General features: G+C 37.5%; 5 protein-coding genes across 8 annotated transcripts; 2 read left to right on the top strand and 3 right to left on the bottom strand.

The window, feature by feature from the left end:
• Positions 1-16089: 16089 nt before the first annotated feature.
• Positions 16090-18482, top strand: LOC104612248 (putative GPI-anchored protein At4g28100). Its single transcript, XM_010279604.3, has 2 exons — positions 16090-17427; positions 17701-18482. Exons 1-2 carry the CDS (start codon positions 16804-16806, stop codon positions 18043-18045), a joined length of 969 nt encoding a protein of 322 aa, XP_010277906.1. The 5' UTR covers positions 16090-16803; the 3' UTR covers positions 18046-18482.
• Positions 18483-25647: 7165 nt separating this feature from the next.
• Positions 25648-79772, bottom strand: LOC104612247 (lysine-specific demethylase JMJ27-like). 2 transcript variants are annotated; one of them, XM_010279603.3, is made up of 14 exons: positions 78316-79772; positions 78081-78223; positions 64599-64707; positions 64339-64471; positions 64189-64252; positions 63341-64094; positions 55622-55951; positions 28642-29202; positions 28486-28558; positions 28304-28389; positions 27662-27781; positions 27517-27587; positions 26013-26057; positions 25648-25817 (listed from the first exon to the last, which is right to left on the bottom strand). In XM_010279603.3, the coding sequence occupies exons 1-13, from the start codon at positions 79390-79392 to the stop codon at positions 26030-26032; spliced, it is 3549 nt and encodes a 1182-aa protein (XP_010277905.1). In that variant the 5' UTR covers positions 79393-79772; the 3' UTR covers positions 25648-25817; positions 26013-26029. The 2 variants fall into 2 exon arrangements, with proteins under 2 accessions (XP_010277905.1, XP_010277904.1); XM_010279602.3 differs by having other exon boundaries at positions 25648-26057.
• Positions 79773-114283: 34511 nt separating this feature from the next.
• LOC104612246 (putative disease resistance protein At4g19050) lies at positions 114284-125629 on the top strand. 3 transcript variants are annotated; one of them, XM_088894450.1, is made up of 3 exons: positions 114284-114935; positions 118760-122724; positions 122837-125629. In XM_088894450.1, exon 2 carries the CDS (start codon positions 118817-118819, stop codon positions 122672-122674), a length of 3858 nt encoding a protein of 1285 aa, XP_088750576.1. In that variant the 5' UTR covers positions 114284-114935; positions 118760-118816; the 3' UTR covers positions 122675-122724; positions 122837-125629. The 3 variants fall into 3 exon arrangements, with proteins under 3 accessions (XP_088750576.1, XP_010277902.1, XP_010277900.1); XM_010279600.3 differs by having other exon boundaries at positions 114286-114935; positions 122834-125629; XM_010279598.3 differs by having other exon boundaries at positions 114287-114935; positions 118765-122724; positions 122834-125629.
• Positions 123998-125119, bottom strand: LOC104612290 (putative disease resistance protein At5g45490). Its single transcript, XM_010279671.1, has one exon. It carries the CDS (start codon positions 125117-125119, stop codon positions 123998-124000), a length of 1122 nt encoding a protein of 373 aa, XP_010277973.1.
• A 5032-nt stretch (positions 125630-130661) lies between the features above and the next one.
• LOC104612245 (glucan endo-1,3-beta-D-glucosidase-like) lies at positions 130662-133289 on the bottom strand. Its single transcript, XM_010279597.2, has one exon. It carries the CDS (start codon positions 133098-133100, stop codon positions 131043-131045), a length of 2058 nt encoding a protein of 685 aa, XP_010277899.1. The 5' UTR covers positions 133101-133289; the 3' UTR covers positions 130662-131042.
• Between the last annotated feature and the right edge of the window lie 6889 nt (positions 133290-140178).

A 140178-nucleotide genomic window follows, 5' to 3' on the forward strand; every position in this document is an offset into this window, starting at 1 on the left:
AAAATCATAAAATATCATCTCCCACATTTTTTTCCAAAATTTCTAATACACTAGAGTTAGGATACTATCCGAACCTGGAGCTTTAAGTAGGCTAATTGACATAACAACTTCCCACCTCTAGAGTGGGAATAGCTACAAGCATATCATTATCCTTAGTCGTCATCATAGGGGTAAAGAGGCCATCAATAAGTTCAAAAGAGTTCAGTCTATTTGAGGTATATTGATCATTAAAGGCTTTCTCCAAAATTTTTGCAATATCCTCATGGTCTAATTTTCATTACCCCTATCATCCAATTTTAATCGGAAGATGTTATTCCTCTATCTTCTAAATTTCACATACTTATGAAAAAATGAAGTGTTTTGATCACCTTGAGATAATCAAGTTTGTCTAAATTTTTATCTCCAAGAAAGTTCCAATTGAAGCAAAAGATTTTCCTTTAAATTTTTAATTTTTAGAATTTGGTCTTCGTCCAACCTAACCCCCTCCTTTGATTCAAGATCAGGTAAATAGCTATTCATCCATTCCACTTTTTTTTATTAGCATCTCTAAATTTCTCCCAAGTCCACTTTTTAAGATTCTTCTTCACCTTACCCATTTTGCAACCACTCTAGATCTAGCATAATTCTAAACTACAAGTTTCCATGTAGCTTTGATTATCTCATGGCATTCCTCCTCTACAAGCCAACTTAAAAAAGGCAAAATGGTTTGCTTTTAAATTAGATTTTAAGGTTCATAGGTATATGAAGAGATTTATGACCCGATCCCCATCTAGGGCCCATCTAAGCCTATATTTTGACATAGTTTGTAGAAACTCCATTGAAACTAACACTCTATCAAGCTTTTCCTTAATATGACTTAGGCCTTGTTGGCCATTTGACCAAGTCCAATGTCTTCCTTCCCCTAAATTTATTTTCTAGAGATGCATTTAGTTTATAAAAGTTTGGAAAATAGAGAATAAACTAGTTCTCCTACAAGATTGACTCTCCTCCTCTTGGTCCTCTTTCACAAGATTACAATCTATGTTTAAATCCCCCACAATTAGGTAAGGATGGCAATTTCTACCCTACCTGGTGGGTACCTGCCCCAACCCTCCCTGACAGGGCATTTTTTTTTTTTAAAGGACGGGTTTTGGCGTGGGGACGGGTTTTAGGATTCTACAACCTGTATGGGTACAGGTAGTGTATGGTAGTAAGCTAAACCGGTCCTCCCTAACCCATATATTGTTGGAAAGCACATAAACTTTATGTACCAAGTGTTGAATTTAATAATATTCTGAATTTTATGTGAAAGATAATTGATAGTTTGTGTTTTCTACATGTCTTAATCAAATAATTGGAAATTTTGTTGTTTATTTGTGTTATTTTACTTATTTATTGCTTATATATGACAAGAAATAATAGGAAATTAGATATGGGTTCTAAATCCCCGCCCCTACCCTTGAATGCGGGGAGGGTAGGGTTGGGGAAGGTTTATTTTCATGTATAGGTAGGGTTTGGATTCTCAAAATCCAACACGCTATGGGTTGGGAGGTTAAGGGAGGCAAGTAGGTTTAGAATTTAGAAAACCCTCCCCGAACCTGCCCCATTTCCATCCCTACAGTTAGGTAAGGTTGCCCTAGATATTATGGGTTTGAAAGAATTCTAAGTGGTCCTTCCAAAAGATAATCCTTTGTTTCTTATTTGGTTCCCCATAAATGCAACATAGATACTAAGAGACATTAGGAGGAAAATAGTTGGTGTTAAGCAGAATGTACCAGTTGGATGTGGCTATCACTTGAGAATCCACTACCTTTTTGTAGAAAAGGGTAAGACTCCTCACTAAGCCTTCGAAAGGAATGAAACAAGCATTGGGGCAAGTTATTTTTAATTTAATTTTCTCCATGTGGGGAGTTTGAGCTTTTGTTTCTATTAGGAAAAGGAAGTCCATTTGTTTCAATTTAACTAGGGAATGCAGGTTTTGAAGAAAAATTTTCCTATAAACACCTCTAACATTCTATGAAAAAAATTGTAAGCCTTTTATATTTAATTCTTTAAGATTCAAGGTACTTGTTAAGTCCTGGAAGTAAAACACCCTCCAGATCTTTGTTGAGGAAAAGTAGGTGTCTGATTGGAGCAACTAGAATGGTAAGGTTTTTTCATTGTAATCCCTGAAACCCCACTAGCTACCACCATAAGAACTATCACATTTTCTTTTGTTTCCTTGTCTTTTTGCTCATTATCCTAATAGCCCCGATCACCATAGGGATATCTAGACTAGTATCCTACTGCAAGTTTACCTCTCCTACATTCTCCAAATCCTCACTCTCTTAAAGTCTATGAGGCCTCTTTGGTCCCATAGTCCCACTTCCTCTCAAAGAGCACAGACTTGAATTTGATTCAAAGTTATAACCCAACTCGTAGTGGTGACATGAACCTAAATCGATATCATGATTCGAACTCACACTAGCTTCAATCCTATCCCTTCTCCTTAAACCAAATTTTGATTTGATCCCAACAGTCCCAATCAAGGAGGGCTCATGTGAAGTGGGCCCTCAGTATGACGAAATTGACTAAGGATCCTTTTAGCCTGCCTTAGAAGATCTTCATTATGAGGGATTCCTTTTAGACTTTCCCTAGGTCCTAAACTACTCAATCTCTAAGACCCTAGAGATTAATCCACATCATTATGAAACCTGCCACCACCTTCTCCCCTGATCCCGAGGAACCACCCACCTCCCATCGCTGGTGTTTGATACCTCATCGTCTAGCACTGTCTCCTTGCATCTTCCTCTCTCCTCAGGTTCTCTCTTTAGCTGCTAACCATTTTTCTTGATTTTGTAAACCAGCACAAAGGATTTGTACACATGAACCCTAAAAAATAATGGATATGAATTTTTTATATCTCATATTAATATTTTATTGGGGAAAAGTAGTAGGGGAAATTCCTATCCCTTCCCCTCATTAGTATTATATATGTTTGTGTTCAAAATGTTTATGCTTTTCTAATATTTCTACGGAAGATTTTTGTCTAAGCCTATATGGTGGAGCATGTGGTGCATTTGCATCAATTGATTGTGGTTAATTTTCTTGACTTCTACAACATTGATCATTGTCTAAAAATAGATGTGATAGTGATTAATAATGCTTTAAGAGGTGTAGGGGTGGGAGGAGTATAACTGGAAGCACACATCCATGCAAGGCGCCAAAAACCCTACGGTGCATGGACACCTCATGCAAGTTCAGATTTTATCATCACAAATCCATCTTCACATTATCCTCATAGCATCAACAATCATGTATTGGGAATATCTCAATATTTTTTATTCATGTGGAGATATTCCTAATGCATGGCTGCAATGTCTGTGAGGACAAATTTTGTGAGGATGAAATCCAAATTCACCTCATTCATGCCTTGTGCATAAAGAAAGAAATAATGGAAAAATGAAGACTATGCCACCGAAGCAAAGTGAGGAACCATGGTGCTAGTTGAAAGAGGGTGGTCTTGTTAAAGTTAAGCAAGCTTGTTGAAGCAGAGTAGGACCCCTTCACAAAAATCCAAATTGGGTTGCATCGAAAAGGTATTAGGGGGAGGGGGTTGGGGCCTCCTACACAACTCATGAAGGATTCAAATTCTATGAGCAACTTTATTGAAGTTGTGGAGAACGAAAACAAAATTGCACAAAGAATATCAACATAGGCTATAAAATGTCACCCTATGAGTTTCTAACTCTTCATGACTTAGGAAGGATTCTAATTTGTGAATTTGAACAATGGAACTTAAAATAATATCAAAAGTGGTGATAAACAACAGTGTACCAACAAGGTTCAAAGTATCAATACATATCGTACCAAATCAGTTTTCATGGTCGCTGAAATGTCAAATACTGAGATTTGGGTCTTTTCATAGACTATGTTTGAATTATTAAAGTTAAAAAAAATAAACAAATTAAAAAACAAAATTAGGATGATTGAAAACCTTGGAGTATTGATATTTTTAACCATGTGCATCAAGAAAAAAATGGATAGATTAGGGTTATTTTTGTGTTTATTCATCTTATATCACTTGGCTTGATTAGCTAATCCAATAATGTCCAGTTTGGATCGGCATCAATTCTACAATCAATACCAATTCCAAACCTATCTGGTTTCATCTCTTTTGCATGACACTGGAAAAGCGATGCTCCATAGTTTCTATACATCACCACACACTGGGCACATCTCATCGAGCTTCTAAGAGTATTTAGCATGGGTAGCCAAACATCTCCATGTATGCTTCAATATCTTGACTATTGATTGTGAGAGTTAATCTGTTATTGAAGTTGATCGTTATTATTAGACATGGGCTAATATAGATCCCCATAGGCTGAGGTTTAGGAATATTGATGGGTGGTCTTTTGCTGCCTTTGATCCTTTTCTCCCGATGAGTGCAATTAGGCAGTGATTTGCTTAGTCATCATAATTTATATGTTACAGATATTCTCTGGTATGGGGTGAGTGAACACATGCTTTGGTGCGATGCTGATAATTTGCCGCATGTGCCACTTCCAAGAATCAGGATTTGCTATTGATGGGTTCTTACTAGCGGTGGCAATTGGGCGGGTTGGGTTGGGTTTGGTTTGGGTTGAGCTTCAACCCAATCCATCTAATCCGCGAACTCATTAATGACCCAGTTATATAAAATTAAATGGGTTGGGTTCAACCCAAACCCGCTTTAACCCATCCAATCCGCCCAAACCCATTAATCTTATATTTATGGATTAACTCTCTTTTAACAAATAAGTTGGTCATAGCTTGGTGGTAATTGTAGTTACTATTTACATAAGTGGTGAAGGTTCAAATCACATTACATGCATGTTATTTTTACACAAGCAATAAAGCTATTTCACTATGTTCGGATTTCGGGTTTGACTAAACCACTTAAGTTCAAACTGGTAAGACCAATTTGAACTATCTTATTGGATTACCTTCGAGCTAATCACATAAAGGGTGGTTGAACCGTTTAGATCTAGATCAGTTTGGTCGGACCAGACCAGACTGGTTCAGTCAATGGTGGATTGACTTGGACTGGACCATATCAGGTTTGTACACAGGTTTGGGACCTAATCGACTTACCTGAAGCGGGTCAATGTAAGTAAATCGGGTCGGTCCGGATTCAGGTCGATTTGTGTGGATATTGGTCAGACGGACAGTCCAGACCAGGCAAAGCACACGAACACCAAATCATCTCGCCCAAATCCGTTTCGGATTTGGGTCGACCCATATCAACTTGTACCAGGTCGGCCCAGGTTGTGTGAATACCAGTTGGATTGGACGACCCAAACCAGGTAGAGCAAGCGGTATTGAACCACCCCACCCGGGTTTTATTTCAGATTTGGGTCAACCCGGATCGTTATATGCTCGAGTCAAACCGCGTTGAACTAGTCCGGACTCGGGTCAATTTGATTTGGATTTATGTTGGGTGAAGTGTGTTGATTCAAGACAAAACTAAATTTAGTTAATAATTAATAGAAAATTAATGCATTAATTATAAATTATTTAATTCAAATGAAGAAAGTTAAAAAAAGGCTAAGAAATTAATACTTATGTCTGTAATGGTTAACCCAATGGTTATCCACAACCCAACCCATTTAAATGGGCGGGTTGGGTGATGGGTTGATCACACAACCCACCAAGTAAATGGGCAGGTTGGGTGGGTTAGATAGTGGGTGGGTTGGGTGAAAAATTGCCACCCCTAGTTCTTACTAAAACATTGGGTATGCCAAGATTAGGTAGGGATATACTACCAATAAAATAGTTGCAACATTGTTTCAACAAGCCCTCGCACATTAGGAATAGCTCACTTGTCACTCATAAGGAGATGTTCCCAATGTTCGACCACCATGGATAATTAGGACGATGTTGTGAGTGTTTATTGGTAGTAGATCTGAACTCACCAAGTTCAAATAATTGCAGTTGTTGTTTTAACCCTTTATTTGGGTTAATGGGGCTACACAACAAGGAGTGCCCTATCCCCCATCGACCATACCCATATCCCCTCAACCCTAGTAGGAGTATCCTATGTCATGGCTACAACAAACCAAAAACCCTACCAGCTAGAATTTGCATTTGCTCCTCATAGACGACTCCTCACATCGACCTTACAACATGTCCCAACAATACATTGGGAACATCTTCTCTACTTGTATGTTATTATACATGGGGAGATGTTTCCAATACATGGTGGGATGTGGCTGTGAGGTTAATGTGAGGAGTGCTCTGTGAGGATCAAATCCCAATTCTACCAACTGAGCCATCATTTATATCTATATATTAAAATGCAACGTGCCAAGCTTGCACTTTTTGCTTTGTGGTTTATTCTAAAAAGTCACTTATCTTTTTTTTTTCTGGTTTTTTTTTGAATTTTTTGAATTTTAAAATTGAACAAAATAACTCAAGTCACCAATCACCTTTAAGAACTATTTTAATAATCTATCCTCATTAATTATGCCATTAACTCTCTCCCTCAATAACGCATACCACTAATTCTCTTTCATCTCCATTACTCCATTAAATTGCATAAAATTCATTATCTATATCTATATATTAAAATGCAACGTGCCAAGTTGGCAATTTCCTGCTCTATGGTTTATTCTCAAAGCCACCTATCTCTTCTTTGGTTTCTTCTCAAAGGCACCTATCTTTTTCTAGTTTTTTGAATTTTCTAATTTTAAAATTGAACAAAATAGCTCAAGTGACCAATCACCTTTACGAGTTCTAATACTCATTAAAACACCATTCTCTCTCTCCCTCCCTCTCCTCTTTCCCATTAACTCTTTTAGTAATCTCTCCTCATTAATTATGCCATTAACTCTCTCCTTCAATAACTCATGCCACTAATTCTCTCTCATCTCCATTACTCCATTAAATTGCATAAAACTTGTTAATTTTATCTATCTATCTATCTACCTACCTACCTATATATATCCAGTTCAATTTAACTATATATATAATAAATATATTTGCATTAAACTTTAATTATGAGTAAATATTAATTATATTGAAATTGATATATTCAAGGATATATTATTGTGCTAAATAATCTACTTCATTTAAAATTATAATCCATTTATATTCCATTTGAAAATAATAAAAATTAATTATCCATAATAAAAATAATTTAATTAACAAAAGGAATAAGATAAATTAAAAACAAATATCATTTTAAAATTAATATAAAGCTAATACAAACTTATTAACAATTTACATTTTATTAATTTAAAACCAACTTAAGCTCCATCTTCAAATTTGCTAATAAACAAAATCCGTGCACCACACGGGTCCTAACTAATAAATTAGTATAATTGCAAGATTGTTGATAATCTCATTTAAGCATTATTAGGAGAACATTTTATCCTTGAGAGACTGTTGTGGAGTGTGTAGCTATCCGTCTCTTGACCTGATGCTTGAAGGAATGGGGCAGGTGGCAAGTCATGAAGCCTCCAACATGTTAGACGGGTCCTATGATGCTCGATTGAGGAAAATCAGTCTATTTTGATTTTTGAGCTATTAGCTTCTAATCTTTTCTGTAGGTAATCACCAAATTAAAAAAAATTGGATTCCGTATCCCTCTCTTTACAGCAAAATAATATATGCTTTAGATGAGATGACGAATCGATGATCTACCTTTCTACTTGTCCAGAAAGAAGGGTAAGGGGAAGGGGGGACAAAGCCCAATGGGCCAATAGCCAAGGCCCACGCTCTCCCTAGTACCTACCATGTTTTGCGTTCTGGCTGTTATGGGTATTCTCATATTCTATGTTAGTGCTGATTGAACGGGGGCTGACCTTCCCTTCCAAGGGTCCCATTTAAACACTGTGGGCCGTTTTATGTTTGGCGCAGTCAAATCTGTCTCTCTCCCCTTTCCCCTGATAAATGGTTGTGTTTGTCGGTGTGTCTTTTGGGATGGTCTACCAAGGAACTAATGTATTTGAACTTTGAATATCTCTCTTAATAAACCTCAATTGCACTTATCATGCAGCACTCACTAGTATCATATTGCCCGTTTGGGAGGAATTGTTAATGGTTCTTCTGCTTTGAAGCGTGAGAGAGGGTTGAGCTAAAAGCCTAAAACATTTATTTAAGCTGGTTCAGCTGTTTTGAAGCATTTCTGATAATATAAACTATGTAAAAAAAAAAAGATTAAAAATATAACCTCAAGAAAATTAAAAAAAAAATAAATAAAGAGAACTGATTAACAGTTGATTTGGTTTTCTGTATTTTTCACCAAACATAATTTAAGGCTGTGACAGGCAGCCGATTTAGTTTCTATGGATTTTTTTTTTTCTTCTTTCCAACAAATATATATAGCCAACCCATGGGCTCTAGCGTAGAGCCCACCTCATCTCACAAAGGCAGAAGTCTTTTATGCTGATATACGGCTGCAATGGCTGTGGGATTGGATCCGGACTTTTCCAATTCCCAAACGTTTGGATACATGGTAAACCAAAATAGGGAAGGGAAATCTGATCTGTACCAACAGCTGCTCACGCGAAACTAACAGCCGAGCCGTGCATTGGGAACATCTCTCATGCCAAATGTCAATGCACGGGTGTAGAGTCGTGTGGGTAAGGAGTGAGGAGCACATCCGGATTCCGAAGTGGGAGAGGGAGACAACACACAGCTTTCCCCTTACAAAAGTCAGAAGACCCAAAATCAATCCGGCAATCGGTCTCCAGTCTACCTATAACCTACTTGGGGCTCAAACCGGCAACCGTACGATTACTCAGATGTGTTCATGTGGATTTGTAACATTATGATTGCACTTTTCCCAACTCAATTACCGATGCAGCAACCTTTGTCGTTTTTTTCCCCTCTCTACCTCCTCGTCTCTAATCTATACTGATACTGTAGCCCTATTACTATCATGTATATTCATATTAAATGTGGAGTGGGCCTAGAAAGTAAGGACTAAGGACGACGACACTCGGCCCACTTGTATCAATGAACCAAAAAAAGAGCTGTTATAATGAAAACTGAAAAAGAAAGCATTGAGATTGATGAAGCTTTTTGGTGGAATAATTTTGCATGATTGGCTTGTTTTGTTCGTCTTTTTAAGTTTTAACTCTGAACTACTCTCATTCTTTCTTTCTTTTTTATTAGTCAATTAGGCTTATAAAGCATTACAATTGTAAATTTGTAAAAGAGTACGGAGACATGCACCGATGTTGCTGTCGTGGTTTATTTTATTTTATGCTTCGTTAAATTCTTTTGGATGTTACCTCTTCGTCCATTAGCATAACGTTCCTTTAAAGAAGATCAATAATAATACAGAGAATAGGGTTAAAACCGTAATTCCACTTACACTTGCTTTGGATGTCTATTGTCTAATCTCCTCCTCTTGTTGGCTGGCTATTTTCTTCTTCAAATCAAGTCAAATCATATGCCACATCTCGGTCGCTCGCTCGCTGCCTGTCGGATCTCTTTCTTTTGGTTTTTCAAAAACTGTCACCCACGAACGATTAAATATATAGAAAATTTCTTAAATTATTAATTTTATCAAAAACCTTTCTTGTTTTTTATTTTTCATTCGATTTATATGTGATATCATGTGATTGATATATTTTTAAAAACACTAAAATATTCATTCACATTCTTTTTCATTTTCCTTTCATCCAAGTCTCCTTTGTCACCGTAGAACCAAGGTATTTGTACTATCGTAGTCATGGTATGCTGTTACACCTAGCAAGATCTTAATGCATTTAAGCATTGCCACCGGCAAAAATGTTTCCTCATAATCAATGCCCTCTTTTTGAGTATACCTTTTACCACCAGACAAGCCTTATAGGTCTCAACCTTACCATCGGGACCCTTCTTCCTCTTATAGATCCATTTGCAACCAATTGCTTTTACCCCAATGGGCGGATCTACTAGAGTCCAGACTCCATTAGTCTCCATTGAGTCCATCTCAGCTCTTATGGCATCTACCCACTTCAAGGAATCCATGTCTAACATAGCTTCAGTATAAGTCACGTGAACCTCCTCACAAGTCATAGCTTCCGCCAGGTAACTATCATGGTTATAGCCAAAACGGACTGGAGGCCTGGATACCCGGGTAGATCTTCTAGGTTGGCCATTACCTGGAACTTATGGGACATCTCCCACTGACCCTGAGCTCTCCTCATCAAGAACAACTTCCTGACGATGATTGTTCATGATGTAATCATCCTCCAAGAAATGGGCATTTCGACTACAGAACACCTTATGTTCTGCTGTATCATAGAATAGGTAACCCACAGAGCCTTTGGGGTAGCCTACGAATAGGCAACGACTGGTATTGGATTCCAATTTGTTCGCACTCGTTCTTTTAACGTGTGCTGGACAACCCTAAATCTTCAAGTGTCTGACACTTGGTTTCTTTCCGGTCCAAAGTTCATATGGAGTATTCAGAACCGATTTGGTTGGAACCCGATTCAGCACGTATATCGCAGTCTCTAATGCGTAACCCCAAAAGGATGTGGGTAACTCTGAGTGCACGAGAAGTGACCGGACCATATCCAATAAGGTTCTATTCCTCCTATCTGAAACACAGTTTAGTTGTGGTGCAGCAGAAGGAGCCAACTGTGATACTACCCCGTTGAACTTCAAGTAGTCCCTGAATTCGTCAAAGAGATACTCGCCACCTCGATCCGATCAAAGGGTCTTAATTTCTCTCCCTAACTGTTTCTCGACCTCTTGTCTGAACTCTTTGAACTTTTCAAATGATTCAGACTTGTGTCTCATTAGGTACACGTAACCGTACCGAGAATAATTCGGTGAATGTAATGAAATACACGTATTGGTTACGAGTCCTAACACTCACGGGGCCACATACATCAGCATGTATAAGGTCAAGTGTGCCTGTACATCTTTCAGGCTTACCGTTAAATGGTCGTTTTGTTATCTTACCCTGAAGGCAAGGTTTACAAGTGGGAAGATCTTCTACAGTTAGAAAATCCAAATGACCTTCCTTTACCAACCTTGTGATACGATAGATACTGATATGGCCAAGTCGGTAATGCCACATGCACGTGGGATTAACTGTATCACAGATTCTTTTCTTGGGGATATCAATCGACGTAGTTTCGGCTACGTTAGTTTCCAGAGAAGGATGGAGAACATAGAGACCATTCTCAAGTTCTCTATATGCGATGAATTTGTTATTTCTTTTAATAGTAATCATTTGACCAAAAAGAATAGAATATCCATCCGCACACAATTTTGGAACAGAAATAAAATTTCTTCTCAAATTTTGTACATAAAGACAATCTTTCAGTATAATTATTAATTCTCTGAAAATTAACTCTACGGTTCCTATAGCCGTAGTTGCAATACTTGCAGAAGTCCCCAAGTAAAGAGTTACTTCTCTGTCACTCAGTTCTACTTATCCTGAACCCCTGCAGTGAGTTACACGCATGAGTTGATGCCTCGGAGTCAATACACCGGGAAGCAGAAGTTACCAACAAATTGGTTTCTATGACACAGGATTGGAAATTACCTTTCTTGGATTCCAAGTACTGAGGACAGTTCCTCTTCCAATGGCCGATCTATTTGCAGAAGTGACAAGCATCTGATGCTCTGTCCTTCTTCTGCTTCTTGGACTTGGTGGCTTTCTTCTGGGGCTTCTTCTTTTTCTTGCCCGACTTGCTAGCTTCAACAAGCATAGCAATAGGCTCATCCTTCTTAATCAGTTCCTCGGCCCTCTGCAACATATTGTTGAGTTCTTGAACGCTGACATTCAGCTTATTCATGTTGTAATTCATGATGAACAGATTGAAGGAAGGAGGCAATGAATTCAGGATGACATCTATCTGAGTCGCATGATCCAGTCCGGATCAAGGAGCCTCAAGCTCATTGATATAGCCCATCATCCGAAGACAATGGTCATGAACTTGCTGGCCCTTGGATATTTGTGCGGTCATGAACTATTTCAAGACCTTTTGCTGAGTAGGACGATTGTACTCTTCGTACATTGTCTTTAAACTATCCAATATGTCATTGGCAAGTTCGATCTGATCAAACTGCCTCTGTATCGGATTGTCCAGGGAGGCAATGATATAGCATCAGGCCAGGGAGTTTTTCTCCTCCCAATCCTGATAGTCCCTCCTACGGGCCTCAGAAGCCCTATAACCTGGACGCTCCGGGGCAGGGTTTTTAGCCACCTTGTCCAATTTCTCATAAGTTAGGACCAGCATAAGGTTACGGTACCAGTCAGCATAGTTTGGGCCCTTAAGTTTGTTGTCATCCAATAGCTTTGCAAATTGTTCGTTTGCCATTTCTGATAAAAAGCAAGCATCAGTCCACAACCTAATTTGATTCATGTTATCTACATAGATATGGCTTTTTATTTATATTCCATTTCCATTTGTTCATCTCCAAGATTTCCCTCCTATCTTAGTGACGGAGACAACGACATATGTCTCTGGAAATATGGAAAATCACATAGGGTGCATGGAGCCAACTGTTTCAGCTACATAACCCCACCACCTTTCTGTGAAGGATCATATCCACTCATCATATGAGATTTCCCTTTGGCCTCTGTCAGACAAGGTTCATTGCCATTTTAGGTTAAACCTTTCTGTCCAGTGAGTGCTCACCCATCATATTCGTGAACGCCAAGGTACCGTGAGAGAGTCTTCCATTTTCTGGTAAGCCCCTCCCACATCGGTCTATGACGCCCCTATCATCTTATGAAATATTCTGACAAATCCAATAGCAAATGGATAACCCAATTTTAGTGTTTCCTCATTACTAAAGGACCTATCTTCATGCTAATGATGGAAGGCCTTTAGAGAGTTCATCATATGAATCTCCCTATCACATGCACTCATATTTCATGAGGGAACAAAAGTTACGTCATAGTTTGATTTAGGTCAAACCAAAGTGGCTCCCACTGACTTTCATAAAGCCAGATTTAGGTGGGCCCTAAACGGCTAGGGTTCCGTACGAATCCTTTTAGGGGAGGTGTGGAGCCCACCACGAAGGGAGATCATCCAATGATCTTTAGGGACACCATGGCAATGATGTGCATTCAACCATGGTTTGCGCAAGAGCCACTATCGTATCTGCATGAGCCAAGTGTTTATGGCCCATGAATGTTGCACATCACACATCCATACATCACATGCAAGGATATTATCTGTAAAGCCCATTATTAAAGCCCAATTTAATCTATAATATTACTGATTAATATTATCTAGGTATATGGGTTGAATAGGCTTAAGCAGTTCAGCCCATATAGTTTTTCTGCAATTTGTGGGCTTTAGCAGTTTTAACTCCTTAAAACTAGGCCTTACAGGTGTGGGCCGAATTAAATCTCATAATTAACCATCAATCCCTTGACCCAAAAGTGGGAAATTAGGGCTGACATCAGCCTCCATCGAACCACAGATTCGGTCCAACTAGTTTGGACCAATCTAGTTCGAATGGGTCTAGGGTTTGATTTTCAATTAAAGAATTAATTCAAGAAAATGATCTAAAATTAAATTTACTGATTAAAGAATAAACAAGAATCAGTAATAGGATTGTTCACACATCTCAAACTTGCAAAACAATCGTTAGATCACTGGTTACAGTTTCATAAACTACAAATCACAGATAGCGATTTCTCCATCTGTGAAATCTCCTTCTCCAGTGCATCCAAGTTCGATCTTGGAAAAAAATAAATAGAAAATAAAACCTAGTTTTTTCTATTAATATTACATCAGATCGAATACCTATTCATTCAGTCTAAAATTAAAAATATAATATAATTACAAACCAAAATGTAAAAATCTGCAAATCGCAGATATCCTGTGCCAATAAAGATTTCGATCTCCTTTGTACGAACAACCCATAAATCAAGAAAATCATAAAGAACAATTCTAAATATATTCCAGATTTATAATAATTAATTTCAGATCATTCGCCCTGTAACTGGGAACTGATTTCCCAGAAAAACCCTAATCTGTGCAAATCGGGTAGAACACCTCCTGCCCATTTGCGCAGGTTCAAATCTAGTCTACTTCGGTTCAAGATTTGAACCTGGCTCTGATACCACTGAAAGGATGAGAGATCCATCATATGGATGGCCGAACCCTACAGGTAGGTTGGACGAAATTTCAAAAATTTCTCTCTCCCATCTAGGAATCACAATCCCTGTTTTAGAAAATTTGCATTTTCAAGGATCAATCTTGAACCTAAACCGAACGAGATCTGAAACCAAAATGTAGGAGAGGGATATACTTGATACAGAGTAGCAGTAACTCCCAATGAAGATGTTCACGCCCAAAGAAATCTCCAAAGACTGCTCCCACTGAAGATGACACAGTGTAGGGTGGAGTAGAATCAATAGTGTTCTTCCTAAGAACCGAACCTTTCAGCAAGAATTCGATGGAGGCTGTGAGCACGACTTCATATCAGCCTTTCTCTAAAGATTGATATCAAGAACTATTCTTGATCGCTCCTACAAGAATGGAGATCGAACTAGCAATTGGCGGCAACTGGAGGAGAACGCAGGGAGAAGATTGCGCAGTCACACTATTGCTGTTTTCTCTCTGTGTGATCTAAGATCTGATGTCTGGGGCTTTTTGAGATGTGAGATGTACTGAATGGTTCACCCCCTCCTCCTTTTATAGACTTAAAGAGATCAGCTCTTAATCCCCTTAGGAGTTTCCTTATTCAAATCCTTATTTGAATCTGGACTCTCTTTAAGTGATAAGGATAGATCATTATCTTATCTACAGTTAGATCAGCTCTCCTAATCTCATTAAGAGGTTTCCAGATCCAAATCTCTATTTGGATCTAGACTCTTTGAGTGGATAGGGATAATTCCCTATCCTATCTACTGATCCAAATCCTAGATCCGCTCTTATTTAACTAATCATATTAGACCAGTTCGAAATGAGTTTTAGGCCCAATAGGTCTATGTGCTCAATAACCCTCCAAACTGCTGTCCAATTGAATTTCTTTATACGGCGTAGAACCCAAACATTGGTTCTAAAAACAGTCGTACAAAAAGGATGATCACAGGATGAAGGAATTCTCGTCATCAACGATTGTATATACAACTCTTGTCTTGTATTCTTTCTTTGGTTGCCCTAAGCGCAGATAGAGGAGAGAGATGAGGATTCAGTGGTTAATTGTTGTTCACTTCCACTCACTTTATTACCATTTTGCCGGAAACAAATTAAAAAGTTAATCGTTCGTCTCCTTCATAAAATATACCAAGCAAAAATTCAGGAATTTCCTGTCCCTGCATGTCGGGTTGGATTCGAGCTCTATGACGACTGTCACTGAAACCCCATTAGAGTCTCCATCGACGAAAACCAAAAGAAATAAATGATTCATTCACTCTTTCATTCAAAATCCAGCACACCACCCATGCATATATGTACCACTAGCTAGATTTTTTTTAGGGATAAGTGGACTGCAATCCACCTCACTGGTAACGAGTTAGTAAAATACTAAAATTAACCTTTTTTTTTTTCTTTGTGTCTGATGGTGACGGTGGTGAATGTGAGGGGAAAAGAAAAGTGCAGGCAAGGTGAAGGCGAATCTGGTGATCTGAAAGTATATTTGGACGAAAGCGAAGGGTGAGGAGTGAGGAGGAATGGTTATCCGCTATTAACAGGGAATATCTCTCTATCTTAGTTAGATTGGACCAGATGGAGACTCATTTCATAATTCATTGATCGTCACTCGTCACTCGTCTCAGTCAGGATGTCAGATGCTAACACACACACACACACTCTGCTACTGCTAGTAAGTAGTAATTCTTGCTTGATATTCCGATCCAAAGAGAATCCCCATAAATAGAGACGGTTGAATTAGAATCTTGTTGTCGTTTCTTTCTACGATGTAAAATGTTTGTCATCGATCGTACCCTCTTAAAAATTTAAAATTGAATTGAAGCCCCATTTTTATAAAAGTCTTCGAAATTCCAAAACCAAGAGAGGACAACACGAGACACTCCCCTACCCCTAGGCCCTAGAGAAGAGAAAACGATGAACAGAAAGGACCCCACAAGCGGACAAAACTTCCTACCAAACTATATTATTTCTTTTGTTCTCTTCCTTCCTCTCTCTCTCTCTAGCTGCAGCCTGCAGCCCTCGTAATATGACAATATAAACGTCTTTCAATTTCTATTTACTGCTGCTTCCTTGCATATATCCAGACCCTCAACCATCGTCTTCCTGTGCTGATTCTCTCTCTCTCTCTCCTGAGAGTAACGAGAGATTTCTTCTACTGTTTGGGATTGCTTGTTGAAATGTCCTTTGAATATCTCTTGTATCTTTATTGAAGCAGGCAAAGTTTGATTGCAGAGTAACGACTGGTTATTATTGGAATATCTCTTGAATCTTTCTTGCCTATCTCTAAACCGATAATCCTTACTGGAGTAAAAGGAAAAGGAAAGCTTTTTTCTTTCTTTTTTTTCTTCCCGAGAAAAGCGCCTTCTTCTTATGGTGGAATCTCGGAAGAAAAAGGATTTCTGGGAGAGTACATTCTACAGCATCAGCGCGCATTGCATCTCCCTCCGAGTTCCGAAACCCGAATGATTTTTCTTCTTTACTGTTTCCTCTCTTTGAATTTCTACATTAAATGAACTGCTGAGGTGGTCCGCGTTCTTCTCTGGCTTCGGTTGCAATACCCAGGGCAATAGGGGGAGAAGTCTGGATTATTGGATGTTCGAGGATCTAATGGAGAAGTTCATAAGGCATTGACGTACGTCTCTCTGTTTCGACGTATATATTTATTGTATTCTTTTCTCCCGACGACGATAAGAGAAAGTCTTCACATTTTAGACACCCACTGGCATTATATACAAATAAAATGGACTTCTCGTTATTATTCGGATTCACGTATCTCATCGCTTTATCCTTTCTGTTTTCTATATCCCTTTCTGCAATCCCGTCGGAATCTCAAAGCGGTCCCCAGCAGCCCATCAAACCGGGTGATTTCTCTGATACAAACACCGTTCCCGCCTTTCCCGTCCAAACGCAAGCACAAACATGCCATCTCGACCTCTCCGAAGAACTTTTCGGCGGCGTCAGTGAGGCATGCGGGCGCAACCTCGACCGTAGCCGCTGCTGTCCAGTGCTCGCCGCCTGGCTCTTCGCTGCGCATGCTAAGTCAGCACTGCAGGTACCATCAGCTGTGCCCACATCGTCAGACGGTCCGGTGGTACCGGATGACTCCCAGAAGTGCGTCAACTCACTTCAGAGCTCGCTGCAGAGTCGCCACATAAACATTCCACAGCCTAACTCCACATGCGATGCCATTCTCTGTTTCTGTGGCATTCGGCTCCATCAGATTACCTCGCTGAGTTGCCCCGCCGCATTCAACCTTACCTCCCACCGGAACGCAACTCCGACAGCTGCCGTCAAGAATTTAGAACGGAATTGCCGGAATTCGTCCTACTCCGGCTGCACCAAGTGTCTCGGCGCCCTCGAAAAGGTTAGTTTTTTTTTACTATTTCTTATCGTTTATTTCTTCCCGTTGGCGCTTTCTTTCTTCATAGTTCCCAATCATCTGCCATTACTTAAACGGCAACCGAATTGTCAACAAAAATGTGTTGCTCTGTCATCTCTTCCTTATATTTCCTATTGCTAACGTGAGCCATACCAAAAATAACCGTGCAATTAAGCAGTTTCCGTTTAAAGCAAATCAAGTTCTAACGATAATAATTCTCTTGCATGTTTATTTTGTGTGTTTGTGACGTGCTTACAGCTAAAGGGAGATTGGAAGAACGGGACTGGAGAAGAAAACGACGAACGAGCGAGCAAGATGTTCGGTAGGGATTGCCAGCTAATGGGGTTGACGTGGCTGCTGGCCAGGAACAAAAAGGCGTATATCCCGACGGTGTCAGCGGTTCTGCGTGCGATGATGTACAGTGCGCACCCGCCGCACCAGTCGAAGTGCAGTCCCGATCAGGAGAATATGCCATTGGCTGTTGATTCCCTCCAGTTCGGGAGGCAGGACTCGTCTCAGGCAACGGTTGTTCTTCCGGTAGATCAGTCGCTGCTTCTGCTTGTCTTGGCCTTGGGAGTCGCTGTGTTCGTCTTCGTCGTCTAAAGTCTAAGAATCAGCGTCTTTTGCTTTTTTTTTTTCGCTGGATATTCTGTCGGTCACGTGATGCTATATGACAACGGGGCCCCTTCTTTTCGTCTCTTTCAGCCCACTGTACAATATACATCACATACACGCAGCTCACTTTCAGACTTATTTTTGACATCTAGGTGTTTGTGTACATGTGTGACCGTGTGGAGTTGTCCTCTGTTACAGGGTTGTCAGTTTTTTTCTATATTTTATCTTCCTTTTTGCTTTTCTTTTCTTACCGTGTTGACACTAAATGAGGAAAACAGAGTGGTTGCTGGTTACGTTACAAACTACAATTACATTACCTTTTGGCTTTTGCACAGTGCGTGCATTGTTTGCTGTAATATATATGGTTTCGTTCATGTTAGGCCAACAGAAACTTTTTACAGAGTTGCACAGCTGCTGTGCTTCAATTCTTGTTTCTCTGGGTTTGATTGTTTCGACTCTGAAGTCAATGAGATTACAGTAGATGATAATTATTTATAAGAAAAAATGTGGTAAAAGGTTGTTCGAATGAAATACAAAGGTGTCCTCCTCCAGACTCCAGACTCCAGACTCCAGCCTCTCTGCTTGCCTTGCCTGATTCACCAGACACGAGGTGGAATCTGCTTGCCTTGCCCGAGTATGGTGCTGTTGTCAGGGGTTCAACCACTTAGGGCTCGAGGGATGTGTTAATTAACATAATTTTTCGTTTGAACGTTGAAGAATGCCGAGGTGGAGGAACTCCCGAGAGCAAAAAGGATGTTGGTTGGTCATCGTAAGAACAAAAAATAAAAAAAAAGTTAAAACTAACCCATTAAATAAATAAATAAACATGTTTGGGGAGAGAAATCCGGTTGAATGTTTTGCCGATCGATATGTTTTACTTTCTGCTTGGGTGGCCGTGCACCACAACTGGAACAGAGCCATGTATGCATTCCTGTAATTTCCCAGTTTTGTTAAATGTTTAATGATAATGATTTTTTCTTGACATTATTACCTTTGTTATATTTATCTATTCAAATTCTAACCACTAACTTTTTTATCTCCCCAAATTACCGATAACCCTAGGGTTAAATTTTGTAGGCTTAAAAGTACATTTGGCGTAGTGGAATTGATCCGAATTCATGGGTGGGTATGTATGTATGTATAAAGTGTGGTTTTTGGACGTCCTGAATATTTAAAATTTTGCAGTGGGAATAAAAAATCTACATTAGGTTTATCCGTATTTTTTCCCTAAACTAAAGCCAATCCTCCATTTTTGAACTACTACCAAAACTGTCTTTCTCATCTTTTTTCCACTTCATAGCCTCCAAAATTCATGTGAAAATAGCAAAAATAATAGAAAACCATTAAAGCAAGCTATAAACTCTATCCAAGCAATCCTAAAGCATCTTACTTTTAAACCTAACCCATCCAATGAAGAGAAAGGCATTGGATGGACTGTGGATGGCTAATTTGGAGAGAATAGCATGGAAAATAGCACCTTTAAGCCTAACCATCCAGCGATTCCAGCGAGGATCAAGGCACTGAAGCTCCATCACTCTCTATTTTGCTATTTGTCTTTTGTTTCTTTCCATCAATATATATTCCGCTTTAATCAAACAAAGGCTATATTGATGAAGGTCAGCTAGTATCCCTCCTCGCGTTCATTCTCTTATTTTCGTTGTTAACTTCTCTAGCTAATTCGTTTCGAGGAGAAAGTGAAAATCCAAAGTCAGGAGTGAGGAGCTAAATGAGTCATTAATTGAACTACTTTTTTGGAATGTTTGTGATGAATCTTTGCTTTTGCATAATATTTCTCCGTTCCTTTGATTTTTTTTTTTTTTTCCTAATGCCCTATATATCTAAGTGTATTTCTATCTCCCATTTGTTTGGCCACTAAAAAAATATGAACACAAGTTGTAAGGGGTCGACCGTAGATGTTTTCCGTTCTTTTATGATGCAACCATTACCAACCTTTAAAAGTGTGGTAGGGATGCATTTCATAATCGATCATTTCCACCATGAATCAGGAACACAATACCCCGTAATAGTGTTCATAAGGGGCATTGCATTGACAGTTTGACGCCCCTCAAAATGAATAAACGTAAAAAATGGTGATTCAGCAATCATTTTCCCTTGCATTAATTTTTAGGTTAAACGTTGCGCCATCTTTTTCTGCATGAATTGACATTACTAATTCCTAGTGATTTCAGAGTTCTGCATAAATGCTGATGTGGCAAGTTGGTGCTGTAAATGCATCTTTGTCGTCAAAGATCCTTCTCTCGTTTTGTAGTCTTAAGACACAGCTGGGTTGTTGGTATTTGAGCTGCGATTTGGGTGGGCTTAGATTTTCAGTCACTATATGGAAAACTCAACTTTGACCTAAACGTTGGTTGGCCTTGGATAACATTCCAAATGTCAGTAATGGCTATCATATGCTTTGTATACACATATAAGATAAGGTGGAATAATATATGCATCAAATAAATTTGTACAAATCCCATAAATATAATATATCAGGCTCAGTTTGGAAAGTGTATAAATGTAAATATGTACAACATAAATACATACAAAATATAAGGTTTTGCACCCTTCCAAACTCAACCTCAATGACACTCACTGCTGTTATTAAATGAATGTTTTGTACAATATCTTCCTTGTAAAAGGAAAAAAATATAGTTGAAAAAACATTTTTTAGCGTTTTTTTTTTTTGATAGCTAAGCATCATTTGACACTGTTAAGCGCTATTAGGCGCCACATAAACTGAATAGTCAAAAAATGCCCAAAGGAAAAACATTGAAAAGACATCAATAACTTTTCGCACAATTCAAGAAAAACATTTATTTGATAAACAGTTTAATTAAACAATATTTCAAATTCCATTTGATAAAATGCCTATATGGTGCTGAACTGATGTCATTTTTCATATAAAAATCAATGGAACCAAACACCGTTTACGAGGAGAAGAAAGCTCAATTGACTTTTCTCCCCTCTGCCTAGTGAATTGTTCTCAGGTCGTTTTCTCCCATGTCCCCTGTGGGCTGAATCTCCTAGCTCACAATTTTGCATTTTCCCTGACCCAGGGGTGTGGGTCTCCCTCCGCGGATCATCTGGGTGAATTTTATCCTTAATTATCAAAAAAAAGAAGACACATTTTGATGAGGGCAGTCTCATCAGGCTTTCTTGAGAAGACCAAGGTCTAGTTTCGATTGGCAAAAGCGGTTAAACCTCCGGGTGAATTTATTATGACTAAAGGTTGGTTGATTCTTCATTTTCTTCAAGAATCTTCGGTAGCTTATATATTGATGAACAAGATTTTGCTGGACTCTCCTTGCAACTGAGGCAGCAACATCGTTGGGAATGTATTTCACCTAGTTGTATTGAAAACCTTACTGTTTTTTTATCATTTGTACCACCGAAATATTTGATAAATGACTTTTGGCTTTAGAGCATGGTTTTCAAAACTAAACTGGACCGGAAAAAACCGGGAACTGGTCACCTGACCGGTTTTGTTTTCCCCCAAAACCATTGATTTTGATCAGCAAACCGCTGAATCAGCTAGTTAACCATTTGAATCGTTCGAACCGTTTGAACGATTTTGACCATTTTCCAATTTTTTTAATTTTTTTATCAGAACGGACCGACCGTTCGAACCGATAACCGGACCCCTGACTGGTTCAGTCACCGGTTTTTTTTAAAAACCATGCTTTAGAGCTTTCTTTTCCAAAAAGAATAAACATATAAAAATCACATACTTGTTTATATAAAAAAAGATACACCACAATTAACATTAGAGGACATTTTTTTGAAGTCATTTGACAACATGTAGATATTACATAATAACATCACTAATATGCGTTAACTAATGTCTCAGATCCCAATTTACCTTCTACCAAAAAAAAAAAATCTAATTTACCAAAACAAAAAACACCAAGTACAAGATACGCTTAATCTTTATAAGCAAGTTAATGGCTATATAGTTTTTTACAAAATACTATATGTATTAAACAATGCTTATAAATGAATAATTAGAGAAATATATAGTTAATTTAAAAAATAAATAGATCCATGAGAATGTAGAAATATAAGTCCATGAGAGTGTGTAAAAATGCATAATTCTAAGACACAAATCATATGCAATTCATAAATTTTAATAAGTAACTATTCTCTTTTTATTATTTTTATTTCTATAAATTATCAAAAATTAAGAAAAAAAGCATACCTTTGACATAAATTGTAGATGGATCCAAGGATCTTATAGACCATTCATAATTCCATCCTTAAACTTATTTCATACCATATAAAAAATAACTATTTTTTATAATTTCTGTTTCTCCAATTTTGGGGAAAATCCATGGATCTATAACACAAGCTAAAACATCATAAATCTAACAGCTTGCATTTCACAGTCTACTAAAATGTGAAGGATTGAATGATAAAAAAAAAGCAAAGAAGAGATCTTTTTTCTTTCGATTTAATGAGTGTTATTCCTTTTTGATGCATGATTTCAATTTTTTAAGGTAGAAACTCTCTGACAAGTTTCTAGGATGAAAATGCAAGGTTTAATGGTGAAAAAAATGGATTTAAAAATTAAACAAGAAAACCCATCGTACCATCCTGCAATTGCTATTGCTTTGTATTTATATGCATCAGTAGATAAGAAATACACGTTATGTAACATGATAAGGGCAATACAATTTGGTATGGGTGGAATGATCTGGAAACATTCATACTCCACCTGTGTCATGTGTCAAGTGTCATTCAACGTTGAAGTTGATATTGGACATTTCATATCAATATTTTGTCCATACATACATAGTTATCTATGTATGGACATTGTGTATTTAAAGTAATATATATGTATAAAGAGCTATTAGGGACCATTACTTGGTGTAATATGGTAAAATCTTGGGCTGGCAAGCATGAGAACACAAGTCCGAGTCTGTGGGCAGTCACTTTGTGAAAAAAAACCCACAAATTAGGGCCATACTTAATCTTCCCCTCCCAAGAGCCCACATAGTTGAGACCAATATTGGGTAATGGCCTTTTTATATGTAAAGAGCCATTATGAGGGGTGGATTGTATAGAGTTAGAGACCTAACTTTTGGCATTTTAGCACCAAGTGGCTGCTCTCAGACTCAAACCCATATTCTCATTCTTGTTAGCCTAAGGTTTTACCATTGTGCCCATCAAGGAATGGCTCCCTAAATTGTACATACGTATATATTCTATATATTTCTACTATTAGCCATTAGGTACACTCCAGAGTATTTACAATGTATATGGCTAAACCAGGTCTACTCTTGTGGACAAACATGTATCCGTAACTTACATTCAGCTTATTTAACAAGTGCTCCAAGTTGCACACTTGGAATTGCAATTTTTGCGAGACCCACCAACCTACCAAAACATGCAATGGCTTGAGTCAATGAAGTCTTACCATTTGCAACCTGATTCATAACCATTTAGTTTTGCTGAGCAGTTTCCTATTCTTGATTCGAATTTCCAGGCTTCCAGCCCAGCCTTTTCCCACCCCCTAATACCATAGTCAGTCTTATATTCCGGTCTGTGATAGAAGGGAGGAAGAAATAAAAGCAAAAAAAAAAAAAAGGTAAAACATAATAAAATAAAGGCTTGCAATAGAAATGCAGAAAGACTCTTTAACAAATAGTGTGTTTAAACAGGAGGTTGGGGGTCCGCCCAACCTAGGCAGTATGGCTGGGCTGATGTTTTGTGGTCCATGCATATCAAAACGATTGCGATTCAAAAGGAAATATATAAGGCGGGGTATCAGGCTGATTGGCCAGGAGAATTAAATGTATCACCATCTCGAAGGATCAAATCCAATATATAGATTAGCCTTTTTTTTTCTTTTTTGATGGATAACAAATCCAATATATAGTTTAGATCAGCCACATTATCCATCTAAGTGCTACAAATGGAATAAATAACTCCAATAGGGAGAATTCATATCCATGCATCTACCTTCTTTTGTTAATATAGACCAGGGATTGATGAAAAATTATCAAAGAAAAAATTAATATTTGTGGATTGTGTGGTCTAGGCAACCAGTCACCGGGCTTGCTGGCGCTATGGTCCGCCCCAGTTCAGTACTTGGGTTGGGTGGGCCTGTATGTCAGGCACAATGACCGGATCAGCCTGGCCGGTACAACTTACCATGTCAAGCAAATACCCACCCTAGAGCTGAAGACTGACCAGTGATGTGGAAATATGTGCCTATTGCCTAGAATACATACCATTCCACTGCCTAGATTATGAACACATACCTACCACTTTTCTAATATAAGTCCCCGTTTGATTTGTAGGAATTGGGTCTAGAATTGGAATCAAAATGGGCTATTCCAATTCCAAGTTTCCAACTGTTTGATTGAACAGAATCGGAATCCCATTCCCATTCTTGCTGGAATGACATTCTCCCATTTGAGAGAATGGTCATTCCCTGTCCCTCCCTTGGGAATAAAATCTCATTCCTGTTGATTCCAATTCCCATTCCCATTCCTGTTTGAACTAAAGAGACTATGGGAATAGACCATTCCAATTCCAATTCCAATTCAGGAGAATTTTGGGTCTGTTTAGTTCATTGTTGGAATCGGAATCAGAATCGGAATCGGAATCAGAATGGTCTATTCCCATAGTCTGTTTGGTTCAGACAAGAATGGGAATGAGAATTGTAACAAGCAGGAATGGAATTTCACTCCCAAGGGAAAGGTAGGGAATGGCCATTCCAGAAGGAATGGAAATGGGACTCCGATTCCACCCAACCAAACAGTTGGAATTGGAATAGCCCATTCCAATTCTGATTCCAGACCCCTATTCCCACAAACCAAACGGACCCTTTGATTCTGATTCCGATTTCGATTCCAACTGCAAACCAAACGGGCCCCAAATCTCTTGCATGATTTCCCCTATAAAAGCCATGCTGTGTGCCATGCGCCCATTCCTTGATGCATATAACATCATATATACCTCAATGATAGCCCAGTTCTTTTTCTAGAGAGAATAATTCAAAGCATTCCTTTATAAATGTTATCTCAATTTTTTCGCTAGTCACTTCTACCTGACATACAAATAACACTCGACTTGTCTTTATCGGTATGTTGCATGCATTTTGATCAGATTCCCCCTTAGTGAAGCCATGTCCCATATATGTGGTGGGCAAAACCAGTCCTGTTCTGTCATTCTTTCTGTGATGAACTGATCCAAAATTTTATTTTTCTTTTTTCTTTAAGTTTCAGTCGATGCCCAACTTACCACAACGATTATTTAAACATGACACATCTGCCTAATTCTCATTATAAGTGACCCTGAAAACTGATAGTATAGTATCATACAATGCAGTACAACAAATATCAAGTTTGAACAATGGATACAACATTGATCCTTTGTCCACACCTAATTACTCTTGCAAACCATCATGAACCTTACAAAAACACTAGAAAAACCTTGTATTCTTGTAAGCTGGACAAAACAGTTATTGTACAAAAAGGAATTATGCTTTAAACAAACTGAACTGAGGCACATAAGCCCATTGAATGCTAGAAAATCAAGTATTTCACAAGATTTAATAATTGTAACATTGGCAGTGGACTTCCATGGCATTCCAATGATTTACAGATGAGAAGATTCAATTATAGATATTTGATTGTGTTATTCCATGTCAGCCAACAAGCTGATAATTACAGAACGGATATATATACAGAAAATGACAAGTAATACTGACCTAAACCTACCTATGCTGCACAGGGTTATTGGCTTTTCATTGTCTTTATCAATGCCAAAAAAAAGAAAGCAAAACAAGTATAAAGAAAAGGAGTTGATGAAAAAGTGGAAGCTACATTATTCACAAACTGAAGCAAAATTTTTTGCATGTGAAACATGCAATAGGAGCAAAACTGAAAACTCCGAGTCATAAGAATATTTCAAGTGAAATGAAGTAAATACCAATGAGTTACACTTACATCCAAAGATTCATACTTCATGCTTCTTCGAGCTTGGAACTGCACCTGGAATAAATTGCAGAATTGGTAAAATCCATGGAACAAAAATTATAATACGTATAGTTGATAGATTGATTTCTGTCAAGTACTATTTTTAAGAACCGAGCAGCAAAAAATGACTAGGAGTGTTTTCCAATAAATGTTGCATAAGAAAGATAAGAAAATTAGAATATTCTTTTAATGTTATATTTTCTGTCTTCTGGAAGTTGAACATGAGCAATATCTTAGTAAATAATTATATTAAATGTTCTAGTACTTTTTTCCCTTCACGTCCTCAATGTAAATTAGTGCTAAAATATGAACTGGTATAAATTCATGATCTATAGAGCTTAACCAGAAACTTTTAATGCAAATTACATAACTGGAAACATGTCAAAAGAATGGTGTTAAAAGTGAAATCATCCTTATTATATGATTTATTCACAGAATTCAGGTCAGAAAAATGAATCCTATTCCAGCATTTTGCTCTAAAACCACCTTTTCAGTTATAATGGCCTCTAAAACCATCCTTATGAGCAATTCAGCAGCACATTTTTCGTCCTAAGTAGGTGGCAGTATGCTCTGATTTTCCCAAAAAAGGAACATAAGAAAAAAGAAAGAAAATCATCATTACAAGGACCAATAAAGAAAGGTGCTCTCTTGTCTAATGCTCAGTGGGCCAAATCTCTTCTTATTATAAGTTGCTCCATAAAGGAGATGATATATATATGGGGTTGTAAACATGTAAAATGATATACTAAGTTGATGTGCATCATATATTATGGTAAAAAAAAGATATGATAGCCATATAAAGTTTTACTAGGAACTATATGGGAAAAAAATTTAAGTCAAAGATAAGTAAACATGTCTCCATTGAAGAGGTAAATTGCTTGCAGCTTGCCCTTTGGCCAGGGTGCTGAAAGGAATAACTCCACTAACGGCAACTTGCTGTGGTTTCAGGCATATAGATCCACCTGATGCACTTCTGGCAACTTTAATCTTGAGACTACATTATTTATTGAAAATACTAGCATCTGTAGTGTATACATTTCCATCTTCCAAAGTACCACTGTAACCTCTGTAAAATGCTTTTCATGAAAAATTCAAAGTATTGCTGCAAAAATATCTAGCATGAATGCATATCCACAGTCATCTTTTCTTGATTCTTGATACCCAGTAGTATCTTCGTGACTAGAAGGATTTGATGCCATAAAACTTGTCTAAGAGTACATAAATGCATATTGTACCATTGGGCTAGACCAGGCCACCACAATGTGGCTTTCACAGAGTTCAATGTGAATCATATGCTCTAAAATATATGCTTTTGTCAATTATATGGCAAATTATGACTAAATTCAAGCCAATTTTCCAGAAATCAAGGATAGCATTCCCATAGATACTACCTTGACATTTAATTTAGACCCACAAAGACATAACTCAACTTTATTTATTTATTCATTATTTTCATTTCAAGAAAACCACTTACGTTGCACTTGATGTCAGCTCACGGATCTCCTTAATTGCTTCATTAATACCATAAAGACTCATTCTCTTCACCTGTTTTGACAAAATGTAATAAGTAGCAGGAAAAGAGGAAAATATATAGAAACTGATGGTTAGAAGAGATATACCTCTAGCTTGTCTTCCTTAGCTTTATGGTTTTTAGGAAGCAGTCGAAGTTCGTCAATTACTTGGATGCACTCATGGACGTTTTCTGGTGACACAAAGTCCAATGCCACATTTATACAAGACTGCATACCACAAGGCACCAGAAGTTTAAGATTCTCCATTTAATCTCAAGAAGTTACAATTGTGAAGAAATAGTCTAGGCATTGGACTTTGAAGAAACTTCAAAGTCATCCTGATGAGATTTTAGGAAATAATGACTTGTGCTTTCATTTAATACATGGATGTATACAAGATCATTTAAACTCAACCAATTAGGTATTGCCTATAACATCTGTGGTACATAGATGCGTATAAGACGATGCTGACAGGATCACAGATTACATGTTAATGCAAATGCATGCCTATGCAAGACCATACAAGCATACAGGTAGCAAACAACTTGTGATTTTATTTAATATTTGGAAGCATAGTTATAACTCAATGGTTCCAACAGAAGAACTTGCAAAGGATATGCTCTCCAAAAGAATGGTGGAGATGCAATATATAGAATTTATATATCATGTGATCAAAAGCAATGGTAGTGAGTTCAATCCAACAAAACTTGTGATGTGGAAAATGAGTTGCAAATTGGCTTGCCAAGTTACCTTAAGATTTCTAATTTGATATGGACACCCAGCAGGAACAATAACAGCTTCTCCAAGGTGTTGATTGAAAGTCCACGGTTCAATTTCTAGAAATAGTGAATGTTTGTCAGGATTAGCAAAATCTATTTCCAATTATGGAATAAATAGGAAAAAAATAAAACAAGGCAGAAACTAGTGCTCACTAAACTCCTCCTTAAGCCTTAGCTTGTGTTTTGTATCAAGAAAGAAAATCTGATCAAGAATTGGATGAGCAACCTGTAGCAAAGACATTCCATACATCAGCCTTGAAGCTGCTTCATTTTAGAAGTTAACTGCTTATTTAAAACTTCTTTTCTTACATGTTCAACTGGAGAGCAATATGTGTGCCTGAACTCAGCGAAGTGTCTTCTAAGGTATTCTTGCAACTTTGGAGCATCTTCTCTACGAAAAACATCCCATTGGGCACCACATGAACTAGGTACTATGGGTTCTTCCTCATTCTTCTTCTGACACAGTGTATCTCCAACTTCAGATGTTTTGGAGCAATGGGCTGTACAACAATAACCGTTTGTGGCTTTAGAATCAGAGTCATACTCCCCAGCATCTAGCAACTTTTCATCTTTGACACTGGTATAACATTCTTCAGGTACTTTCAGGTCAGGAGGGGAAGTAGAGACTCTAGCAGCTTCTTTGGATGACTTTTTCCATCCTCTTGTAGCATCCATTGACTCACTAGTTCCTAGTTTTTCCTTGTTTGATAAAGATGTCTTCTGCTTTAATTCATTTACCATTTTTTTATCTATAGCAGTCTTGAGAGACTCCCTTCTGTCTTGAGCTTTGTGCTTGTTCTTCAGTTTCTTTATCTTAGCAAGTTGGTCTATGGAAAGTGGCACCTCTGAAGTATGTGTAAGAACATTCACCTGAAAAAACAAGAATAGATATCTGAATAGAAACAAGGATGCAAAAGACACATTAAAAAGGAGAATAACCGCTCTAAAATTCCAACAAATAATAAACATTATCACCGAGACCACCCTATGCCTTTGGCAGCAGGTGCTAAGTTGGAAAGCTCTTCTGTTTAGTCCTTTTATTATTGTTTTCTTCTTAACCTTTGTGAGCCTCACTAAGATCAAAGTACATTGGAACCTAGTGATTGAAATATTGGACAGTACAGGTTTGGCAATTTTGTTTTTTTTTTGGAAATCTCATTTTCACCTCGTTAAACCACAAGGTCAACACTTAAGGCATCTAGCAGTATAAGAAGTGAAAATGTCAAGAATGTCAAGTTCTGCCAGGAAAATGTAATGCCTCTCATAGTGGTACAATCAAGGTTTTTAATTTCTTTAAAGTATTCAAAATTTCAGGAACTTATGATGCATCAATGTTTTAAAAGCACAAGGCACTTTCCATGTTTGAGGCATAAGGTGCAAGGTAATGCAATGCACACACCTTTTTGAATCAAGATGCAAAACGTTTAGAAAATTCAAAATAATATTAATTAAAAAATGAAAACTTAAAGTTTAAAAGAAACCAAGTATTTTAAAAAACCTATTGGCTTTAATTATAATACATAAACATAATATATTAAACATATTAAAAGTGAAAATGTAGAAATCAAATCAAACATAACATATAAAAATGTTCAAGCACTCAACAATTCAAGCATGTGAAGCTTTGATCTGTTTATTTCTCTCCCAATTGCATTATTCAGGTAGTTAATGTGATTATATACATCTTGTATTCCTATTTCTACAAGGTCGTTGTTCACCTCTATACCAAGCCCCTCTGATCAAGCCCAGACAAGTTCAAGTGACAGTCCTAAAATATAAAAACAGATTAGTTTTGTGATTTTAGTTGCACTTCATTATATTTTAGGGTTAGGAATCAAATGGTTTGATGAAAAATTTTTTATTATTAGGGATGAGAGAACAACACTAACAAAAAGGGGGTTTCTATTGGAGGCACAAGATTGGGAAGAGGTGCATGCCTGGGCTCAGGCACAAGACACACAAGGCACTCCAGGTGCACAGCTAAGTGCACCGTACACCAAGTAACAATCCTTGAAATGCAGCTCACTTGTGCACCCAGGCGCAGTTGAGGCACACCTTTCAAATCACTTACTAAGTTTCACCTGACACTTAGTAATTCAGACTATGTTTGAAGGAAATTTGTACAAGGGTCATTACTCAATGTTGGTCCTACAACTTTGGAGTCTTGAGAGGGGTGGATTGGATATGAATATAACCTTTGGCATTTTTGGACAGAGTGGCCACACTTAGTTGAATCTGCATTGTCACACTTTTCAGCTTGGGATTTTATCATTGCCCCAAGATCACACACACACACACACACACACGTGATCACATCCTGCTATCCTGCTTTTGTTGAGAAAAAAAAAACAAGAAAAAAAAGGTATCACCCTTGCCAAAATATACAAGGAGCTTCTATTAGAACAATTCCAAACAAATTATGCATATGGATGCCTACCCAAAGGAGCAACTTTTATCTTTTGAATAGGGGGTGTTCCCCATCTATCCAAGGAAAGATTTTCCCAAATGGCCATTCTTTATTTATAATAAGTAAATCTTCTAAAGAAGCATAAGAAAATAAGAATTTAACAATAGAATGTGATCAACTTCAGATCTGTATATGTTTCAGTTTCAGAATAACAGAAGGAAAGAGAGAAAGAGGAGAAGAGAAGAAGAGGTAGAAGGAAAGACTGGTTCAAACTACAGAACACAATGTCTATTGTGTCGGCCAGATTTATTTATAGTTTTCTAAACAGAAGCACAGTGACTATTGTGCCCCCACTTAAGTGTGGGACACATCACTTAACTTAGAATATAATAGTAACTACATCTAACATATAACATAAAGTAAAATGACTAGACTACCCTTCTATAGCCGACTCTAACAGAATGCAATATAGGAAAAATGTTAGCAAACTTATCTATCAAAAAAAAAATGTTAGTAAACTCCATAATGAAAAAAAACTATTACATGTTTAGTTTGGAGAAATATCAAAATTTCAGCCAACTTCATTTTATGCGATTGAGAGAACCATCACATGTGCCATCTTGAAAACCTCCCTTTATAGTAATTTTAAAAATCCTAGAATCTGCAGTGAATAAGTTCAGTATAATCCACAGAGATTCTTTTGGCAAGGAAACAATGAATATCAAGTCATCATTTAGCGGTAGAAAGAAAGGGGACAAAAGTGATGTAATGGGATGGGACACATGGACCAGATTCTCACCCACAAGTCCAAGCCAAAAAGTATCCAAGTGGATAGTTTGGTCCATTCCAACACGTCCAATGTCACAGTTACAAAACCCTCAATTTAGATTAGTTCCTAGAGCATTTGCAAGATTTGTTTAATTGCAGGTATTTTCTTATTTGGTCTTGTGGTTGAGAAAATCATTTTTTTTTCAACAAATCCAACAGACTAAAAAAAAATCCTTAATAATAGGAAGAACCCCACCCAATTGATCTGTCTAAAACAAAAAGAAGCCTCAACAATAACCGGTGCCAATATGGGAGTTTCTCCCTCCCAGTTTTGGAAATACAAATTTACTTTACCTTTTACTCAAAAAAGCAATAATCAACAGCATATTGGAACCACAACATAAAGTCTTTGCTCAGGTAGCTATCTTCCCTTCCACCAAGAAAACAAACAAAAAAAACACTATAGTTTTCCAACTTCTAAGGAAGAACCTATAGGGATTTCTTTCTCTCTTTCTTCTAGCTCCAAGAACACTTTTCTTAAATTCTCCTCACCCCCTAAAAAACACACCCAGACTCTTGTCAATTTGAATTTTCTTTTCTTGTGAACAGCTTCATCTATTAAGATGCCATTCATAGTTTTCAAGGCCCCAAGGCGAGGCTAGGCAACAGGGAGGTACCTTGTCTCCTAGTCACTCGCCTAGGCAATGGATTTCTTTTCAAGTAAAAACATATATCCTAGGGTAGTTCCCTAGGTTCCATAACCATATTTCCTTAATGATTATCCATAATTTTCATAAAAAAGTATAAACTTCATGTTAAAGTATAGAAAATCAACATATTCATGAGAAGAAAAAGGAAGGAAAGAAAATTAAAAAAGTATAGGGGCTCCTATTTTTGTTATAGGAAAAGAAGAAAAGAAAAGGTGGCGGAAGAAAATTTTAAGTTCTTCCTTACTTATTGGTTCAGGTTTTGAAGTCTTTGAGGGTTCAATACAGCATTTAGTGTTTATGTTGATTAAACCCTAACAAATAAAAAAAAAATAGTATATAAACACACAAAATGAATATTTTAGTTTATTAATGTCTATTTTATAATTATAATCTCAAAAAATTAAGAATATAAAAGTATTTTATAACACAATATACAAAACTGCTTGGCGATTAGGCAAGGCCAGCCTCCAAGGGTGCCTTGTTGCCTAGGTGTCGCCTTGACAACTATGATGTCACTTTCATCATCCTCTTGATCCTCAAGATCCTCCCCATCCTTCCTGAGTCTCTAACTTCATCCCTTTCAATCTCTTCTCAAATCTCTTTATCTGGTCTCTGTACCTTGCAGATTGAGATGTAAACACCTTGGCAGAAATATGAACACTATTCCTTAGAACAAACTTAGATTCTCTAATGGAAGAAAGAACCAGAAGATTCAATATTTGAAAAATTCACCTCAGTATTCGTTTTTTGCCACACTACTAGATTCATCAACCATTTCAATTGAACAAATACCACTTCAGGCTCTTGGATTATCAACATTTAGGTGCCCATATTCTTGAACTAGAGCATGTCTTTTTCTTCTAACCTTCCTATCATAAATCCTCTTACATTTTCTGCAAGGACCTGCTCCCCACAGTCCTTCCAACTGAGAAAAAAACTTTGGTAATATGGACTAAATTGTGACACTTAGAACTCATAAATCCTTTCATCAAGCTGATATTCCTTTCCTTCATCTTAGGTCATCACACCCTTGATTGATAATCTCCTTGTCCCCAAATCCACCTCTACTCTTCCCACACACATTATGAGATAGACTTTAGCTTGCTATGGCCCTTCTTCAATCCACTGTTGGCACACTTCCCACTGCCCTCATCTAAAAGGTCAACACCATTCCTAATCCAAAGCTCAATGACCTAGTCTCCAAACCCATAGAATCTTCAATAGAAATGTCATGAGAAACTGAGTCAACAACATGAACTGGACTCAAACCATCTTCTAGAACTTCAAGAGCCCAACACCATATCCCACTTCTCTTGTTCAATATTTGAACAAAAATTTTCCAACTTCATTTCCAATATCTCATTTCCCAGCCCTCCAACTCCATAAAAAATGGCACCCCTAGCCTCAGACATAGTCCCCCCCCCCTCCCTGTCATGAGCAAATAAATCTTAACAGAGAGAACAGTAGGAAACAAGAAGGAGAGAGAGAGGGGGGGGGGGGGGGGGGGGGGAGAGAAGAGAAGGGAGAAGAGGAGAGAGATTTTGGCAAACGGAACTTAGTTTGGTGGCGCTATATTATAATATCATATATAGGGCGATCATAATTAAAAGGGAAAAGACCCTTGTGCCCCTACTGTGGTTAAAATGCATAAACAGTGATAAAAAAACTATTTTTAAAAAGAACAAATTGACCCTAACTAAGCAGAATAAAAACATAAATGTAAAGTAAACTATTCCAAACACTCCCCCTCAAGTTGGGACATAGATGTCAATCATGCCCAACTTGTCACACAAATTATTATGCCGCACGTGATGAAGGCCCTTGGTGAAGATGTTTGCAAGTTATTCTTTTGAGCTGACATATGGAGTGCACACTTCTCCACTCAAAATTTTTCTCTAATAAAACGCTTGTCCACTTCAATATGTTTTGTTCTATCATAGAGGACTGGGTTAGCAACAATGTTAATAGCAGTTTATTGTCACAATAGAGTGGCATGGGGTTGTTAACTATAAAACCTAGTTCACCTAACAAGTTTTTTATCCACATGATTTCAGTAACTCCATGAGACATAGCATCGAATTCCACTTGAGCATTGGACCTAGCCACTACACTTTGGTTCTTACTTCTCCAGGTGACTAAGTTTCCTCCCACAAAGGTACAATACCCACTAGTAGACTTTATGTCATCGACTGCCTCTACCCAATCAGCATCTATATACAATTCAACTTTCAAATGCCCATGTCTTTGGAATAACAAACCAGCTCCTGGGAACTTCTTGAGGTATCTAAGGAACCTTTCTATAGCTTCAAAGTGAGTTATCTTAGGATTATGCATGAACCGACTAAGGACACCCACTGCATAGGCACTATTAGGCCTAGTCATAGACAAATACAAGAGTCTCCCTACAAGTCTCTGGAACTTTTTCACATCTTTCATAACCTCCCCCTGACCATCTCCCAACTAATGGCTAGGTTCAATGGGTGAATCAATTGGCTTCACCCCTAACTTGCATGTATCATCTAATGTAATGAGCCTAGATCTTTCACCTCGAATTGAGTGGCTAAGAATTTCTTCATCTTTTGTATTTCAGTCTTCTAGTCTCTTGTGACCACTATGTCATCAATATACACAATTAAAAATGCAATTTTCCTTCACTTTTCTTCACAAACAGAGTATGACTTGACAGGCATTGTCTGAACCCCATCTAGTGTACAGCTAAGTGAAACTTACTAAACCAGGCCCGAGGTGATTGTTTCAGCCCATATAATGATTTTTTTTAACCTACACACCTTCTGCTCACTGCCTTTGGCACAAAAACTTGGAGTCTGAATCATGTACACCTCCTCTAGGTCACCATTCAAGAATGCATTTTTAATGTCCAATTGGTGAAGTTCCCAATCAAGAGTAACTTCCAGTGAAAGGAGGATTCTGATAGAATTCATCTTGGCTATTGGAGCAAAGGTCATAGTCTACTCCACATACCTGTGTAAACCCTTTTGCCACCAATCTATCTTTGCACCTTTCTACCATACCATCAGCCCTATGCTTCACTATGAACACCCACTTGCATTCCACTGGTCCTTTTCCTTTAGGAAGATCCACCAACTCCCAGGTGCCACTTTTGTGCAAGACATTAATTTCCTCCTTCATTACATCTGTCCGTTCAGATTTGGATAAAGCTTTTGCCACATTATTAGGAACAAAAACACTACCAACGGAGGACAAGAACACACGATATGATCATATGACACAAAGTGAGAGATAGGATGACTAGTGGTACAAGATCTAACACCCTTTCTCTTAGCAAATAGGAACATCAAGATCATCAACAACAGGGAGATCAATATCAAGAAGATCAGGCATATCAATGGGAACAAGTGTACCTAGTTGATGATGAGGATTTGCCTCTGGAGAGTTTGATGATGTTGACTGCATATTTTCAAGTTCCACAGCTCTTGAACTCTACTAGCTCTTGTGGTGGCGAAGGAAGACACGAAATGGAGGAGAATTAGGAAGAGGAGGTAATTGAGCCTAGGTGTGTTTCTCCCCATCCCTACTCCTCTGAGGAGAAATCAAGAAAAAAGGTTGACTCTCAAAGAAAAATACATCTATGGAAACATAGTACTTGTGAGCATGACCATAGCACTGGTAGCCCGTTTGAGATAAAAGGTAACCAAGAAAAACACAAGGAATGGCACAAGGATTGAGCTTACTGCGAGTAGGGGACAAGTCATGAACAAAGCAATGACACCCAAAGACACGCATTGGAATAGCGGACAGAGGAGCCGTAGGAAACAATATTTGATGTAGGGCCTTATACTCTAGTAATCGAGATGGTATACAATTGATGATATATGCAACACACATAACACATCCATCCAAAAGCGTTTCGGAACATGCATATGGAGTAATAATCCACGAGCTACTTCGAGAAGATGATGATTTTTTCTTTTAGCAATACCATTTTTTGCTGGGGTGTCCTAGCACAAGAGCTCCGATGAAGAGATCCACACGAAGCAAAGAACTCTGTGAGATCACTATGGAAGTACTCCTTTGCATTGTCCGACGGGAAAATATGAATCTTAGTTTGGAATTGAGTAAAAATCATGCATTGAAAATCTTTCACAATCTTTGGCATTTCATCTCTAGATTGCATAGGATAAACCCAAGTATATCTAGAGTAGTCATCAATCAAAGTAATGCTTATATTCAGTCTTAGAAAGTAGAGTAACAGGGTCCCAAACATTAGAATAAACAATATGAAATGAAAATTCAGATCTTTTATTTCTTAAAGGAAAAGAACTTCTACAATGTTTGCTCAATTGACATGTTTGACACTGTAACTCACTAATTGACAAAAACTTAAATAACTTTGGAAACATAAGTTTTAATGACCCAAAAGAAAAATGACCAAGACAACTATGCCATAAGTAGGCGTGACTCTCTCTAGATGAACTTAAGGACTCTATATCCACAAGATTGGATTTATTCTCCAACACGTAGAGACCATCCACCATGCTTCCTCTACCAATCGTCTTCCTCGATGCCAAATCCTGAAACACACATGAAGGAAAGAAGGTAACTGAACAATTCAAGGAGCAATACTACTAATGGAAAGTAAATTGATAGGTAATTTAGGAACATGCAACACATTAGAGAGGGTAAGACCAAAAGTAAGGGAGATGGTTCCTTGGCCAGCTATGGTGGAGAAGGATCCATCAACCGGTCTCATCTTATCTCTCTCAGAGAGGAGGTTATATGCCTAAAATAAAGTTGACTTACCAATCATGTGATTTGAGACTCCAGAATCAATTATCTTAGGGGAATCAAATGTACGAGATGACACATGGAAAGTAGTGGCAGTGTTACCTGATGTAGATGCAAAGAAGGTAGGAGTAGGGCCAGAATCCATTTGGCAAAGTGTCCTACCATGTAACTCCAAATGGTCACAAAAAGAGTTGATAATCTATTCCTTGGGGTCAGAACCAGAGTGTCACTCTTGAGTACCATGGGACTAGTCTCTTGAGATGCCAAATTTGCTAAGTTATATTTCTCCTAATTGTACTGGGCTAGCTTCTTACTCTGATCAGATGTTGATTTCTTACTCAATTCCTGAGCCCATTTAGGCTTCCCATGGAGGTCCAACATGTGTCTCTAGTGTACTTGGACTTCTAACAATGAGTGCACCAAAGCTTGTCTTTGTCGTCCACTCTCTTCTGTGAATCACCCTTCTTAAAAGAGCCTCTGGCATTCGAATTTGTACCTCCTCGGACTGATAGTGCAACCGGCTCCCCCTCTGCACTATTCATCACACTTCTTATTCTCCCTTTAGACTGAACTAAGGGATAAACTTCCTAAATTGAAGGTAAGTCCTTACTTCCTAAGATTTGTACCCTAATAGACTCATATGTAGGATTCAGTCCCAAAAGAAAAGCAAATACTTGTTGCTAGGAGACAAGTGACTTTTAGGCCTTTGCATCTTCATTACACTTCCAATTCACATTTTGATAATGATCCAAATCCTTCCAGATTGATGTCAGATCTGAGTAGTACATTGAGAGACTTCTCTCCCCCTACTTGCAAGTGGAGGATTCAGCTTGCAATTAGTATATCTTTGCATAGTGCCTCTGCTCCGAATAGGTAGATTTTGCTTGTTCCCATATTTCACAAGTTGTTTCAGCCCACATAAAGGTCCTTTTTACTTGTGGCAGAATGGAAACCAAGAGCCACAACATCACCATACTATTTTCTTGGTTCCACCTGTCATGTCCAGAAGTTCCAGTCTTTGGCTCCTTCACTTTATCATTTATATACCCTATTTTTCCCCTGGCAGTAATGTAGAGTTTAATTCCCCTAGACCATTCAAGGTAGTTTAGTCTATCAAAGGGAATTACAGCCATGGGGAAACTCATATCCATCCCCCCACTCATTCTGTTTTGACCTCCTGAAACCCCGGAAGTTGCAGAATTCTCAGAGGACATGGTTACATTACTATTCAGTTTTCAACACACAACTTAGGATCCCTCCTGACTGCACACACCAAACCGACACAATCTGAACACAGACCAGCACCAATTCTCCAAAAAAAGGTATGTTTAGATTGATTTCAGACCTGTACAGAATTAACACTTCCAGATTATCTAAGCACATTAACCACCAGGAGAGATCCTCAGAACATTATAATTACACCAAAACTGGGAAATAGCAGGTCATCCGTGACCTACAGATATCCCCTTCTCAGGTACAGGATCACATGATCCATAGAAAAGAGGTCTGAACCTCACAATTTTTCTGACAGCAGTCAGCAGACTTGCTTCATAGAGTTTTCTCTTGGTGCACGACCAAGATAAGAGAAAAAAAATAGAAAACTTGTACCAGTCGTAGGTCAGCTTTTCTGATCTCAGTCTGGAGAAGACAGCAAGATGAAGAGAAAAAACCTTGTTCGATCTTCTCTCAAACCTAGTAGAACTGCTTTGATACCATCTTAACAGAGAAAGAACAGTAGGAAACAAGAAGGAAAGAGAGAGAGAGAGAGAAGAGAGATGTTTGGCGAACAGAATTCAGTCTGGAGGCACCAGATTATAATATTATATATAGGGTGAGCATAATTAAAAGGGAAAAGACCCTTGTGACCCTACTGTAGTTAAAGATAATAAACTGATAAAAAAGCTATTTTAAACAGAACAAACTGACCCTAACTAAGCATAGCCTAAACATAAATCTAAAGTAAACTATTCCAACAATAAGCTTTCCTTGATTTTCACCGTTACATATCAGGTTGTTCATTCGCCACCGAGATCTGCGGCTTCTTTTGACATTGAAATTTTCCCTTAGGGCCACCTTACCCCACAGGTACATGCTGAAATATCCACTGCTTCTGAGACATCTCCGATTGGCAAGACTCCCGTAGTCTGGTCAAGATGAAGTGACCTTTTTAGAAGGATGATGTCTGACTACCATCCTTTATGATTGACTAGAAGAGGCATGTTCTTGTGGATATCTGGCAATAACCCAGAAATGGAAATAACATGCTAGTACCACCTGAAATAATACTCCCCACTTTGACACCAATCAAAGAGACCACTGTTTACCCGACTTGTCCCCCTCTTCTTAAATATTATCATCCAATATTTTAATCTTATTTCTAGAAAACACTCACCAGATATACCTCATATCTTCCTAAAGCTGTTATCATTTTCCATATGTCTCTTCTCCTTATATGAATTCCAAGATAACCCCACCAATAGCCAGTTCTGACTCTTCAGCTTCTAAGGCACTTTCCCGGTTACCCTGTTCCACCATAAGTTCCTCCTCTTCAAACAAAATTCTTACTTCATATTTCTTTCCAGTGAACAGAAGATCCAGGTGTGTTGAAACAGAGTTATTCCTATCATTGAAAAGAAAATGTCCACAAGCATCCCCACTTGTTCTACATGTCTGGATACACCATGCATAATGAAGGATACCTGCATCATTGATCCATACCAGACTTGAAAACCTATAATTCCTAATACAATCTGTTGTGGAAACCAAGGTTGATTTTAACCTCCAGGAAGTTCCAATGATGGTTTTGAAACCATCCCCATCTAAGAACAGACAGCACATCCAACCTTATATTGCAGGCAGACCAAAAAAAGGTCCCACTAAACCCAGTACGCCACAAACTCTTTACCTGGCATAACCCCAAAGAATCTGCTGACTAAATATCTCTCTAAAACATCTAACAGACTGCCAAAGATCTCCCACTTTCTTAACCTTGGAAACTCTAATAGAACCCTTGAACTCATTTTTAACTGTCACCGGTTGTTCTATATCAGATGCAGTAAAGTTCTCTAAACCTCATGTTGGACCCATATAAGGCTTAGGTTGTTTTCCTTGAGACTTCTTCAAGGCGAAACTTAAGGCATATTAAATAAAGGCATATTTCTAAATGACTTAAAAAGGAATTTGGTGGAGATCCTCAAATTGACCCTGTCAGCAGCCCCCAAGAACTGCCCATGGAAGGTGAAATTAGACTTCAGTTTGATGGTGGTGCTTGTTAGAAACCCCAACCCAAGAGAATAATCTGAACTTAGTCTTGAACTTACCTTTCATAACATGTTTTCCCCCTTTATCTCTTTGGGAGTCCTTCGTTTGCACATATAACCTGAGGCTAGCTCAACCAACTAATCCTCAGTCTTATCTATTTTCCTTGTTCTAAATTGATCTTTAAATGCATTTAAGTCCTGCACTCCTGCCTTTTTTTTTCTTTTGAGAAGAAGTTAACCAGATTTCATTAAATAAAACAAGGAGTACATGAGCAGATGTACTGAACAAAGGAAAGAGAACTTAAACGGCAGAAACGCAAAATTACAAGGGGAGAAGCCTGTTGCTGTATAAATTTTCTAAGTTTGCTCCAATTTTAGCTAATCCATCTGCTATATGATTCAACTCCCTCAGTATCCACAACAAATTTACATTTAAATTTTCCAAGGAGTCTCTTGCCTCAGTCAGATAATGACTCAACCTCCAAGGACCCCCCTCCTTGTCTTTTAGCCATTTGATAGTATTAGCAGAATCTCCAACAATGGATAATTTCTGAATGCCTAAACTTTTTATTATTCTGATACCAGTGAGCGCTGCCATCACTTCAGCCTTTGTTGAGTCCGTGTTACCCATTGGGCCACTGAAAGCCCAACAGATAATCCCCTGTTCATCCCTCAAAATACCACCTATCCCAGCTTTGCCCGGATTGCCTGCAGCACTTCCATCGAAGTTTAGAATCATCCCTTCTTCAATATGCGGTATCTGTAATCTTTGGGTTGGTTGAGGGTAAGTTGGGAGAAGCAAGATCGTTTGGATATTTCTGTTAAGATCATTGAGAGAGAGGCCCTGAAACATCTCAGAATTAACAGCCCAAAAATTACAACAAAAGAATATATCTGAAATTAATTCTTCCAGAGATCTTATTTTCTTCTCAAATATGCGCCTGTTTCTTTCCTCCCAAATTCCCCACAATACTGCATGTACCACAGTTTGCCAATACACTTTACCTCTTCTGCTCAAGCCTGACCCATGCCACTGGTTGAGAAACTCACAAATATGCTTTTGAGAGACCCAACTATATCCAGTCAGATTTAAGAAATGCCACCAATTCTTTTGAGAAAATTTGCAATGAATGAGTAGATGATCTGCAGATTCCCCTTCTCTTAGGAAAAGCAAACATGCATGAGGAGAAACATATGACCTTCCCAGGCTTTTTTTTCTGAAGAAGATCACACGTATTTATTCTCTATAGACACGCTTCCCAGACAAAGAAGCAAACTCTTAGAGGAATATGACTGCTCCAAACCTTCTTGAAAGGGAAAGAGGAAATCTGATCACCTGCAATTAGAGCCTTAAACATAGATTTGGAAGAGAAAACACCATTTTGGTTGAGGGTCCAAACTCGGGTGTCAATGGAATGAGGGGAGGTGTAGACTTCTTTTAAGGTGAGGAAAAGGTTTATGAGGTCTGAGATCTCAGTGTCCCTTAGAGGTCTTCTCAGGTTCAGGGTCAAGTTAATATCGGTAGGTAAAACTGGGATACAAGAGGAAACAGTTGAATCTTGGTCTATGGAGAGATTGAAGATTCTAAGGAAAGATTCTGCTAGAGTGGTATTCCTCCACCAGAGATATTTCTAGAATTTTATTTTATTTCCATTTCCCACTTTGAATCTAATGAAATGAAGGAAAGAAGAGTGTGAAGAGACTATTACCTTTCCAAGGATTTGAATTCTTTACCTGGTTCAAATGAAGATTACTGTCCCACCTATTTGCATTTGTTCCATATTTACTAGAAGTAGAAATCTGTTGAATTAATGAAAGAAAGTAGTTTCTTGAAGAGAGGAGAAGAAGAGATGAAGAGAAGTTGAAAGAAAAGAGAGCAATAATCTGGCCGCCCCCTTCACTTATTATTTATACTAAAATAATAGAACAGTACAAAGACAACTATGCCCTTATAGGGCGGCAAAACATAAAACAACATATATAACACTCAAAAAACATAATAAAATTTGGACTCACATAACTACTGTGGTCCTCACCTCCTATCTAACAACTAACATAAAACATCTACTCAGAAAAACATCATAAAACTAATTAATCTTCAACACTCCCCCTCAAGTTGGGAGTAAATGTCACACATTCCCAACTTGCGTAGATCATGTTCAAGCTTGTTCCTTGCCACCCCTTTAGAGAGAACATTAGCCAGCTGCAACTCTGAAGAGACATAAGGCAAACAAACTTCTCCGGTTGTTACCCTTTCTCTTATAAAGTGTCTGTCAACTTGAATGTGTTTTGTCCTATCATGCTGAATTGGATTGTGGGCAATATTGATTGCAGCTTGATTGTCACAATATAACATCATAGGTTCTTCTGCTTTCACCCCAATCTCACTCAAAAGAGATCTTAACCCAAAGAAGTTCAGAGACACCATGAGCCATGGATCTATACTCAGCCTCTGCACTTGACCTTGCCACAACCGCTTGCTTCTTACTCTTCCAGGAGATCAAGTTTCCACCTACAAAGGTACACACTCCCGATGTAGACCTCCTGTCATCTAAGCATCCTGCCCAGTCTGCATCTGTATAGGATTCTAGCTTCAGATTCTCATGATTTGAGAAAAGAATGCCTCTGCCAGGGTGTTTTTTTAGATATGCAAATATTCTCTCAATAGCTTCCCAGTGCTAAACCCGAGGTGATGCATGTACTGACTCACAACACTGACAACATAAGAAATATCTAGTCATGTCATACACAGATACAACAGTCGGCCCACCATTCTTTGATATCTCCCCACATCCTTTACCAATTCACCATCCACACCATTAATTTTGTGATTTGGATCAATAAAAGTGTCTGCTGATTTGGTCCCCAGCTTCCCAGTCACTTGCAGTAGGTCAAGTACATACTTTCTCTATGAAATGAAGATCCCATGCTTGGATCTTGCAACTTCAATCCCTAAGAAGTATTTGACCTCCCCAAGATTTTTGATCTCAAATTCTTGCTGCAATGATTTTTTGAGATCATCAATCTCCTCCAGATCATTTCCTTTCACCACTATATCATCCACATACACAATCAAAATTGACACCAAAGCATCTCTCCTCTTCACAAAGAGGGTGTGATCAGACCGTGTCTGTGTGTATCCAAAACAGATGAGTGCCCCTCTGAACCTGTCAAACCAAGCCCTAAGAGACTGTTTCAGTCCATATAGAGATTTTCTGAGTCTGCACACCTTTCCTTTACCAACATTTTCATAAAAGCCTGCTAGAATGTCCATATATACCTCCTCCTATAAGTCACCATTGAGGAAAGCATTTTTTACATCAACCTTGCCTTGTACCTCTCTGGGGGGAGATCAACTATTTCCCAAGTTTGGTTTTTGACCAAAGCATCCATCTCATCTTGCATGGCTGTTTTCCACTCAGGTTTGGAGAGAGCCTCGATAACATTCCTGGGTATAGACACAGAATCCAGGGAAGAAAGAAAAGCACAGTAGGAGGGTGATAAGGCATTGTAGGAAAGATGGTGTGAAATGCAGTGGGTTGTACACTTTCTCTTCCCCTTACGAAGTGCAATGGGAAGATCAAGGTCAGTGGGATCAGCTGTAACAATGGGGTTAGGGACAGAAACATTATCATTAGAAAACATAACAAGCTCAAGAGGAATACCTGGAACTATATCTGCCAAATCTGAAGTTTCAGAAGGACTGACAGAGAGTGGTGTGGGTCAAGGATGTGTGGAGTCAACCATCATTTGTCGGCGCTGATATTGCTGTGTGGCTGCCCGTAGTGGCCCAGGTAATGAAACTGGAGGTGCAGGTGCTGGCTGAACTGATGGTGTAGGTGGTGGCTGAACTGACGGAGGCACCACAGAAACAGGAAGAGGAACAGATTATGAGTTCTCCTCCCCAAAACTCTCCCCCTAAGAAGAACCACTCGAGAAGAAGAATGTGGATTTAAAAAAGGTAACATCCATAGTGACAAATCTGCTCCTCGACACTGGGTCATAACAGCAATATCCCTTTTGGTTCTGAGCATACCCAAGAAAAACACATTTCTTGGCCTTAGGACCCAATATCTTGCGATGAGGGCCAAGAATGTGAACAAAAGAAACACAGCCAAAAACCCTCAGAGGTATATGAAATATCTCTCCATCTGGAAAAAGGAGGTTAAATGGAACCTTAAACCCCAAAGTCCGTGAAGGAACATGGTTAATCACATGTACGGTTGTAAAAACTGCATCTCCCCAGAACTGCACAGGATCTGAAGCACACACCATAAGACTCCTTGCCACCTCCACAATGTGTCTGTTTTTCCTCTCAGCAACTCTATTCTGTTCCGGTATATATGCACAGCTGCTCTGATGAACTACACCATGTTCTAAGAGATACGTGGTTAGGTCCTTCTCAAAGTACTCTCTAGCATTATCTGATCTAAAAACCTTAGTTCTCACTCCAAATTGTGTGAGAACCATCTGGTGAAATTGTCGTACTAAGTTAGGAACCTCATCACGTGATCTCATCAAATATATCCAAGAATATCGTGTATAATCATCCACAAACAAGAGAAAGTAACAGAATCCTCCCATGGAAGGGATTTGATATGGCCCCCATACATCAGTGTGAACAATATTAAAAGCATAAGTACTTCTTTTATTACTTGGTTTAAAAGACTGTCTACAATGCTTTCTTAACTGACAACTCTCACACTCCAAAGTAGATAATTGAACAGACTCAAACAACTTTGGGAAAAGGCATTTCAAAGAATTAAAAGAAAGATGTCCCAAGCGATTGTGCCAAAGCATAATCTGATTTACTGACTCTGACCCATTACTACTGTTGCTGCTAACATGATGGCCCTGATGTCTCGGAATCTCTTCCAAAAGGTAGACTCCATTCACCTCACGACCACTCCCAATCATCTTCTTTGACTCTAGATCCTGCAAAACATAATTACCAGGAAGAAAGGTCACAGAACAATTCAAATTTTTTGTCAAAGAACTAACAGACAGTAGGTTGGTATGAAGTCTAGGGACATGTAAAACAGAGGACAGAGTTATATCATTGGTCACTCTAAATGTCCCCTTCCCAGCAATGGGCATATGTGAACCATCTACTGTAGAAACTCTGTATCTACCAGAGCACAACTGATAGAAACTGAAAATGGTAGGGGCATTAGTCATATGCTCAGATGCTCTTGAGTCTATAATCCAGGGGGATCCCTCCTTACCTGAAGTGGATGCAAGATTCGCAGTTGCATATGAACTACCTGTATGTGCAAAGGAAGTGGTGTAGTTGGCTCCTGCATTCTGCTGTCCATCTAGAAGGCTAGAGCTTGGTGAATCTTTCTTACTCATAAGCTGTCCAAACCTCTCCAATTTTGTTCTCACTGCTGCTACTGCAATGGATTCCCAATCAGTTTGGGAGAGAGGGGCTGAAGAGTCTCCTATAGTGGCTACATTTACATTTCCCTTCTTGTTTCTTATCCGAGCAGGCATAAGATTTGGATGAAGCTTCCAACAAGTGTCCCTGGTATGCTTAGGCTTCTTGCAATAATCACACACCAAGTCTTTCTTATCTTCCCTTCTAGTCTCACTACTCCCCTTGTCTCCATTCGGCTTAGGTTTTGTTGTACCAACCATAGCCGACTGGTCAATCCCAGGCTATCTCAGCATTACATTCGTCCTACTCTCCTCTCCAGAGACAAAAGCATAGGCCTGAGAGAGTGTCACACCCTCCCTAGAAAGAATATGCTGCCTAGCAATGTCAAATTCAGGGTTCAGCCCTACCAAAAACTCAAAAACCCTATTCCTCTCTACCAGTTTGTGATAAGTTGTTGTATCATTTACACTTTCCCATACCACAGTTTCTAAGTGATCTATTTCCTGCCATAGGGTTTTCAGCATGGAGAAATACACAGCAAGAGGTTTTTCTCCCTGTTTCATACTTATCACCTGATTTCTTAACTGATAGGCTCTGGCTTCATTTTGCTTCTGAGAGTAGGTTTCAGTCACTCCATCCCAAATCTCCTTAGTAGTATTAGCCCATAGGAAATTTTTTGCAATATGAAGTAACATAGAATTACACAACCAAGACATTATCATGTAATTCTCTTGCACCCATCGAGAAGAGTCTATATCAAGTTTCTTCTCCTCCCCAGTGAGATACCCTAATTTTCCACGGGCACCAATAGCCATCTTAGCTGATTGTGCCCACTCCAAATAATTTGTACCATCAAGTTTACTGTAGTAATTATCCCAGACCCAAAAATATCACTACTACCTCCAACACCCAGTCCCACAGTACCGGTAGATTTCATCTCGGTATTCCAACTCTCCATTTTACTTCAAACAATTCAACAGTAAGAAAAAAATAGATTGGAGACCTTCAAAAAATAATTTAATACCACACACATAGAAACCAACCCTTCCGGAAGAAGAAAACCCTAGCTAGAGGGAAATCTCTCTCCTCCCCACGCCTCCCAACAGAGAGAAAAGTGAATCGATCACTCCGGGAGGCCTAGAAAATTTCAAAAACCAAATCGCCCTCTTTAGAAAATCAAAAGAAAACTAAAAATACCTGGGCGCCCAAGATCAGATCAAAAACAAAGAGTCCAACTTTTCTAGGACTCTTCCCCGTACTCCAGTTCTTCCTGATTTTGATGTCAAACAGTAGATCACCTTCCTAATGTCTAGATCCCACCAAAAACTCCAAGAACTGGGCAATCTATAGCAGATCGATCAGCCCTTTACTACTTCATGCAGTCCGCTAATCTAGGGCTGCATGAGAATGCTTCAAGAAACCCTAGCTGATGCTCTGATACCAAGTAGAAATCTACTGAATTAAAAAATATGAAAGAAAGTAGTTTCTTGAAGAGAGAAGGAGAAGAAGAGAAGAAGAGAAGCTGAAAGAAAAGAGAGCAATAATCTGGCCACCCCCTTCACTTATTATTTATACTAAAATAATAGAACAGTACACAGACAACTATGCCCTTATAGGGCAGCAAAACATAAAACAGCATATATAACACTCAAAAAACATAATAAAATTTGGACTCACATAACTATTGTGGTCCCCACCTCCTATCTAACAACTAACATAAAACATCTACTCAGAAAAACATCATAAAACTAATTAATCTTCAACACTAGAGATGACAGTTGCCGAAGTGTATTGGGTTCTACAGGGAATCTCCATAGCCATTTGCTCAAGAGCGAGGTGTTCTTCTCTTTCAAATGCCCAACTCCCAATCCTCCCTCCTCCTTCAACTTACACACTTGATCCCAACTTACCAAGTGGTTTCTATTCTCCCCTCCTCCATCCCAAAGAAAGTTTCTTTGGATTTTCTCTTCATAGTTTCTCACTTAGGAGGAATTTTGAAGACTGAAAGATAATAAATTGGTAAGTTGGCTAGAGAGGCCTTTAGGAGAATCAGTCTACCCCCTTTTGATAGGTAGCATTTTTTCCACGAAGCTAATTTCTTTTCAAACTTCTCCACCGCTGGTCCCCAAAAGTTTAGTGTTCTTGGGTTGCCACCAAGGGGCATTCCTAGATAGGAAACGGGGAGGTTTTCCACTTTACAGTCCATAACAAATTTGAAATTCTCTAGGAGGCTCTCTTCAACTGAATTTATGGGTACTGTTAGTGGTGTTAGTGAAGGGGTATTTCAGTCTTTGTACTTGTTGAGAATGCTGATGTGTACTGTTATGTTAGTTCGAGTGCCTCTTACTTAAAGAAGGGCACTCAAGTCTTTTTCAATAAGTCAATAATATAATAATAGGTCTGGCCGAATCAAGGGATTAACTTTTTTCCCTAATTCGAACCAGCCTTTCTCTCTTTTCTCTCTTCTCTCTTTTCTTCTTTCCTCTCCTACTTCTTGCTGTCTACTTTACTCTACAGTCAACGAACAAGACAGAATTCTATGGCAGGTCAAACTTCAACATGGTATCAGAGCTAGGTTCACCAAATCAGACTTGCTAGAATTCTGCCTTCTGCGCATTCGAATTAGGGTTTCACTTGGGGTTCTCAGTTGTGAGTTGGAGACTGGGAAAAGGGCTGAAAAGGAGTGATCGCCCCCTTCCCTAGGAGGTCTCTATGCCTCCGATTGTGTCGTTGGTGATTGGTTGCTGTGGTTTCTAAGCCCTAGTTAGGGCTGGTACGTGTGGTGCAGTGGTGTCTCAGCCCTTCGTATGGTTGGCCTTCAGGCGATGAGGTAAAGTTTTTTTTTATATATTTTTTTTTTGTTATGGAATACATGAGAGGTGTAGTACAGTTCGCATGATGGGTTCTCAGATTGCAGTATGCTAGGGTTTATGCTAGGGTTTATTCTGGTTTGTGTGTGATTCGAATGGCAATAGTGTCTACTTAATGGTGAAAATTCCTATAGTTGTGGATTAATGTTGGTGGTGTTACAAGTGTGGTTTTCAGCTTTTGATATCGCTGAAATCAGTGTGTAGACCTCGGTGAGTAGGGGTTGTGGTGTTGTAGTTTTCAACATTTAATACTGCTGAAATCAGTGTACAGACTTCGGTGAGTAGGGTTTGTGGTGTTGCAGTTCTCAGCTGTTGAAATCAGTGTGCAGATTTCGATGAAGTGTCTGTGTGTAGTGTGCAGTGTGTAGTGCTCCTAATTCAGTGCTCAGAATTAAGGGAGTTCGGCAATGGCAGATAACAGTGATAGTAAACCTAGTGTCATGATATCTACTGACTACCTGAATGTCCAAATGACCTCCATTAAACTGAATGGAGAGAATTATGTCCCTTGGGCCAAGTCTGTAGAGGTTTTTCTGAAGGCGAAGAAGAAAGTGAAGCATATAAGAGAGGAGAAACCCCCCGCTAATTCTCAGGAGTATGAAGACTGGGAACAGGAAGATGCACAGATCATTACATGGTTGTGGAACAGTATGGAACCCAAAATCAGTGTGAACTTCATGTTTCTTGACACAGCCAAAGAGGTGTGGGATCATGCCAAGAAACTGTATTCAGGTCAGGATAATACCACTAGGGTATATCAACTGTATCAGGAATACTTCAATCTGCAACAGGGAAATCAGAGCCTTGAGGAGTACTATGCCAATGTGAGGAATATCCGTAATGAGTTAAATGTCTATCATCCTCTCACTTCAGATGTCAAAGTTCAACAGCAACAGCGAGAGCAGCTTGATGTAACACGGTTTCTGGTGGGGCTGAAGTCTGAGTATGAACCAGTACGAGCCCAGATACTAGGGGGATCTGCTCTTCCATCTTTAGAGGAGGTGTTTGCTCGTCTTCGGAGGGCTTCCATTGGATCTATGGACTCTAATGTCTCCGATAAATCAGCATTTGCAGTGTCAAGAGGCCGAGGTGGCAGAAGTGGGACTCGAGGAACCCAGCCTGGCAGGAGTGGTAGTGGTGGATCTACACATATCCGTGGTGGTGGTCGTACTGGAGGCAGAGATTCAGGGGGAGCTCGTGGTAGAGGACGTGGCTCGGGTCCACGGAAGTGTACTCACTGTGGTTTGGATGGACATACCATTAACTACTGCTATGACTTACATGGTCCTCCCTCGACGTGGGCCAACCATGCCATGACTAGTGACACCAGTTTCAGCCCTACACAAGAGAAACGGTCAGCTGACCCGATGCCTTCTACTCCCTCAGATGGTCCAGGCAAGGAGATGGTGAGTGTTCCTCGTGATGAGTATGAGAGGTTTGTTCAATCCAAGTCGCAGCAGAACACAGCTTCCTTTGCACACTCAGGTATGGCTTGTTTGGCATCCACACCCAACCCCTGGATTATTGACTCTGGAGCCTCCGATCACATGACGGGAACTCCAGGTGTGTTTTCATCTCTCACTCATTGCTCAACATCACAATCTGTTACCCTTGCTAATGGCTCCACGTCATCTATCTGTGGTGTTGGTAATGTTGACCTAGACCCTGTATCCCTATCCTCTGTTTTATATGTACCTAAGCTTCCATTTAATCTTATGTCTGTTAGTAAGCTGACCAAGTCACTTAAGTGCTCCATCACTTTTTACCCTTCTATGTGTGTTTTTCAGGATCTCAAGACGGGGATGAAGATTGGTGGAGGGCATGAAGCCGGTGGACTGTATTATCTTGATGGTGGTGGACAAACGTCAACGGCTCTTCAGTCATCCATTTCTCCTCTCCAGTGGCACTGTAGATTTGGTCATCCTTCGCTGAAAGTGTTGCAGTCCTTAGTCCCTTCATTGAGTCAACTTTCTGTTTTAGATTGTGAGTCTTGTCAATTTGGGAAACACCATCGTGTTCCCTTTCGTTCTAGGGTCGATAACCGTGTGTCGAGTCTTTTTTCTTTAATTCATTCAGATGTTTGGGGTCCTTATAAAGTGATGTCATATAATGGATACCGATATTTTGTTATTTTTGTTGATGACTGTTCAAGAATGACGTGGCTCTATTTAATGAAAGAAAGAAGTGAATTATTTTCCATCTTCCAGAAATTTTATGCTGAGATCCGCAATCAATTTGGTGTTCACATCAAAATTTTCCGTTCTGATAATGGTCGTGAATACTTGTCTTCATCTTTTCGAGAATACTTGGACCAACATGGCATTATACACCAAACTTCATGTACCTATACTCCGCAACAAAATGGGGTTGCTGAGAGAAAGAACCGCCATCTTGTAGAAACGGCACGCTCCCTCATGCACCACATGAATGTTCCCAAAACTTTTTGGAGCGATGCAATGCTCACCTCTTGTTTCTTAATTAATCGGATGCCCACGTCTATCCTTGATGGTCGTTCTCCTTTTAGTGTCTTATTCCCCAACATGTCTCCGTTTCCGCTTTCTCCTCGGGTATTTGGGTGTGTCTGCTTCGTTCATAATCTGAGTCCCGGGACTGACAAGTTAGATGCACGTTCCATGAAGTGTATCTTCCTTGGTTATTCCCGAACTCAGAAAGGGTACAAGTGTTATCATCCTAGTTCTCGTCGTTCCTTGGTATGTGTTGATGTTACATTCTTTGAGTCTACTCCGTTCTTCGTGGGGTCCGGTGCTGCTGCTTCCCCCACATCACCACCTCCTCTTCCTCTTCCTGTGGCTGATCCACCTCCTTTGGTTCCAGTCATGCCTACGTCCTTGCCTCCGGTGCCACCATTGGTTGACCGTCCACCCATCCGTCACGTGTATACACATCGCCCACGTGTACCGGCTGCAGCTCCTCCAGCTTCATCACCGTCGACAGATCCAGCTCCAGCTTCGACACCAGCCTCCGACCTAGATCTTCCTATTGCCTTACGGAAAGATAAGCGTACTTGCACCCTTCACCCTATTTCCAATTTTGTTTCACTTACCCACCTCTCCGCTTCCCATCGCCAGTTCATATCTTTGTTATCCTCCGTGGTTGTTCCTAAGGATGTCCAGGAAGCCCTTACCTCTCCAGAGTGGTGCCGTGCTATGGAAGAAGAGCTCTCTGCTTTGCATCATAATCACACTTGGGATCTCACCGCTCTTCCTCCTGGGAAGAAGGCTGTCGGTTGTAAGTGGGTGTATAGTGTTAAGTACTTGCCAGATGGTCGTGTTGAGCGCCTGAAGGCGCGGCTGGTTGCCAAAGGGTACTCCCAAACCTATGGCATTGACTACACGGAGACGTTCTCCCCGGTTGCTAAGATAGGGTCAGTTCGTGTCGTCATCTCTCTTGCAGCTATGTCTGGTTGGCCTCTCCATCAGCTCGATATCAAAAATGCCTTTTTGCATGGGGATTTGCTCGAGGAGGTCTACATGGAGCAACCACCTGGGTTTGTTGCTCAGGGGGAGGATGGTAAGGTATGTAGACTTAAGAAGGCTATTTATGGACTTAAACAGTCCCCTCGAGCATGGTTTGGTAGGTTCAGTGAGGTGGTCAAGAAGTTTGGTCTGAAACAGTGCCAAGTTGATCACTCTGTCTTCAGTCTTGACTCTTCGGCAGGTAAAATAATATTGGTGGTGTATGTGGATGATATCGTTGTGACTGGGAATGATAAAATGGGCATTGACAGATTGAAGGCATTCCTACAGGAACACTTTCAGACAAAGGACCTTGGCAAGTTGAAATACTTTTTGGGCATAGAGGTAGCAAGATCTAAGCATGGCATTAATTTGTGCCAGAGGAAATATGTGCTTGATTTACTGGAAGAAACAGGATTGTTGGGTACTAAACCGGCTGAGACACCTATGGAAACAAATACGAGGCTGAGCAGTGATATAGGTGAAGTGTTTGAAGAGCCTGGCAGATACCGACGACTTGTAGGCAAACTAAACTATCTAACCATTACTCGGCCAGATATTTCATTTGCGGTTAGTGTGGTGAGTCAGTTCATGCAGAAACCTTTGGTCCCACATTGGAATGCAGTGCTAAGGATTGTGAGGTATCTGAAAGGAGCTCCTGGTCGTGGTTTGCTGTACAGAAGTGGTGGAAAACTGGTAGTAGAAGGATACACCGATGCTGATTGGGCAGGTTCTATGTCTGATAGACGATCTACCACAGACTATTGCACCTTTCTGGGGGGTAACCTGGTAACATGGAAAAGTAAGAAGCAAACAGTTGTGGCAAGAAGCAGTGCAGAAGCGGAATATAGGGCCATGGCACATACTGCTTGTGAACTAGTGTGGCTGAGGAACCTTCTACAGGAGATAGGATATGACATCAGTACTCCAATGAAGCTCTACTGTGACAATCAGGCAGCGGTTCATATCTCTTCCAATCCAGTGTTTCATGAAAGAACCAAGCACATCGAAGTTGACTGTCATTTTGTGAGAGAGAAGGTGCTGAATGGGGTGATAGAAACTGCATATGTTAGTACGGGAAACCAGTGGGCAGACTTGTTTACAAAAGGCTTGAGTCGGGGGAGAGTGGACTACATATGTAACAAGCTGGGATTATATGATATATACTCACCAGCTTGAGGGGGAGTGTTAGTGGTGTTAGTGAAGGGGTATTTCAGTCTTTGTACTTGTTGAGAATGCTGATGTGTACTGTTATGTTAGTTCGAGTGCCTCTTACTTAAAGAAGGGCACTCAAGTCTTTTTCAATAAGTCAATAATATAATAATAGGTCTGGCCGAATCAAGGGATTAACTTTTTTCCCTAATTCGAACCAGCCTTTCTCTCTTTTCTCTCTTCTCTCTTTTCTTCTTTCCTCTCCTACTTCTTGCTGTCTACTTTACTCTACAGTCAACGAACAAGACAGAATTCTATGGCAGGTCAAACTTCAACAGGTACAATACTAGATTTGCTAAAATTGACCCTCAGCCCGGTAACTGATTCAAAGGTTTCGATCACCCTCTTCACATTAGAGATGTTTTCCAAGGATGCATCCAAGAATAGGATGACGTCGTCAGCAAATTGCAAGTGAGAAACCTGGACCATATCTCTTCCCACTTCAAAACCCTTAACCAAACTTAGTAATTTGGCTTTGTCAAATAGAAAATTAAAGATGTCCATCACTAAGGTAAAGAGGAGAGGAGAGAGTGGACAGCCTTGTCTAAGCCCTTGACTGGCCTTAAAATAGCCCTTAGACTCTCCATTTAGGAGCACTGAAAACCAAGATGAGCCAATGCATCCTTTGATCCATCTCCTGCCAAAGCCTCTCAGTCTCAAGCAGTCCAAGATACACTCCCAATCAACTTTATCGTAGGCCTTTTCACGGTCTAGCTTGACTAGAACCCCTGGTTTCCCACGAGCCTTTCTGTCTTCTACACACTCATTTGCAATTAAAATACTATCCACAATTTGTCTTCCTTTGACAAAGGCAAACTAATTTGGAGAGATCAGATCTTGTAGCACTTCTTTCAGTCTTCTTGCTAGGACTTTGGCCAAAATTTTATTAACACACCCTACCAAACTTATTGGCCTAAAGTCCTTCACTTCCGAAATTCCCCCTTTCTTTGGGAATAAGCACAGAAAGGTTGAATTTATGCCTTTATTTACTATGGCAGAGGAGTGGAACTCTCTAAAGAACATTAGAAGATCTTCATTAACAATATCCCAACACTTTTGGAAGAAAAATAAAGGGAAACCATCTGGGCCAGGTGCCCTGTCTCCATCCATGCTAAAAACTGCCTCTTTGATTTCCACCTCTTCGAAGCTTCTTCCCAACCAAACTTTCTTATCTACTGACAAAGTTGATCCTTCCCAAGTATTCAATCTGAAACTGTGCATGCTATCCTTAGAGTATAGGCTCTTAAAGTAGGAGAGGAAGACCTCAGTTATTTTTTCAGAATTTTCCACTTCTCTTTGGTTCACTCTTATTTTTGAAATGAAGCTTTTCCTTCTTCTCCCCGAGGCATACACATGGAAAAATCTGGAGTTATTATCTCCTTCTTTCAGCCACCTCACTCTAGATCTCTGCCTCCAGTAAACTTCCTCCTTTCGGACCAACTTTTCCCAAGATTTCCTCAGCTCAACTCTTCTTCTTCTGCCTGGATCGTCTAAAGTGCCTTTTTGCTCTTTTACATCTAATTCATCCAATTCCGTGAGCATCTTCCTTTTGTCTTCTTCACCAGCTTTAAACTGTTCTTTTCCCCAAGATTTCAACTTCCTCTTCAGAAATTTTAATTTCTGTGGCAGTCTGAATCCAGCCCATCCCTCTACTTCACACTCCCACCAGCCAGCTACCATCTCCTAGTCTAAAAATGGGTCCACCATTTTTCTAGTCTAAAAGGAGGCTTTCCTCTTGAAATTAGATCTGTGTTCAATTTAATGGGCTAGTGGTCTGAAATGCAATGATGACAGAGGTCTTGGGTTAGACTGGGAAATCTTTCCACCCAATCTTGAGATAAAAGGAACCTGTCTAGTCTGCAGCTAATTGTGTTTTCCTACATAGTTGACCAAGTAAATTGACCATTCTTGAGAGGGATGTCACATAAATTGTGTCTGGAGATGAAGATAGAAAAATTTTTCATACTTCTTGTTGAAGCTCTACCATTGGAATGTTCTTCGCTGAATCTTATTACATTGAAGTCTCCTGCTACACAACTTATAAGCTAAATTTCAATTTAGACCAATTAAGATCTTTTAGTCCACTACCATCAGTAAAACAAGAACTATGCAAATTGAAAGTCTATGAGGTTTAAAGATGTTTTGGAACATTAAAATGGCTCTATTCAGAAATAAAAGTGGTGGAAATTTCAAGATTACAATGAAGAACCACTTTTTTAAACATGAATCATTTTTAGATTATGGGCCTGTCCCCTTTTTAGGATAGTAGGTGGGAATACATCCTTGAGGTGGCCAGGGTTTGTGAAAAAATATTCTTGGTTACATCAGTTATCTGCACATTTAGTTCAATGAAATTTTCTAAATTTTAAGATTCTCTTATTTTTTCAAATGACCAAAACCAGTGGAAAAATAAATATCTAAAACCTTGAAAATAACACCTACCACATCAGATGAATCACAATATAGCTTAGTTACAGAATCACCACGACCAAGCTCCTCAGCTATCCCATATGAAATATATACACGTGGACCTACATCTGGTTTTGAGAATTCCTTTGGTAGCTTGACAGCAAGGTTCAGAAGACCAGTGTCAGGATTTGTATATTCCTGAAATGGTAGAGCATGGATAAATTCAGCATTATGAGCAGGGAACTGTTCTTGAAACAACTTGGGAGAAGGCCAATCCTTCAATTTTAGCATCTCAGGCCACAAATTAGCATGTGTACGTCCCTCCAAATATCCTTTAAAGAACTGCTGGATCCCAATTTCTACCTGTCAAGTAGAACAAAAGCAGGATGTAATTTACTTCAAACAGATAAAAGCAGTGTCAAGCACACCATAAACAGGATAGAGAAAACAACATACCCCTATATTAACCATTTTTTATCAGTAACAAATCAAGAAATGTTTTTATTATTATCACTATTCGTCATGCATTTTGTTTGATATATTGAATATATAATATGAGAGAATAGAAATGTGCCCAAACTTTTTCCAGACAATTTTTATAAATTTTATAATTATATATATTGAATAAAATTTTTTATTATCTAATTATAACATCATGGGTTGGCCCATTTGGCTTGCATGTTTAAACTTGTTACCCACCACCCCAACGAAAAAAGTAGTTTCATTTCTAGTCGATTTTAAAATTTGTATTCCATTTTCATCATTAATAAGCATAAGTTCTGTTTATTACAATGAATATATGATATTAGTGACATGCCTAAAATTTTATAATTTTTTTTGTATTTCTATTTATTTTAAAAATATTACTATTTCATTATAACAACACGGATCGTCTGCCCATTTGACCTAGATGGTCGAACCATTGATCCACCTCCTGAACAAGAAAACAGTTTTGCTTGCTAGTCAATGTTAAATTTTCCATTTCTATCATTAATAAATATACTTCTTATTCATCATGCTTATTTTTTGTTTAATAAGATGTATAGATAATATTAGAGTGTTCCAATTTTTTCTATAAATTTTTAATATTTTTAATTTTTGTATCTATCTATTATTAATTATGACATCATGGATTGGCTGATTTGTGATTTGACTAAGATGGTTGAATTGCTGACCTACTAGCCAAATGGAAGAATGGCCTCATTATTTGGTTGAATTTAATAGTTTTTATACTATTAAAATTATGTGGTATAGCCATGTAGATTTAATTAGTGAAACATTTATACAAAATCAGTGGATTTGATGAATTAAAATTGATGAAGACAATGATAGTTTCAATGTTTTTATCAAAACCTATGCAACAAATAGACCTTCATAGGCCGTGCTTCAGGCTCAACCTTGCACTATTTCGGGCTCGAGCTTTAGGCCGGGCCCATTCAAATTTTGGCAAAAGCTAATCCAAAGCACAGCTGATGAACAGATCTAGTAACTAAGACATGTCCGGATTTAGTACGAATGCAAGTGTGCAAAACTGGTTGTGTGACACAAATTTTGGGTGGGGAATGCCCCTCTTAAGGACTTGTTTCCTTCTTTGTATGCCCTTTCTGAATTAAAAAATGAGCCAGTTTCTACCTTCATTACCCCCTCATCTTCCTCTTCTGGGTTTGGGTGGAATTTGGGTTTGAGAAGGGTTGTGAGAGATACAGACTTGGATAGTATCCCGAGCCTCCTTGGTATCCTTGATAATGTTTTCTTGGAACCTATTAAGTTGGATTCTAGAATCTGGGCCCCCACTCCCACTGGCTCATTTTCTTGTGCCTCTTTTTTCTAGTTGCCCCTCCCTTCCCAGTTAATGAGGTTTGGTGCAGACCAATTCCCCCTAGAGTTGGTAGTTTTTGCTAGGACGCTTTTCTGGAAAGAATCAATACTGGTGATATGCTCCAAAAGAAGAGACCCAAGACATGTTTATCCCCTCACAGGTGTGTTCTCTATAAAGCGGATGGGGAGACTGGTTTCACCTATTGGTGACTTGCCAGTTTGCTAAGTCCATTTGGGTGTGGGCATTATCCCTCTTTGGGTGTAGGTGGAATCCTCCACCAAATTGCAAAGCCTTTTTTCCCCTTCTTCAGGTGCCGAATGAAAAGGGGAAGGACCATGTGGAGATGTTAGAGGGCTGCAGTATACCGGGCTCTGTGGGAGGAAAGAAATTCCAGGATCTTCTTTGAAGTAGAGAGAGGCAATGAAGAACTGAGAGAACTGATCCATATAAGGGTAGTACAGTGGCTGAAATCTTCAAAGCTATTTACAGACTTCACAGTGGATTACTTGTTGAGGAAGTGGGGTGAGATTGCTAACTGCACCCAGACCAAAACAGTGTTGAGTGTGTCTTGGACCCCCCACCGGCGGGTTTTTTTAAAACTAAACTTTGATGGGAGTAGTTGGGTGAATCCTGGACAATCAGGGACTGGAGGTGTGTTTAGGGATGAGAATGGGTTTGTTTCAGCCATGTTCTCAGGCCCAATTGGAGTGGGTGACTCTCTCAAGGCTGAGATCTTTGTAGTTTTGGAAGGAGTCCAAAGAGCTAAGGAGATGAATATAAGAAAACTCATCATTGAAGGGAACTCGAAGGTGGTGGTAGGGTGGCTGAATAAAGAAAATAGCAGGTTATGGATGTACAGTAATGAGAGAAGGAAATTTAGGTGGCTGGTTCAAGAGATGGAAGTTTAGATCAGCTGGGTGAAAAGATCAGCTAACTCTTTTGCTGATGAGTTAGCTAAGCAAGGAGTCGAGAGGGAGTCAATGTTTTGGACACAAGTGTATTTTTTTCTTTTTTCTGTTCTTGGGAGTTCAAGCTCCAGTTGGAAGATAAAAAAGTTTATCTTCCTCCATGTAATACCTTTGTGATTAATTAATGAAATGTTGTTATTGATCAAAAAATCATAACATTGATGTTCCTTGTGCATGGACCCATGTGAGATGTAGGCCCCATGTGTATGGAACACTGATTTGTTCCCTCGTGATTGGTCACACAGTAGATTTACACACTTGTGTTTGTAATAGATCTTGTGGCAACAAAGACAAGTAATTGAAGAATGGTGTACTGGTGCATTTATTGCCCTTCAACTTAAAGATTAGCTTCAAATCTTCTTGTTTGTATTTTGCATCAATGTTTCTAATTTGTAGTTGAAGCAAATAGTCGAATTGATAGACCTATCACCCATACAAATTTAATCAAAGTATGTTATCAATCTAATCATTGCAAAAAATAACATTGACTTGGTTAACAACCAAATGACCTTATTGGTTGAACTATTTACCTATTTGACCAGATCAGGACATAGGTACGACATTAACTCCCTTCTTTGTATTCTTAGCCATTTTCATCATTAACAACAAAAGATCTCAATTTTCACACATATTTTTGTCTAATATAAATTTTTATTGTTATTATGTAATTTATGAATCTCATGTTTATTTGTTAGATTAAGAGGGAAATATTCCAATTGAGTGTGAGAGGAATTCTTAAAGGAAATGGAGAGGAGAAGGTCGATTGGGTTCAGGTGGTTAAGAGGTATGTAGGAGTTGAGCAAGAGAAGACGAAGTCAAAGCCTAAGGTGTTGAAAAGTTTCGATGGTGATAGTTGCAAAGATTTTTCCCATTTCCTTGGTTCCTAAGGTCGAAGATGAAATGCATGCAAGAGAAAGGTGTAGCAAGTCCAATGAGGTGGTTCTGGGGCAAGAGTCAAGTTCTCTTAGTCCTGATCTGGGTGTTCCTTACAATCGGTCCTCTTCATACAGTTGTGGTGTAGCCAATGGGAAGACTGTTGATGGCACAAATGGGGAGGAAGCCAGGTGCGATTTAGGCCTATGCCTAGGTATGATGGTTGCTAAAGATTTGAATCAAAACAATTGTGTTGGCCTTGGTATCAGAGTGGAGACCATTCCTGAGGTATGTCTAGCTCAGTATCTTCAGAATGGGATAGGGGACTCTTCTCTGGGGGAGCTTGGGGTGAAGTTTTTGGTGTACAGTTTTCTAAAGTGGTTATGGGAAGGATTGGCGTCAATATTGGTAGGAGGAGGGCGGAGGTTGAAGAGAACATCTGTGCTAAAGAAGCAGAACAGAGTAGGGAGTTATGAGATTCGAGGATTCAAGCAGATCACATCTGGTTCATGTGACAAAGGTGTTCTCACCCCTTAAAGGTCTGGTTGGGTTGGGTCCTACTAATAGATTTAAAAGAATCTACAAAAGAAAATTCTCAAAAGCAGTGGATAAGTTTTAGTTGCGATCTGGGGGGCAGAGCTTGGTGGACTAGCAGTTGTTGAGTTGCAAGTTGTCTAGTAAGTCAGCGGCTATACATGTTCAAGAGAACGAAATAGTGGACTCAGGTTCGGCCAAGGACAATGGGGGTGGCAAGGAAGTTGAAGGATGAACAATGAAGATAGGAGAAGATGCTTCGACAATGTCTGTTAATGCTAACATGGTGGAGGAAAGGGTTGATTTGGAAAAAAATGGTTGACAAGGAGGTTCAGTGGCAAGATGTTGGGTTTGTTCTTCTTGGGTGAGGAGGAGTTCACTAGGAAGGCCTTTCTGGCTTGGGAGAATAAAAAACTAATGAACACTTATTGATAATGATAGCATTAATGGGATTTAGAAAAAGCCTATCACCTGGTTAATTGGGAAGTCCTCCTAAAAATACTAGAAAGACTAGGATTTGGAGTTAGATGGAGGTCATGGATTAAAGGATGCTTAAGTTCAACTCACTACTCAATCCTAATCAATGATACAGCAAAGGACTTCTTCCCGGCTAGGAGAGGAATTAGGCAAGGTGACCCCCTATCCCCTTTCTTGTTTACACTAGTGGCAGAAGTGTTAAGCAGAATGGTGGCAAAAGCTAATGATCATGGCTTTTTTAGAGGTTGGAGGGTAGGTAGAAATCAGGTGATTGTTACCCATCTCCAATTTGTAGACGATACCATCTTTTTCTGTGAAGGTAACAATGAAGCAGTGGAAAATCTGAGGGTGCTGCTGAATAATTTTGTGGAAGTGACAAGGCTGAGGATAAATTGGACCAAAAGTGGAATTGTAGGGGTCAACTTGGAAGAAGGAGATCTAATAAGATTTGTTGAGATCTTGGGGTGCGAGACCAGAAGCTGGCCTATCAGTTACCTATGTCTACCTTTAGGAGGAAACCCTAGGTCAATTGGGTTTTGGAAACCAGTTTTAGAAAGGTTTGATAGGAAGTTAGCCCTGTGGAAAAGGAATTACATTTCTTTAGGTGGAAGAATAACCTTGATTAGAGCCACAATAGAAAACCTCCCCACCTATTTCCTTTCAACCATTAGAATCCCTTCTAGGGTAGCAAGGTGCTTAGAGAAGTATATGAGAGATTTCCTTTGGGATCCAGGAGAGGAAAGGAAGGACCATTTGATCAAGTGGGAGAAGGTTAGCGAACCTAAGGAACAAGGGGGTTTAGGAATTGGGAACATCCTATTAAGGAACACAGCTCTACTAGGTAAATGGCTTTGGAGGTTTCCCTTTGAGAGCGACAGACTATGGCAGAAAATGATTGAGAGCATCCATGAGGTGAACGGAAATGGCTGGGATGCAAAAATCTCCCCTCACTATTCTTTGGCTTCTCCTTGGAAAGCAATACATGAAATCTACCCTAATTTCCTTAATTCCATCCGGTTCGATGTGGGACATGGTAATAAAATTCTATTTTGGGAAGATCTTTGGGTAGGAGAAACCCCACTTAAAAATCAATTTCCTGGTCTCTTTGCGCTATCTAACCTCAAGGGGGAAACTATATCCATGTTAGGAGCACATTGTCCAAATGGTGTGAACTGGAACTTGGGCCTCAAAAGGGGACTAAGGGAAAACGAGTGTGAGTCTTTAATCCTATTGTTGGATCTTCTAGGGAAAATCCACTTGGACCCTTTGCTAGAAGATTCTAGAATCTGGGTAGGCTCTCCAGACAGTCTCTTTTCCTGTTCTTCCTTCTTCAAAGTACTTGCTTCCCCCAACCCCCTAGGTGGGGATTTCCCTGTGAAAGAAATTTGGTGCAAGCCAATTCCCCCAAAGATTCAAGCCTTCTGCTGGGAATATTCCTTGGTAAGGTAAACGCTTGTGATATCCTACAGAGAAGAAGGCCATACATTTGCCTTTCTCCTCATGTGTGCTCTTTGTGTAAGGAAAGTGGTGAGACCCTATCCCATTTAATGATATCTTGTTCCATTGTGCTCCAAATTTGGGAATTCTTTTGTACTCTCTTTGGTTGTAGGTGGGTTCCCCCTGAAGATGTGGCAGGACTCTTCAATCGTGACTTCTTGAGACAACGAAAGAAAAGAGGGAAGGTAATGTGGAAAGAAACAAAGGCAGCAATTTGTTGGGTAATATGGGAAGAAAGGAATAATAGGATTTTCTCAGAAAAAAGCAGAACAATAGAGGAAGTCATTGATAGCATCAAGGTGAAAGTAGCTCATTGGGTAAAACCCATGGATAGCTTTCAAGTCTTCTCAATCACAGACATTCTAAGAACCTGGCCTGAAATAGCATAGTCATCGAGAGTAAGAGATAAAGTAAGGCTGGAGTTGAAACCACTAGAAGGCAATAAAGTGAAACTAAATTTTGATGAGAGCTCCTTTGGAAATCCAGGCGTTTCAGGAGTAGGAGTATTCAGAAATTCTGCAAGGAAGATATTGGGTCTGTTCTCAGGACTATTGGCACCGGAAACTCACTGAAGGCTCAACTTTTGGCATTACTACAAGGGTTAAAGTTAGCCGAGCAGTTAGGATACAGACATATTGAGGTGGAAGGGGACTCAAAAGCAGTAATTTCCTGGGCAACAAACAGTAGGCATACCCCGTGGACATTTAAACAAGTTATTAGGGAAGTGGAAAATATTGCAAAGGAGGTTGAGGCTGAATTTAAATGGGTCCGAAGAAGTGAAAATGGGCTAGCTGATGCTTTAGCAAAACAAGAAGCATTGAGACAGCAACTATTTTGGGCTGCACTGTAATGAGGGATAGAATAGAGTGATTAAAGGGATCAACAGTCCCATCACCAAGTTGTATAAACTGTTTACAATCTGAAATTTAATAAAATACATGTTTTACTAATCAAAAAAATAATGATAGCATCAATGTTGAAGCTAGAGGATGTTGAGGAGTAAGCTTTTAAGCTTGGCAGTAGGTTGTTGATGGGAGGGAGGGAGTTTTTGTTTGTTCAAAGTGGAAGTTCTCTCGGGTGATATCTTATCACCTTCCTACTGTATTTTCTGTTTATTTTTAATTAAATTTATTTTACTATAAAAAAAAGGCTATTTAGAACAAGGTCATTTACTAATGTGGTTTTTGGGATAAGAGGGTGTGGTAAATACTGATTCCTTTTGTTGGTTTTAGGTTTTTAGCATCTGCTTTTCAGGCACACAATCATGCACCAAGAAAAGACTAAGTAGATTTGGTAAAACCTAGAAAGTACAAATTATAGTCATCCTCAAGCTGTCAGACACTGGAAGAAACAAAATCAAAAGAAACAAAAAAAAAAATTAAATTATGATCAATAAAGTTACAATAAACAAAATTTTATCAAAAACAGTTACAATAAACAAAAAAAAGGTTAAAACTATAATTTGAAATAGATGGCTGCCTTTGAAGATGAAAAGTACTAAAGCAACAATAACACTTTTTTCTTTTTCTTTTTGAAAAGATAAAATAATTGAAACAGTAAATTGATCAACATAACAGTACTAACCTCACACCAATCCAAGCAATCTGTAGCCTTCAATGCCTTCACATCATTCCCAGATTTGGTACCACTCTTTTCAAGAAAAGTCTGGAACATCACCGCTGGATCCCAGCTCAAACTTGGTGTATTCTGAAGCACGTTACGAACTATTACTGGTTGGCCTTGAGCAAGATGCTTCTGAAAATGTTCAAGGTTTTCATGTTGAATGTCCTGTACAGTTGGACAGTACAAGTAGTTATCATAAGAACCTTCCCTGCTAGCTGCTTTTTGCAACTTCTCACCAATTACCTCAACTTTATCATGTGTGCCAGTACATAAAGAACAATGGGAAGAAATATCTAAAGTATCTGGAAAATCATAACTACATGCTATTTCCTCAGCACTTAATTCCAGTTCTTCAGTCCAGGTTCGTGGGAAAACACTTCTCAACTCTAGGAGTCCATCACCACAACCACCAAGCTCTTTAGGCGGGCAAGAAATACTGCCATCACCATTACATTTCCAGTCTGGTAATAGTAGAGAAGGAGCTGCCAGTTCACCAACTTTACTTTTTCGGGAAGAGCCTATCTGCCTCATTCCTGGGAGATGCTTGACAGAAGAAGCATAATTTTTCTTTTTACTAGAGCATGCAAGCATAACCATTCCAGTGCCTCCAGGTAGGTTGCCTTGGCGGATCTCTTGACAACAACTTAGGCAAAGGTCATATAAACAATTCGAGCAACTTCTATGAAAATCTACAATGGAAGTTCTGCAATTATCACTGTCCAAAAGAACAACATGCATCAGACAGGGAAATGCCTAAAAGGTGAAACTTTGTCAATGAAAGTAAAACCTCCCTGTAGTATTGAACATACCAGCAAAGTTGTTCATCATAGCCACATTTTGCCTGCTGAATCTGGATTTCAGAAGCCATTTTTCCTGCAAAGAAAAAGAAATGTCAATACAAAAAAAAAAAAGAATAAATTTTATAGTGCAAGGTGCAAAATAGAATTATCACCCACAACCTTTTAGCTTGGCCTCTATTTCCAGTTCAATTCTCTGTTCAACATTGATTTGTTTCAGTACTGGAAGAAGTAGACAGATTAAATAATGGAAATGTAGGATTTTGTCAACTTTATTTTGACCTTTCACAAAATCCTGATAAGATGTCAAATATGAATTTATAGTCAGCATGAAATTCTTAAATTGGCAGAGAAAAATTAAATATAGAAAAGAAAAAAGGAAAACAAAGAAAGAAAGAAAAAAAAAATGGTGCAGCAAATACCTCAGGTCCACCATCCTTTAATTTATTATCCAAGCATATCTTGCAGTTGCAGGTGCTGCGGCAAACTGGGCAAGCCATCTTAACTTCTTTCTCTGGCATCTCAGAGTACCTAAATTTCGTTAAACTTTAAACGTGATTGGATCATGAAGAAAGCACATCAAATGAACATATATAGCGCATTGATTTATAACTTCTAGTAATGTTGGACCATCCAACCATAATAAAAAAGAAAAGGGAATTCTTTAATCATCGCAGAACCACACTGCCTCAAGCTTAAATAATAAAATTAAATATGTAGCACTTGGCTATTGAAAACAGGACTTACAGAAATTGGATTACCTGTTTTTTATTTTTTAAGCAGATGCAAGGTAGGTCTGACCAGCAAAAAGAAAGGAAAAAATACTTTAAATAAAAGATTGTACTTGAGGAAATAAGAAGAGAGCCCCCAATTTAAAAGCCCTTTAGTCCAAACTTCTACGGAACTTGGTGCAGACCCTTTGAAGCCTGGTATATTGTGCCAATCCTCTTTGGTTCCTTCTTGCGACTCGGCTAACCCTCCTCTCTCTCCTGTTGTCTTGTCTGTCCAGCCTGCAGGTGTTTCCAGGTCCTGCCCAACAGCTGTCATTCCTAGCGACTCGGTGGGAGTAACAGAAGAGATAGGGGATGGTGAGGCTGTAGAAGGGTCTAAGGAGGAAGGGGAGCGAATTTGGAAATTAATAGTGATCCTTTTCCGAGCAGTTGGTAGAGGTGGAAATTCATTCCAAGTTGGGATCAAAAGAGGGGGCTGAATGAAGATAATCAGTTGGAATGTGAAGGGACTGAGGAGTTCAAGAAAAAAAAGTGTAATTAGGGAAGTACTTAGGAAAGAGAAACCGACCATTGTCTTAATTCAAGAGTCAAAGCTGACAGAGGTGGATAGAAGATGGGTGAGGAGTGTATGGTCAGCTAGAGGGTTAAGCTGGGCATTTACACAATCATGGGGAGCATCAGGAGGCATCATTACAATATGGAAGAATGAAGAGATGGACTGAACTGAAGAAACTAATTGGCAATTTTACAGTAACAATCAAATTGAGAAGGAAAGAGGATGGTTTTGAGTGGGCCTTAACCAACGTCTATGGACTTAACTCGTATAGGGAGAGGGATGATTTTTGGGAGGAGCTTGCAGCCATTAAGGGTCTTTGGAATGCACCGTATTTGGGGGGTGATTTCAATGTCATAAGATTCCTAAATGAGACTACCAATCCAAACCATAGGGTAACCTACAGCATGAGAAAGTTCAACCTATTTGTGGACTCATATGAACTGAGAGAGCTACCCATGTTGCAAGCAAACTTCACTTGGTCCAATTTCCAAGAAGAACCCCTATGTTGTAAATTAGATAGATTCTTATTCTCTTCAGATTTCGAATTTGTGTGGAGGGGACTGGCAGTAAGGGTTCTCCCTAGACCTACCTCAGATCATTGTCTAGTTAGGTTATCCCAAGAAAACTTAGGAGGGGGCCATGTCCTTTCCGGTTTGAGAACGTGGTTGCTTCATCCTGATTTTATAAAAAAAGGCCCTAAAAGCTAGAATCAAAGCCTGGAATAAGGAGAGGAATTTGGAAGAGTGGAAGAAAGAAAAGAGTGGATTGCCAATAGGATTCAAGAAATTGATGGAGGTGAGGCAGAGAGGAGATTGACAGTAGGAGAGAGGGAAGAGCGTTGGAAGCTGAAACAGGAGTTGCAGGAAAACATAAGGAAAGAGGAGATAAGTTGGAGACAAAAATCTAGGTGTAAGTGGCTCAAGGAGGGAGACGGGAATACCAAATTTTTTCATACCTTAGCAAATGGAAGGAAGGGGAAGAATTTTGTGGGGAGGCTGGAATGGAATGGGGAAGTGATTACAAGTGAAGAGGACATAGCAAGAGCTTTTGTGGATCATTTCAAATCCATTTATGACAGCCCAAGAAGAGAGAGAGAGAGAGAGAGAGAGAGAGAGAGAGAAGGAGAAGAAGAAGAAGAAGAAGAAGAAGAAATTCCTGACCTTGATTGGCTTCCAAGGAATAGAGTTTTGATGGATCAGCTAGAAAAGAATTTTGAGGTCCAAGAAGTAAAAGATGCTTTTTTTATGAATTAAAAGATGCTATTTTTTTAATGGAAACATCTAAAGCCCCAGGCCCAGATGGTTTCACGATGGCCTTTTACCAAGATTGTTGGGATATTATAGGTGGTGATTTAATGGAGGTCTTCTTGGAATTCTTTGAGAGAGGTGTAAGATAAATTCAAGTGCCAATGCTACTTTCATAGCTCATATTCCTAAAAGGTAAATGCAAACCACCCAAAGGATTTTAGGCCCATAAGCCTAATCGGTAGTATGTATAAGGTAATCTCAAAGGTCGTGGCAAAAAGAATAAAAAAGGTACTACCATCCTTGATTTCTCCGAACGAAGGGGCATTTGTGTCAAGAAGGCAAATTATTAATCAGATCCTTATTGCCAATGAATGTGTGGGTTACAGAAAAAAACAAGGAGAAAATGGCCTCATTTGCAAACTAGACTTGGAGAAGGCCTATGATTTGGTGGATTAGGGTTTTTTACTAGAAGTATTAAGAATTAGAGGATTTGGAAAGAGGTGGTGCATGTGGGTTAAGGGTTGTATCTCTTCATGCCACTACTCCATTCTAGTTAATGGGGCAGCCAAGGATTTCTTCTCGGCAAAGAGAGGTTTAAGACAAGGGGACCCTCTTTCCCCTTTCCTTTTCACCCCGATAGTTGATGTGTTGAGTGTCCAGATTACTAGAGCCGATGCTAGAAATTTGCTTAGAGGGTGGAGAGTAGGGAGGGAGGAAATAGTTGTAACCCACCTTCAATTTGCTAATGATTTGATTCTTTTGTGAAAGAGATCTAGAGGAGTTGGAAAATTTAAAGGTCTTGGTAGAGAATTTTGAAAAGGTCTCCAACTTGAGAGTAAATTGGAATAAAAGTTGTGTAGCTGGAATTAATAGGCAAGAACCAGAGGTGGCATCTTTGGCTAGATCTCTAGGTTGTGAGGTAAGTGATAGACCTCTTAAGTATTTAGGCTTACCTTTGAGAGGAAACCCGAGGTCAAATAGCTTTTGGTACCCAGTTTTGGAAAGATTCTCAAAGAGACTAGCAAGTTGGAAAAGGAACTACATCTCTTTAGGGGGGTAGAATCACTCTAATTAAGTCAACACTAGCAAATTTGCCAGTGTATTTTTTGTCTACCTTCAAATTGCCTGTTAAGATTGCAAACCAAGTTGAAAAAATAATGAGAGATTTTTTGTGGGAACCTGGAGATACTATAAAGGATCATAGGGTAAAATGGGAAGTGGTGTCTAGAAAGAAAGGCAAAGGAGGCTTAGGGATTGGAAATATTAGAATAAGAAACACAACTTTGTTAGGCAAATGGTTATGGAGGTTTCCTAAGGAGCAAGAGTTTTTATGGCATAAGGTGATAAGAAGTATTCATGGAATTGCAGCAAATGGATGGGACGCTGGACTCGACCCAAGGGCTTCGTGCTTTTCCCCGTGAAAAGATATTGTTCGTATCTTGCCTGTCTTTTCTCTCCTTTCATCAGGTATGATGCTTGCATAGGTAATAAGATTCTTTTTTGGGAGGACTTATGGATTGGGGAATCTCCCCTTAAGGATAGATTCTCGAACCTATATTCCCTTTCTTTGAAAAGTTTCAATTTATCTCATTTTTCATGTTTCTGGGGATTGGGATCTTGGACTAATGAGAGGTTTGAGGGACTCAGAAGTGGGTTTGACAGATGATCTTTTTTCTCTTCTAAGCTTAATTTTTCTAGACCACTCTTCTCCTGACAGTAGAATTTGGACTAAAACTTCTACGGTAGTTTTTCTTGTTCTTCATTTTTCAATGCTATGGTCCTTCCTTTTAACCCAGTTACCTCCTTTCCTGTTAAAGAAGTATGGAGCGCTCTCGTACCCCCAAAAGTAAGGGATTTTTGTTGGGAAGTGGTTCTCCAAAAAATCAATACCTTGGAAGTGCTTCAAAAAAAGAGGCCAAATTGGTGCTTGTCCCCTCATGTGTATAGCCTTTGCTTGAGGAATGGTGAGATAGTGAATCACCTATTAATTTCTTGTCCTTTTATTGCTCTAATTTGGGATTGGTTCTCCCCTATCTTTGATTGTAGGTGGACTCCCCTCACAAGTGTAGCGGAATTATTTGACCCTAGCTTTTTCCGACAACCAAAGGAGAGAGGAAGGGTGATGTGGAGAACAACGAGGGCAGCTATCTTGTGGACAATGTGGGAAGAGAGAAACAATAGGATTTTTCCAAGGGAAAGAAAAATCAGCTCCTGAAGTTATTAAAGGGATCACCATCAAGGCAATACATTGGCTGAAAACTCCTGAAATTATTGAAGGGATCACCATCAAGGCAATACATTGGCTGAAAACTCTCGACTTGTTCAAGGATGTCTCTGTAGATGATTTGACTAGAGGCTGGAGTATTTTAGCAAGGTCTTTTTTTTTATGAATGATAATAAATTTATTAATTCAGAAGCAGATTTAGAGTGAGTTCATACAACACCCCAGGGAGAGGCGCGAGCTGCAGCCCCTCCTTGAATCTTACAAGTAAACTAGGAAAGAAAAGCAAGAATCACAACTGAGCCCAAAAAAAATCTTCCCTATTTACCCCTTGCTTGGATAACACATCTAACAAAGTATTTTCTGATCTCCCCACCCACTGTACAGTGACCAACATATTCCTTGTCAACCAACTAGATTTCTTCATTTCATTCTTGTAACGCCACATAGCCTCTTTAGGATTTTTCAACCAACCCACCACCACTTTGGAATCCCCCTCGATTGTTAGGTGTTGTACCCCCAACTGGTTTGCAAATTGCACCCCTTGTACAGCAGCTAAAGTATTTTAGCAAGGTCTTTTTTTTTTTTTGATCAATAACACTTTTCATTAATTCATCAGTAGAAAATTTACAAGTGGAAGACAAACTCACTTATCTTCCAAGAGTCACAAAGAACTTCAAGAAATGAAAAAAGAAAATACAAAGATACAAAGACACTAACGTTACAACTTAGCCCAAAACAAATAATCCCTTTCTGCCCCTTGTTTTGCTAAACCGTCAGCTAGGGAATTAGCTGATCTTTTAATCCAACATGTCTTAACTTCCATCTCCCACACCAGCCATTTGAATTTCCTCTTCTCATTATTATACTTCCATAAATCATTTTGATCTTTAGTCAGCCACCCTATCACCACCTCTGAATCCCCTTCAATTATAAGTTTCTTGATGTTCAGTTCCTTAGCTTTCCGGGCTCCTTCCATAACTGCACATATCTCAGCTCTAAGGGAGTCGCCCACTCCAATTGGGCCTGAGAACATAGCAGAGATGACCCCATTTTCATCTCTAAAAACACCCCCGATCCCCGATTGTCCCGGGTTTCCCCTACTGCATCCATCAAAGTTTAATTTCAAGAATCCACTAGGTGGGGGGGTCCAAGCCACACTCATTACTGACTTGGTTTGCGTGCAATTTGCAATTTCACCCCACTTCCTCAACATGTCATCCATAGTGTAATCTGTGAATATTTCCAAAGATTTCAGCCACTATACCGCCCTAAAATGTATGATAGCCCTCAGATCTACTGTTCCTCTCTGAGTTTCTAAGAATATCCTAGAATTTCTTTCTTCCCACAGTGTCCAACATACTGCAGCCCTTAGTCCTCTCCACATTGTCCTTCCCCTTTTTAACCGCCACCTGAAAAAGGAAGGTGAGAAAAGGCCCTGCATGTCTGATGGGGGATTCCAGTTGCATCCAAATAAGGAGAAAGCCCAATCCCACAATGATCTCGCGAAGTGGCAAGACACCATTAGGTGAAAACCAGTCTCCCCATCTGCTTTACACAGAACACACAACTAAGGTGACAAGCAAGTATTGGGTCTCTTCTTTTGGAGTAGATCACCAATGTTGATTCTTTCCAGATAGGCTTCCCAACAAAAACTACCAACCCTAGGAGGTACAGCTCTGCACCAAACCTCACCAATAGGGAAAGGGGACAAGGTAAGACTGGTGGACTGACTTAAGACTTTGAAGAACGAAGCACAAGAGAAAATGCCATTGGGGGTAGGTGTCCAAATTCTAGAATCCGCCCTAGTGGGGTCTAAGACAACGTTATCAAGAAGTGCAAGAAATCTCGAAATACAGTCGAAGTCTGAGTCCCTCAAATCCCTTCTTAGACCCAAGTTCAACCCAATCCCAGAAGTGGAAGAGGATGGGGTGGTGAAAGACGAGATCGGCTCATTTTTCAAATCAGAAAGAGCATACAAAGACGGAAACTGATCCTTTAAAGAGGCGCTCCCCACCCAGGTTTGTTCCCAAATCTTTATGGAGTTACCGAAATTCAAGTCATACCTGATATTAGGAATGAAAACTGGTAGCAGGTCATGAATGGCTTTCCAAGGAGAATTGCTTGTGATCCTAGCTCTGATTCCAGCGTCCCATCAATTGTTCTCCAGCCCATGAATACTTGCCACTATTCTAGCCCATAGCTTCTCCTTCTCCATAGGAAACCTCCACAACCACTTCCCCAGCAGAGTCATATTCCTTCTCCTAATACTCCCAAGCCCCAAACCACCACACGACTTACTCCTACACACTATCTCCCAGCTAACTCTATGATCCCTCTTCTCTTCTCCCGGCTCCCACAGGAAATCTCTCATTATCTTCTCTAATCTGTTAGCAATCTTCACTGGGATTTTAAAAACCGACATGAAAAAGATGGGTAAGTTAGCAAGTGTGGCCTTAATTAGTGTAATTCTCCCACCAAGAGAGAGGTAGTTCTTTTTCCAGGATACCAATCTTTTTTCAAACCTTTCCATCACCGGGTTCCAGAAACTCTCTCTCTTGGGATTATCACCTAATGGTAATCCTAAGTAGTTCAGAGGCCACCCCAAAACTTCATACCCCAGCACTTCACCACTCTCCCTGATCTCTCCCTCCTCCAAATTCACCCCCACTACACAGCTTTTCCTAAGGTTAACCTTCAAATTGGACATTTGCTCAAATAGTTGTATCACTGACTTTAAGTTCCTGATAAACCTCACATTACCACCTTCACAAAACAGAATCGTATCATCAGCAAACTGTAAGTGAGTGAGGGGGGTTTCCACCCTCCCAACCCTCCAGCCTCTAATGAGCCCCCTAGAATCAGCTCTGTGAATCAGTTTCCCCAAAACCTCCGCAATTAAAATGAACAAGAAAGGAGAAAGGGGGTCTCCTTGTCTTATACCCCTACTGGCTAGAAAGAAATCTACCACTGTCCCATTCACTAGCACTGAATAATGACAATTCCGAACACAGCCCATGATCCACTTACACCATCTAGCCCCAAAACCGAAATTAGTTAAAACTTTCCTCAAGAACTCCTAGTCCACCAAGTCATAAGCCTTTTCCAAGTCCAGCTTACAGACCACTCCCTTCTTCTTATCCCTCTTAAAGTTCTCCACACTCTCATTAACAATTAAAATCTGGTCTGTAATTTGTCTTCCACTCACAAAAGCTCCTTGATAGTGTGCAATGGTATCTGGCAGTACCTTCTTCAGCCTCAAAGACAACACTTTTGCAATGATCTTATACAAGCTATTAACCAAGCTTATTGGCCTAAAATCCTTCGGGTGGGATGCATCTTTCTTTTTTGGAATTAAGGCTATAAATGTAGAGTTCACACCCGGATTGACAATTCCTCTCCTGAAAAACTCCTCAAACACCCGCAAGAGATCATCTTTCAAGATATCCCAACAATCCTGATAAAAAGCCATTGTAAACCCATCCGGCCCTGGAGCTTTTGTTCTATCCATAGAAAACACAGCCTCCTTGATCTCTTCTATATTAAAGCTTCTTTCCATCCTTCTCCTGTTCTCCACCCCTACATCTAGCCAATCCAAACCTTCTACCCACACCCTTCTACTCACAGGCCTTCTTAGAATAGATTTGAAGTGCTCCACACAGGCCCTGGCAATCTCCTCTTGTTGTACTAACTCAACTCCATCTACTACCAATTTGGAGATAAAGTTCTTCCTTCTCCTGCCATCTGCTAGAGAGTGGAAATACCTAGTGTTTCTATCTCCCTCTTGCACCCATTTACACCGAGGTTTTTGCCTCCAGCTAATTTCCTCCTTGTGCAGGCAGTCCTCTAACTGTCTTCTCAATTCTCTCCTGAGGTCATTGTCTTCCTCTCCAAATTCTCCCCTTTCCTCTTTAAAGTCAAGTCTTTCAATCTTCTTCATCAAGTCTCCCTTTCTTTCTTTTGTCCTCCCGAACTCCATCAAATTCCACTCCTTGATTCTTGCTTTCAAGAATTGTAGTTTCTTATGGAATCTCAACCCCTCCCACTCCACCAACGGGATACACTCATGCCACCACTCCCTCACTTTGTTAGGAAACCCTGGATGAAGTAACCACATATTTTCAAATCTAAAGGGGGTAGGACCTCCACACCTTCTTTCCTCCTTACATAACACTATGGGCCAGTGATCCGAGGTCACCCTTGGGAGAGCTCTAGCATCCAAGGTTCCCCAATGTTTTTCCCAATCCAAAGAGAACAAGAATCTATCAAACTTAGAGCAAATGGGTCCAGATTGGAGATTTGACCATGTAAATGCCTTATGTGCTAGGGGAATCTCTTTAAGCTCAAAGGCATCCACAAAACTATTAAGCTTCCTCATGCTTTTTGTCGCCCTCTGGTTAACCTTGTTGGACTCTTCCGAGAATCTAATCACGTTAAAATCCCCACCCATGCACCAAGGTCCATCCCACAACCCTCTAACATCAGCCAGTTCCTCCCATAGCTCCTTTCTCTCTTTGTAGTCATTTGGTCCGTAAACATTTGTGAGCACCCACATATAATCATCCTCTTGCTGCTTAAACTTCATGGAAACCGAGTACTTTCCGATCAACTCCTCCAAACCTTCAACCACATCCCTCTTCCACATTGTTACAATCCCCCCGGAAGCACCCCACGGTGGAGCCGCCACCCAGCTAATCCCCTTGGCTTTCCATACACTCCTTGCCCATTTATCATTAAACTCCATTCTCTTAGACTCTTGCATCAGCACAATGTCTGGGTCATACCGCCTTATTACCTCTTTAATTGTTGCTCTCTTCTTCGCACTCCCAATTCCCCTCACATTCCAACTAAGAATCTTCATTCCGCTTCTTTTTTACAAACCCCTTGCTCTCTTCTGTAAACTTTCTTTCAACTCGTTCAAATCTTCCAGCCTACAGCCCAACTTCCCTACAAATTCTGCTATCGTATCTTCTCTCCCCAATTCCACCACCCCTACCCTTCCTACAAATCCCCTTCATCAATGTCCACCTGCCTTTCCTTCCTCTCCTCTAGTCCCACCTCAATTCTTCCCTCTCCAACCTTCCTCCCCTTAATGTTACCTCCCTCCTTCCCTGCTTTCTCCCCGTAAACCTCTCCATCTCTACCCTCATTCCTTTCCCTCCTCTCCACTAACCCCTCCTCTCTTCCTTCCTCCCCTTCCCTCCTCCAAATCAGCTTCCCTTCCACATCCTTAAACACTCTTTCAATGATTTCCCACACTTTTCCACTCCTATACCTTTCTTCCCGCACCTTCCCACAATCCTTCCTTCCCCTCTCCCCCTCCTCAGAGAGCCTGCCTACTAGCTCGGCTGCATATTCATGGGCTACAAGACATGGTACAGGAACGGAATCTGGAACCAAAGACATAGGAGACACATTAGTAGCACAAACCGAAATCACATGGTTACTTGGGACTAATGGACAAGCTAGAAAAGGACTGCTCTCGGCCTCCTTCTCTTGTTCCAGAGGTTGGTAAACAATTATCTTCCTGAGTTGGTTGGGAAGTACTTCTGTCCTTTGGTTAACCTGATGATCTTTCCACTCTACCCCTGGGTCACCCCTAGATGGCGTATTCCTGCTCTGCTTCCGGTTCTCCCGGTTTTCCCCTTCTGATAAACCTTGCGCACTCTGTGGTCTTGGGAGTGAGATAAGCCGATTGCAGTCTTCACCCTGGAATAATCTTGCAATATTCCACCCTTCCATATCACCTCCAGCACAACTGCCTTCATCATTTACACTGCCCACGCTAGAGCCATCAACAGAAAGGTCCTCCGATTCATCATCGCCTTCACCGCACTGCACCCATCTTTCAAACTTCTCTTTCTTCTCTTCAGTTCTTCCCCTAGTGAAACTTGGCTTCGGCCTCTCTGAGAAGCCTCGCACGGGGCTAAGCTCCTTCAAACTTCGTCGGGAGACCCACTGTAACACCCTCTTCTTTTCTGGTTTTTGGCGCTGCGCGCATTCCCCCTTTTGGCTCGCGGCTGGGGACAATGATAGACCATAACCGATATCTATCATAGTCGAAACCCCAATCACGTGTTTCATTAAAGGCTCACGCGCCTTTTTAACAAGCTGGGTCGGGCCTGCTGACCTGTTTGGGCCTTTAAAAATACCATTAGCAGCCCACATGGGCTTTTGCTTTGGCCCATTCTTAAACACCCGCGAGCTCACGTGACTTTTAAGAAGGTCACGCACGTCCAACCCCGGCCCCGGTTTGGTTTTAACAGGTCTATGTTCGGTTCTTCCTTGGATCAACCCCTTTTCCTTGTTCAAAAAAGTCTTGGCGCCGGTTACAACCTGTGCAAAGGACCTGCCACCCTCCAGACTGTTCACTGCTTCCACACGCGAAAATCCCACCCCTGCCTGCTACCCTTTTGTTTCTCCAGCAAATGTTTTTCCATTTTAGTGAAAGTGCTTTTCTTGTTTGAATCCTCCAACCCTTTCTTGCCACGCAGCTCTTCTTCTTCAACCTTCTCATCTCCCTCCCTATGAGCCTCTTTCCAGAGCATCGATTCAGTGGATGAAGCCAGCCACACTGAGTAGTAATGCCCTTCGACTAGCACCTCTATCTTCCGAGGAATCTCCTCAGGTTTTACTCCATTCAATAAAATGGAAGCTGAACGAAGGTCTCCCCAAAAGGCACCTCCTAGTGATCCTCCACACATCAAAGCAATGGCTTCAGCAGTTTCTTGCTTCCACAAGTGAAAGGGAAGACCTAAAAGACACACCAACACTCCATCTTCAACAAAGAAATCTTTGGAGTTTGATCCCGGACACCATCTTGATACTGTGAAATTTCCAAGTTTAGCTTGGATATTTAAAGCCTCAACTTCTACTCTGTTCTCAAGCAGATCCAGCAAAGCCTTGTCCTTCTCAAAAGGTGTTAAAATAAATGTGCTCTTCAATTTTAAACTTGCTGTTAACAGATCTGCAACTTTCCTCCAGTCAAGAATGGGAGCTGAAGCTTTAACTATCAGTTTACTTTCCCAATCACCTCTCTGTATGTTTACTCCCATTCTGTATTTACCTGCCTCAGCTATCACTAAAAGAGTCTCTTGCTTAATATTGTTCACCATACTACTAGAACTGCTTATCTTCCTTTTTACTATTGCTTCTCTTTTAACACTCAGGCGTTTCAGCAGTTCACATAAGGCGCCATGAACTGCCTTCCAGCCCTGACTCTTCCTTCCTTCTGGAAAGCAGATCATCTGCTTTCTACCCTTGCCAAAAAATTCTGTCAAGGAGATAAAATAACCTTTAAGGTTTCTCTTACACTCTACAACAAACCTTCTTCCAGTTTCTGAGAGAAGCTCTTTCCAACTATTTTGCTTGCCTTTGTTACTTGCACCTTCCACAAACTCCTTGAGCCCTTCAATTACCCCCACCCCTTCTAACAGCACCATCCCTCTCTTTGCTTCCCTGATTTTCAAGCTCAGCTGACCATTTAATCTCAGTTCCTCAAATAGGAGCTCCTTAGATTCAATCTTCAAAGCTTTTTTCCATCGGCCTACCTCCACAAATTCTCCCATCTCAGTTCCTCACCCTCTCACCCTCTCAGCAACCCTCTCTTTGCTTCACCCTCTCACCCTCTCACCAGCTCAGACAATGGCCTTCAGCTTGCATGTTTTGAGCAATGTTTTGAAAATCAAAGACAAGAGGGACACGAGTACTTCACACATTTCATCTAATGCTTCTTGCTCGTGCCTACTCTTCTCTGCTTTTGGCACACCATCTGCAGGTGTTATATCTCCAACAATTGCTAGCAAAACCAAGTAAGAATTTTCAATCACCAAAAGTAGGAAAAGTTATTTTAGCAAGGTCTTCTACTTCATCACCTACCATACAAGCAGTTTGGTCCCCTCCTTTGCAGTGTAATGTCAAATTGAACCTTTAATGGCAGCTCTCTTGGGAACCCTAGACCTTCTAGTATAGGGGGTGTGTTTAGAGATGCGAAAGGAAAAATCCTAGCTATATATTCTGGTCCAATAGGTTTGGTGGACTCGCTTAGAGCTGAAGTGTTGGCTCTCCTCTAGGGACTAAGATTGGCCAAGCAATTGAGCTTTCAATAGTTAGAAGTGGAGGGAGATTCAAAATTAGTAATAGGTTGGCTGCAATCAAATAGTTTGGGAACATGGTCCCTTAGACAACCTGTAAGGGAATTATTGAGCCTCACAAGGGAGATAGGTGCACAAGTTTATTGGTCTAGGAGGTCAGCAAATGCTTTAGCTAACAACCTAACAAAGCAAGGGGTGAATCAAGAGGTTTTGTTTTGGGCAGTGTTGTAAGTTATTTTTTTGCTCAGGGGTCACCTTTCACTTTAGAAAGTGGCAGTTGTTCTTCTGGTTTTATCTAATGAAAATTACTGTTTCCTATCAAAAAAAAAGTAAGAAGAAGAGAATCAAAGCCAAAGCCACCCGGGCATTGTGTCTCGGTGACAAAACTGCTTGTTTATTTCACAATGGTTGATAGAATGGTGTGAAGAATCATTCCTGCCTCTCTTCCTCTCTCCCTCCCCATTAAGTAAGAAGCATAAAGAATGAAAAGTCAAATAGAACTTAACCAATCAAAGAACTCCCTTAGAACAACAGGATAACTCAGTGTCTACAAACTTAAAACATAATTCTAGAATATCTAACACTCATAATATGAACAGAATATAAATATCCTCCAAGGCACTAGTTGCAACTAAAATAAGAAAATTAAGAAATTAACCAAAACCAATTTAGATTTTTTTATCAATTAACCTAAACTCAAATTATCTTGATCTAAAAATCTTAGAAGTTACTAAAAAGTAACAATTGATTAGGCACCTTAACTCCACAAATTTTTTTCTTTCTTTACCTTAGGTTAATTTGGTTTTTACATGTTGCCCATAGTTCATCAACCTGAGCTTATATACAGGGAGACTTTGCTTCACCACTCTGCTTGTTTAGTCTCTAATTATTAGGAAAAGAAGTGCATTACTTTTGGATAAGAGAGAGATGGAGTTCAAAAGCACCCAGAGCTTGACATCAAACATGCTTTGGAGTTAAAAATCATTATGTCCAAATTGAAAGAAGGGTCATGCCATGCTTAACGAGGCCATATCATGAGTTGGTAAGAAGATTTACCACTCCCTAATGCACTCCATGCAAAAAGATTCTTTACGGCAATTCGAGCACTGAATATAGCTGCCAGCATTACTTCTTCCGCACCGATGACAATCCTTCCCACCTTTCCTCAAATTCACCACATTTCGCCCATAGGGAACAATCTAAAGCATAAAATCAATGCAAATGAAGAGAAATCAAATAACGAAACCTTTTGCAATAAAGAAAGAGTGACACAATAGTTAATCAAATAAACCTGCAAAGCCCCAATTGGAAGTGGCTCAATGTTCTTTGACCGGAAGCACCTTTGCATAAAAGAACTAGAATCAACCCCCAATTTCCCTTCAAACGATAACACTGCATTGCCAAAATCCCTGACTGGTGCAGGGGAAATTGCCATTACACCATTAGGCAAGTCCCTCATTAACTCCCACTCGCCATTGTTTTCCAAACTACGCTTCTTTCTCTCCATTTGCCTCTGCAAGAAAATTCTTATCAATTCCAACTGCAAGTCACCGTTTTGCAACTTAATCTTCTTGAAACCTTTATTCAATGCCTCTGACACTCCACCTGCCCGCTTTTTCGTCAACAGCTTCGCCAATTTCTCTGCCCTTTTCTTTCGGAGCTCAATATTCCCAAAATCGAACTCTTTCTTTCTGGTTACAAAAACTGCACCTTTTCTCTTGCGCCAGGGTTTCCTCTTGAGCTTCAAGGAGTCTGGAACCTTCTGCTTGAACTGCCGACGACGGGCTTGGAGATAGTGAAGCTCACAGAATTTCTTGTTCTCCATAACTCGCCTCTCACACCTCCATTCCTTACCATCGCTCCTTGTACAACGTAGATAATCTGGTAATTCCTCGTCTTCCTTCATCGACTGTTGCCTGATGAACTGCCGACGACGGGCTTGAAGATAGTGAAACTCGCACAATTTCTTGTTCTCCATGACTCGTCTGAAACACCTCCAGTCCTTACCATCGCTCCTGGTACAACGGAGATAGTCTGGCAATTGTTCGCCTTCCTTCATCGATCGTTTCCTAATGAACTTCCGACGACGGGCTTGGAAGCATTTAAGTTCGCACAATTTCTTGTCCTCAAAGACTCGTCTGGCACACCTCGATTCCTTCTTACCTTCGCTCCTAGTGCAACTGAGATAATCTGGCAATTCCTTGCCCTTCTTTACAGAATGCCGCTTGAACTGCCGACGACGGGCTTGGAGATAGTGGCGTTCACACAGCTTCTTGTTGTCCATGACTCGCCTAACACACCTCCATTGCCGACCATCGCTTCTGGTACAGCGGAGGTAGTCGGGCAAAGCTTCGTCCCCTTCCTCCATGGAATATCGCCGGAAAACCGCTTCAAGCGGCCAATAAACCGCTCGGGAAACCGCGTAGTTTGTCAAGGAAACGGCAAAACTGGAATACAAGACTGCTCTTTTTCAGGCGGAAAGGACAGGAAAGAAGGGGTTATTGGCTTATTTATTGAAAAAAGAGAGACCTTGTAGAGATATAAAGAGTAGGGTGCTTTCAGCGTTTCTAGGAGAGCGAGAGAGTCCATTTCGAGAGAGAAACAGCGAATCCGTTTCCTTCTATCCAAGATTTGCTCCCGTGTCTCCTCTCCTCACTAGGCTCGCTCGGATGGATTATTGGATTTGATTACAACCCCAAACCCAAAGGCCCAAACTCCCGCAGATTTCATTTCAGTAATTACACCCCAAGTGTTTCTCCCTTCTCCCATGCAATTATTAATGTACCCTTTATTCCATAAATACCCCTCTACATACAGCTCTCTTGGTCTCTGACTCTCTGCTCTGCACACGTCCATACTCATACTTCATACTCCCTACTCCATACAATACAGGAGCTAACAAGCCATGCATGGCAGTAAGTAGATTAATTACTTATATGAGTAATGTTGATCAGTAGTGGTTCTGCTTCTATCCTCCACTTCTATAGAGCTAGCTTTAATTTTTCAGTAATGATTTCAGAGCTTCCTTTAGTTATGATTTCTTTTCTCCTTTCTCCTTTCTCTTTGCATGGTTTATTAACATTTCTGATCATGAAGTCTGTCTCATGTTCTTCATGCAATCATGCTGGAAGTGGTAGTCATGTAGCAGGATTAATTGTGTTGGCTACAAACATACACAGTATGGGCAAGGATGATTATGATTCACAGAGAATTAATGGTGTTATATGTAAGAATTGGACTGTTTACAGTGGGATTCCAAATATTAATAATCTGGGGGCAGGCAGGCAAGCTCCTTTAATTTCTTGAGATTTTTGCACATCAACAACTGTCCATTAATCTTGTATGCTTTCTGATGTTCTCTCTCAACTGCAAAATTCTTCTCCTTCTGACTGCTCTTACAATAACAGTTAAAAACACCATATACTGTGGACTCTATCAGATTGTTTGGAGTCAAAGCTAGCTCTAAAGGGTTTGAAGCTCAAAGCCAATTCTGAATCTCTGGTACAACACTGTGGACTCTATCAGATTGTCAGAACCATTTGATGATTCTACAATATATATTAAAGTGAAGCCTTCTTATTGTACAATTGGCACAACATATAATATGCTACATGAATTTCGAAACGAAGAGGAGCAGTCCTCAGCCCTTGTTTGCCATGCATTGATGAGGAAAAACTGATGAGGCCCAAACCCAATTTTCCATAAATTAGGCCCACCAAATATATAAACATGGATATGGTGTAGATGGTATAGGAGATTGTTATGATCATCTATAGATCAAATGGAGTAGTCTTCTCTATTAAACTATTCTGTAATATATATATAATATTTAATTTGTGTTTCTTTGATCATTATCAGTACAAATTACATGACCTGCTGTGAGATTTCTTTGGATCCACAGGGTGATGATCTTTGCATATGCTTTATGCAAGTCTACTACTAAACATATTTCTATACATGAATTTATCAATTGAGTTGCCTTCTTTCTCTTTCTATTTCAAGTTATTTCTACTATATATATATATATATCACTATGTGCTTGTTGACCAATCACCCATCCAGGAATCCCAACTGAAGAGTATACATGCTTGATAGGATCTCATTATTTCGACTTGAATTTTGATCCATCCCATCATTTCAAATTGGTTAAGAAATAGAGGAGCTGATTTCATAGCCAGTAGTACTCTTTACATAACCAGTATTAATATTTTGGCCCCCTTTTTTTTGTTTCTTCCCAGCGATGTTTGTTTCATAGCTAATCAGGAAGTACTGAATCAATTTATGGATGTGAAAGCCTATAAAGGATTGGCCGGGATCGAGCCAAAAACCTCAGAACTTTCTCACTAAAGAGTGTGCCCCACTGCTTTGCACATACTGCTGCACTGCATATATATATATATATATATATAATAATTTCTCAGATATGGACCCTGTACAAACTAGCTCGCATAGTGGCCAGAAGACAAACAGGTTTTGATCTGATATTTTGTCTCTCCTTAATTTGCACATACAAGAACGTGAACTCTGAGTCATTTTTATTTCAGGAATGTGTTGGAGTACTGCGTTGGTCTAGCTCAACCAGCATAGCGCTTCTGAAACAACTACGTATAATGCAGATGTTAAAGAACATCATATGCAGGCGTTTTGTACTACTTAACAATTAGGTCAAGAGTTGTCCAGTCTATATATCTAGCTTTTACTCTTGACTGCATTTGCGATAAGCTTGCATGGGTAATAAGCAGGTTTCATATATAAAAGAATACACATATCCTATGCAAAATAAATCACATATTGAGTTGATATTTTAGGGACCATTAATAAAAAAAAAAAGAGGGAAAGTTAGGTCTGTATCCAACCAATCCCTCTAAAAACCCCATATAGTTAGGATCTAACATTGGGTAATGACTTTTTTCTTTATGGAGAGGATATTTTGGCATTGGTGATTATAATTAATATTTTCTTAAATATAAAAGGCAAATAAAAGAAATTAATATTGACATCTATTGCCACCATTATGACAGCACTTTATTGTGACCACCAAATGAAACATGAACAGACCAGCCATCAAGTCAAAAAAAGCAAATTAACAAGTATTTATGAATTTAAAACAAATTAAAGGGAATGGTGTCTTTATTCTGTTTATGATAATCACAAGAAAATGCAGTTTGAGGCATCTCCCCACACTCTGCTTGCTCCACATAAGGAGTCCTTTATATCAACTCCAAAATAAGCTATCAACCATTGAAGAATGTTTAGGAGATCCTTCAAAACAGTGTTTTATTGTATTTCATATATACTAAGACCATGAAAACTATCCCATACCCTCCCCACCAGTGAAAATTTTGGCTGTCCAAGTTCAGATAGCCTGGGCTATGAATCAACAGGGCTCTCCCAATATGACACGTCAGTTCACATAGATGATAGATCTGGTGTAACAGCATAGGCACCGGATGCATACATGGCTAGCTGGGTGAATTAAGAGCCCAATTGGGAGGGCTGAAACTTTGATTGAGCTGCTTTGGAGAAGCCACTAAAAAAGCTGGAGTAGAATGTCCTATTTCTGGCTGAAAATAGCTTTTTTTTTGCTGGGGGGGGGTCTGTGGTTTTCACCAATCATAGCTTATAAGCTGTCCAAGTGGGCCCCATCTCATAAAGCCAGAAGTTGCTATTAACATATCATGCAGGGAAGCCCTCATCCCCACCTTGGTTGTCAGACAAAATAGATGAAGTTCACCATTAAAGAAGATGTTGATATAATTGATATGCCTTACGGTACTCAGTACTCACCATCCTTCTAGTCTCAACTAACCAGAATTATCTATAGCTCGCAATAGATAAGCTTTGCATCAGTGCTTACATTATATCCTATACCCACATTACTGCTTAATTACATGGCCCTATGCAATCAATTTTTTACATATTTCCAGTTTACAAGAAGTTATTAAGGCTGTGTTTCGATACTTAATTGTTTTGTTGTTTGGTTTTACTTGGAAATAAATCTGAATTAATGCTTCAAAAATATATGGGTGTCATAGACTCCATATAAGAGGATCAACCCTCTTTTCAGAAAATGACTCGATGAAAAATAATTAGAATAAGTATCATTTTCTTGCAACTACCACTGATCACTTTTTGAAACCATGCATGACCCTTTTATATGCAACCAAATATAGGAAAAACACCTTTATGAAAATCAATTATTTCCTTCATTTCACATGCAGCCAAAGTATCATGTTTGATTTGAAAGAAAAGGTAGGAAAAAGAAGAGAAATTTTTCTTTCTGAGGATGCGGAGATCAGTTTCATAAAAGAGACTCTAGTGGATGGTTTCCTCGAGGAGAAGCTCAAAGAATGCACAGGAATCCTATATATACGTTGTTGAGTTTAATGATGTTTCATATGATGAACCAAGAGCCTGTTTGGATGTCATATGTAAAATGAAATGGATGGCTTCATGGTGGTTCTTGTACAGTAATTTTAAAGAGGAAGCTCATCGAAGGAAATGAAACCACAACTGGTTGATATGAAGATGCTCATCACTTCTTGCATGCTGCCTGTAGGAGAGTTGAAACTTTCCTCATCGCAGGAACACCCCCCCCCCCCTCTTCAAAAGGCCTTATCTTTAGCTAGCTTGACATGAGTGGTATGATTTCATTTCAAACCTTCCCCAAATTCTTGAGCTAGCGCCATGTAGGAGAGTTGAAACTTTGAATGAACTGCTTTAACTGAACCACTTGGAAGAAGCAACTAAGTGAAACTTGGGACACCTTTGGGAGGGCTGATCTGAAGATTCAATTGAGCAGGTTCAGCTGCTTTGAAGTTCTCAGGATTAATTATTCAAAGAGGCTGAGGCAGATAGCCTTTCAAATGACTGACTGACAGTAGATTTGGGCTCTCCATATTTAGGCTATCCATGCAAGTCCCACCTCAGAAAGCCAAAAGCTGATTAGCTTCAGCCCTCCCAAATGGGTTTGGGCCTTATAGATTTTTCACTAAACATTGTTTATAAGCTGCCTGAGTGAGGCCCATCTCGCAAAGCCAAAAGCTGCCACTTTAGAGCCTTTTTGGGAAGGCTGAAGCTTTGATTGAGTTGTTTTGACTGAATCACATTAAATAAGTTAGTAAATAGTTAGTGTAACAAGGCCATGTTTGGGAGTGCTTAAGTTAAAAATAAGTGTTTATTGGGATAAACACTTATTTGCATTTGGCATCCAATTTTTTCAAGTGCTTATTTTTAAAATAAGCATTTATTTTATATTGGACGTTTGATATTCTTTTTCTCTAATAAGTATTTGTGACTATTTTGTCCTTAATTTTCTTTCAAATTTTCAAAATATACCCTTTAAAAGCACTTTTATTAAATCACTTTTATAAAAGCACTTTTATGAAAGTACTTTTATGAAAATACTTTTACGAAAGCACTTTTATAAAAATGCTTTTATGACCACTTTTAGAAAAGCACTTTTAAGAAAATACTTTTATGAAAGCACTTTTAAGAAAGTGCTTTCATAAAAGTGCTTTTGTAAAAGTACTTTTATAAAAATGCTTTCATAAAAAGTACTTTCTTTAAAGTGTTTTCGTAAAAATACTTTTATAAAGTGCTTTTCTAAAAGTGTCTTTTATAAAAATGCTTTCATAAAAGTACTTTCATAAAATTCTTCTAGGGATAATTTTATAAGTGGTATTTTAAAGCTCAACTAGAGATCATTTTGGAAGAAAAAAATTGAATAAGTACATATTGTATAAGCACTTAAAAAAAACTGAAAATTTGGACTTAAAAAATAAGACTTTATTTTTAAAATAAATACTTGTTTTAGACTTATTTCTCAAATACCAATAAGTTTTTAATGGCCCAAATAAAGGCTTATTTTAAATAAGCACTTATTTTTAAGTACTCCCAAATAAGGCATAACTCAATTAAAGTATATTTTGATTTTCCAGGTTTTTTACCAAACATGACTTCTAGGTTTTCCATGTAGATGTTACCTTGCAAAGTCAAAAGCCACGAAAGCCCAACCAAAACTAGCACTTAGTATTTAGAGCCCTTCCAAACACAAGTAAATTTGAGCTTTTTGAATTTTTTTTAAAGAAAAAAAGAAAAACTTGAGCTTCTTACACATGACACTCGTCCACCATTAATTGACATTCTTTTGTCTTTTTTATCGAGGAAAATTATTCTTTTACCCCACATCGATGGCAACCTGTCAACCTGTTCATGCCCAATATAAGAACGTCGTCAACAGGTTTTTCCCCCAAACACAAAGAGAAAAAGGCACAATAATTATAGAGGCATTTATGAGAAGACAACTGCTTGGTCTTTTCTCATCATCACACGTGATATAAGGCAAGCCTAAGGCCAACTTCGCCCTGTCATATGGGCCAAAGAAATTAACACCAGCGCTTAGGCTGGGCCAATCTCCAGGCAAATGGGGAAAAACATACGCATACAAAGATACCAGCAATAGTAGAGACGTAGATCTGCACAGGTTGTTTAATCAACTTCCCTAAATTACGAAGAATCTTTCAAGTATCATTCTACCTTTTGTTAAGGGAAAATTCCTGATTGATTAGTATTCTCTAATTTGCTTCGAGTGATAATTTGGTCCCAAATTTTGAAATGTAATAATTCAATATTCGAATTTTCAAAATGTGACAATCTAATATCTAAATTTTCAAAATGTGACAATCCAATATCTGTTATTAACCAGTCTGTTAATCAGCTATTAAATGACATTTGAAAAGTCAAAAATGCCCTAAGAATGCCATCTAATTAATTCTCTTTATCAACCATCCAAATATTGACAATAAAATGAGCAGTCCCAAATTCTATATTCCTCTAAACAGTTATCAACTTTTTGAATAGAAGAGGCTAGGATTTGGCAGTGTTCAGTTTTTTGCCAACGTTTGGATGGTTGATAAAGAGAATTAGATGGCACTCGAAGGGCATTTTTGACTTTTCAAATGTCACTTAATGGCTGAATAACAAACTGGTTAATGGCATGAACTGGATTGTCACATTTTGAAAGTCCGGATATTGGATTGTTACATTTTGAAAATTCGGATACTGGATTATTGCATTTTAATGTTTGGGGACCAAATTGTCACTCAAGCCAAAGTACAGGTACTGATCAGGAATTTTCCCTTTTGTTAATTGAAGTAGTAGCATTCTTAACTTGATTAGTAGCTAGGAGTCCCAAACCTTGACAGAAAAGTACAGACAGGCCCAATGCTGATTTCTGAATTCCACTGCAGAGCTATGAACATTCAAAATGACAAAAATCTCCACTCTATACACCAACCCGTAAATTGGCATCAATTTCAGCAGCTACCCCAACCGTACTTTGGGCCTAGAAATTCTAACCCTGGGCTGAACCGTCATTCTCCAAAAAAAAAGGCCTCACCCGTTTATCTTACCCTTTCTTATATATATAAATATATCTTAAAATTGGTCCTACCATGTCAGCACCTCTCTCCTTTCTCCACCACCCCTTTCCTAATTTCTCAGAATTTTGAATTTTCTTTTTTTTTAATCCACCTAATATCACTTAAAGCCAATAGGGAAATCAGATATGCTTAACTATTTCTAACAACCATAAAGAAAGAGTATTTGCTTTTCTAATGTTTAGGCAAGTGGCACCACTTTCCCCTACTTCCTCCTAAATTGTCTCTAATTCTTATTTATCTCCTAAATTATCTCTAACCCATATTTATCTATTAAATTATCTCTAATTTAGTAGAGAGACTCTCCTAAACTATCTCTAATTCCTATTTATCCTCAACTCCACTTTTTATCTACATCTGTCTAAAGAAAGTTTCAATTAAAAAAAAATAAGAACTACTTAAATGTTATAACGAAATTATATATTAAATATAAAATATTTATTCAAAACACAAAAAAAAATTAATAAATTTAATAATATTCATATTATTAATAATAAAATGTTTTTTACAAAATTCATCATGAAATTATGTAGTAAAAATATAAATTATAATTTTACGATTTATACAATTTAAATGTTATTCAAATAATAAAAATTTAACATGAAAAAATAAAACATTACTTAAATATTTAATAACTAGAAATCAAAAATAAAAAACATAAAAAATAGCTAAATAATATAACAAGATATTTAATATTATGTAATAACATTAAAATAAATAAAATTCAAATAAATAAAATTTTTAAATATTTTACATATTATTTAAATATTTAAATGTGTAAATCACAAAATATTTAACATGATGAAATTTTAAATAGTTAAAATAACGAAATTATGTAATAAATTAAAAAAAATCTTAAAAGTAGAAGAATAATTATAATAGAATTCATAATATTCATATTAATAATAATTAAATATTTTACAAAATTAATAACGAATTATGTAATAATAGCACAAGTATAATTTTATGGATTATTAAATTCAATAAATAATTCATATTCTAAGAATTTAAATAACAATATTATTTCAATAACTAAATGATATTGTAAATAACTAATTTCACTTATATCAATTAATAATTATAGAAAATAACTATCAACAAAATTATATTTTTTAGTAATTATTTATTGTTTTTTATAAATATACTTTCAATAATTATTTTTAAATCTATTTTTATTTTGTTATTTAAAAGAAAATTATCAATAATTATTGGAGATTAAACAACTATTATTTAACTTTTGAAATTTAATTTATCGCATTTATTGTATTTTTGTTATAAATTTATTTTTAGTAATTATATATTTTTTTTTATAATTTATAGATTAATACTTATTAGAGATTAAGATATTATTTGGGATCACACTATTTATTGACTAATTTGGTATATTTTTAGTATTTATTATATTTTTGTAATTATTGCATTTTATTATATATCTATTATATTTTCATTATAAACTTATTTTCAATGATTGTACACGTTTGCTATAAATTTTCACTAATTGTTGGAGATTAAACTTTTGTTATTTATTAGAGATTAGACTATAAATTTAGTAGAAATTAGGAATGTTCAATGATTGCTTCAATTCAGTTGCAAGCTGCTTTGCCAATCAAATTGATCTGGTCAAGTCCGCAGTTTGTCACTCGAAACCAATTGACTATTAGTGAAAACCCACCAACTCGGGTTGTATCGATTTGGGTATATTTTCGGTTTAGTTTGTTTGCTCAAAAGATTTAAACTTAAAAATTAACTTTAAATTTCATAAATTACAATGATATTATTAAAAAATAAATTACAAAAAATAAATCTATGATATAAAATATTTCAGACTAAGAAATATGGGAATTCAAAATTAAATTTAATTTAAAATATATATATTTATTAAACCAAAGTCGATCAGAAATACTAGAAAACTGATTAACTCGGGTTGAGTTTGTTCGGATTTTTTATTAAAAAGTTAAAATATAAAACAATTATATACTCTTATGTATTTTTATTGTTTAACTTTCGCTTAACAAAACCCATGCATCACACGGGTCCCCGTCACCATGCCTCTCCTTGCTCCATTATCCCCACCCTACATTCTCTTTGACTTTCTCTCCTCTCCCATTCACACCACTCCCATTAAGCCATATCACCCAACTACCTAAAAATTTTCCTATAATCTCTCTCCTAAGGCATCTCATTTAAACCAATAGGAAAGTATCATGTTGCCCCACTCCCAAATCAATTCCTAAAATGCATCTATATCCACTCTCCCTCATTTAAAATATTCATATTAATTAATAAATAGTTAAATAAAGTTAATATTTAATCCCACCCAGATTCAATGAGTATTAAATAGTGTTATTACCAAAACTAAATAAATACAGTTAATAAATTACAAAAAAATAATAAATATTGTTATTAATTAACTCATTAACAACATTTTATAGAAATTGAAAACTCTTTAATTAATTTCTATAAAATCGAGAATTATATTTAACAATTATCAGAAAGTATAAAATTTTAGTTATTCTCATTATTATAAATAATAACCAAATACAAATGGGGGAATAAAATATTATAATGTTAGAAAATGAAACTATTAATTAATTTATATTGAAAAATAAAAGATAAATTAGTGTAACTTTGTTAGTAAACTACCAAATATATATATATATATATATATATATATATATATATATATATATATATATATATATATTTAATAACAATTTTAAAAAAATTAAATAAATCCCCATAGTTACACAAATGTAATAATATTTTCAAATATTTTCATAAAACTACATTTTTGTAAAATAACATTTTTTAAATTAAAAGATATAAATTATTTGAAAGTTTATTTAAAATACATTAAATAATTATTGAAAATTATTAGAATATTTTGGAAATTTTAGGAAAATTTATTACATTTGATAAATTTTGGAAAACCATTAAAATTATGTAATTTTCATTGCAAATTATTGAAATTATTAAAGATAAATGACTATGGGAAATGGAAAACTATAATTTGAACAAATAATTACACAAATTATTAAGATAAATTAGTATAATATTGGAAAAAGGAAATTATTGGTAAGTTTATATTAGAATTTATAAGATAAATTAGTATAACTCTGTAAGTAAACCATTTAAAAAGAAAATAAATTATTTAATAAAAATTAAATAAATTTGAACAAATTACACAAGTACAATAAATTTTCCAAAATTTTCATAAAATTACATTTTTGAATATTAAAGGCAATTTAGTGTACTTTTAGAAATTTACCATGTGGTTGATACTCAATATATCATTTTGATCATTTCTATCATCAAATTGAATATTGGGTTAACGGGGATAATGTTTACAAAACTGGATCAAACTAGATGGTTAGATCGAAAAAATTGGGAACTAGACATTGTTTCACCTCAAAATAGTTTTTTGTCCAAAAACCGTTTATTTGGTTAGCGAATTGCTAACCTGGCCGGTCGAACCGTCAACCTAAACAACAGTTTTTGGCCTTTCTTGTTTTTCTATTTTTTTTTATTTTTTTTGTTAGAGCAGGTCATCTGTTCGAACCGAACAGTCGAATCGTTTGACCCCATAAAAATTCCCTATCCTATCCTATATTTAAAAACCTTGGAGGGGGAGTGGGTGCCTTGCCTTGAGCTTGGCTTGGTGTGCGGCATGGCCTGGCCCAAGGCCCGGCCCATGGACCAGCCCGACCCATAGAACAGCATGGGCACGTGCGGGCTCGGGTCGTAGGTCGTGCTGAACCAACCTCCCAAATTATCCTACAGGAGGGAGGCACGACCTGAGATGCCTCGTGGGCCATCACGAAACAACTCACACTTTGTGCGGGCCACATACGGGTTGTGTCATACTGACCTAGCACGACCTAATTTACACCTCTACTGGAACCCGCCCAATACTAGGGACAGGGCAAGGAAGTTCGAGGATTCTCCATCCTTGATGAGGAGCAGGGGTGTGTTGCCCCTAAACTCGCCCGACATTGAGGAGTAGTTACCCTGCTCTAAACCCATGTGACACTAGGGACGGGGCAAGGATTGGGTAGAGTGTCTTAACTATGGGGTAAGGAAAGTGATGGGGTGCCCTTCCTTGAACCCACCCCATTGTCATTCCTATACAATTGTTAATTATTAGTGGAATTAATAAAAATGTTAGCTTTTATAATTATTTTTATTTATTTAAAGTTAATCAAAATTTTATTTAAAAATAATAAAAAGAATACAAATTATTAAAATAACTATAAATTATTAATAAAACTAAATTTATTAAAAAATATTTGTTCATATTCAATTAACAATAGTTATTTTTTATAAATCAACATTAAAAGAAAAATAAAATTATTAAATCTTTTAGATTTTCTCGTGCATCGCACGGGTTCCTGCTAGTGTATATATATATATATATATATATATATATATATATATATATATATATATGCTATCCCAAAGTATTTGTCATGTTTGAACAAATGAATAATAAACCCTTCTTTATGGGCAGTTTTTCTAGTGAAACTTTGAATAACTAATGCCTTGTTAAGGAATTACGTTAAAAGGTAGAGTATAGGGTAGACGTAGGTGGTAGGGGTGCTGTGAACTGAACCGGTAGTATCGGTTTTTGGAAAACTGTTAACTGGAACCAAACCGAAACTAATCAGTTAACTGGTTGACTGGTTTGGTTAACCGATGGTTCGGTTTGTCGTTTTTTTTTGTTTTCTTGACTTTATAATATTTATTATAAAAATATATATAAATATATATACTACTATATTTTAAATAATAAATAATAAATAATATATTATTAATATATATATATATATTTATATATGTAATATGTATATATTAATTTACAATATATATATAATATACATAAATATATAGAAAATATATAGAAAAACATGTATACCGGTCGGTTCAGTTAACCGCCAGTTTTTTAAATTGGTTAACCGAAATCGAACTAGTATCTTTGTCTTTTTATAAACACCAAAGCAAATCGGTTCGGTTAACCGATTTTTTGGTTTGGTTTTAGTTGATTCAGTTTTTCGGTTTTTTTTTGCTCACCCCTAGTAGGTGGGAGGACTGAACACCCGAGCAATCCTAAGGCCTTTGTGATGAAGAGTTTGTGTTTACCACATCATCCCTCCATGTGGCAAATTTATAAATTTGCATAATATTTTTAATACATATATTACATTTACACACAATTATACATACATTTACCACATCATCCCTGCATGACATTCCTAGAAGGGATGAACTTGGGCCTTCAAATATTGTTATCGGAGGGGAATTGACCAATGTGGTCAATATTCAATGGATCGGATGTGAATCCAATCCAATCCAATTAAGTTGGATTTTGATGTCCATTAAAATTATTTGGATTGGCTTAGATTTAACCTTAATTATTGGATCCAATTGGATATATACACTATTAGCGGGGACCTGGGCGATGTACGGGTTTTGTTAAGTGAAAGTTAAACAATATAAATACATAGGAGTATATAATTGTTTTATATTTTAACTTTTTAATAATCTATCTGATCAAACTCGACCCGAATTTGTTGGTTTTCTAATATTCTCAGTCAGCTTTGGTTTAGTAATTTTTCAACTCGACCAAGTTGGGTGAGTTTCAATTTGGCCATTAGTAAACCGACAAAAATTGAACTGACCCGACCACAAATATATATTAATATTTTATATTTTAAATATTTTTTAATATAAAACAATGGGAAATTCCCATATTTCTTGGTCTAAAATATTTTATCAATGAATTTAATTTTTTAATAATACAACTATAATTTACTAAATCTAAATTAAATTTTTAAGTTTAAATCTTTTGAACAAATAAACCAAACCAAAAATGGACCCAAACTAATACAACCTGAGTTGGCAGGTTTTCAGTAATGGTCAATCATTTTGGGTGACAAACTCCTGACCTAACCAGGTCATTTTGGTTGGCAAAATAGCTTACTACCGAATTGAACCAATCCCTGAACACTCCTAATTTCAGCTAAATTAATAGTCTAATCTCTAATAAATAATAATAGTTTAATCTCCTATAACTATTGAAAAATTATAGAAAAAATACACAATTATTAAAAATAAATTTACAATGAAAACACAATAGATATCTAATAAATATACAAAAAATACTAAAAATATATTAAATTAGTCAATAAATAGTATAATCTCAAATGATAGTTTAATCTATAATAATATTAATCAATAAATTATAAAAAAATACATGATTACCAAAAATAAATTTATAACAAAAATACAATAAATACAAAAAATTAAATTTCAAAAGTTAAATAATAGTTGTTTAATCTCCAATAATTAATGATAATTTACTCTTAAATAACAAAACAAAAATAGAATCATAAATCATTATTGAAAACATATTTATCAAAAATACAGTAAATAATTATTAAAAATAAAATAAATGTTACTTTTAGTATCTATCTATCTATCTATCTATCTATCTAAACATAATTACCAAAAATAAATTTATAACAAAAATACAATAAATATGAAAAACTAAATTTCAAAAGTTAAATAATGGTTGCTTAATCTCCAACAATTAATGATAATTTACTCTTAAATAAAAAACAAAAATAGAATCATAAATAATTATTGAAAGCATATTTATTAAAATACAGTAAATAATTACGGAAAATAAAATAAATGTTAATTTTAGTATCTATCTATCTATCTATCTATCTATCTATCTATCTATCTATCTATCTATATATATATATATTCATTATTTGAATTTTATTTATTTTAATGTTATTTCGTAATATTAAATATTTTCTTATATAATTATTTAGTTATTTTTAATGTTTTGTTATTTAAGATATTTAGTTATTGAAATATGTAAATAATGTTTTATTTTTTTAATGTTAAATTTTTATGATTTGAATAACATTTAAATTGAATAATTCATAGAATTATAATTTATATTGTTACTACATAATTTCATGATGAATTTTGTAAAAATATAGAATTATTAATAATATGAATATTATTAAATCTATTATAATTAACTTTTGTGTTTGAATAAATATTTTAAAGTTAGTATATAATTTCGTTATAATATTTAAATAATTTTGGAATTTTTTAATTGAAACTTTCTTTAGATGGATGCAGATGAAAAGTGGGGGAGAGGATAAATAGGAATTATAGATAGTTTAGGAGGGAATCTCTCTACTAAATTATAGATAATATAAGAGATAAATAAGAATTAGAGATAATTTAGGGGATAAATAGGAATTAAAGAGAATTTAGGAGAAAGTGGGGGAAAGTGGTCACTTGTATAAACATTAGAAAAGCATATCCCTCTTTCTTTTATGGTTGTTAGAAATAGTTAAGCCTATGCTATTTCTTTATTGGTTTAATGGGTAATTATATGAAATTAAAAAATTCAAAAAAAAGGAAATTAGGATGGGGGTTTGGAGCAAGGAGAGGCATGGTGACATGAACTGTTATAAGGGGACCGGTGTGATGCATGGGAAAATATGAAAGATTGAATAATTTTATTTTCTATTAATTAATTTATAAATTAATAATCAAAATTTGCTGTTAATTAACTAAAAATATTCAAAGTTATTGTTAATATTTAAAATTTTAATAATTGTAATTATTTTTTATGTTGATTTACAAAAAATAATTATTGTTAATTTAATATGAATAAATATTTTTAATAAATTTAATTTTATTAATCATTCATAGTAATTTTAATAACTATTATTATTTTCATTATTTTTAAATGAAATTGTGATTGCCTTTAAATAATAAAAATAATTACAAAATCTAATATTTTTATTAATTTTACTAATAATTAACAATTATATAGGAATGACAATGGGACGGAGCACCCATCCCTGTCCCCACCCCATAGTTAAGAGTCAAGACACTCTACCCCATCCCCGCCTTCTCCCTAGTGTTAGGCGGGTTTAGGGCAAAGCACCTACTCCCTATTAGGGATAGGGAATCCTCGAATTTCCCTACCCCGTCCTTAATGTCGGGCAAGTTCAGGGCAAGGGCAAGGCACCCACTCCTCATCAAGGATAGGTAATCCTCGAATTTTCCTCGCCCCATCCCTAGTATCGAGCAGGTTCAATGCAAGGCACCCACTCTCAGTCAATCCAATATTCAATTTGATGACAAAAATGATCAAAATGATATATTGAGACAAGAGCTTAGAGCTTACTCCTTAATAGCCAAGAATGATTCTCTTGGGTTCTAAATGTATGTGCTTACCTTGAGATGAATATCCTCTTTTATAGCTGACCTTGCCTTAGGAGTAATTGAAAGTAGAGTGATGTGTGGCTAGGATTTGATCTAGCCGATGTCATGTGGTGTGATTTGAGACCCGCCAAATATCCCTACATCATTATTTATAATCAGTAATAGTTATTAATTATAATTAGTAATGGTTAATAATTATAATCGGTAATTAATTAGAATCAATAATTAAATTGATATGATATCTAATTGGCGGGGCTGTAATTAGTTGATCCAGATACGTATGCAACTAATCCAATTATCATTGAATTCAATTCCAATCTCAAACATGATAATGTGACAGACCGTATTTGGAAAACTGAATCAATTTAAACTAAACAAAACTGATTTATAATAGCCACCTCTCTTGCCCCGACCCGATGACCCAAATTTAGTCACCTTCTTGACCCGAGCCGCTGTAATGTCCTTCACTCCACAGAGTGACGACAAAAACTCATAAGGGCTTGTTGATTTGGCTTTGATTTTTATCTAATCACCTCATTTTTTATTTTGAAAGCCATTAAACTCCTTTTTATTTATCAAGGAATGATTAAACATTAAAATGAATTAAAACTAACAACATACCTGCAATAGTGATTAGAGGTTGTGCAAATCTCCAAAACCAGCAAAATGGCACCCTCTAAATAGGAGCTAAGCAATCACAATGTGAAATAAGGTCTTAGTAGAACTTGCCAAGTTTAATCTTTCAACCTCTTTCACTACACAATACCAATTGCAATTTGTGTCCAAAACAAGGGAAGAATTTGTTGTTAGAACTCTCTAACAACCAATAAAAAATGGTTGTTTCTCCAAAACAAGGGTTGCAATCACAATTGCAATTTCCTTAACATGGATCTTTCTCCAAAATAGAGAAAGATGGTTTCAGTAGAACTTTCAAGGAGCGAAACTTCGGTATCTCCACCAAAAGTCGATCCAAGAAAGGTGTCGAATGTGAAAGTAGGGATGGGTCTAGTGAAAAAAGAAGAAGGGAAGAAAAACTTTTCCAATTAACGTGAGTATGGAAGAAACATGTAAGGAAAAAAATGAAGGAAGAGGGGAAAGTTTTGCAAAGTTTTCAAGATAGACATAACAATCTTCATAAAAAATCTAAATCACTGTGATTTCGATGATTGGTATTTGGATGATGGAGGACTCCTTTGCTCCCATGACACCTAGGGGAGGAAAGAGAGAGAGTGAATGAGATAGATAGATAGTTAAATATAGAGAGAGTGAATAAGAGGCCTAGGTATAGATAGATAGATTTATATTAAATTTTATTTTTTAAAGAATCGATTTTTTAAATAAAAATTAAATAATATATATTATTTTTTAAATGGGACATATGAAATGTATGATTACAGATTTCAATTGATTAAGTTAATTAATATAATTTATTAATTTAAGTTAATTAGATTATGTTATTTTTAAATGAAACTTAATTAGATTTTAAATTTTTGTCGGGTTTATTATTTGTATTAATTAGTTTACATAAAAAATATTTTAAAGTAATTGTTATATTCCAAGTATCGTGATTGATAAAAATTCTAACGAATATTTTTTTTTAATAATTTAAAACAATAATTAAACTAGTGAATGACCCCATACTAAGTACGGGAAAGTTCAATATATATAATAAAAATAATTTTCAAATTCATTCGCAATCTAACATAACGATCAATTCTCCGCACTTTCAAAGTTTTGATTGTTTCCAATATCCTAGTTACAATAGGTAAGTAATATATTAATATTCCGTTAAAATGTAAAAGTTGTGTTTTTATGTAATATTAATAACATATAAGATCTTATCTCAGAATTTAATCCCACATATTTTTTTTTTCTCGGAGGACTTTCAATTGTAGTAGTTGATCCAGTAATCGAAGATTTACTTGTACTATGTTTCATTTCAACATTACTGTCAAATACAAAAACTTTGAAAATTGTAAGGTCTGCATTTTGATATTGCAAATCAAATGAGGAAATTTTGATTTGAAGTACAACAGTCGATTCAATCACTCCATCAAAAATTGCAGATAATAATTCATTCCCATTTTCTTGTAATAAATTGGAATTATAATAAATATTATGTGATATGATAATATCGAACCTAAAAAAATGAAAAAATAATACCTTAATTGAAACATCAATCAAATTTGCTACTGGATATTTGATTAAAAATTCAGCTTCTTTATTAAATAGAACAAATGTAGCAACACCTGTGTCATATTTCGCCTCCACCTCGATCCCCAATCTAATAAATTAAAAGAAATAACATTTAAAAAATATATTATTATATTTACAAATTTAAATACTTACCTTGCTTCAGGATCTGGAACATCAATATTACACTTGCTACAATGCGATTTAGAGTCTTGTAATTTATTTATACATTTAGTACATGCAACATAATATCAATCACATTCGCATAAAACTTTGTTTATGGATACTTTGTAAGTATAAATAATGCCCAATGACAATAAATATCATATATTAATAAATAACATAATAAATAATTATAAGTTCTAATTAATTAATGTTATTAAACATTCGTACAAATCTTAAATGTATTATTTATCTTTAATTCAAATAATATTAAAATGTTCATCTTATTTTTTAAAATTATCTCCTTTAATGGTAAAGAATAATTCTCAGCTGTATTTATTTCTTCAATTGTTGACAATGAACTTAGTTCAATACTATGAAATAGTTCAAAAAATTTTCAAAATGATAAGCTAATTTGAACAACAAATATAATAAATTTATTTTACAATATATACAAATCATACAATGTTAAGAAATTAGTGACACATTCATTTTCCAAATTTATATATAATTTTATTGCATTTGTTGATGAAAGATACGTAACACCTATAAAAATATCTAACATTCAATATTATAATAAAAATTATAATGATAAAGAAAAAAATTTAAGAGACTGAATAAATTTACCTTGAAATTTCTTTACCATTATTGAAGTGACAACTAGAATATTTGCAATTGATATATTTCTAATTAAATTTTTCCCAATTAAACTCCCTGTGTTACCACATTAAGAGATCCTGATACATTTTTCCCTGTAATTATTTAATTCAATATTAGTAATTTTAATAACAATAGATAAGGAGTTGAATATTATCTGTTATTTTTCAAAGCAATACTCTTCTGTTTCACTGTTTATCCATTTTGTTTATGAATAGATTCTTCACCAGATATGTCATGTAATTTACTAATTACGTCTACAACATTATCATATATAAAGTTAATATATTAATAAATATGTACATATATATAAGTAAAAAAAATGTTAAAAATTTACTAACCAATAAGATATCTATTATCTTCATTTATGTTGATGTTATTAAAATCAATGAAATCAAATATATGTTTTAGAATTTTTGCAATTTTTCAGTAACCGGTTCAACCAGAATATCCCACTTAAAATATATGACAAATGTACGTTTCACAGCTCTGTAAGACCTTTTACTTTGAACAATATTAAAAGTTTTAAAAATATATAAAGAACCCTTACACAACAATTTCTTAAATTTATAAAACAAATTGTTCCATATAACAACAAGTATTTGTTCTCCCTACAAAATAACTAAACAAATAAAAATATATTAATCATTTTAAAGTTAATGAAAATATAGTATAATATGTATACTTACATTTTTATCAATTAATAACATGTTCAAACTTCGTAGTTCATCATTATTTTTAAAATCCAATGCCTTCCATAAGGGTGACAATCGTATATTATTCTTCAAAGAATCAGATTTTGATTTTATTTCATTAAGATACTAATAATCTCTTGAAGACATATTGTCATTCACCTATTCATTAATTTGATAAATTTATTAGGCACAAAATATATAAAAAATATTAAGAAATAACTATTAATAATCAATATACCTGAATACAAATTAATGAAAACTTCATGATATGCAATGCTTTGTGTATGTCTTTTTGATTCGTTGTCCTTATTTTCAATCAAAATTCTTAAATCATCTTTTGATGTTACACGGGCGATTGCCACATATAATTGTCCATGAGTAAATGCAGGTCACGACAAGTAAATTCCAACATAATTCAAAGTTTACCCTTGACTTTTTTTTATTGTTATTGTAAAACAGACCTTCATAGAAAATTGCTTTCGTCTAAGAAGAAATTGCCAATTCAATTCAGTTGGCGTTATCACTATCATTGGAGTGAAAACCTTTTTATCCACAATATTTCCTGTTATTATTTCAGCTTTAATTACTCATCTTGCTAATTGAGTAACAATTGGCCTTATTCCATTGCATAACCCATCACTTTGGTTCTGATTTCGTAGAAGAACGATTAGAATTCCAACTTTTAATTTCAGTTTATGATTTGGAATTCTAGAAAATTTCAATGTATTTAAGAACTCCGCGGGGAATAAAATATCTTGATTCTCAATTGATTCAAAGATAGGACTTATTGTATATGCACTTAAATATGTAGATATATCACTTTGTCATTTGTAGGTACCAAAATTGTTCTTTTAGTTAAATAATTATGGTTTATATATCTACAATCCAAATCAGGATATACTACTGACACAATATCCTTAATAAGATTTTCCCTAAAGGTATCAAAAATTCTTTTGGTATTTTTATCCGATTTGGTTCGTGTTGGTCATCCAAAGATAATGCAGGCAATTTATTATCTCCAAGATCTAATATCCACTTACAAAATTCATTTAAAGAATTTGTAGGCGAATCCTCTAAGTGTCTAATTTGAAGCCTCATATTTATAGTTAAGTGAAAAACAACACATTGATACCAAAGATATAATTTATTAATCGCTGATGAAACAATTGCTTTCTGTGTTCTCTTATTAACAACCAACAAAATTTGTCTAAAATCTCATCTAAAAAGAATGGGTTTTTCCTCCAAAAACCTTTTCAAAACAACACAGATCCTTTAAACGCATAATATCTTTGAAAGTTCTATTTACAACCTCAAATGCATTTCTGTGAGTCATTGGAGCTTCATCCCAAATATTAAATCAGTAACTTGGATCAATTCAGTGAGACGTGATTTTCGTGTAATCGGACATGTGTTGTCCCCATTTTCAAGGGGAATCTTAAATCTTGAATGAACAGTTCTTCCTCCAAGTAGTAAAAGCGCTGCAATTCCCGATGAGACACACACTAACACAATCCTTTGTTCAGACCTTAATTGTGCAACTATTGCTTTCTAAGGATAATTTTTTCCCACACCTCTATTTCCATGCACAAAAAATAATCCTCCAAAATTTGTATGAATTGTTTGTAAGATTGCTTTAAATACAATTTTTTGTTCCACATTCAATAGATACGTGTGTAATTCTTGATAAATTACATCATAACTCATTTCATCTCGAATTAGTTTATTTTCAACTTGAGTTTGGAATGACAAATTTGGAAATTGAAGTATTGGAAAATCTCTAAGAAAACTATTACACTTGTTTAATACTTTTTTCCATTTCATATAATGAATAGTTCCTTAATTGCTCATCTGACAGATTAATTGAGTTGTCTTCTAATATTCTTCTTTGACAATGTAATATATCGTCTAAAAACAATTCCTAATGCTTATTCCATAACTCATTAGGGTCTAAAACCTCACAAAATAAAAGAATTGTAACAAATATTTCTTGTAATTGTTGATTAGTAGATCACAACTCCTTGTTCAATAGTTTCATGCCTCTCATAGTCATCATCTAATAATTAAAGCGCTAATCATGTTGACTTAAAGGTAGAGTAGACGATTCCATTCACTGTTCTAATTTCCTCAAAACTCTTAGGACATCTTACAATATTTAAAAACATTCTAAAATAAAATCGTCACTTGAAGTTGGGTGTACATAGTAGATTTTGTTTTGTTGATTTACCTGACTTCCTTTTGGTCCAAAATTTGTTTTATTGATTCGACACCCACTTTGTAGGAAAATCAGTGTATGCCAACTCCCTTGCATCATCATATATACTATTTGCATACATCCATTGAGTAAACTTAGTGTGCTACAAATTGGACATTTTCAAAACCCTGACTAAATTGTCATTATCCTTAAAGGTAATAGTTTGCTCATTAGGGAGATGAAATAATAATCTTTCAACACTTGGGAATCAGAATTGAATATCAAACATAAATATTCTCAAACAATCTTTCGACGCTAAAATATAGTGACAATCCAAATAAGTTTTGATCTCATCAACTTCTCTTACCTCACGAATTTCATAGTGATTATCTTCTGCATCTTGTCTCTTATTAAGGTACTTAGATAAGTACTTAATAGATCTTAATGATTGCATAATGCAACATTGATATGTGTTCGAAACTGATAAAGTAAATTAATATTGTATAGAATAATCTATCGGTTATCCAAAATATGGCCATTCTTCATTGCAATACATCCATTATTTCTTCCCCTATATATAGGATAATCATTTCCATCAAATGTTGTCTCATTACAAAATTATTTAAGATAATGCTTAGAGCATTTTTCATTAATCATGCAATGAGCATTTGGGTTTAATTCTCCACATGGACCATGAACCATATGCAGGACCACTGTTTCATGTGCCTCGTGATCTTTATCCTTATTTGGAAGCTCAATTGAAATAATTTTACCAACTTCTGTTGGTGTTGAAAGTTTGTCATCTTGGTGTAAGAATAACAGAATATGTGTATGCAGGAACCCATGTTTTTGAAATTCAATGGTATAAATTGCTGCGAAAATAAGAAATAACAAAATATTATACTTACTAAAATTATATAATTTAAATATATATGAATAGAATTACTGAATAATTGTAATACCTGCAATGACTCTTTCCAAACGTATTAAATTCTTCTTCAAATCTCTCAACATTTGGTCCAATTTTATCTTGAAGATATGAGCAACAATATCTGGTCTTTCTTATATTTTTTGCCCAGATATGAGCTCTACAAATCTCTTTATTTTATTCCATTTTGGGTTATATGTAAATGTAAGTGTGGCTACCCGACTCGGAGGGAGGAATAGATAAAATGGATATGGAGTTTGGAGTCGCCACCTAAATTTTTTGAATTGGGAATTTAGGAAAACCCGGGATTTTTCAAGAAAAAACATTTTGCTTTTCTTGGTGACTCGTTACCCAATGGGGATGAGATTCTTTGGGTCTGGGAACCAAGGTACAGTGCGAGAAGGTATTAGGCACCCCTCACTCGCCCAGTTAAACCGGCCTCTACTTCACCAAAGTTTCAAGGGAAATTTAACAATTTTGGGCCTTAATTAATAAATACACATTCATTGGACATAATAAAAGGAGTACAAAATTAAGTGAAACATTAACACAAAGCAACATGAAAAGAAAGCTAGAGAAGTAATAGACTAGCTAAGGGATAAGCTGAATTGCAACACAAAAAAAAAAAGAAAAATAATAACAATAATTGTGTAAACTAGTAAACAAGAGATGAGTTGAACTACGTAAGAAGAGTCAAGAATCTAATTGACCACTAAACAACCAATAAACTAAAAATGATGATTAAAATGAGACACTCTATTAAGACATGGAAAGCTAACAGAAAAAAAACTACCTTTTGTTAAAAACATGGATGACAACTTTTTTGCTCTAATTTTACTTTCTAAAACAATGCTGAACATTTCCTAAACATGTAACTCTCTCAATGACTTTAATGCATGAAAAAAAAGTTAATTTTAAAATAAAGTGCTGAATGATTGTTTTTGGATAAATTAAATGAATAGAACATAGGAATGCTCATGCAAGGTAAAAGTAAGCACTTAAGACCTAAAAATGATATTCATCATTGGATGGCTGCTAGGCTAATTCTAAAAAACATTTCTGATTTTAAAAATATGAACCAAATAAAGATGTTACAAAAAAAACAACAACAAACATACCTCAAAAACTTTTCCCACCGAGGATAGACATTATTCCTTAGCCATATGTTCAACAATTTTTAACTTTGGAACCAAAGATTTAAACAAAGGTAATCTCTTCGAATGCACCCCCTTGAGCACCTCTTGTGCCATGAAAAACATATTGACTTGAAAACATTTTAAAAGGACAAAGATAAGGAGTATATGTTCCAAATGACTTAAGAAAATTTTTGTCAACTGTTTTTCAGCATCCCCTCAAGCAAATTCTAAGCTTTTCTCCTATTTGAATGAACTCACGGCCAATTCTCAACTTCCGACTTGTTGTGAAAAGGATCTGGAGTGCTTTTGGAGTATTGGAATGTGGCCCAATGTGGGAGAAAACATTGTTGTTTGTCTGGAAATTCCTGTTGCAGTGTTGTCGCTTCAAGAATGCTTTCAACTTCGTCTCTTCGATGTATACACGACTTGGGGAGCTCTTAGACTGAAACACTGATATGGGGAGACTCTAGGAACATGAGAGATGGTGGAGAAAGTGTGTAGGACAGGGGTTAGGGGAGCTTGGCTTTGCTTGGGACGTGAAGGGGGTATTCTCTACACTAGTGAATTTAGGATCTCTAGGCTTTTTTGTGTGTTTTGGATGTGAGAAAGGGGTGGTATTTATAGATTTTTTGAGAGAAGAATGGAGGGCTGAGATGGAAGATAAATGAAATCAATGGCTAATGTTTGAATGGTTTTTGGAGGAAAATTGATTGAGAGAATGGGTTGTCAAGACATCTTTGTGAGGGATTCTCTCAATCAATCAAGACAAAGAGTGAAAGATTTCACCAATTTACCTAAACTGGACATTCCAAATTTAGGTGATTAGCTTGATTGATTGGAAGCCATAACTGGTCAAATCTTAGATTTTCAAGATGTTTCTAGAGGATGAGGGGAAGTTTGGGTCGTGGAATGCCCTAGGTTTGAAGTTATTGTGAAGAGGATTGTAAACGGAGGACCCAGATCGAGTCTAGCTTTGGGTCTCAAGATGAAGGGGCTAACGGCATCGGAATAGACGGTCTTGGTACTGTTGGACTCGGAATTTCGAGCTCTATCCATCTGTAAGGTTAGATTTCAGATTTTATGGGGTTAGGATTTAGGATCAGAGATGATCCCGATCGGATGATAGGAATTGGTTCCGGTTTCGAGTCTTAAGATGAAGGGTAAGCAGTGGCGGATTCGGGTGATCTTGGTGTCGTTGGATTTGGATTTTTGGGCTCTACGTAACTATGGTCTTGGATTTTGGATTTTATGTGAATGAGGATTAGGATTAAAATGACTTCGATCGGATGATCGAAATCAGTTCCGGCTTTGGGTCTTAGGATGATGGGGTAAGTGATGTTGGACTCAGGTGATCTTAGTGTTGTTGGATTTGGATTTTTGGGCTCTACGTACCTATGGTCTTGGATTTGGTGTGAAATGAATATTAGGATCAAAATGACTCCGATCGGACGATTGGAATCAGTTCCGGCTTTGAGTCTAAAGATAAAGGGGTAAAAAATGTCGTATTTGGGTGATATTGGTGTCATTGGGTTTGGTTTTTCGGTCTCTACGTACCTATCATTTTGGATCCTTGAGGCCCTAACTTTTGTAAAATTCCAAAAATACCCCCAAGTTGACCGCAAGGTTAGCTAAAGCATGCTTGAAGCTCAAAGTGTTGCAAAAAGACTAAAGAACGCAAAAATGGGGTGTCTACAGATTGCCCCTCTTTGTTGGAGGATGATAATCCAAACAACAAAACTTGAGGAGACAAACCATTTTTGCGTAGAAATGTGATGGAATGACTATCCTGTTCAAAAGAGTAATGCTTGAAAAACTTTTTCACGACAAAAGTGTTGATGATTGAAAGAAGATGATTGTTTTTTATTGAAAATGATGCCCCTAGGATCTCCTCCTATGGTATGCTCCCATAGCTATCTAGCACTCGTTCGGTTATTGACAGAAGGATTGCCGTACACAGGCCAATCCCCGGATCTTCCCGAAGGGGTTTTTGAAATGAAATCTCTCACCTACAACGTTTGTGTGGCTGTCTAGGACTACGGTCGCCCCTGCAACAGAGGAATTGCGAAATCTCTCGTTGGCCAATTCCTTGAGATTTTTCGGGATACATGATTTGATAAATAGATGATGAAAAAGGAAAGAAGACCTTTGTCACTGAGAAAATCTTTTTTGTAGAAAAATGTTGAGTGAGGGAAAGTCATTCCATCGTATTTCCTTGCTAAGCATAACTGAAAGACATCCAGCAAGTTCTCACACCTGAGCCAAGCATGTTTGACATGGGCAAGTCAATATACATGGCTCTTTGGGCATTTGGCTTTAAAGTCCAACATGTGCTTTGATGTTGGGAGTTGGGTCAGCCACCTAATATGAAGATTTGGGGCGTATGGGACTCAGGGCTCCCGTAATGGATGCAAAGAAATGATTGTGGTGCTATTAATGCTAATATAAAGATGAGATAATAGAAGTGAGAAGATGTTTGGCTTACTTGTGTTGATGCTTGATGGTTGTAGCTGATATGCCTTGGAGATGTATGATGGAGTAGATGGTGGTGATGAACTATATGAGATGCTAAGAACACTTCTTTTTTTGTTTTGATAAATGTGAATGCATGTCTTGGTGGAAACACTTTTTTTGTTGTTGGGACCTTTTTGCCTTAGAAACATTGCTTGAGTTATTGAACTGTTATTAGCACGTTGCACATAAAGAATTAATTTGAACTTAATTTGAACCACTGGCTTAGAAGCTTAACCATTCCCTTAAGATATACATATTACCTAGATCTGCCTAGGTCTAGGCCTTGTCGCGAGATTAGTCATTCACGATTTCCTCGATTTTGGATAGCGTATTCTTTGTAAGCTCATCTTGGAGGGATATGGACCTCATTGCTCATGCTGTTTATTATTTTGTGCCTCATGCCCTTTCAAGTTTTCATCTAGTAGGCTTATATCTCCTTTTTTTGTGCCCTATCTTTTGCCTGAGTTTCCCTTCTGGGTTTTCAACTCAGTAGGCTAGGGAGATTTCCTTCCTTTGGAATAGCTTCATCTAGAACAAGAGTCTAGGATGCCTACGTACCCAATGTGGGATCAAGCTAGCGTAGTTCCGGGGGAAGTTGATTTTGACAATAGGTGCTTAGAAGACTCTTAAGATTTAGAGAGGACTTTGTTTGGGGCAAAACATGGTTTGGTAGTTAGGTTAGAAAAGGGAGGGATAAAAAGGCTTATAGATGGAGGATATAAGGTTGCTTTGATGGTAAGTAGGCTAGTGAAAAGGATAGTGGGGTGTAGAGCAATTTTTCTTTCTTTGAGCAAGGGAGTGTCTCAGAGTTGTACCACATATTTCCTTTGACTTAAAGCTTTCATTGCCAAGGGGACCGAGGAGGACTTTTCCTTAGGACAAAATGTGGCTTAGGGCTTGGGTGATGAAAGGAATGGATAAAAGGCTCAAACTGAAAGTGGCATCTAGGGTGCTATTGAGGGGTTATGAGTGCACTGTAACACCTCACTTAAGTAACAAGATAGTTGGGATACATGATATATTGCATCTTTGACTTAACTTGTCCTGGGGTTTCTCTTTTCTTTCTTTGTTTTTTTTTTTCTTTTTTTTTTTGCTTTCTTCATGTAATTTTTGTCAAATCTAAACTTTTGTTCTCATGACCATATTGCCCAAGTTTGGTTGGAGGTGGGTGGGTATTCCTCAAAAGGACCCTAGGGGAGGTAAAAAGGAAATTTTTTTTGAATATTTTTGGGTTTTTCTTTTCTTTTTTTTTTGAAAAAGGTTGAGGTTTTCGAAAGGAAAGGCTAGGTCCAAAGTGGCTTGCAAGGGATTATGACGTGATCATGGGTGGCTCAGGGTAAGTGTTGGGCCAAAGATGGCCTCCTCTTTTGTGGATCCCACAGGGCTTTCATTGCCCATTGCCTAAGACATAGGGGGTTAATTCAAAGAATCCTTGTCTCACTTGATTTTTTTTCCATGCTATTTAAAGAGATTGAGAAGGTAAATTATCCACTTTAGGAAAGGGTTTAGGGGTCAAATTTCATGGTTCAAGAAGGAAGGGCTTAGGTTCGTTCATGGGTCGCAAAGTGGTGAATGTCTGAACATAAGAGGCATAGTGGAGTGACAATCGACCAAAGGTGGCCTTTCTTTTGGTGAACCTTAATCAGCTACTTTGCCCCTAGACTCGAAAGAGTTGGGAAGAGATGGAAATGACATCTTCCATTTTTTTTACTTATTTTGCTTATTTTTTCTTTTTTTTTTCATTTTTTTTCTAGGCACTTTGAGCTTTGGAAGTCTATTTATACCTGAATTGATGACATGCTTGGCACTTGCTGGATATTACTATCTTGATATGTCATGTTGAGGAATTGCACTAAGAGTTGATAGGCTGACTTGTCATGTTGAGGATCTCACGATGTTGATCTATCATTCTGATTAGATGTCCTAGCATGATGCGGATCATGGTGCCTTGTCATGCTAGTGACTTGCCATTTGTGGACTTGGACTAATGATTGATGATATGCCAAGTGCTGATGATGAGTGTGTTGACGATGATCAATAATATTGTGCTTTTGTTCTTTCTATGATTCCAACACTTGGCCAACTTTCTTTGGTAGGTGGCCATAGACTTCAACATTTCTCGAGTATGCAGTTTAGCTTTGCATGTCAATAGGTCAATGTGCTTCATTGCTAATGAATTCCTTTGCTGAAACCTTGCTTCTAGAGACAATAAAATCCCAACTTCTTTTTTTTGGAAATAGATGAATGAAAATTCTTTTGGATTTTTGAAGTTTTTGATTTCTTTTGGTTTTTGAGATTTTTTTTATTTTTTATTTTTGGATTTTGGAATTTTTTATTTTTTTTTGTATTATGAAACTTTTTTATTTTTTTTGGTTTTTAAGAAAATATTTGATTTTTTTGTTTTCTTTTTGAAAAACGATGCTAAGACTAGCCCATGGTGCATCAATGTTCAAATTGCTTGTAGTTGGGTTAGGAAGCAGGCACCCTTGCTCAGGTAGTTGTAGGGAGTCTTGAGGCCTAAGACTCAGACCTTGATCAAAGATGGACTTGGGTGTCATTCATGGTGGGTCAGGAGGTTTGAGAGGCATACCTTGTTGGTGATCCAAGAGTTATACCCTGATGTCTGGGTTAATGACAAGGTCTGAATTAGTCCAGTCTAGGAGAATCTTGATTTGCTTAATTTCTTGTAGGATATCTAGGGTAATTTCTTCTCCATTTGAGTCATAGATGGCCTCAAGATCAGACTGATCCAGGTCATGGCTAGCCCATTCTGCATGATGGGTTCCATGTTGCATCTCTGGACTTAGGTTGCCAGTTAACCCCAAGTGAGGCTGATCAAGGCCATGGTTAACTTGTTCTTGGTATTTCCTGCCTTTTAATTATGTGCCAATGGTGGGGTTTTGGTTAACCCAATTTTGACTTCTCTTGCCTTGTCTTTTGCTCTGCTAATCTTTTATTTTTATGACGAGGCTAGGCTTTGGATTGTTCTGTTAAGGCTCTTGGTTTACCTACCCTGTGTCATGCCAGTCTTCTGCGTCTGTGTTTGAGATGGGCTCTAGGTCAGCTTGCTTCAATTCTAGCTTTTCTTTCCATGCATCATGACGGCCTTCTGATTTAGTGATAAGGTCTTGATCGACCCAATTTGAGTCTTGCTCCAATTTTCGTGTACCATGCCATATGTCTATGTCTTGCTTCATACCATGTTGATCTCCTATACCAAATTTATAGGTGGCCTGCTGAGATTTTAGGGTAGAACTTTACCCTTGGTCTAGACCTATACTGAGATTTTCTTGCCTCTAGTTTATGGGAATCACTTGAATTGAAGCAATAGAACCTTGTTCTAAGTCTAGTTGGTCAGATTGCACATTATGTTCTTTTTGAACTGGTTCATTGATGTCTGTCTGCTGTATGGGCTTGATGAATTGAGTTGGATCAAACGGTTGATTTTCTTTAGTTTTTTGCTACATCACAATGATAATGTGCGTTACCATTTTGGGTGGTTCTTTTCTTGAACTTTGAATCGGCTTGATGATTTTTGTCGGATCAAAAGCCTCATCTTCCTTGGTTATTGATAACACCTTCATAGACTGGATAGGCCTAATGTACTTGGTGGGATCAAATGGTTGACTCTTTTGCTGCATGATGCTGACTTGATGACTTGGTAAGGCTTGTTGCTCTTTTGTTGGGCCTTGAAGATTGACTTGATGCTCGTCTTCTAACGCTTGGGTCGACTTATCCTCATAGATTGTTTGTTGAGGTTTTCTGTTTGGAGATGGTGCACTATACATCACTGCTTGAATTTGAAGCTTACTTTCTAGTTGGTCCACCTCGATTTCTAACGACTCAACATCTGTGATTTGAATCGGCTTGATGAGTTGGTTGGATCAAAAGCCTTGTCTTCTTTAGCCTTTGATACAACTTCCACTGATTGGATGGGCTTGATGTACTTGGTGGGATCAAATTGTTGGCTTTTTTGTTGCATGGTACTGACTTGATGAATTGGTAAGGCTTGTTGCAGCTTTGTTGGGCCTTGAGGATCAATTTGATGTTGGTCTTCTAGAGCTTGGATCGACTTATTCTCATAGATTGCTTATTGATGTTGATTATTAGGAGGTGATGCACTATAGATTGTTGCTTGAGTTCAAAGCTCACTCCCTAGTTGGTCCACCTCGATTTCTAATGACTCGGCATCTATGATCTACTCATTGTTAGATGAGATGCCAATTGTTGGTGATACCTCAATGGTGGATGCATTACCGGTTATTAGAGAGTCTTCCACTTGGCAACCTGCACAAACTAAAGCTTGAAAAGTAGGATGATGAGTCAGAATCAACCTGCTAGCATATTCTTTATTCAAGCTCTTTAAGACCATTAAAATTTGGTCCTCCTCACTAGGCCTCTTAAGGACCTGTGTTGCTTGGGCCCTTCACATAGTTATGAAGTTTGTGAATGATTCTTCTGGCCCCTACTTGACCAATTCTAGTTTACGCCTTGACAATAGGATGCTTGTGTTATACAAGAAGTGGTTGACAAATGTATCAACTAGACTTGGCCAAGTCTTCACTAGGTTAGGGTTGGTGTTCATTAACCAAGTTGCAACATCTCCAGTTAGGCTCCTTAAGAATGATTGGACTAGAATCTCATCAGTTAAGCCCATGGGCCTTAGTATTTGTTGATACATTCTGATGTGGGCCCTTGGGCATCCTGTCCCATAATATTTGTCCATGTCAGGCCACTTAAATCCTGGAGGTAGCCTATGTCCAGTAGTCAAGTCAAGGTCTGCTAAGCCATGGTTGTTGCCTTGCAACTTGCTTAGCCTTTGCTCTATGCAGTGTAATTGTTGGTCCAACCCTGTGTCGATTGGGGTCACAAGTAAGAAGGTTGCCCCTTGCATGGAATTTTGGGTTAGTGGATGTGTTGGAGTAAAGGACCAGGGTGTTTGGGTCTGGATTGGTTGGGCTATTGTTGCCCCTTGTATTGGGACTTGGGCTTTATTGAACTGGGTTTGGCTTGACTGGACTGGCATTGGTGAGGGATGGGTTGGACAAGAATACCCTTGGATGGGTTGCATTGGAATTGTGGCTTGTGATGGCTGGGCTTGCCTTGGATGGCCTTAAATGGGCTGAATTAGCATTGATGGGGTTTGAGAAAGTTGAGTTTGACTGTATTGCCCTTGATTGGGCTGAGCTGGGGTCCATGATGGTTGAGCTTGTGTATTTTGCCCCTGGTTGGGCTGAACTGGCATAGATGTGGCCCACAATGGTTGGCTTTGATTGTACTACACTTGGTTGAACTGGACTGGCATAGATGTGGCCCATGATGGTTGGGCTTGAGTGATTTGACCCTGGTTTGGTTGAATTGGCATAGATGTGGTCTATGATGGTTGGGATTAAGTGATTTGCCCTTGATTGAGCTGAATTGGGAAGCATGGGGACCATGAAGTGCGAGCTTGGTTGTATAGCCCTTGGTTGGGTTGGACTAGCATAGATGTGGCCCACGATGGTTGGGTCTAAATGCATTTCCCTTGGTTGGGTTGGGCCTGATCATTGGGTCGAAGCTATTTGACTTTACTCTTGAACAGATCTATTTGAATTTGCAATTTTTCCATATGGTTCTGGTACATCTATTCAATAACCCTTAGGTATTGTGAGAAGTCCATACTTGGGTTAGGTTGACCTTGGGTTGTAATCATGGTTTTGGGTTGTGTAGGATTTTATTTGAAAGAAAAAGAAGAATTGTACCTGAGTGGGCCTGCAATTGCTCCTACCTGCTTGCTTAAGTATGACAAAAACAAGAATACAAATGCAACAAAAAGAAAGATGCTAGACAACAAAAACTAAGTGCAAGTAAAAGGCAAATGCAGATACCTACCAATGTGCTAAAATGCCTAGTTGAGACTCCTAAGGGTAGTTGCTAGGGCTCTACATGCAAGGGTTTGGGTTTGTTTCTATAGGCTCCTAAGGGGTGTAAGGGAACCTCAGTTGGGTCGGGCTGCCCATATACCTCAAGACAAGTCTTGGGTATGTTGTTGAGGCCTCACCTCGTTTACCAAGAGCCACCAACCTTATTCAAGTAGTGGTTGGATATGCCGGAGGTAAGAGAGAAGGGTACTCCACTTTCTAGGACTTCAGTAGGAAGTCCAAAATCCCAAATTTCTCTTATATTTCCTATAAAGTAAAATTCAAATATTTTAAAATGTCATCAAAACTGTTAAAAGAGGCTATATATCTAATTTTTGTAAAATACTTATTGTGTTGAATGCTATCAATGACATTTTCCTCTTCATCAGACATATCATATAAAAGGCTGAGTGTAAATTCTGATTTACTTTTGTTTCAGACTTGTCTATTTGACTGTCATTAATTTCTGTGAGAAAAAATAGAAAGTAATGAAGTTGCCTCTACTTTAAATAAAATAGGATGGAGGTAGGAGGAAGGTTCTATTTAGGAGTAAGATGATGTGGTTCTCATTTTATATGAGAAATAAATGAGGTAGGTGGAAAGTGGTTTTGGGATATAAAGTAAATGCAAAAATGCAAAGTTCAAAGTATTAATAGGATGTGCTCCCGTCTTAATCTTTGAGGTACAGATATGCCAAGTAAAGGTCCTTATTAGGGCTAGGGGTTTGATAAGCGGGTAGCTACACATCTAGGCCTAGGCCTAAGACCAAAACCTTATAAATTTTGAAAGAAAAAAAAAAAAGAGTTGTTTGTCTTTGAAACATCCAATATGCAAGTTTATGCCATGTATATCAGGATTTTTAAACCTTGCAAAATAGACAAAAGAATATAAATTTTATATCAAATAGGAACACAAATTGTAATTTAAAACTAAATTTTGCACTCAATCACGATTTACACCTCAACCAAATGCAGCCCTAAAGGATGGAGATTAACCGGACGATGGTCATTGATAATTGATGTTAAATGTACTATGCTTGCAATAATTATCCATAAGTAGTTTGAAGAATACGAAAGTAAGAACGCAAATCTAATATATATATATATATATATATATATATATATATATATATATTAGAGGTGAGGGTGGCTTAAATAGCTGAAACAGGACTCACACCTATCCAATAATGAACATTGCTTTCCCATTTCAGTTTCAACTCACCTGAGACATCCATGGAGAAATTGTAGTAACTTGACACCAGTTTCTGTTAAATTAGCAGCTCAGAGTGTTTGACCAACATATAAATTATGGTCTTAAAATATTTGTTCCTTTGAACCTTGTCTCCTCAATGACAAACCCTTTGGCTTCAATATTCAGACCTTCTCCAAATTTCAGAATCATGGTTGCTACGCTCATGGGTCACCTACCAATGTCTCTAATTTTAGCGGTGGCAATTTAAATCCTTTGATCTATCTAACAAACCACACCCTTCCACTTGATAATTGCACATATAGGAAATATGTGGCTAGTTAGATGATTGGCAATGAATTCGATAAAACCATATACAATCAAGATAAAACTGCTGACTGGAAGGTTATCTTACCATAATCCTTTAAAATATTCTTGTGACGATAGAATACATTGGATCCTCAAATATGAGTTTGATATTGTTTGTAAACATCAAATTTAAGTGAATGTAATGGAAGAAGAATAGGATCCAGGAATCAAGATAAATAGAAACTTAATGTTTTCTCTCTTTTTGAAGATCACCAATTTGATAGACCTAAACAATATCGTGTCTTCTCTTCTAAAAGAAGCCCTAAGTTAACTTTTTCATCCGAACCTTATTTGCTCATGATTGTTAACACAAACGATGTCGATGCAGGAAAGGAAGACGAGAGTGTTTTCTTCCTCGAAGTCACCCATGTTCCAATGTGGCAGAATGGGACAGTTGGCTTGACAGATTAGACTCGAAATACCGCCATTCTCATCCTTAGCCCACTTTCTATTACAATGAAGTTTACAATGGCTAAATGCTTCTTCCAGTTCTTGAGTTGATGGATTTTTGGGGTGGGGGATTGAAAGAGGAGAAAGTAAAGTTTCTTTTAGAATTATTTTTATCAAATTTTATGTAAAATAAAAGGGTAAAATGGATATTATGAAAAAATAATGCATCGGTGGAACTTTTTTGTCTAAGTCAATGATGGAAGGGAGATTTGTGTCGAGTTTTCCAAAAGTTTAGGGGAAGTTTGTGTTAACGTGAAATTGAGGAGAGATTTATGATTGTCAAAAACCTCAAGGAGGTTTTTATATTTTACCCTTTTTTTATTTTTGAAAATCGATCAAATTCAAAACATCATTGAATCTGTTATTTATTAAAACTAAGTTTATAACAGATAAGGGCAACTTTAGGGCCCTAATATCAATAAAAAATTCAAAAATAAGTTAACTTTTTAAAAATAATATCAATTAAGGGCAAAAACGTTGTTCATCTTATTCCTCTTGCAATCCATTCATCAGCACCATCGTTGCCCGCCTCCGGCAACGGCACTAGTGGTCATTCCTCTATCCAATACTGCCACCTCCGCCCACCAGCGTTGCCGCTGCCTCTGCCTCCACCCACCTCCGGCAATGTTGTCAAAGGCGGAGGCAAAGGTGGGCGGAGGTGGCAGCGTTGGGCTGAGGAATGACCACCAGTGCCGCCACCGCCACCTCTGCCTCCGCCCGCCTCTGATAGCTTTGCTTGAGGCGAAGGTGGAGGTAGGCGGAAGCATTGTCGGAGGCGACAGTGGACAACGGCGTGGATGAATGGATTGCAAGAGGAAGAAGATGAATAATGTTTTTGCCCTTAATTGATATTATTTTTAAAAAGTTAACCTATTTTTGAATTTCTTTTTAAATAATACTTTTATTGATATTAGGGCCCAAAAGTTGCCCTTATCTGCTATAATGCCTTATTTATTTTGTAAAAAACCCGATTAATAAACACTTGGTACATTATGGAAACGGCCAGAATATGGGTAAGACGAATTAGGATGTGATCCCTTCACAAAAAAAAATTAGGATTTGATCCTCAAAAGACTGTCCTCATAGATATTCTCAATGCACGGTTGTAAATGGGACTGTGTAAACACACTTTTGTGAGATCAAATTCGGCCTCAGAACGAACCATAAGATTTCATAGTGAAGAACCCAATGTAGTTTGGCTTATCCAATAAATCCGTATCCACTTGATAGCAATGTTTTCAACCGGTTGTTGATCTGCTTGGCTGAACTGTTTGAAGTGTCACCCAATTCTCTATTTTCGGGTTTAGTTTTTTCTTTTCTTTTCAATTCTTTTTCTAAACATGGGATTTGATTAAAAATTGTTGATTTGATCAAAACCCATTTGATTTGAGTGGTTGAGCTGTTGATCTACTTGATCATGGATCACGGGTTATGTTCAAATTTTCGGAGTGTCTGTCCTCGTGCAAAGTTCTATATAGTTTTTCGAATCCGTCGGAATGGGGCGGGCCAAATTCAGATACCCGGTCCCGCCGGTAACGGGGCGGGTACGGGGTATGGTACGTGAGCTCGGGGTCGGGGAGGACCGTAGGACGGTAGGAGGTATGCCCTTGCCCTTGCCCGCCCGTTGTCATTCCGACAAGTTGCAAATATAAAATGACAATGTTAAGTTGTTGACCGGTAAACTGTTCAGTAAAGGATGCCATTGACTTTGACTGATCGGCATCTTTGCTATCTGTTCGAAGTGAGGCTGAGGCATCCGAAGGTCCCGAACCAGCTTCGTCGTCGCGACTTGGAGAACTTCGCTGTGCAACCTATCGTTGCACAATACTCTGCAGGTTCATCCTTACTATGTTTTCTATTTATTTTTTCTTGGTTTTACAAAAGATGGAATTGAGTTTGAGACAATGAATATCAAACGCATCAGAGCTGAGAGCTCACACATTTTATTTAATGATCGTTCCTGCGTCCAATATCTTCAGTCATTTTGTGATCTTAACATGTTTGACGAATGGCCATAGAAAGGCACATTGAGTCAATGGACTGAAAAGTCTAATAATCGATGAGGGACTTAATTATGTATGCATAAACCATGTTGGTCATCAGATGGGAACTCTCTCATGTTACAACCCTTCAAAATTTATCTTTCGTTGGCTCAAAGAATATGAACAATTTGCAGTTTCTTGGTTGTCTGAATATATGATTAAACTAATAATAGACATGGTAGGATTCTCACTATTTACTCAACGAGACCGTTCCTGTTTCACCATCACCCATAAACTGTAGTCTCCTAGATTAGACAGCTGATTTCCATAGATATGGGTCTTCAAAATCAACTCGAATCGACAGTTGCAACTGTGAGGTTCCAGCCATACCCATACGGGTTGGTTTATGTAGTCTTCCTGCGAGTTAGTAAAAAAAAGTACTTGCATAATCAGAAACAGATGTAGTTAAGGCAACCTTGTGCTAATTACCAATTCATGTGGCTAGCATTTCTCTTCCAATGGTCCCAAGAGGAAAGAATGAGTCATTTTATCTTCCACCTTCCAATGGCCTGAATATCTGGGACTTGCACCCCCAGCCAGATGAGGGTACTCGGGGTTCAGGTCAGCGCCGACCTGATTGAAGTGTATTGAACGGGATTGCTTTATTATGATGTATAGAGAAAAGTTATCCTAACTTCATTGATTAGAGCCCTTCTCTACATGACCTGCCTATTTGTTACACGTAGGGAAATGGTATTGCCAATCCAAACTGTTGACTGGATAAGTGGGTTGGGGACCTTGTAGGTTGGTCACTATAGTTTGTTTAGTCCTTAATCGCACTTCAACCTTACATTACCACATTGTATTGGTATTTTACCCAAAGAAATACGCAGTCCTCTATAAGAGAAGGTAGCTTAAAGGAATGAACTAGGCTACTAACTACTTCATTGGCATTGTACCCAAAGAAATATGTAGTCCTCTATAAGAGAAGGTAGCCTATAGGAATGAACTAGGGTACTAACCCTCTATTCATGGGTTAAATTGCAACACAAAATTCTTGTCACATGTCCAACATAAGCCCTTTTCTGAGAATTTTTTTGAATAAAAACTACTTCAAAATTTGGCAAAACAATGCTCCATAACTTATCCATTTCACCAGTTCACTTGTATTAAAGAATTTCCTTTAAGCTGCAATGAAAGATCCACCATCCATCAGCCACAAAGATACAAGTAAACAACAGGCAACCCCTTTTGATGTCACCAAAAAAAAAATCTGCATCAGAATTTAGTTTAATAAACCCCTCGTACATATAATCTACACCACAAACTAGAGTTACGAAGGATTAGACATAGGAGGCAAACTTTCTGAGAGAAAATATCCATCTTCCCCTGTTATGCCCCAAAAACTGGGTCAACATCCATACAGGATTAGGGTCCTTTAACTTGAAAACCCTATTGTTTTGGGGCATTTTAAATCAGCCTAAGGTGTATAAAGAAAGACCCCAACAAATGTTGTCTAACATGCTTGCCCATTTGCCCAGGCTTCCATTGCATATAAATAACTATCCATCTAAGCAAATTCAAAGGAGTGTATAGTGTAGACTATGTAGTCCTTTGTGTGAAAAGTGTAAAATTGGAACATTGGGACATCAATAAAATCGTAGAACCTTAGAGAGCATGTACATAGAACAAGTCTATGGCCAATCTGTATCTATCTTGAGGATAAGAGAGTTTCTTTTTTTTTTGGTAAGGGAGGATAAGAGAGTTGATCTTCTCCCTCCCAACCCAAGGCAGTTTTTCAACACCTTTTTTTTTCCTTTGGAAGATCTTTGTTATATTCCAATTTCCAAGGGATCGAAAGGAATTTTTTGATAAGCAACAGTAAATTTTATTTATATTAATAAGGAAAGCTCCATAGATAAAACTAGGTGGAGAATGATACTACAGCATCTTGCATCCTCACCACTTTGTATTCTCACAAATTTCCTCCTGGCCCCGGTACACCCCACAATAAGTTCTTCCTTGTGACCCATGCTATGGGCCTATGGCTAGAGAATTTTCCGTACTGTTTGCTACTCTGGGAGTCCACCTAAACAAGCAGTTCAGATTGATTTCCAGTTCTCTTACTTATCTCACCAAGAATCTTAAGGTTTAAGAAACTTCTTCCCTTGATGATTTCCACTTTATGACTACTTGAAGGTCCCCTTCTGCTAATATGTTATTCCAGCCAGATGAAAATGCAAATTTTAGCCCTTGTAAGAGGGCAAGAAGCTCTGCTTTGAGGGGATTACCATCACTAGATGGACCACAGAAGCTTTGTAGAATATTTCCGTCATGATCACAAAGTATCTCCAATACCTGATGCTCCAGGATTGCCTAAACAGCAGCCATCAAAATTTAACTTGATTCTTCCTTCATCTAGGACTATCCAATCAATTGATGCTATCTTCTCTGAGAGTAAAGTCCGCAACTATCTGCCAACCTCACAGTATATCACACCATAGCCACCCTTTTGAATTTTCTATTTTGTTAGAGATTAAAAACCTATTCAGGTACCTCACCTAACAGCTTAAGCTTTAAGCTTTTAGGCTGAACAGTTCCTTTACTAGATATCAAAGCCTGTTTGACCAAGTAGTCTAGTGTTCGATCCTTGTCACCCCCATTACAATTAATCAAATTTCAGCACAAGGTATGGGTGGTCTGTGTTTGTCCATGCTTCAAGCCCAATGGGATTCTGCATGAGGGGGTGTGTTAGAGAGTAGAAACCAATTCAAGAACCTCACCTAACAACTTATGCTTTTAGGTTGAACAGTTCCTTTACATATTTAAGTTTCTATATAGATACTGGCTAAATGGGCCTTAGTTCTTTTCTTTTATTTATTCTGTTAGTAGTCTTTATTTCTGAGCCAGTGGGCCTTTGTTATGGGTCTGTTATTTATCTTTTTCATTACATTACTGAGTCAGATGCCCTACTAAGGGCATCCTTGTAATTGTACCCTAATTGTAATTAGCTCTAATAAAATACAATTAAGCGACTGAAGAGAGGAACGATCAGCTCTCTTCTTTCTTCCTCTTTCATCCACTCTCTTCTTTCTTCTTCTGAACTTCTCCTTATTTCTTCTTTTTCTTTCTTTTCTTTTGATTTAATTTCAGATCTATTGCTGGTGTGATTTACAACTGTTTCCATTCAGAATTCCTGCCTGTACATTATGTCATATGTATGATTTTAAATCTTGGAATTTAAATTCTCCAGGACTACCCTATTAGCAGCTATCCACTGTCTTCTGAGAGTAAAGTCTACAACTGCCAAACTTGCAGTATCTCATCCATAGTTACTCCATTGAAATTTCTATTTTAGTTTCCATTCAGAATTCTGCATGTATATTGGTTGTGGTTATGGGCTAGGACAGGCTTAGCACCTATAATAAGGGGCACAGCCCAGGTCTAGCCCCACATGGGCCCAGGCTGGCTTTAACTATGTTATATTTAATGTATAATTATTTATAATGTGCATAAAATTTAGTATCTACCTATCTAGGTCTGGAGCTTAAATCCTGAACTTTGGACCATTTAATATGACAAAGCGATTTTCTTCCCTTGGTCTTTTGAACTACAAGGGCCCAGATGGTCTTAACAACATTTTATAGCTAAAATTGAGCTTTGGTTTTTCTCATTAGGTCAGGTTTTGGAGGTTTTCCAATATCTGAATTTGGAATAACAAAAAGGTGTAGACTATGTTACGTGGTGAAGAAATATATCTAGTACTGGAACAATTAACAGATGAGACCACTGAAACAGTTACACTTAAAGGGATGGAAGGAATAGGGAAAACATGGATGGCACAATGTATAATGAGATATGCAGAGAAGGAGAACCTTTTTGACATCATTATTTGGATTAACGTGGGTGGAAGTTGTGGTGGATTAAGGTTGATAGAGAAGATTGCAGAGAATTTGTCATTAACATCCATAAGCAGAGAAGATGAAGACAACAGTGTGGAAAATTTGGCACAAAAGATCGCTAAATCACTTGAGGGAAAGAGGTATTTGCTGATTTTGGATGATATAGACTGGCCTGTTCATAATCTCTTTGATCAATTGGGAATCCCATACCCAGATCACCAAAATGGATCGAAGATTTTGGTCACTACAACTTGCTCTAATGATGATTCAGGAGTTCTCTTTGATGGATTGACATATGCTGACCAAAAAAATGGTTCCAATGGAATTGGCATACCTGTTCATACCCCAAAAAATGATGGAAATGTGGTTAATTGGACACACCATTTGCAGCCCCTGTCCTTTAATGATACATTGTGCTTGTTCCATGAAAAGAACATTGACAGCAACAAAGCTGAGAATTATGTGCAATTATGCAAGTGTGTACCTTTGGCAATTGTCGTTATATCAAGAATCCTGAGAGGTCTAAAAGGCACATTGACATTGAATGATGCATTTCTTACAGGAAGCAGCATTTCCTACTCACAATTATTTGAATTGGGTTACCAGATGCTGCCAAGTGATTTTGTAAAAGACTGCTTCTTGTATTATGCAATGCTCATTCCTGAGGGCTATTTTATACGTTCTGATGTGTTGGTAACATACTGGATAATGGAAGGTCTTCTTGATAGATTTGATCGGTTGGAGGAAGCTTACAAAGAAGGACATAATGCACTCAAGGTGCTTGTAGATTCTGGCATGGTTCAAAGAAGGGATGATAATGATGATCATGTCAGCATGCATCGCATTGCAAGAAAAGTAGCTCTATGTATCATCAAGAGAGAACATGGTGCAGTCATGGGTAGAATTGGTCTGGATTTAACTGAGCCACTGCAAGATGTCACGTGGAAAGATTTTGAGAAATTTGTATTACTGGACAGTGGTCGAGAATTTCCCAAGATCTCCTCTTTGCTTCTGAAAGGATACAGTAATCATCTTGTAAGGGGAAACCCAGATGTATTCTTCCAGGAAAAGCAAGGCCTTCGTTTTCTAGCCCTCTTCCACATGCAAACTAAATCTCTTCCATCTTCCCTTTCCAGCTTGCAGCAAATTCGTGTGCTTAAATTGAGAGAATGTGATTCTCTTCAGGATGTGAATCATATCCAAGGGCTCCAAGCATTAGTGGTACTTGACCTTTCAGGTGCGAAGGCCTTGATGGAAATCCAGGATGATTTCTTTGGCAACATGAATTACATCAAAGTGCTTGATCTTTCTGAAACCAAGCTTAAACGGTTACCACAATCCCTCTCCAATCTCACTGACCTCCGTCGGCTTTTTCTAAGGGGGTGTTCATGCTTAGAAACATTTCCAAATCTTGAACCACTTGGAAAATTAGAGGTGCTTGACCTTTCGGGTGCTAGGAATTTAAATGAAGTTGGGGATGACACCACTTTTAAGCATGTGAGGCACCTTCAAATACTCAACCTCTCTGGAACTGCAATTCAACAGCTACCATCTCTCTCCCAGCTTTGTCAGCTTCAGCAACTAATTTTGACAGGTTGTTCAAACTTGTCAATACTTCCCTATATGCAGGTTCTTACAGCGCTCAAGGTACTTAATCTTTCGGGTGCTACTACTCTGAGCAGTGTCCAATCTCTCAACTGTTTGCAAAACCTTGAGATACTAGACCTTTCTAAAACCCTGGTTGAATGTCTACCATTGCTTCCTAGCATGCTTCGTCAGCTCATCCTAAGAGATTGTTCAAAACTCAGATTATTTCCAAATCTTGAATCACTTGGAAAATTAGAGGTGCTTGACCTTTCGGGGGCTAGAAATTTAAATGAAGTTGGGGATGACACCATTTTTAAGCATGTGAGTCACCTTCAAATACTCAACCTTTCCGGAACTGCAATTCAACAGCTACCATCTCTTTCCCAGCTTGGTTGGCTTCAGAAACTCATTTTGACAGGTTGTTCAAGCTTGTCAATACTTCCCGACATGCAGGATCTTACAGCAATCAAGGTACTTAATCTTTCGGGTGCTACTACTCTGAGAAGTGTCCAATCTCTTGACTGTTTGCAAAACCTTGAGATACTAGACCTCTCTTGCACCCTAGTTGAATGTCTACCATTGCTTCCTAGCATCCTTCGTCAGCTCATCCTAAGAAAATGTTCAAACCTCAGATCATTTTTAAATCTTGAACCGCTTACAAAATTAGAGGTACTTGACCTTTCAGGTGCTAGATATTTAAATGAAGTTGGGGATGGCACCACTTTTAATCATGCGAGGCACCTTCAAATTGCAACTTTGCCATCTTTTTCCAACCCTGGGATCCTCAGAAAGCTGTTATTACATAATTGTTCACTGGCAACTTTTCCAAATCTAAAAGAATTTACCAAACTTGATCACCTTGATCTTTCAAATAATAGTGGTATAGAGAAAATAGAAGAGGAACTCTTCAATTATTTGCAACAACTTCAAATACTCAACCTTTCTGGCACATCAGTTCAAAGCATACCAGACATTTCCAAACTTACCAACCTTGAGATGCTTGATCTTTCAGGCACCAAGATTACAAAATTCCCTTATCAAATCTCAGGATTAACTTGTCTAAAGAGACTCAATCTATCAGACTTGAACCTAGATGATGCTTGGAGAGAGAGTAGTGTACGGTTACCTGAAGAGGTAAAATGGGATGAAAGCATCTTACCAACTGGAACTCCTTGCATATCTGTAAACAATGTTTACTCTTTGCAGTTTTTAAACAGAAGAGCAGAAGGCCTCCAACAATTTGATTTATCTGTTTGTGCTAGCAAAGAACAAAATGGATATAAAGATCAAGATTTCCGAAGAAGCAATTTTCGCAACATCTACTACAAGAACAGAGGTTCTCATTGTCCTCCAAACCGAATACTAGAACTCATTGGAATTCATGGTTTTTGCAGTGTCCTAGAGAAGATCCAGGAGATCCTTAATGTCACAGAACATTTATCTCTAAAGAACAGTACCTTCATCACACGTTTATCAGATTTGGGTTCTGAGAACATCCAGTCAATTAAGGAATGTTGGATAGAGAGATGCCATAGAATGGATTGTGTTGTTGGTAGAGAAGATGATGCTGCTGGTTTTGGAAGCTTGCAGAAACTATGGGTCTGTAATGTTGCTAACTTAAGGAGCATAAGCAGAGGAAATGTACAGCCATGGAAGTTCAAATGCTTGAAACATTTGCACGTAGACTGCTGTCCAAGTCTTGTTACTCTCTTCTCATCAGCGTTGCAGTTACAGAATCTTGAATTGCTCCAAATTAAGTTCTGTGATAAATTGGAATATATATTTGGAGAAACAGTTTCTTATGAATACGGACTTCCAAGTTTGAAACATTTGCATGTAGACTGCTGTCCAAGTCTTGTCACTCTCTTCTCATCTGCATTGCATTTACAGAATCTTGAATCGCTTCAAATTAAGTTCTGTGATAAATTGGAATATATATTCAGAGAAACAGTTTCTGGTGAACGTGGACTTCCAAGTTTATGTAAACTGCGTCTTTGGGAGCTACCACTATTGAAGAGCATCTGTGATGGAGTTTTGCCATCTCTACTTATCCTTGAAGTAAGAGGATGTCCAAAGCTGAAGAAACCCACTCCCGGAAGATAAGGCCTGCTATTGCTCTAAGAGCCTTTGTTCCTTCTTAAATCCAAATGCAGGTGTGCCATCTTTATTGCATTGTTTAGTTACATTAATTCTTCATTTTCACTGTTGGATATCTTTTTTTAATCCAAAATGCTCTCCTCATTATCTTTTTATTTGCTGCAGAAGTCCTCAGTCATGTGAGGTGATTGTCTCTACCACAGGTTTCATTTGCATTGAGATGATCTTTGCATGGTTTATCAATTCTAACCTTCCAATACCATGAACAACAAAGAAAACAAAATCCCAGATTTTCTCAAAGGACCTTAACCTTCTCTGACTATAGTGTGCTATCACTAATCTACGTTTTAACTTCTCTTACATCTCTTTTCAATGTAGAACCACTGAACCGTATGGCAGTCGGTATGGCAAGCTGTCCATAATTAGTGTGATGTCTTTGCCACATGTGATTTGTATGGCATCTATGTTTTCGTAGCAGCAGGGATCACTGACTGCAAATGCCCTATCATGTTACCACCATGCTCATGCCTGAGAACACTTTCATGTTAGGTGGAGTTAAAGCAAAAAAACTTCCTCTCTTCTTGACGCATGGAGTTTACAGTGGCTGAATGCTTCCTCTCTCTTTTTGACTCAATGGAGTTGAGTTTAGGGGTGGGAGATTGAAAGAGAGGAGGAAGAGGAGGGTAAATGAGTTTCAGAATTATTTTAGTAAAATTTTAGATTAGGGTAAAATGGATATTTTGAAAAAATAATGCATCATGGAATGTTTCTGATCTCTACCTGTGATAGAAGGGAGGTTTGTGTTGAATTTTACAAAAGTTCAGGGGAGGTTTTTCTTAAAATGAAACTCGAGGAGAGGTTTTTATATTTTACCCAAAAAAAAAAAGAAAATCTTATCACTCATCAACTAAAAGATCGAATATTGAAGGTGGAGAAAAAGACTAAGGGCATGTTCGTTTGCTCTTAAGTCTAAGATATGAAAGTGCACTAATTACATTAAGAGGTATATTGATATTGGTAAACTTTTCTTTCCTCTGAACTCTAAATGAAGAGAATGCTGTTTTGAATTATAAAAATTATCAAATATCCATTTTGACCTATGAGAGTTTTTGTTTGTCTTTTTTTAGGGTTTCATTGGAAAACAAGAAATTGTATGATTGCACTTTAAGAGATAAGAGAAAACGAACAACCAATTTTCTCTTAAAATTAAAAGATTCCTCTTGAAATAAGAGTTAAGAGGAAACAAGCAGGCCCTAAATCGAATACAGCGAGTAGATGACTACACGTCAAAATCAAAGATACCAAACAACGCTTTCTGGGATGATTGCATTATTGAGTCTGGATTCCCATCTCATTTTTTCTAATGTTCTTCATAATCTGACCCATCATCTTCGCAGCTAATGGAAGCCCTGCAGACTTCTCTGCAACTTCCGCCTTCATATTCACCAAAATGAGATCATCGGCATATTCCTCAGCAGAGTCTGTGAATATCGAATTGCAAAACTGCTTATCGAGAGTGGAAAGGCAAAGCAAGTTTTCCTCACCAACCATCCTCTTTACTGCATCTTTAAGTCTACCTGTGACGACAACTCGACCCCCGCTCTGCTTTGGCAATCCATTCCGGAGATGTTCACCCCATTTATCGTCTTGATCAGGCAACCCGGAATTCAGTTGCAACTGTTCGTACCACTCATCTATGCCCCAGACGCCATCAAACACTACCAGATACTTCTTCCCAACCAACTGCAGGTAAAGACTGAAAAGTAGGCCATGGAGGTCATTACTGTTAATAATTGACTTAATAATCTCATCTTCCACTCCTAGATCCACTAACATCCTCTCCACAATCTCTTTGGGAGATCTTCCTGATACGCATATCCAGAGCCTGGGACAGAAGTTCTTTTTTACTTCCTCACTGTTGAAGATCAATCGCGCAAGCGTACTTTTACCAATGCCACACATCCCCACAATGCCAACCGCCTTGAACCCACCATCATCACTCCCTTCTTGGAGAAGTAAGTTCTTCAATTGCCTAAAATTTTCATCAAAGCCATGAACCTTAGATGTATCGATAGACCACGAACAATCGGACAGTCTTCTTGCTTGGTTCTGATCGTCTGATCTGCTGCTGCTGATGGCACCCCCATTCAATCCCTTGAGCCTTTTCTTGATGTCAGCCAATCTCCTTTTAGTTTCGTGAACAAGTAGGATTGCCTTGAGGGAATGATAATATCTGTGATTGTTCCACAGCATACGGCATTCAGTCAATGCTTCATTGAGATCGTAAAGTATATTGATAAAGTTAGCCTGTTCGTCCGCGGACAAAGATCGACTCGGAAGTAAACTCTTTAGTTGTTCAAGTTGGGAGTGGAGGGCAAATCTGGTTTGTCCATGTTCTTCAAGGCTTTCAAGAAATTTGGCCCTGAGGAATTGGGCAATCACATCAGCCATTGCAGCTTCTACTTTTCCTTTGAATGAAAACGCGACGGTTGCTAGGCTGCTTTTCGCGTCACCGGCGGTCTTATGAGACTAATCGAGATGACAATAGACTGAGAGATGAGACACAGGAATAAGAGATTAAGAGCAACGATCTTTTTTTCTTCTCCGACATATATCGTGGTTAAAACATAAAAAGGTAACATATTTAACCGGATCTGATGGAGAGATCGGAGCCCGACTTGTTACCCCGTACCCGATAACCGATCAGCCAGTATCATACATTTGGTAAGTGGTAAGTGGTAAGTGGTAACCAATCAACTGGCATTTATTCATGGCTTAAAAAAAAAAAAAAACTGGCATTTATTCATATTCAAGTGGGTTTTTTTTATAAGGTATTCACGTGGGCTTAGTCCCCGATTGCTATGGCGTGGGTAACAAAGAAAATTTACATTTTTTTTCCTTTTAATTAATTTATTTTTGTAATCGTTAGTTCATATATTATCAAGTTAAAGATGCTTTCAAATATGGATTTTTGTTTTTGGTTGAGAGATGCTTTCAAACATGGAGAGATTTATTTCAATTTTTCTGTATTAAATCTCTCCAGTTAAAGATTCATTGAAACTGGAGAAATAAATCTCGTCACACAAGCAACTGGAGAGATTTATTTCTATTTTTTTTATTAGAATGATTCTGAATAAAATGATGGTTTTATATTATAAATTTTTAATCGACAAGGCTGCAGACATGCAGTGTACTATATATCAAGTGGACCAATCTTTTTACAAAGTTTAGTGGTGGGAGGTGATGCTTTAAATGACATAATATAGCTGTTGATGTATAGTTAACTTAAAAAGATCAACGACCCTGGGATTCTCATCATCTATATATCTATATATCTAGATATATATATATATATATATATTAAAATTGGTCCTTCCATATCAGCAGTCATACGGATTTGTTTTTCTAATGTTTAGTCAAGTGACAACTTTTCCCCATTTTTTTCTAAATTGTTTCTAATTCCTATTTATCTCCTCAGTTATTTCAAATTTTCATTTATCTCTTAAATTATCTCTAATTTAGTAGAGAGATTATCTCCTAAACTATCTCTAATTCCTATTTATCCACTCCCCCACTTTTTATCTATATCTATTTAAAGAAAGCTTGAATTAAAAAGAAAAATTCAGAACTATTTAAATGTTATAATGAAATTATACATATTTAAAATATCTATTCAAAACACAAAAAATCAATAGATTTAATAATATTCAGATTATTAATAAATCAATATTTTTACAAAATTCATCATGAAATTATGTAGTAACAATATAAATTATAATTTTATGAATTATTCAATTTAAATGTTATTCAAATAATAAAAATTAAATATTAAAAAATAAAATATTATTTAAATATTTCAATAACTAAAAATCTTAAAAAAAACATTACAAATAGCTATATATCTATTATATTTTAGTATATTTATTAGCGATTAAACTATTTATTGACTAATTTAGTATATTTTTAGTATTTATAATATTTTTGTAATTATTGTATTTTTATTATATCTATTATATTTTCATTATAAACTTATTTTCAATGGTTGTGTACATTTGCTATAATTTTTTAAAAATTATTGGAGATTAAACTATTGTTATTTATTAGATATTAGCCTATAAATTTAGTTGAAATTAAGAGTGTTCAAAACAACCAAATCGATCTGGTCAAGTTCATAATTTGTCACTCAAAACCAATTGACCATTAGCGAAAAGCCACCAACTCGAGTTGTATCAATTTGGGTTATTGTTTAACTTTCGCTTAACAAAGCACGGGTCCTCGTCACCATGCCTCTCCTTGCTCCATTATCCCCACCCTGCATTCTCTTTGACTTTCTCTCCTCTCTCCTCCCCACCACTCCCATTAAGCCATGTCACCCAACTACCTAAAAATATTCATATAATCTCTTTCCTAAGGCATCTCATTTAAACCAATAGGAAAGTATTATGTCGCCCCACTCCCTAATCAATTCCTAAAATTCATCCCCCCAATTTATATCTACTCTCCATCATTTAAAATATTCATATTAATTAATAAATAGTTAAATACGATTAATATTTAATCTCACTCATATTCAATGAGTATTAAATAGTGTTATTACCAAAAGTTAATAAATACGGTTAGTAAATTACCAAAAATTAAATATTCTTATTAGTATGATTAGTAAATTACCAAAAATTAATAAATATTATTATTAATTAACTCATTAACAATATTTTATAGAAATTGAAAACTCTTTAACTAATTTCTATAAAATTGAGAATTATATTTAACAATTATCAAAAAGTATAAAAATTTAGTTATTGTTATTATTATAATTAATAACCAAATACATATGTGGGAACAAAATACTATAATGTTAGAAAATGAAATTATTAATTAATTTAAATTGAAAAATAAAAGATAAATTAGTGTAATTTTGTTAGTAAACTACCAAATAAAAAAATATATTTAATAACAATTAAAAAAAAATTCAATAAATCCACATAGTTACACAAATGTAATAAATTTTTCAAAAATTTTCATAAAACTACATTTTTGTAAAATAACATTTTTGAAATTAAAAGATATAAAGTATTTGCAAGTTTATTTAAAATGCATTAAATAATTATTTAAAATTATTAGAATATTTTGAAAATTTTAGGAAAATTTATTACATTTTAAAGATTTTGGAAAACCGTTGAAAAATTATATAATTTTCATTGCAAATTAGTGAAAATTATTAAAGATAAATGACTGTGGGAAATGGAAAACTATAATTTGAACAAATAATTAAAAAAACTATTAAGATAAATCAGTATAATATTGGAAAAAGAAAATTATTGGTTAGTTTATATTAGAAATTATAAGATAAATTAGTATAATTTTATAAGTAAACCATTTAAAAAGAAAATAAATTATTTAATAAAAATTTAAATAAATTTGAAAAAATTTTCAAAATTATATAAGTACAATAAATTTTCCAAAATTTTCATAAAATTATATTTTTGATTATTAAAGACAATTTAGTCTACTTTTAGAAATTTACCATGTGATTGATACTTAATATATCATTTTGATCATTTCTATCATCAAATTGAATTTTGGGTTGACGGGGATAGTGTTTTCAAAATTGGATGAAACTAGATGGTTAGACCGAAAAAATTGGGAACTGGACACCGTTTCACCTCAAAACCACTTTTTGTCAAAAAACCGTTTATTTGGTTAGCGAACCGCTAACCTGGGCGGTCAAATCGTCAACCCGGACAATAGTTTTTGGCCTTTTTTTGTTAGAGCGGGTCATCCATTCGGACCGAACAGTCAGACCATTTGATCCCAGAACGGTTCCCTATCCGGTCCAATTTTAAAAACCTTGGACGGGGAGTGGGTGCCTTGCCTTGAGCTTGGTTTGGTATGCGGCATGGCCTGGCCCAAGGCCCAACCCATGGACCAGCCTGACCCACGGCATGGCACGAGCCTGTGCGGGCTCGAGCCATGTGGGTCGTGCCGAATTGACCCCCCAAATTATCCTAGCGGAGGGAGGCACGGCCCAGGACGCCTTGTGGGCCAGCACGACACGACTTGCACTGCCACATGCGGGTCGTGTCGTGTCGACCCAGCATGACCCAATTTATACCTCTACTTGAACCTGCCCAATATTGGGGATGGGGTAGGGAAATTTGAGGATTCTCCATCCTTGATGAGGAGTAGGGTGCTACCCCTAAACTTGCTTGACATTGAGGAGTGGTTACCTTGCCTTGAACCCGTGTGGCATGATAGTGGGGATGGGGTAGAGTGTCTTAACTATGGGGCAAGGAAAGGGATGGGGTGCCCGGTGCCCTGCCCTAAACCCACCCCATTGTCATTCCTATATAATTGTTAATTATTAGTGGAATTAATAAAAATGTTAAGTTTTATAATTATTTTTATTTATTTAAAATTAATCAAAATTTCATTTAAAATAATAAATATTAAAATTATAACAAATTATTAATAAAACTAAATTTATTAAAAAATATTTGTTCATGTTCAATTAACAATAATTATTTTTTATAAATCAACATTAAATAAAAAATAAAATTACTAAATCTTTCAGATTTTCCCGTGCATCGTATGGTTCTCTGCTAGTTGAATGTTATAGTAGGTGTTTGGCATCGATGCGGTTGCTTCAAAGGTGTGAAAATGTGTTGTATTTAGAAAACACTCCTTTTTTTGTTTGACATCAATGTTGCCACATAGGCTGGTTTTGTTTGATACCAGTATTATAGAACCATTTTCAGTATTGGTCTATATTATCCAACGCCCAAGATGATGTTATATCATTGTACCATTGGCAACAATAGGCTGTTTTTTAAGAAAGCATTGAATTTAGGATTTCTTTAGATCACACTTTCCTAATTTCCAAGGCGTGCTCTGGAGCAATGTTTTTTTAGAAAAACGACACCAAATAAGAGATTGTTTTCTGAAGTATCACTTTTTTGATGTGGCGCCTATGTGGTGCCGTTTTTCTCAGAAAACAACATCGATGCCAAACACCACCATAAAAGCTCCTTAGAGACGAATTTGTCTCCTCAATGATGGTTGTGCTTATCTGCTTGCTGATTGCATATCTTGAAAAGATTTCTAATTAATGTGTTCACTACAGTTTGCTCCTAGATTGGCCAATAATGATGCTCACCATTTAATCAAGGGAAAATGCTTATAGGCCCGCGGGCTTGAACATGCTTATAGGCCCGCGGGCTTAAATTCGGGCCAAAAAGCCCGGCCCGCAATAAATTCGAGCCGGGCTCGGGTTTTGTCAAAATAGCCCGGCCCGACCTAATATTAAACTTAAAATTAGTTATGTGATTATGTCCATTTGAATAAAATTTTTGATTTAAGAATGTAAAATTGTGTTTTAAATTATGGGGTAGGGAAATTTTTATTGGTTGAAAATCCTATACTTGAAAAATATTTAGAACAATATGTAAATCATCAATTTAGAAAAAGTTTTTAGAAATACTATAAGAGTAGATGCTTTAATTTTTTTTTTATTTATATAAACAAGATTTAATTTGTACTCTGTCAAATCTTAATTCTAGAGTTACACTTACTCCAAATATTTGGACTTCCAAATATTAGGAGTAAAATGGAACCAATTGCCTAGATGGTTCCCGGGCCGAATGGTCCAACCGTCTAGGTCAACAGTCGTTCGAAAACCTTGGTTTTGAATTAATCATTTAATTTGAAATTATTGTTTGTATTGTACACCTATATTTAAATTCCATTTAAAATAAATGAAATCTAAATATATATAAATCAATAAAAGTCGAGTCAAATTTATCTAATCATAATAAAAATTAATAAACATCAATAAAAAATTAATACAAAATTATCTAACAATACATAACCAAACAATAATGTTTGAGTTAGAATCAATTTGGCTTTGCCCAATTGAAAATGTCACAAGGATCCCGTTTTATTTAATAAAGCCAGTGCATTACACGGGGCGCTGCTGCGATAGTATAAATATATAGATATTTAATTTTTTATTAAAAAAAAAAGAATAATCGTGCTGGCCCATGCATCAGCCGGGCTTGCTACAGTGGCACAAAACCACTGAACTTGATTTGTTTGCATTGTCATTTATATTCTGAATAACCCTCTTAATATTACCATTTCCTTTATCGCCTCTTTGTGGTGAAGATTGTATGTGTCCCTAAATGTTCGAAAGTTCAAAGTTCAAGTCGGTAGACAGCAAGAGAATGACCCTATTCCACACCTTAGAATTCTCAATCTCAAGTAAAAAATAACCTTCACCAGAATTTAATTTAGTTTGATGTGCCTCAACATTTTGACAAATTAAGTAATATGGAATGGAACTACCAGCTAGGTACATTATACTCAATTGTCACTCCTATCAATCATGTCTTGTGTGGATCCACCAAAGCAAATTCGATAGGGAGCTCCCCTTCTCAAACTCTTTCAATCTTCTAATCTTATCCAAAGCGCGTTCCTTATCGTAAACCCCTTCCATAGCATACACAAACCCCTTCCATTTGTCATCGTCACCCTCCTTGTCCAGGGCGGTCAAAGCCCATTCCACCATTTTTCCCACAAAACCCACATCAGGAAACAAAACTTCAGTTATAGGCGTTAACGGCATCACTTGCACTCCCACCTTAACCACCCTCCTCTTCGACGGAAAGTTCCATATCTTGTTGTCCCGTTTGCTAGACCAAGCACGTCCCAACACCCTATTTTCCTCTGCGAATTCTTCACTGTAGATCCCCTCCTCCGCTCTTACGTGCCACCATGTCTTTGCTGCTTGGATCTCGAATGCCGCTAGAGTCATTCCAAGGTGTTCGAGTTTAGTGTCCCCATAGCTTTTTCCCATGAGTGCGGCCGAGTAATAAGCATTCACCGCCTCACTGGGGCTTTTCTGGTTTCGTCCATGTTCCCATCCATACAGTCCCGCGGCCCACGAGTGCAACTTCCACGCATCGAAGCACCTCAGACGTGGGTATGCTGCGCTTGAACGGCGACCCAGAGTCATGATATCCTCCATTATTCCATATGCCTGAATCCTGTACTGTCTCCCCAACTCTGGCTTTAATTTCGCAAGCACTGCAATGGCATATATGAAGTAACCCAGCTGGAAATGACGATCGTTGTATATACCGAACCCATTTTCTCTGCTACCGTCTATGGCCCCATTTTTACTGGTGATTCCCTTCCATTTGGTCTCGTATCCAAACCCATTCTCAGCGTGTTCCCCACTTAACCACAAGCCAATCCACCGGTCTAGGTAATCCTTCACCGCATCAATAATCTCCCCACACAAAGAATCGTCGGGCATCACCTCTTCGGCAATCAGTGCCAATCTGGCTGCCCTCGCAATTACCTTCCCAAAGTCGACAGTAGTGGAGGAAGGTTTGTTGGTATTCAGCTGTTCAATATCCTTGTGGAGGGCTGATTTAATTTCTTCTGGGAAGCTCCGGCAGGATTTCTTTTTGGTGCTTCTAATGGAGTGCCAGGTCGGAGAAATTGGCTCTGCTTTCATGATCCACGAATCTCCCACAACCCCGATCAGCTCTCCGTCGATGCTGTCATACTTGAATTCTCGCAAGAGGGTGATCTTTGGGTCATTCACGTCGAGGAGCTTGAGATGGAGAGGGTGCGCAAGAATGAGCAAGTCTCCTTGTCCCTTCTTCTGCCATGCGTACTCCAACCAAAAGGGTTTGGAAAACAATGCGCATCCAGAAACTGGGTAGCAAGCACTAAAACGATCAAGGATGTTTTCATGATGTGGATTCAGCAAAATTGCGAAACGAATTATCCCCGTGAAGCTTTCAACGGTGATAGAAGAATCGTTGTAGGTCAGCTCAATTGGGGATGAGGAGTAGCAAATCCAAGTCTGCTTATTGCCTCGGAGTCGAATTGTATGCTTTGTGCGCGATGAATTGGGTTGCGGGGGCTCGAATCCGTTGTTGATTTGGATGGAAAGACCAGTTGGATTGGTGGTTTTGCAAGTTAAAAAAGGGCTGCCACGAACAAGGAAGAAACGTAGGTCAGGTGGGAGGTCTAAGGTGACGCTTAAGTCGTTGAAAGACGAGATGACATGGTGCTTGGGTTCGTAACTGTTCTTAATGTTCTGGTTTAGGGAGGGTGATGAAGAGATGATGAGATCAGGAGCGAAGTCTTGTTTGACGAATTCACGACTTGATTGAAGGGAAGGATAACAGAAAGCGAGGGATGAAGAAAAGGGTTTGATAAGATAAGGGTGTATATATTCCGGATGGCTTCTCTTCTGTTCGTCTGGGTCATCCTTTTTTATCCCGTCCCCAGACTTAAGAACAAAGTTTTGGAAAAAGGAGTTGGTAGGGAGGGGGGAGGAGAGGAGCTCTGGAGAGAAGAAGGCTGGGTCTTGAGCAGCAGATGACCTTATTTCAGGAAATAATTTATGAGGGTTCTGCATTTTGACTGTCTTGATAGAGAAATATATAGATTACAGGACAGTGCTCTCGTCTTGGATGGTGTGATTCAAGAAGCTTAAAGGATTCTTATTTCATAACGAAGGAGATACACCATGAGTCCATGATTGAGCGATGAGCTTTGAGTCGAATCGTCTGTCTGAGAGTCTTTCTTTATTGGTAAAACTCCTGGCTTAATAAATGAGTGATGGTTGTTTTAATGCAAGTTGGGTGCAAATGGACAACTACAATGAATCAGCATGCATTGGAAATTGGAAGTCGTACCAGTAAATCTTGTTTGCTAATTTAACCATTTGAGAAAACCGGGACGGAATGGCAGATGTCTTAAGGAATTGAAAAGGAGAAAACTGGCGTCTTCTCTTAAGATAACAATAAATCTTGTCTCCCAAAAGCCAAAACCATTGGATGGGATTTTATAATTTTAGGGTTTTTTTTATCAAACAGTGAGGCTCTCAAGCAACGTTATCTATCTCCTTAATCAACGACTACAAAACCCAAAATTGGGATAACAATAAATCTTGTCTCCCCTCTTCGGGGTTTGACCTAACAATCGATGAGATTATCTTGTTGTCCTTCATTATTATTTTAATTTTTAAAGAAAACCACCCAAAATTGTAATCCAAGGAAAAAAGACGGGATGACTCTGTGAATGAGGTATTTAATTATTAGAATTGTAAAAAAAAGGGAAAAGTGTGGATACATCCAATGCAAAATTCTGAATTCCAGCCCCTCCTATTACTATTTACTTGCCCTCTCTCCCTATAAATTACATCATGCTCATGAATTTAACATCAATTCACGGTTAGGATGCATTTTCCCTGTACTATGGAGCTATAAAATTCTGATCTGAGCTGATTGGTCATTCTCCCTAAAAAAGGATTTTTCTTGTTTATTTTTATCAAAGTCAAGTTTAAACAAGTGAAGTAAATCCAAGCTTTAGAACTTTGTTTTTTATATGAATTAAAGGAAAAATAGAACATCTTGAAGAACTGTAAAAGGTTCATTGGACAACAAAAGATAAAATGCAAGGAGAATATATATAGGGCTTGAAGATAGAGATCACCTGCTGTTCTCACTAGTTTTCTTCTAAGAAAAAAAAAAAAAAAAGAAAACGCTAATATAACTCTTTGACTTGATTTTGCTTAGGGGTGTTCAACCAAAAAAAAAAAAAAACTGAATTGAATTGGAAAAACCGGACCGAAAAAATCTGGTTAACAAAACTGATTGGTATATCCAATCTATTTATAATATAATATATATATATATATATTTCATTTATGATATATAGTCAACATGAGATACCGATAAATCAAAGAAAACTAAATCGAACAATCAAATTAAATTAACCGATTGGTTTCAGTTATATTTTTAGTTTTTCAAAAACAGATAGTACTGATTCAGTTTAAAAAAAGAGCCCATGATTTGATTACCCCTAATTTTGCTAAAACATTGTGAAAACACTTACATGCATCATATTTTCACTGGTCTCTTAGAGGGGAAGAATGCAATGTTTTGGATCTGCGGTGCTGTGGAAAGCTTTTTGCATGACCCATGGGGGCGTAGGTCATGCAAGGTTAGATTTTTGTTGCAACTAGTGTTTTTTTTTTTAGATTTTTAGTTTTTGCTTTCTTTCCAAAGGTGCTCCATCTTCAACTCCAATGTAGGTGAGCATTATTCAGTTAGAATTGAAAAACCAAATTTAAAATTTCGGTTTCGGTTTTTTTTCGTTTGGTTAATTCAGTGTTTTAATATTTGATTTCGGTTTCAGTTTTTAGAATTATAAATTTGGTTAACCGAATAAATCAAACTTTGATATATAATATGTAACATATAATATAGGGTAAATTACAAATAGGTACCCTATACTTTGGGGGGTGACAAATAGGTACCATAAACTTTCAATTGTAACACTTGAGTACCCTGAACTTTCAAAAATAGACAATTGGGTCCATACGTTAGTATTCCGTTATTTAAACATTACATAATGTAAAAAATACCCTAATTGTGTATTTTTGAGATCATTCTACAATGTAAAATCATCACAGGTGAATGCCATCGTCAGAAAATTTGAATATGTTATTTGTTGTCCATGTGAGAACGTGATTGTGGGGAAATTTGAGTACCTAAGAATGGTCTTAAAAATATATGAGAAGGGTATTTTTGGCATTATGTAATGTTTAACTGACAGGATACTAATGGATGGACCCAAGTGCCTATTTTTAAAAGTTCAGGGTACCTATCTATAATTTACCCTATAATATATAATATGCAACATGTAATATATTATATTATATATATTTATATAATAATACATTAATATAATGAAATTTGATTTCATAATATATATTTTATAATATATACTATATGTTATATAAAATATATTATTAAAGTTCGGTTTTAAATGAAATAACAAAAAACTGAACCAAAAATTTCAGTTTCGATTATTTTGGTTTTTCTAAAATTCGGTTTCGGTTTTTATTTTTTCAGTTCGATTTTTAAAATTTCGATTTATTTGATTCAGTTTTTAACCGAATAAACTGAATGCTCACCCCTACTCCAATGGCTTAAGCTTTTTCCTTTCTTGTTTCTTCCAACAAGATGATAAACATGACAAGAGTCCCATAACCAAAGTTTTCAAACGAACTAGACCTTTAAATTTAATGCTACAGCCTGCAAACTACATTGCAATAATGAATTATATATTTGATTGTTTGATTTTGCCTAGCAGAATAATTTCTCGAAACAATAGAACAGATTTTGTTAGTACTGCTTTTATATTCTAAAAACAGATCGATTATGTATTTTTTAATTCATAAAAAATGATTTTATATTCACTCTAATGTTAACCTATCATAAAAAATGATTTTATTATCTTGGCCCTATGTAGGAGGCTGGTTTAATGACAGGCAATTAGGAGGAAATAAATAGAGGGCAAGGTTGGGTTTTAAAAGAAATTAAACTACACCTCATGTCACTCCAAACAGATCTGCACGGAATGGCAACATAAACATCAATGAGTCAGAGTTCAGTTAGGGCAAAACCCATTCAAACAACTTTTACAGCTTTGTATTAGAAATATTTCTTTACTTATGTGCTTTATTTTATGGGTAGATATTTTTAATGTTACAAAAGGTTATTGAAAAGGTATAAGTACAGATTTGCCCTAACCGAAGCTGAACTCAATCTTAAGGGAGGTTTAGTTTTTTACTGTTTTACCCATGAATAAAAATCGAACCCATTGGTTAAGGCTCAATAGTTTGGATGATGGAAATTCACATATATGCCCCACAAATGTATCACAGCATATTCCAACAGTGTAGTGAGAACATCTCCCACTGACAATTTTTAGAGATATTCCCAATGCTTGAGATGTGCATCTGTGCATATGGATCGTTTGTACGGTATAGATGTGATCTCGGGTGATGGTAAGCAATTGTCGACTTGAAGGGAAAATGATCTAGCCACCCATGTTTGCCACTGACGAAAGAGGCGACATTGAATAATTAGTCAATCTTATTATTATTATTATTATTATTATTATAATAGTAAATCATCTAATTCCATTCAAAAAGAAGTATCGTTTACAATAATATCGTGCAAGAACAAATGCTCAGAAGACCAGGTACAGATGGTTTGTAAAGAGAAAGTAAACTTCGCAATGCAATGCGCCACCCTATTAGCTTCCCTATGGCTCAGTTTGAAAGAAGTATAAATGCAAATATGTACAGAGCAATTACATACAAAATAATACAAAATATAAGGTTTTACACTCTACAAATTTACATTTATATTCCTTCCAAACTGAGCCTACGGATGAACAAGAATAGGCAATCATCAAACTTCTGCAGTCATCTACAATAGAGATGCACCATGGCGGATTTTTTCCTGTCAACAGAAGTTGAACTAGAGAGGCAATCACTTTCAATGACAATTTTCATTAAACCAATCTCTAAGGAAAATCAGAGGGCATGAAGAAGAGCACAGGATTCCACTACTTTAGCTGAAACAAGAGGAAGTTTAACAACTTTGCCATACATGAAGATGAAGGTATGTACCCATGGCCAAGGAGCTCCGGATGACTATACCAGTGCCCGCCTTGCCAACATTAGAGGAGCCATCAATGTTAATTTGAAGAACGCCTTCTTCCGGTGCTGGTGGTTCCCAGCGAGAACGTTCTGGGCTTTGTACTAGTAATCACCTGGCCTTGAGCTGGAAAAAAGGAAGATGGCTTATTAGCTCATTAATTTGTGCGTTGGCAGATCCAATGACATCCCAAAGGTCTAAAAGATTTCCCCTCAAATACCATTTTGCACCGCCATTTCCATGAGTGCTAAGGTTACAATAGCACACTTAGGCTATGTTTGGTTTGAGGGAAAAAGTAGGGAAAGGAAGGGAAACCTATACAAGTTTTGTAAAGGTTTCCCTACCTTTTCTTACTTTTTCTTTCAAACCAAATATAACCTTAAGAAAGAAGTAGGTGTTCCCAGAATCTATTTCCAACCATTTCACCATCCACGTATTGAGGGACCAATTGGGTTGTGACTCCATATTTAGTGATGTACGTGGCAGCACTGAACCACATTGGTTTCATAATAGGGCACTTCAGAAAGCAGTGATCTAGCATCTGTTTGGCATCGTTGTCGTTGTTCCAGAAAATGGTGACACATCAGCGCCACATTGGAAAAAACAGTACTCCAAGAAATGTCTGTTTGTTTGGAACCGTTTTTCATAAAAAAACGGTGCTCTAAGCCGCATCTTAAAAATCGAGAAGGCATGGTTTGGAACAATGCCGAATTTGGTGTTTCTTAGAACTACAGCTCATTAGTACTAACAGGGACATGAGGTGGCAGTGATAGGGACATGGCGTGGCACTGGATAATAGGTACAATTGATGAAAACATTTCCTAGAGCATTGGTACCAAATAGAAAAAATTGATATTGTTCCAGGAAACGTCTTACCTTGTAGCAACGTTTCTAAACAAAAAAAAAAAAAAACACCATGCTTACGACCCACGCACCGGCAAAGAAAATAGTGCTGTATCTGCAGCATTGATATCAAACATATACCTAGAGTTTTGTCCTCCATACCACATACCGGACACCCACCATCCAAAGAAGGAGAGAATTTGGAAAGACCCGTCATTAATGGAAGCATGCCTAATGCTTATTAAATATCGCCACAAGAATTTTTTGATTTCGATTCTTTCAAATATTCCATAATATAAAAACACACTTCTCTTTGCACATTATATTCCCGTTTAAATCATGAACCCTCACTTTATCTCACCAAAGTTGCATGCTGCATCTACATTAACTCCTTTATTCAAGAGGAAAATTTTTGAAGGGAGCTTCCCTTTGCGGGGAAGGTATATGAAGGTTTTCAATTTCGAGGGACATCTTAGATTCCAAATCATTGAATTCCATTTCAGGTTACTACCATCATTGTTAATCGATGAACATTTTATTCTATAGGCCTAGCTGACAGAGAATTTACCATCTAAATTAAATCTCCATATTAGATTGTCTCCTTTGGGCCCGAGGGAATAAAAATTGATTTGTCCAAACATTCCTCTCTTTGTCAATAACCTCATTCATTAATAAATCCTTATTATTAATCATTTATTGAGGAATAGTCTCCTCTTTTGTCAATAACTGAAGAAGCAGTTAAATGAGGATATTCAATACAAGCATATATATAGAGAGGCAAATTGTGCTGCTGATTGGTTAGCAAACACTGCGCTCTCATATGCTAATGGGTGGGTTGATTTTTCCCTGGACCATGCTCCTCATGATTTAGTTTGCATTTGTTTTAAGTGATTTAGGCAGCGTTTGGATGCAGTGTAAAACCTGGTTTAGTGTATTTTACATTCTGGTCCAATTTTGTGGCCAATTTTTTTTCCTTTTTGCGTTTCTTTGGGAGATTGTCCTCTCGTTTGTTCTTTCTGATCTCGACAAGATTGTTGCTCGCTAAGCCTCATCTGCATCAACGCCAATCTTGTAGGATTTCTTGCGAACGTCGGTTCGGGAACTAGGTCGAAGAGACATTGTTGCTCGCTCCTCTTTCTTGCTTCTTTGTGGTGTTCGACGAAATAGGAGTATCTCGTTGTTATTTTCCCAATGGCACTGAACTGAGAAGGATTCGCTGGCAGAAATATTATCCTAGGGTATAGAACGACATTCTTGACGTATCTCTGCTTCACTGATGATTGTCGGATGAGGTTATTAGTTCTTTCTCTTTGGGTCTTCTCCAAGATCTGGTTTCTTCATCACAGTCTTTCTGCGGCACTGAACAGCAGGTTCAGACAGATCTAGTTCTTAAGGGAGTCCTGTTTCACAATCTCGCCGAATTCGAACGGCTTTCGATGACATCGATTGGGGTTTGCAGCAGTAGGGCTTTGCAGATCGAAAAATCTGTTACTGGTTTCTTCCTCTTGCTGCTACTGGTGCTGTTGAGCAAACTGAAACATGAATTCGTCAAGAACGTCCTCCATACTCTGCAATACTGATTGGATTAAAGAATAGTTTGAACATCTGAGAAGGGCTCTCCATTACTGTCCGCTTCTGAATTTCTATTGAACGACTGGAAATATTATCGTTGCTTGTTCTGTTTGTTGGCGTCCCTTCGGTCTTTCGCTTCTGAAGCTCTACTGAACGACTAGAAATATTATCGTTGCTTGTTCTGTTTGTAGGCGTCCTTTCAGTCTTCCGCTTGCATACATCGCTTTTCTGCTGTAATCAACATGGCAAACAATGAAATTCGTCCTATTGTGCAACAACAAGTTGCAATTACAGCAAGGCCTGAAGATACACCATCAAATCCGTTCTACCTTCATCCGAATGAGAATCCATCCCTGGTGTTAGTTTCACCAGTTTTATCAGGGCCTAACTTTCATTCATGGTTCAGATCCCATGCGAATGGCTTTACTCTCAAGGAATAAGCTTGGTTTTGTTGATGGGAGCATACTTAATTCCTTCGAAGGATGATCCTACTTATCCAGCCTAGCAAAGATGCAACATGATGGTATATTCATGGTTAGTTCGTTCCTTATCACCTTCAATTGC

Source organism: Nelumbo nucifera, chromosome 1, assembly GCF_055504915.1.
Source record: "Nelumbo nucifera cultivar China Antique chromosome 1, China Antique-T2T, whole genome shotgun sequence".
Lineage (NCBI taxonomy): Eukaryota > Viridiplantae > Streptophyta > Magnoliopsida > Proteales > Nelumbonaceae > Nelumbo > Nelumbo nucifera.

Excerpts from the sequence above, each read along its gene's own strand:
- LOC104612246 (XM_088894450.1), top strand. The coding sequence starts at position 118,817 with ATGTTACGTGGTGAAGAAATATATCTAGTACTGGAACAATTAACAGAT.
- LOC104612248 (XM_010279604.3), top strand. The coding sequence starts at position 16,804 with ATGGACTTCTCGTTATTATTCGGATTCACGTATCTCATCGCTTTATCC. Across the intron at positions 17,428-17,700 it reads GTCTCGGCGCCCTCGAAAAG|CTAAAGGGAGATTGGAAGAA; the intron begins GTTAGTTTTTTT and ends ACGTGCTTACAG.
- LOC104612245 (XM_010279597.2), bottom strand. The coding sequence starts at position 133,100 with ATGCAGAACCCTCATAAATTATTTCCTGAAATAAGGTCATCTGCTGCT.
- LOC104612290 (XM_010279671.1), bottom strand. The coding sequence starts at position 125,119 with ATGGCTGATGTGATTGCCCAATTCCTCAGGGCCAAATTTCTTGAAAGC.
- LOC104612247 (XM_010279603.3), bottom strand. The coding sequence starts at position 79,392 with ATGGAGGAAGGGGACGAAGCTTTGCCCGACTACCTCCGCTGTACCAGA. Across the intron at positions 78,224-78,315 it reads TTCCAATTGGGGCTTTGCAG|ATTGTTCCCTATGGGCGAAA; the intron begins GTTTATTTGATT and ends TTTATGCTTTAG. Across the intron at positions 64,253-64,338 it reads AATAGAGGCCAAGCTAAAAG|GAAAAATGGCTTCTGAAATC; the intron begins GTTGTGGGTGAT and ends TTTTCTTTGCAG.